The 109,530-nt window shown below is 39.0% G+C and overlaps 2 protein-coding genes and 1 pseudogene across 7 annotated transcripts; 1 reads left to right on the forward strand and 2 right to left on the reverse strand.

Moving 5' to 3' along the window:
- Positions 1 to 3,501: 3,501 nt before the first annotated feature.
- Positions 3,502 to 16,807, reverse strand: BCAS2 (BCAS2 pre-mRNA processing factor). Its single transcript, XM_027973457.2, has 7 exons — positions 16,654 to 16,807; positions 16,455 to 16,547; positions 13,775 to 13,845; positions 11,329 to 11,490; positions 5,487 to 5,537; positions 4,893 to 4,973; positions 3,502 to 3,811 (listed from the first exon to the last, which is right to left on the reverse strand). The coding sequence occupies exons 1-7, from the start codon at positions 16,744 to 16,746 to the stop codon at positions 3,685 to 3,687; spliced, it is 678 nt and encodes a 225-aa protein (XP_027829258.1). The 5' UTR covers positions 16,747 to 16,807; the 3' UTR covers positions 3,502 to 3,684.
- LOC121817657 (peptidyl-prolyl cis-trans isomerase FKBP1A-like) lies at positions 7,695 to 8,223 on the forward strand (annotated as a pseudogene).
- Positions 16,808 to 17,771: 964 nt separating the features above from the next.
- Positions 17,772 to 107,359, reverse strand: DENND2C (DENN domain containing 2C). 6 transcript variants are annotated; one of them, XM_027973452.3, is made up of 20 exons: positions 107,261 to 107,359; positions 63,118 to 63,192; positions 57,125 to 58,139; positions 55,628 to 55,764; positions 55,086 to 55,198; positions 54,134 to 54,304; positions 47,568 to 47,664; positions 43,384 to 43,428; positions 41,338 to 41,525; positions 38,137 to 38,246; positions 36,473 to 36,542; positions 35,863 to 35,940; positions 35,128 to 35,268; positions 34,515 to 34,663; positions 33,865 to 34,042; positions 28,727 to 28,768; positions 27,340 to 27,445; positions 21,117 to 21,353; positions 20,797 to 20,883; positions 17,772 to 19,739 (listed from the first exon to the last, which is right to left on the reverse strand). In XM_027973452.3, the coding sequence occupies exons 3-20, from the start codon at positions 57,946 to 57,948 to the stop codon at positions 19,708 to 19,710; spliced, it is 2,805 nt and encodes a 934-aa protein (XP_027829253.2). In that variant the 5' UTR covers positions 57,949 to 58,139; positions 63,118 to 63,192; positions 107,261 to 107,359; the 3' UTR covers positions 17,772 to 19,707. The 6 variants fall into 6 exon arrangements, with proteins under 6 accessions (XP_027829253.2, XP_027829250.2, XP_060269180.1 ...); XM_027973449.3 differs by having other exon boundaries at positions 21,117 to 21,356; XM_060413197.1 differs by lacking the exon at positions 63,118 to 63,192.
- Between the last annotated feature and the right edge of the window lie 2,171 nt (positions 107,360 to 109,530).

A 109,530-nucleotide genomic window follows, 5' to 3' on the forward strand; every position in this document is an offset into this window, starting at 1 on the left:
GAAGGTAAAGAAAACATGGAACCCAAGGAACTGCAGCAAAAGCACAAAGATTATAGGAGACTGCGAGCAGATGGAGGTAGAGGGTGCTCTCCTGAGCTACAGGAGAAATAGTCTGGGAGTCAAATTTTTTAGTTGTCCACAGTCAGCAATGGTGATCTTCCTGCTGGTCTTGCTATAATTACTGGACCCAAAATACTCCATGGCTTCCACAATATTCATACTTTTTTTTTTTTAATTAATTTGACTGTACCAGGTCTTAGTTACAGCACTCAGGATCTTCCATCTTCATTGTGGTATGTGGGATGGGCATGTAGGATCTAATTCCCTGATCAGGGAACCTGGGCCTCCTGAACTGGGACTGCAGAGTCAGCCACTGGACCACTGGTGAAGTCCCTTACTCTTTTCACCTTGCCAAAAATCATGTGCTTCCCATCCAACCACTCAGTCATGGCAGTGCAGAAGACACCTGGAGATGATGGCCTTCTTATTAAAAATTACGCAGTTCAGCTGAGGTTGAATCTGGGGAGAAGGGAGAGAAAGAACGGAGGAGAATGGAACTTGATGTGATACAACAGTCATGTCTACCAGGGGAGGGACCTTTCTTGCATATGAACCCCTTTGGGAATCTGATGTAAATTATACTCTGTTAAAAAAATGCATACACACATATAAAACAGGATGCGAAGCAGTTCATGGAACCCCTGGAACTATTCATAGATCTTAAATCAGTTAAAAATATTGTGTAGAACCTTTCAGATATTTGCCCATATGATAGAAAATCACTTCATTTTGTATATTAGGAATTTTCCTAAATAAATTCAGAAAAGTTAGAAGTAGAAATGGAGAGGGTGGGAGAAGGATGCTGTTTCCAGGAAACTAGAACATAGCAAAATCCTAAATCATACAAGGACTTTTCCCTTTGAATGTGGCTAACTTTGAAAAATATACTGTCAACCCATGGTGCTCAGTCATGTTTGACCGAGTCATATTCAACACATCATAAAACTTTAAAAAATTGTTGAAATTAAAGTGTAATTAATTCCCCTCCCCATCATAAAGACACACATAGCAAGCTTTATCTTCAACAGTCTTAACATGCTACTGGACTTTCCCTAGGGTTTGGGCTATTGTGATGTGTTTTTAGATGCTGATTCTAAATCTTTAAAGATTTTTAAACTTCACCACTGTACCTTTTTTCGGACATGTTTTCTAAGTACTTCATACATTTCTCTATTGTCCTTCTCTAATTAAGCAGTCAACAGCTCAAGGTCAATGGGCTTCTGACTGAAGCTAAAGACTTGCCAGTTTCAACAAATTTCATATATTCATTTTCCAGTCATTTTTAAGAGCAACATATGAAAATATCCAATACATTATATAAATACTGCTATATAAAAGATGAGTAAAGCTGATGGTGCATCTGATCCCATCACTTCATGGGAAATAGATGGGGAAACAGTGGGAAGAGTGTTAGACTATTCTTTTGGGCTCCAAAATCACTGCAGATGGTGATTGCAACAATGAAATTAAAAGACGCTTACTCCTTGGAAGAAAAGTTATGACTACCCAGGTAGCATATTGAAAAGCAGAGACATTACTTTGCCAACAAAGGTCCGTCTAGTCAAGGCTATGGTTTTTCCATTGATCATGTATGGATGTGAGAGTTGGACTGTGAAGAAAGCTGAGTGCCGAAGAATGGATGCTTTTGAACTGTGGTGTTGGAGAAGACTCTTGAGAATCCCTTGGACTGCAAGGACTGCAAGGAGATCCAACCAGTCCATTCTGAAGATCAGTCCTGGGTGTTCAGTGGAGGGAATGATGCTAAAGCTGAAACTCCAATACTTTGGCCACCTCATGCGAAGAGTTGACTCGTTGGAAGACTTTGATGCTGGGAGGGATTGGGGGTGGGAGAAGGGGATGACAGAGGATGAGATGGTTGGATGGCATCACCGACTCGATGGACATGGGTTTGGGTGAACTCTGGGAGTTGGTGATGGACAGGGAGTCCTGGCGTGCTGCAATTCATGGGGTTGCAAAGAGTCGTACACGACTGAGCAACTGAACTGAACTGAACTGAAAGCTGATGGTATGAGCTCTACCTAATAATACTGAATATTTGATAGATCATAAATGAAACTCCATATTATTATATATAGAGAAAAAGAATGAATGCATCGAAACTCCGTATTATTATATATAAAGAATGAGTGCATCGACATAAAAATTTTGATTTAAAAAAAGTCATATACAAATTATGGACTTTTTTGTAGCTTTAAAACCACTGACCCTTAATATTGTCAATTATACTCCACCCCAAAAAAGCACTATACCGTCTGTAGAGTCAAAGCTATCATTTTTCCAGTAGTCATGTATAGATTCAAGAGTTGAACCATAAAGAAGGCTGAGTCCTAAAGAATTGATGCTTTTGAATTGTGGTGCTGGAGATTCTTGAGTCCCTTGGACAGCAAGATCAAACCAGTCAATCCTAAAGGAAATCAATCCTGAGTATTCATTGGAAGGACTGATGCTGAAGCTCTCAATACTTGGGCCACCTGATGCAAAGAGGTGACTCACTGGAAAAGACCCTGATGTTGGGGAAGATTGAGGTCAGAAGAGGGCAGCAGCAGATGAGACAGTTGGATGGGATCACCGACTCAATGAACATGAGTTTGAGAAAATTCCAGGAGATGGTAAAGGACAGGGAAGCCTGGTGTGCTAGTCTATGGGGTCACAAAGAGTTGGACATGACTTAGTGACTGAACAACAAAAAGCACTATTAATGTAATAGGTCTGACAAGTTCTAGGTTTTAATGCTAAACATTATTTAACTTTTTTCTGGTGGGAGTTCATCTCAGTGATTTGTAAAAGGTCTGTGTACAGGAAGACTATGTATCCTTTGATATGTTGCCATTATTTTTTCTGAATTGGTTAGGAATCTTCTATAATTTAAATATTTACAAGTAGAGGGATAAGAACACACCCATGGTGCTAACTACTGATTCAAAACCTTGATGACACTTTCTGGCTAAAAAAGCTTCAGCAAATTACTTCATCAGAACCTGTCAGTTTGTATATGAGAATATGTAATTCCATAGGCTTTTGTGAGGATCCATTTTTTTTAACTCATGTAAGTTTAGCTCATCTACCTAAAGTGCTTAGACAGTGCTCAGCATATACTAAGCTTAATGTAACTGCTGCTTACAGTGATGATGATCACAGGTAACATATATAGAGCCACTCTATTTCTTTAGTCTTGTTTGGTAATCAAAAATTTGTTTAGAACTACCTCTTTATTTGAAATACTTATATTAATAAACCAAAATTTCCAACTTCTTGTACATGTTGAAAACTTTCAGTAAGGATCTCTTGGGTACAAAATATGGTCACAGTGACTCAAAATTAATTTTAAGAACAAAATATTATTCTAATGCCATACTAATCTTGGAAATCTAAAGTTCTCTTTTTTTTAATAGCAAAAACACAAAGCAAAACAAACCACCATCATGTTTAAGTTTTTTATTTTGCTAAAATGTACAAATAGAATACAACTACCACATTTTATGGTTTCTAAACATATAACCACTGATGGTTTCCAAAAGATGCTGATGTTCCTCATAGTTAAGATGCCTGATCTTCTGTGAAAGCCCAGCGTACCTTCCTCTCTACCCACCGAGCCAGTCTATTTCAGAAGTCTTGCCGTATGTTTTCTTTGTTTGCCTCTCCGTGTTGCTGCTTCATTTGAAAGAGCTCATTTTCTAATTGTACAATAGTCCTTTCAATCTCATAATTCTTACTGACCAGGGATACCCAGCTAGAAAAGAAAACACAGGGGAAAATTACCTAAAGCGAAATTTCTCTTACAAGATGTTTATAGTATACACATAACTATACACATTTATAGTACACACATTTTTAACCAGTATATGTATTTTTAACCATAATACTAACCTTCACTTTTAGCTTTACATTTTCAAAAGCTGAGGCACAATTAGGGAGGAAAGTGAGTAAAGGGTATGTATATAGGACCTCTGCACTACTTCTTAAATTGCATGTGAACCTACAATTATCTCAAAATAAAAAGTGTAAAAAAAGAACAAATCAGAAAGAGCTGAAGAGATATGAAAGAGTGATTGAAGTTAGTATTTAATTGGGTTAGAAAAGGATAGAAAATAGGGCAAAGGCAATAGTTAAAAATGATGAAGAAATTTCTACAGCTGCTAAGATACAATTCCACAGATTCAAAGAACCTTTCCCTTCTACCAGAAAAAAATCTCCAGGACAAATGAAACAAACACACATGTACATGCAGATTATATCAGTTTGAAGCACAGTGTGGAAAGATGCAATAATAGACTGATCACATGGGGTACTCAGAGGATGAGGGGAAGGTAGAATAAGGACAGTGGTGTGGGTGATGGAGGCAGGGAGATCAGGGAAACAGCAAGTCAAAAAAGACAAGACATGATTAAAAAAATGACTATATTCAGAGATTTGTACAAAATTTATTTGCATATATGAAGAACAACATTAAGAAAACAAAATATATAAACAAAGGGAAAAACTCCTGAGACACACACAAATGATCAAGAAAGTAAGGAATTCCCCTCCTTTAAGAGTTTAAAAATAGACTCAGAACAGAAGTAGTGGATGGAAAACAGGGGGCTCTAAAATCAGAATAAATTAGCAGTGGTTCAGTTTTGTGTTTGTAACTCTAACATTCTTTCAAGCCCATACTTCAGAAACAGGCAGAAGCAGTCAAGACTGGGATTCCGGAAAAGCATTTCTTTGATACTTGTGGCACTCTATTTGAATACTGTTTTAATCATATTGTTGAATCTTGATCTTAACATGTGCCAAACAATTTAAAAGGTGATGGAATTACAGATACTCACGTTGACTCCATTTCTCTTAATTTAGATCCAGCTGTGAGTTGCATGTTCTTTCGTTGCCAGTTTAAGTCTTGAATATGTTTCCTGTTAAAAAAAAGAGTTTATACAACCCACCTACATTCTAACGTAAGACTAAAATCAACAGAAAAGTCTGTAATTAATATCTTTAATTGCTTAAGAATGGATAGTCCCTCCTTCCTGCTTTTCCTTCTGATAACTTTTGCTCAGTTTTTGGTGAGTATTCTTTCAGATACTTTCCTGTATGTGTATATGCACACAGAGATTAGGGTGTGTGTGTGTTTTTAATTTAATATAAATCATATTATACATATTATTTTACTACTTTTCCTTCTAAAAGTATCATTTCAATAATTGCAAACTTGCAAACTGCAAATGACCCCAGAGAGATGTTTTCAGATCTCAGGTCTATTTCTTTTCAACTCAGGTAGGGCAAACCCAACACTAAACAGTGGACAGAGTGGATCATCAATTATTTACTCTTATATGACCACAGTCCAGTGGTTCCTTTTCCTTCTTATTGTATTTACTAAGGATTCACCTAAACTTCATTCTAAAATAGAAATACAAACAATTTACCTTAACTTCTGAAGCTCCTTCTGTGCGTGCTCAATCATATGAACTAGATTTCTAAAAAAGAAAATCAGATTAATGTACATTAAAATCAAATAGTGCTAACTAAAAGTATACTGTCTCGTTGACACAAGGCCAAGTTGTTCTGCTAAAAATAAGCCAGTATTTTTTGAGCTCCCTGTGCCAAACATCATGTTAGACACTCTACAATACTAACTTAATTCTCACAAGAGTTCTTTGAGGTAGACATCATTATCCCCATTTCACAGGTTAGGACACTATACTCAGATTAAGTAACTTGGTCAAGGTAACACACATGATTAAGCCTCAGAGGTGAATTCAGGTCTTACAAAACTCTTGAACCCAAGTTGTTTACTGATAATTCTGATTTCGTGTACTTATGTCAAGTCTTAAACTGTTATTTTCTTTACATGGAGAAGATGAGGGAGTATCTGATGAGTATACTTGTTTCATCATTCATGCGTGTACCTCCTTTTATCTCTGTTTCTTCACCTACATTCAGTGTGTCCCTCTCTCCTCCTGTCTACTGCTAACTAGAGAGAAGAAAAGAACTGTTGTGGAAGGCTGCAGATTCAGATTCAGTCCAAATCAGCTCGAACCAGCAGAGGGGAGACGTTGAGTTAGACAGAGTTCCCTGCAATTATCATTAGAGAAATGACTCAAGGGTAGAGTTCAATCTCTCTCTTTTCCTCAACTACAGCTTTACTAAGATACAACTCACATACCCTGTCAATTTCTCTTAAGGCAGTAGAGTCCATTTCAACCATACTGGCTCTGCTAAGCTCTTGCTCTAGATTCAGTATTATTTCCCGGCTTTTGTGGCTCAAATTTCCTGCTTTCCTTCTGAGTTAATTCTCCTATCTCTACCAATTGATTTTCAGAAACTAACTCTAATTCTATAGAAATTTGGTCTTCAAACAGTGGTGCCTCTCCAGGCTTACTTTCAGCTCATCCCACTTTGACAATTATTCCACCCTGGAGACAATAAAGCTTAGTACTGTATTCCTGACCTCCAACCATTAATAGGGAACTTTCCTTTGAATCACCTCTTTCTGGAAGGCCGGCTTATCTGTTGTTTTCTCCCTTCTTTTAGCTTCCCTCTTAAACACACAGGTCCCTCCTCAAGTATTCTGAATGCTGACACTGACCACACCGTACCATGGGAATCAGAAGACCTGACATCTAGTCTCAGCTCTGCCCTAAATAGCTATGCTTCCTGGGATGGGCCATTAGATATCAAGAGGGCTAAGTCTGTTTATTTGTAAAATCAGGGGCTGACCTTGAAGGTTTCCCTTCAGTTTCAAGTAAAGAATTCCCTCCTTATTAATGAAATACTGTTTTTTAAAAGTAGTTCTGCACCAAGACCTACTTAAAATTGAAAAGTTTTCTGCCCAGCATATTGGACATCTGTGAATCCTATCAAAAAAGAAAGAAAATTTACTTCTGATAAGATATAGTATAGTTCCTCTGGAGAAACATCCATTGGGTTTGGAGGAGACAAAATAATGGGCAAAAGGAAAGACCAACACTAGAAAGTGTTATGCAATTAAATGGAAAACAGTGATGCGCACAGTGATCTGTATAGTTACTCAAAAGAGGGAGAGTAACAGAGGCAGAATTTTAATCAGGGAAGAAAAGGAAACAGACTAAAGTCATGCCTTGAATAAGTTGAATTTGGATAGAATAGTTAAAAGGTATTTCAGGAGGAGGTAAGGCCTGAGTAAAGGCTCGGAGGCAGATTTTATCAGTTCAATTCAGTTCAGTCGCTCAGTCGTATCTGACTCTGCAACCCCATGAATCACAGCACGCCAGGCCTCCCTGTCCATCACCAACTCCCGGAGTTCACTCAGACTCACGTCCATCGAGTCCGTGATGCCATCCAGCCATCTCATCCTCTGTCATCCCCTTCTCCTCCTGCCCCCAATCTCTCCCAGCATCAGAGTCTTTTCCAATGAGTCAACTCTTCGCATGAGGTGGCCGAAGTACTGGAGCTTCAGCTTTAACATCATTCCTTCCTAAGAAATCCCAGGGCTGATCTCCTTCAGAATGGACTGGTTGGATCTCCTTGCAGATTCTATGATAGTCACCAAAGAGAGGACTAGACTTTTGCTTTGAATATCACATTAAATAGCCTGGACCTTGCTCGGTCCACGCTGCCCGTAGCGGAGCCCATCGGCCACCCCAGCATCCGCCGCTACCGCAGCCATGGGAGTGCAGGTGGAGACCCTCTCTCCCGTAGACGGGCACACCTTCCAGAAGCGCGGCCAGACTGGCGTGGTACACTACACAGGGATGCTTGACGATGCAAAGAAATTCGATTCCTCCTGGGACAGAAACAAGCCCTGGAAGTTTGTGCTGGGCAAGCAGGAGGTGATCTGAGGCTGGGAAGAAGCGGTTGCCCAGATGAGCGTGGGTCAGAGAGCCAAGCTGACTATCTCCCCAGACTATGCCTATGATGCCACTGGGCACCCAGGCATCATCCCACCAAATGCCACTCATCTTTGACGTGGAACTTCTAAAACTGGAATGGCAGGAGTGGCCTCCTCCCCGAGCTCCCCGTTCCTGGGTGTGCCACAGGAGGATCTGGCGCCTCCAGACACACACACCAAGTCCGTATGGAGCTCCTCCTGACGTTCCACTGCGCTCTGTAGAGGCGTCTTCCCAGAGGAATGTGTTCTGTCACCGGCTTTGCTCTTCCCCTTTCTCCTCGTATGTGTGTTGACCTGAGTTATATGCCATAAACCTCAAATTACTGTTTGTTTTTGTTTTGGGGTGAAGATTGAGTTTCAGTCCTTTGGATCTAGGTTTCCAATTAAGTATTAGTCAAGTATCAACAGCACAAGTAACAGGTTAACTTTAGACTAGGAATTGGTGTTGGGGGGGCGGGGTGCAAGAATCTTTATTTTTTTGGATGAAAGTTTTATCTATTATATATTAAATGTTTTTGCTGCTGCAAAGCCATAGCAGATTTAAGGCGCTTTTGAGGGCCAAATTATTCTCCAAGTTGAGAGATGTCCTCAGGTTGAATTGAAAGCCCTACCCAAAGCTGCAGTGAGAAGGAGGAGAGCATTCGCCTCCACTGCCCCACCCTCACCCTCCTCGTAGACCCTCTGCCTTTTGAAAGCAGATCGTTTTCACTGAGATGTTGGACATTGCAGATGTCTGTTCCCTGGGCCAGCAGAGACCTCTGAAACCTTCATGGCCTGGCCTTTGTTTTTCCTTCCGTCCTGTGGTTTTTCTAATGGATAGCCAGGATTTTTGTAATCGCATAACTATCCAAGCTCTACTTCCTAAATTTTAAGAACTTGAATCGAAAGTTAAATTGAAGGTGCTGTTTGCAGACACTTAACACCCATGAAAGCGTAGCCATCATGGCAAATCCTTGAGTGTTGTCTTAAGAAAATGATGCTGGTCATCACAGCTTCACAATCTCCTGTTTTTTGATGCTCAGCTCCCCCTGCTGATCTCACAGTTTCCTGGCTTCTCCTTGCCCCCTCTCACCTCTTTACTGTCCTGTGTAGTGATTTGGTGAGAGAAATTGCCGTCCACTCCCCCAGCCTACCCCCACCCCCTGCGCTACACATGATTGCAATAAAAGTGCTTTATGCTGGCTTTTCTCAAAGAAAAAAAAAAAAAAAGAAAGAAAAAATAGCCTAGACCTTAAGTAAAGAATAATTACTAAAGCTTTGCAGCTTTAATTATGGAAGCAATGTTCAATCTGAGGCATCTCTGTCCCCCCTGCCACACATCTCTGTTTTCCTCCATTCCTAGAATATTTTCACTCTCTAAACATCTATATTTCACCCTTTTCTGAAAACCTTCTTCACTGCTGATGGGAATGTAAACTGGTACAGCTACTATGGAAAACAGTATGAAGGTCCCTCAAAAAACTAAAAATAGAACTATTAATACCATATGATACAGCAATTCCACCCCTGGGCATATAGCTGAAAACAAAATGAAAACTGTAATTTGAAAAGACACATGCACCCCAATGTTTGTAGCAGCACTACTGACAACAGCCAAAACACGGAAGCAGCCCAAGTGCCCATCCACGGATGACTGAGTTTAAGGTGTGGCACATATGTACACAGCAACAGTGGAATCACCACTCAGTCAAAGAAAGAAATACTGCCATATGCAGCAATGCGGATGGTGCTGGAGAATATTATGCTTAGTGAGATAAGTCACAGACAAATACTGTATGATGCCACTTATATATGGAATCTCAAAAAATAATACAAATAAAATATACATGCAGAACAGAAACAGACTCCTAGATATAGAAAACAAACTTGTGGTTAACAAAGGTGAGGGAAGCGGAGGAGGGACAGATTAGGGAGAAGTAACAGATAGAAATTATTATATGTAAAGTAGATAAGCAACAAGGGTATACTGTATGGCGTGGGGAATTATACCCATTATCTTATAATAGAGTATAATCTGAAAAAATACCAGATCACTATGCCATACATCTCAAACTAACACAAAACTCAACTGTACTTCAATCATCCCCACCCTCACATCTCATCCTTTTACAGTGGACCTGATCCTTAACGTCCCCTTCTGTGGATCGCTGAAGCTTACGGGCCACAATGCAGCACACGCCTCCACACTGCCCAAATGCACTGCCTGGTTATCTGGCCTAGAATATCCTGCCTCCTCAACTAGACAAAGAAAGCTTCTTGAGAACAAAAATCACATTTTCCCACTTATGAAATACACGCTGTTTTGGACTGATCTGTTCTCTTTCACTTCTTAATCGTCCTGACTCCACTGTCCCTTTATTTGCCTTGCAACATTCACAACAGAAACTGAATTGTTTGTGCTGCAGTTTCTTAACTTCTGGATTTTGCCCACAGATCCTTATGTGCCCACAGAAGTTTGATGATGATTATGAAAACTTGAGAAAAGCTATTTACCATTTTGTGATTTTTGCTTTACTGTTTCAGGACTCATCGTCTAACAAACGGTTTTATGCAGTCATGAGGTTCAATGGCCTTAAACTGTTAATAGAAATGTGTGATTTTAGGGCTCAAAGAAGCCATGAAGATCATCTAACCACTAACTTTTACAAATTGGAAACTGAACCTTAAATACTACAGACAGCAAAACCTAAAGCTAATTATGTGGAAAAGAAATAGGAGTTCAGTAGCACTCTTGTTTCTGATGTTAAGTCTCTACTTACAATCAATTCTCATTATCTGCAGATTCTGTACAAGAGAATTTGCCTATTAACTCAAATTTATTTGTAACCCCCAAATCAATCCATGCAGAGTTCTGTGATCATTCATGGATGTGCTCAAGAGCAGCAAAAAATTCAGAGTTGCTGGACATGCGCATTTCCAGCTAAAGCAGAACAAGGAGATACTCCACCTTCTTGTTTCAGGTCTCATGCAGAGATAACCAGAGCAGAGAGTGTAATTTCCAACTCTGGCAAGCTACTTAACACTTTTGAACTTTGTCTTCTCTTTTATAAAATAAAGGAAATACAGAGCCTGTCAGGGTGAGTTGTTATAAAGTGTGTAAGATTATCGTCTATATGAGATGTGTATATATATACACATGTATGTTATTTCTCCCAAATGCTGAAATGGTTCAGTATTTGCTAATTCAATATTCAAGGCAACTTTAAAAAGCAGAAAGCGCAACTAATGAGAGCTGACTGTATAAGCAACCCCCCACATTAAGGATTATAGTCTACTACCAAGCTGTTTTGTAAATCAGACCTCAGAACTTGCTATTGCAATGTTACACAATAAATGTGTTAGGTTTAGGTCTCCTTAAACAGGTGGGATGGGTTAAAAAAAAAAAAAAGGGTTCTTACTCATTATACACTTTCCAGGCATTGCATCCATGCTGGGACATTAGTTCCAGATTCTCAATTCGAACTGCCTGATGCTCTAACTGCGCCATAGAATTGTTTACACACTCTTGCCATGCAGTGATGTCATTTTTCTGACCAGAGGAAGGGGCTGGAAGTTCGTATCTGAAATTAAACAACAATGAAATAAAACCATATATTCCTCCAAATCTTTCTCTCTACTCCCAACAGAATGCCTCATAGGTCTACCCACACTGTAAAAACAGAAGACTGAAGCCAACCAGAAGACTGAAGATAACACGTAGACCTTGCAATAATAAGAAGCGCATTTATGCTAAGAATCGATTTACAAATAAGGTTTAGCATTATGATATACAGTAACAAAAAACTGTTCACTTCATTGTGAAATGATACAATAAGCTACAGTCTACATTCACAAAAAGGACTGTTATATTGGCTATTAAATGTTACTCAAGAATACTTGGAATATTAAAATGTTTGTAATACATTAAGGGAAAAAAATCAGGATATGAAAAACTATGCTATCATTTTGTAAAACACACCTACATCTATGCACCCTCCTACCCACATATCTACACCCCTCTAGAGAAAAAAATGGCAAAGGTATATAATGATTTTTACATTTCACACTCAGTCTTTTCTCTATTTTTAATAATACCCAGTCCTTCAATACTGCCAATGTAGCCAGCAACATATACTCTTCATAAATCCCAGCTCATTACTGAGTTGTTACAAATTAACTTTCAATTTCCATTTTGTTATTTTTATTAGATACTGTAAAAACTTCATATCATTCCTATGAAAAATTGAGGGATATGCAGCTGGGACTAAGAAGTAATAAACCACTTTGTTTCTTTTTTTTTTTTAAAGCAAACTTTACACATACATCGTAACTGTATCATTTTAAGAACTTCAGATCATAACCCACAATAAGAAATATTTTACACTGTGACACAGTATACAAATACACAGAACTGAACAGAAGTTTCACAAAACAGTACTTAACTTTACATGCAATGCATTCGGATTTGTTTTTTAATCTTCCTTAAAAAAAAGTGCTGTGATGTCTTACTAAACTTCACAATCAACTGCTTAATGGATTATAACCTACTTATGGGTTTAAAATATGCTGTTATGAAAGAGCTACTACTGTGAAAACCTTTAGAGCAGAAGCAGCTAGAAATGTGAGAACTAAGGAGCCTTGGAAGTTTTTCTGCTTTTATCATGTCAGGCCAGATAGGAAATGGAGCATAAGAAAAGAAGAAATCCGGTCCTTTGGTTCTATAGGCTCAAATCCCTCTTATAATCTGTACATATGCTGAGAGGATAACTCCACTGTTCACGTGGCCCTCTCCGCTCTGCCAGATTATATATTGGTTCTCATCACTTCAGAGTTATCTGAGAGCTGAAGGGGACCTCAGATGGTAAGCAACCCAATTCCCCATTTTAGAGAAAGTAACAATTGTCACCCTGCTTATTTAACTTATATGCAGAGTACATCTTGAGAAATGCTGGACTGGAAGAAATACAAGCTGGAATCAAGACTGCCGGGAGAAATATTAATAACCTCAGATATGCAGATGACATCACCCTTATGGCAGAAAGTGAAGGGGAACCAAAAAGCCTCTTGATGAAAGTGAAAGAGGAGAGTGAAAAAGTTGGCTTAAAGCTCAACATTCAGAAAACTAAGATCATGGCATCTGGTCCCATCATTTCATGGCAAATAGATGGGGAAACAGTGAAAACAGTTGCTAACTTTATTTTTTGGGGCTCCACAATCACTGCAGATGGTGACTGCAGCCATGAAATTAAAAGACGCTTACTCCTTGGAAGAAAAGTTATGACCAACCTATACAGCTTATTCAAAAGCAGAGACATTACTTTGCCAACAAAGGTCCGTCCAGTCAAAGCTATGGTTTTTCCAGTAGTCATGTATGGATGTGAGAGTTGGACTTTAAAGAAAGCTGAGTGCCAAAGAATTGATGCTTTTGAATTGTGCTGTTGGAGAAGACTCTTGAGAGTCCCTTGGACTGCAAGGAGATCCAACTAGTCCATCCTAAAGGAAATCAGTCCTGAATATTCATGGGAAGCACTGATGTTGAAGCTGAAACTCCAATATTTTGGCCACCTTATGTGAAGAACTGACTCTTGGAAACGACCTTGATGCTGGGAAAGATTGAAGGTGGGAGGAGATGGGGATGAAAGAGGATGAGATGGGTGGATGGCATCACCAACTCAAAATGGACATGAGTTTGAGTAAACTCCAGGAGCTGGTGATGGACAGGGAGGCCTGGTGTGCTGCAGTCAATGGGTTGCAAAGAGTCGGACACGACTGAGAGACTGAATTGAACTGAACTGACAAAAGTTTTACTAATAAATTAAAATTAAAGAATGATCTGAGCCCAGCTGAACCAAGAATAGGACTTACCGTTTCATACTGAGCAATTCAATTGGTTGTCGAGCAGCCAATCTTTCAAATTCATTTCTCATTATGTCTGTCTGACATATAAATTGAAGAAAGAATTATTTCCAAAATCATATCAACAAACAAATTAAAAACCACCAAACAAGTAACGGATCTAACCTACTTAAATATTTATGCTTTACTACTGCCTATTATAATGGATCACCCCCCACCCCCAACTCTTCTCTGTAGTCAGTGCTCTCTAGAATGTGAAACATGCACAGATACAGACCCATTTCATATGGAAAGGGGCCCTCAAAGAAAAGCCGTTTTTGTTGTTTAATCACTAAATCATGTCTGACTTTTTTGTGACTCCATGGACTATAGCCCTCCAGTCTCCTCTGTCCATATAATTTTCCAAGCAAGAATACTGGAGTGGGTTGCCACTTCCTCTAGGGGATCTTCCCAACCCAACAATGGAACCCATGTCTCTTGCATTGGCAGGCGGATTCCTTACCAGAGCCACCTGAGAGGCCTCTAACAATTTTACTATTTTCAAAAAAATGTGGTATAGTTCTACCTCTTTAGGTCCAATGTTTCAGTCAACATTCTATTTCATTTAGACTAAAGAGTAAGCTAAAAAGGGGTTCTAGACGTCCACATTCACTGTTTAGAAGTTTTGCATTAAGTATGTCTTCGTTGGAGAGAGCCTTTTCTGGACTACTGCTGAGCTTCACATTACTCTAAGAAAATATGGTTATTTAGTTTCCGGTAGAAACTAAGGCATTCTAGATAGAACCCTATGCACAGTGACAGAGTAAAAATTAACAATTAGGGAAGAAAGAAACTACAAATATACAGTACAAGCTGTCTTCAGCCGTGTAACATCAGAGCCCTTACCTAACTCAACGTGACAAGTGACATATCTGAAATTTTAACTTAACTCTCTTCAAAGACTGAGGCAGCACTCACAGGGCTAAGTTATAAAAGGAATTCTAGGCATGGATGGCATACATTAAGCATTCATTAAACTGGCTTAGAACCACTTCATACATTCAGTGATAAATATCTGAATGCCTATTTTGTTTTACATGATGAAAATACAGTGGTGAAGAAGATGAAAAAGATCCCTGTTCATGAAGCATTCTCATCTCAGTTTAGACAGGCCTTCCTCAATCAAACTATCTGAAGTAGTCACCTAGTCACTCTATATCATATTATTACTTTATTTCTCTGTATAGCTTTATCAACAATTTGGTATTTTCTGATTTATCTGTCTCCACACTCTAGAATGTAAACTCTTGTTCTCTAGTTGTTAAATGAACTAATGAAAGAGCAGTTTCAAAGGCAGGTTGAGGAGTGCTTAAGGTCTTGGGCAAATTACGTAGCCTAAGCTCCAGTTTCCCATCTAAAAAATTGGGATATTAAACATATATAGTTTGCACAGTTTTTTTAGGACTGAGATAGTGAGCGCAATATACTATTAGCTCCCACTATAAAATGCACTAGATAATCAGTATACTAATTATAAAGACAGGAAGCATAGAAATAATCAGTATATGAACTATAAAGATAGGAAGCACAGGTTGTATCTAAGAGAGCTAAACACAAAACTGGCTCAAGTATTTAAGTTTGTGACTGAATGCAATTATCTGAAACTTTCAGAAATCAAGCTAATAAGGACTCATTACTGTCCTTAGTTCTTAATGTGGTAACATCTATATTTGGGTAACAACATCTAGAAAAAATCATGGGAAAACAAGTGTGCCAGTAGGAACATCTCTCTCCTACTTAAAACTTAACCATTATTTTTTGGAGTCAGTGATGCTATCCAACCATCTTATCCTCTACCGCCCACTTCTCCTCATCAACTCAATGGACACGACGAGTTTGAGCCAGCTCCGGGAGATAGTGAAGGACAGGGAGGCCTTGGTGCGCTGCAGTCCATGGGGTCTCAGACACGACTAAACAACAATTAGACCCAAAACAGTATTTTGGATGGGCTTCCTTTGTAGCTCAGTTGGTAAAGAATCTGCCTGCAATACAGAACACTCAGGTTCGATTCCTGGGTTGGGAAGTTCCCCTGGAGAAAGAAATAACAACCCCACTCCAGTATTCTTGCCCGGAGAATCCCATGGACAGAGGAGTCTGGCCGGCTACATACAGCCCATGGGATCGCAAAGTGCTGGACACGACTTAGCGACTAAACTACCACCCACAGTATTTTGGTTTCACTTCTAGGCTAAATATCTAAACGGTTTGATATGGTTCACTTAGATATTATTTGTCTCTACAAGCAACGACATACATTAAGTATTTAGGCTTTGAAACAAAGGCCAAAATCCTGTGGCTCTCAGAAGCTTAGGTAATTAGGCTTTTGTGTATTTAAAAAAAGCCTAGATCACTTGTTTTATACTTAGAGGAAGAGGATCCCTTTGAGAATTTACGCAAAAAGACGTAACACTAATTTTTGCATTGTTAGGTCAGTCTGCGGAGCCCTAGGAAGTCTCAGAACCTGTGGGTCTCAGAACTCTGGAGAAGGCTTATCTATGTAGCTATTTTCAACTGACTGACATTACTGACAACAGGGTAAGTGGCAGTGAAGCAGGAACACTTAGCTGGAATTTACAATTCACTTTTAAGTGGCAAAGGCTCCCTATCCAAAAGGGTTCACTGTGCGCTGGGCTCAAAACATCACACTTACCTCAAAAGCGGAATAATCCGGGGCCGTCAGGTAGCTTAGATAGTTCTTCGTAGGTCGGTATCTGCGAGTTTCCTCCTCCACCAACGCCGCAGCCTAAAGACGAGAAGAGGCCAAGGTAGGAGCAGCAGATTGTTAGGCGCTTCTTCCGGCACTATGGGCCAGCGAGCGCTGAGCCAGTTACACAAAACCCTGAACTTACCGCTTCGCGAACACCAGGCGCTTCATAACCCTGATCAAAATACGGCAGCGCATCCACCACAACCTCCCCGGCCACCAAACCAGTGCCCGCCATCCTTAGGTTCACTGGAGTTTTCTAAGTCTGCGCCGGCTCAGGTTCACTTCGATACTCCAGTGCACGACGCTAACGTAATCACGTCACCTGCGCCCGACACTAACGTAATGACGTCACCTGTGCATCTGCTTTGGTGCACGCCCAGTTGCTAATTCTGAGGGCACGCCCGCTAGAAATTGCCCGGCCATTTTTTGTTTTGGTCGGATATGACGTCACTTCGTGGTTTCCCAGAGTCCCCGTTGCGTCTGTTTCCTGTTCCCGCTTGCTGCATCTTTTTGCTGTCGACCGGCAACGAAGTGCGGAGGATTTGGGGCTTTCGGTTTCGACCAGGATGTTGGATAGCATCACTGACTCAAAAAAAAATCTGGGAGTGGAATCCTTTAAAATTTTTGGAGGGAACTGGCTGCAGGATTTGGCGGGGAGAAAGATACTGGGTTCCCACCTCAGCATTACTCCTGTAACCTTCCACCTTCTTCCTTTAAACTTCTTTTCCTTTGCAGTTCCTTCCTGTATTCCCACTATTCTTTGTTCTCGGCGCCCTGAGGAGCTTTGCAGTGAATAAATGCGGGGAGTGGGGTCTAGTCTTCAGTTAAAATTGCGAGGCTTTAGGCCTGCAGAAGGAAATGAACCTGATCTCCCCGCCCCAGGGCGAGATGGGTGATTGCACGTTAATCCCATCTTTTAAAAAGGCCGATTTTTGCCTTCTGGGCGTGTCTAAAATCCAATCATTTTGCCTTTTTACCTTTCGGTAAAGAAGAGCTCTTCTCACTGCCTCCAACCATTCCTGCTATTGCTGATGCCCAGTCTCTGGTCCCTGGCTTCCAGTTCCCTTCGACCAAGCAGCAAAAGACCAAAAATGTAGTAGCACTATACACTGTGCCCGGTGTGCAAATCTACACCCGGACTTCGCCAAGAGCTTGAAAATGTTGGCCACGGTTATCAGGCTTGGTTAATTTAGGACCGTTTATCCTTTACCTACCTTTAGATAAGTGTGTTAGCTATAGATTTAAATGAAGTAAAACATCTTTACAACTTAAGCAATTTTATTTCAAATTCTCCAAGAGATCCATGGTATTTTTTTGTGTTTATTCATTAAAAGATCTGTGAACAATATTTTATACAAATCCTGAGCGATTATCTTACAAATATGTCCAGAATTCGTAATTCTTTACAAAAACAAAACAAAACAGACTTAAGGAAGCAGCTTCAGATAGGGATAAAAATAAGGCTCCCATCCCTGAAGTAAAGGGCTCCTCACAGAGGGATAAACACTCAATTCCCAGTTACTGATTGTTCCCTCAGGGTGGGAGTGTCAGAAGAGACCAAATGGGGAAATGTCTGGTAAAAGTCCCACTGGGGTAAGCTGCTTAATAAACTTTTTTTTTTTTTTTTTTTAAGACACGGGCTCAGTTCTATTTTCTGGACCCAAATCTATAGGAATTGTAGTATACAGCACCCATCTTACATGTTGTCTGCTTCAGATCCATCCACACACACCTGAATGGATTGTAATGACAATACTGCACAAGTCAGTAAGTTGTATCATAACACAACTTACGATGTTTTAAGTTTGAATATTTTTTATGCAGTTAAAGCCATCAGCAGGAGTTGAAGAAAACAAACTGACACTTGCTATAACATTTATCAATTAAAATTACACCATGGCTGACAAATTTCTCTTTCAAATCACGGCTACTTTAGATATTAAAAGTTGGGGTGTTTATGTGGTGTGTGCCCAGGAAATGTCCATATTCTGAGTCCAATTTAGAGAAAAAGTCCAACATTTCTAGAACCAAGAAAAGAGTCTCAGCTGGACACCTGTAGCATGAAGTCCTATATCCTCAGAGCTGCAAGCTGGCTCTGGCACACTTCAGCTTAAAACAGAAAACAAAACAATCTTTTCCAATAGCTATAATCCCACAGAGCCCAATTTTCCATCTGTAGGAATAACCAGCTTTGTTTTAAAAAATGAATGGTCCTGGCTTCAGTTTAAAGTTATTTAAACTCTCTGAATTCCACTTTCTTCATCAATAAAATGAGAGATGCAAACAGTTGATTTAAAACCTAATTAAAGATGACATACACACACGTACCATTCATGGCACAAGATGGACCCTGAAAAACAAGGTAGTTTTCATGCCCTTGAGACAAAATTTTCCTATTATATATTTTTTCTCTTTTGGCCATGTCACACAGCATGTGGGATCTTAGCTCTCAGACCAGGGATGGAAACTGTGTCCCCTGCAGTGGAAGTGTGGAGTCTTATGCACTGAACCACCAGGGAAGTCCCCCTATTAGCTATAATTTCCCAATGTTTAATGTTGATACATGAGGGACAAGCTACCCAAGTGCCACACAATGTGGAAGGAATGTTGTAGGGTATCTATTTTTATAAGATACTCAACAACAGTGTTAATAAATAGGACTTCCATGTGAGATTCCCCTAGCTTTAAACACTTCCCCCCGCCCCTAAAAAAAGAGATGAGTATATTCCTTAAACAGCCCATAGGTTTAAAGCTGCCATGGTATTTCAGTGATGAGAATTATGTGTGAAGAGCTTATGTCCTCTACTTATATCATGCCTCCCTAGTACCTTAAATGCAGCACTTTTCTCACTGTGCTCAACTTTGAGCTGTTTTTAAAAATGCAACACCATGTCCTTCTCTTGTAAAAGACAAGTGTCTTCATAGGCTAAACTCAAAACACAAAGAATGAGCCAAGACTCAAAAGGCCACTTGAAAAAATCTGGAGGCAGACAGACTAAAGGAAGTATAGGTTCCAGACTACTCCCAACAATTCTCCAATGGTTACTACAGCAGCAACAGGAGAATCCTCCTCCAAGAACCTGGCCCACTCTGTAACATTTCAACATTTTGTAGAATACTTCAGGGCATCCTGACTCTTGGAAAAATAGTTTCTTTGGCAGTTTCTGTTCTATTCAGGATGGAGGCGGTCAAAATTTCATTTCTTCTGCAGAAATTTCATTTTACTTCCTAAAGGAAAAAAACAGTGAACTCTCATTAGTTCATTTTTATTTAGGATATATTATTTGATGCAAGGGATTAAACCTAGTCATTCAGAACAGCCCAGGAGTAAGCTGCCATCTCAAGTTATCAGTTGATGTGTTTAACCACCAAAAAACCCAAACCAAACATACACACACAGAACCCCCAAATGTCTAATTGTAGACATAGAAGGAAACTCAGACATCATCTAATCCCGCCTTTTTCAAATCTGACTGCAGTTAAAATCGCTTTTCCTGTTCTCCAGAGATTTCCTGGAGCCTGGTGAGGGGTGGGAGTGGGTTTGATTCATTCTTTTTTTTTTTGCCACACCATGCAGCCTGCAGTGTGGGCTCTTAGTTTCCCGAGAAGGAATTGAATCATGCCAATTGCAGTGGAAGCTCCAAGTTCTAACCACAGGACCTCCAGGGAATTCCCTGAATTTTCATTTAAGTTCCCCAGAGAGTCTAATATTATAGTCACAGCTGAAAACCACTGATCTAATCTAACACTGTGGTATAAAGATGAAGTAACAGCCCCAGGCATAATTTGAAGTGTAAAATTAGAGACTTGCAGAAAATCCTCTTTTGCTTCAGATGCCCTTAACCAGGTTATTTTTAACCTGGAGTGCATGGATGGGCTTCAAGGGGGTCCATGAACACCCTAAAAGTATTTGCAAAATGTGTTTATATACTCCAACGGTATTTTTCTGGGAAAAGGTGCAGTTTTTAATAAGATTCTCCATAGGATGTGGTCTAGAAAAAGATGAACAATTATGATATGCAACATTCTTATACTATGAGGAAGCTTCATCTGAGGAAAACAGTCCCATGGACAACTCTGACGGAGAATCCTAACCGCTGAGAGTCCTGTCATCCTCCAAACACTGTGGAAATAGGGCCATGGTTTCTGGCCACTGTATTTGAGGTTCTATCGTTGATGTGATGGTAAAGCTTTTGTGATGAGGCATGCTTACACAAAAGTTTGTTATCTTGTGTTTTTTTAAACTATATTTATCTAATAATAATAGGAAAACACAGCAACTTACCAAGACTTCGCAAAATTCTATTCACTCCGCTGGGCTCAGACTCAGGAATTGTTTCCAAATACTGGAGCGCCCGGACCTCAAACAAACCTACAAAGAAAACTCATGCTGCTCAAACTGTCATACACTCAAGACTGAAAAAAACTCTGTGCTCATTACCAGTGTACTTCCAGAGCTAAAACAATATAACAAAATAAAATTTTTCCCATAATAAACAACTGATCATGAGTCCTTGTAGCCTTATCTTATTTTTTGTTTATATTATTTTCAAATCTTTCAAGCGCTCACTAAATACAGAGGGAGACCTTTATGATGAAACTGACCTTTCACCCCACTTTTCCGAAGCTCTCGGTCCTGGATGAATCCTGCAAACATCTGAGTTTCCATGAAGAGATCCAGGAAGTGGCGTACGCTTCGGGAGGTGTGAGATTTACGAAATGGCTCCCTTTGGAATACACGCTCCCCACGCTCAGTGACAGTCATGCTCAAAGAATAATGTCCCACCAGCTCCACAAAAAACCTGACAAATGCTTCAGACACCAGAGAGTTGAGTGTCACATCTTCTGCAAAATGAAAGAAAATATAAAGGGGGAAAAATCCCCTAAGTTTTGTGTTTATAGGGACACTGGCTCTGGTTATAAAAGTGACACCTAGGGAATCATAGTTTAAAGGCCAGAGAATAAATATAGGAATCCTCATTCTCAGCTTTCTTGCTCTCTTCATGACCAGAAAAATAGCAAATGGCTTATAGCCTTACCTTCACTGTCTTCCCACACATACTGTGGTCCGCATATCTGTAATTTCCCTGGACCTGCTCTTTCAAAGACCACCAGTGAGAACCAGCTGAGTCTAATCCACTCTTCAATTTTTAATCCTCCTTAAAACTCTATGCTGCGCTTGTGCTACCCTCCTCCTCATTGCTTCTGTCTCCCACAATCGGATGCTCTTCCTGATTCCTCTCCTGCCTTTATGACCAAACATTTGTTTTACTCTTGACTCTTCTTCCTCTTCCCAGGATTGGTCTTTGGACCCCTTCTCTTCAACATTCCTTTCCTTAAAGAGCTAACTGGCATGGAGAGACAGCTGACCTTCTTTGTCAATAATTCTCAACCTCAGACCTCCAGTCCTGATATTTCACAAAAATTCACCTTTCACACTTTCAGGGTACATTTTAGGTGATCACCAATTGGCTGTCCCATTAGCATTTATATTCCTTTTGTCTAAAAGTCACCATCTAGGGCATTTCCTGGCAGTCTAGCGGTTAGGATTCTGTGCTCTCATTGCCCAGGGCACGGGTTTCATCCCTGGTCTGGGAACTAAGATGCTACAAGCCACAGGGCTTGGCCAAAAACAAAAAGTCACTATCTCAGGTCCTTTTAGGAAATTGGTAGACTATGAATCACATAAATAAACAATGCATGTCAAAACCAAATTCATTATATTTCTCCACCAAATCAGTTTCTTGCTCAACTTTCTCATTTCATATTGCATCATGATTATTCCATAATAAATAATAATTTAATGAGTGCTTTTACAAATATAGTAGTAATCCAGAGAGGCAGACGTATCATTTCCCTTTTACAGCTGAGGAAAATAAAGCTCAAATCAAAGACATTCTTAGGTCACCTCACCCAGTGCCAGAGAGAAGCTGCAGGACCCCCAAGTCAGGTGAGTCGTAACCACTGTAATCTAGCACAATGTATCTCTTGCTCTTTCCCATGGGCTGACTGGGAATCTGGGACTGAGGTTTAATCAGATTTCTACCATGAAACAGCTGTATAATAGTGGGCAACTTGTTTTACCTCTTAGGGCCTCTCTTTCTGTATCTGTACAATGAGGTGGCTGATAGGCAATTTCTAAGGTCTCTCTGACATTACACTTTTCTAAGTTTTTTATTTTATATTGGAGTATAGCCGATTAGCAATGTTGTGATAGTTTCAAGTGCACAGCAAAGTGACTCAGCCATACATATATGTGTATCCTTTCTCCCCCAAACCTCACTCTTGACATTACATTTAAAATTTTTTTTTAAGTTATTTATTTATTTGGCTGTGCTGGGTCTTAGTTGTGGCATGTGCGATGTAGTTCCCTGACCAGTGGCTGAACCTGGGACCCCTGCATTGGGAGCGTGGAGTCTTAGCCTTGGGACTACCATGGAAGTCCTTATGTTTTTATTCTAATCTAGATTTCCATTATATTTTGTTCACCAGATTTTCTTTTCATCTGTTTTTTTCTGCAACTGAGAATCCATCACTGCTTTTATGGCCAACACCTTTGCCCCACTCTCTCATCCCTTTCAGTTACTGTCCCATCCCTCCTCCAGTTTACAGCAAACAATTTCTTGGAAGATTTGTTTATACTTAGGGGGTCCCTAGTGGCTCAGCGGTAAAGAATCGCCTGCCAATGCAGGAGACTTGGGTTTAATTCCTCAGTTGGGACAATCTCCTGGAGAAGGAAATGGCAACCCGCTTCAGTATTGTTGCCTGGGAAATCCCACGGACAGAGAAGCCTGGTGGCCTACAGTCCATAGGGTCACAAAGAGTAGGACATGACTTAGCGACTAAACAACAACCCACTTTCTTACACCTAATTCCCTTTTTCTTAAAAATTATGTTTTTCAATATCTTATCTCCCATTCTTTGTTTCTCTTTTAATGTATATACATTATACATTATTTTACATGCATGAATATTTCATAAGCCCAGCAGTGAAATGACCATACAAATGCCCACCATCAGCTTAGAACAGAACATCATGTGTATCTCTGAAGTTCTCTGTGTGATGCCCTCTCAGTGGCGTTCTTCCCCTACTTTCCAATAGAGGGTGACTGTTATTTGGAATTTTGGTATTTCATTTACTTTCCATAGTCTTACTACACACATGCAATCCCAGCAACATAACCCCAAACCCTAACAAGGTTCTGTATGTCTTTGAACATTATATAAAACAGTATCTTCTACTGAAACTTATTATTTTATTCAGTGTGTATGTGTGTGTTTAATCTTGTTTCTTTTGGCTGCGCTGGGTTTTCGTGTCTGCGCAGGGGCATTCGCTAGTTGCGAGGAGTGGGGGCTACTCTCTAGTCGTGGTGCGTGGGCTTTTCACCGCCACGGCTTCTCTTATTGCAGCACGGGCTCTAGGGTGTGCAGTCTTCAGTAGTTGTGGCGCACAGGTTTAGTTGCTCCAGCTTGTGGAATCTTCTGGGACCAGGGATCAAACCGGTGTCCCTGCATTGGCAGGCAGACTCTTAACCACTGGGAAGTCCTCAGTGTGTGTTTTAAAACTGTTTTTTAATGCTATATTCTCTTGTCAGTGGAAATGTAGGTTGTTTTTAGTTTTTGCTATCACATACAATACCACTACAAAAATTACTATACTTGTTTCTTAGTTATCATGTGCAAGAGCTCTCTTGTGTATATATTTAAAATGGAATTGTTGGGTTGAAGGATATATACGGAGAAGGAAATGGCAACCTACTCCAGTGTTCTTGCCTGGAGAATCCCAGGGACGGGGGAGCCTCGTGGGCTGCCATCTATGGGGTTGCACAGAGTTGGACACAACTGCAGCGACTTAGCAGCAGCAGGATATATATACCTTTAACGTTACTAGATGATGCCAAATTGTTTTTTCAAAGGTATTGAACTAATTTAAACATTCTCATCAATACTTGATATTGTCAGACTTTTAAAGTTTTTACGAATATGGTGGATATAAAATGGTATCTCAGTGTGGTTTTAATTTATATTTTCCTGATTTTGATGAGGTTGTGTATCTTTTCATATATTTGTTGAACTTTCACGTTTCCTCTTCTATGAAATGATTATTCATATCTTTCCCCCATTTTTCTCTTGGGTTGATCATCTTTTTACTTTTAAATTGGAGGAATTTTTAAAACTAAATTCTAGATACTATTCCTTTGTTAGTTATATTTGTTGAAAATGTCTTCATTTAGTTTGTATCTTGTTTTTTATTCCTTTTCCATGGTGTCCCTTGATGAACAGAAAATTTTAAAATTTAACAGTCAGGTGGTCCAGTGGTTAAGACTCCATGCTCCCAATGCAGGGGCCTGAGTTTGATCCCAGGTCCAGTAACTGGAACCCAACAGGCTGCAACTAAAAAAAGATCTCATATGCCACAAAAAGATTCCATGTGCTACAACTAAAAAGAAAAAAAATCCCACATGCTGCAAATAAAGACCCAATGCAGCCAAATAAATATATGGTAAATATTTTTTTAATTAGCATAGTCAAATTAATCAATCTTATCCTTTATAGTCTGTGTTCTTTGTGCCACATTTCAGAAATCCATTACTGTCCCCAAACATAAAATATTTTCTATCATTTTCTAAACATTTTTAATGTTTTACTTGTAACATTTAAGTCTTTAATTTATCCGAATTAATTCTGTGTATAATGTGGAGTGCAGATCCATCTCTGTTTCTTTTCATGTGGAAAACCAGTTGCCCTAGAATTGTTTACTGATTGGTTCATTCTTCTCCCACTGCTATTCAGTGCTGGTGCTGACTGACACAAATCAAGTTTCCTTATGCATGGGCATTCTCTATTCTTCCCATTTTTATTGCTCTATGTGCTTCTTTCTGAACCCAATCTAAATAATCTCAATTACTATGACTTATAGTTAATCTTGATGTTCTGTAGGGCAAGCTCGTCAATCTTGTTTTTTTTCAGGAGTGTCTCAGCTATTCTTGGCCTTTTGCACTTCCACTAAAATTTTACAAAAAGATGAAGGTCATTCTAGTTTTCTCTTGAACATTCCCCTGTCTCACTTTCTTCCCACCATTTCACTGAATCAGCTGTTACCAAGGTTTCCAGGACCCCTCCCATTGTCAAATCCACTGGTCAATTCTCAGTTTTCATATTATTGGCCTCTTTGCAGCATTAAATATAACTGTTTACTCTTTCCTTCATGGAATACTTTCTTCACTCAGCTTCTGCAATCCATACTCCTGTGTTTTCCACCTACTTCCCTAGCTGCTCCTTTTAGTCTCCTTTGCTGGATTCTTCTCTTCCCAACTGTCAAATGTAAATTCAAGCACATCATTCCCAACCAGGGCTCAAGCCTTAAATTGTTAAATTTTCTGCTTATACTCACTCTATTGGGTTATCTTATCTGGTTCCTCAGCTTTAAAATAGCAATGTATGTCTCTAGCCTAAATCTTTCTTCTGAATTTCAAATTCTTGTATGTAAATGCCTACTTGATATCTCCAGCTGAATGTCTGCAAGATATTAGATAGGTATCCAACAGGTAGCTCAAGGGGCTTCCCTGATAGCTTAGTTGGTAAAGAATCTACCTGCAATGCAAGAGACCCCAGTTTGATTCCTGGGTTGGGAAGATCCACTGGAGAAGGGATAGGCTATCTACTCCAGTATTCTTGGGCTTCCCTTGTGGCTCAGCTAGTAAAGAATCTGCCTGCAATGCAGGAGACCTGGGTTTGATCCCTGAGTTGGGAGGATGAAACTGTTAAAAGAATGATATAAATCTCTCTGAAATTCTGGGCTTCCCTGATAGCTCAGTTGGTAAAGAATCTGCCTGCAATGCAGGAGACCCCAGTTCGCTTTGTTCAATTCCTGGGTCAGGATGATCCGCTGAAGAATAGATAGGCCATCCACTCCAGTATTCTTGGGCTTCCCTTGTGGCTCAGCTGGTAAAGAATCAGCCTGAAACACGGGAGACCTGGGTTCGATCCCTGGGTTGGGAAGATCCCCAGGAGAAGGGAAAGGCTACCCACTCCAGTATTCTGGCCTGGAGAATTCCATGGACTGCATAGTCCATGGGGTCGCAGAATTGGACACAACTGAGCGACTTTCACTTTCAGGTATCTCAAACTTAATATTCAAAACTGAACTTTTAGTTACTCCTCTAAACTTGCTCCTTCTCTAATGATCCCCATCAGCAAATAGCCTTTGAGTTCTCATCTGTAAAATGGGGATTAAATAATAATACCTGCTTCATACAGATATTACAGGATCAAATAAGATGTATGTTAAGTGCTTAAAACAATGCCTGACATACAGTAAGCCACCCAATAAATATTATTCATCTTTTCATTCAACAAATACTTACTGAGTATCTATTTAGTGAATGCTGTTCAAAGTATTGGAAATAGAAAACAAACAGACAGTCACTGTTCTCATAGAACTTACACTCTAGCACATCAGATGGTAATGAAGACCCTGGAGAAAAATTAGGTCAGGAAGGAGGACAGGAAGTGCTAAGGGAATGGGGACAATTTTAAACAGGACAGTCAGGAAAAGCCTCACTAAGAAAGTGACATTTGAGCATGGATCTACAAGAACAAAGAGCAGGAGCCACGTGCCTAGGGGAATAGCATTCCATACATGGAACTGAGCAAATGCCAAAGTCCTGATAAAGAATGGGACTTGGCACATCGAGGGTAAGCAAGGAAGCTATCAGCTTATGAAGGCACAGGCAATCTCAGACTATTTTTGTATATGCTTTGGCAGGATGCTGGGCATTTGGTTTTTACTGTCTGGACCATAAATCCTCTGCCACTTATCTCATACCTTGTGAAAAATTCTGCTCCTGAGCCAATATTTCATTTCGTTCTTCCAAAATCTGTATCAGGGCAGCTTGTAGCTTAGGTGGTAGAATTTCATCCTCATCAGATACCTTAAGAGAAGAAAATTGAGATTTTCATGAGCTTTGAGAAAGAAAGTCTCAAACTTAGGGCCCTATTAAAGTCCCCCAGGTTCCACAGGTGGCTTTGTATGTATTTCTGCTAAAAGGAATCTGTCTGAAGCTTCCTTCCCTACACTGAACAGAATCCATGATGTTTATGGTGTGGAAATGTTAGTCGCTCACTCGTGTCCGACTCTTTATGACCCTGAGGGCTGTAGCCTGCTAGGCTCCTCTGTTGATGGGATTCTCCAGGCAAGAGTACTGCAGTAGGTAGCCATTCCCTTCTCCAGGGGGATCTTTCTGACCCAGGGATTGAACCCTGGTCTCCTGCACTGCAGGCAGACTCTTTACCATCAGTGCCACCAGCTGCTGCTGCTGCTGCTAAGTCACTTCAGTCGTGTCTGACTTTGTGCGACCCCATAGATGGCGGCCCACCAGGCTCCCCCATCCCTGGGATTCTCCAGGCAAGAACACTGGAGTGGGTTGCCATTTCCTTCTCCAGGGAACATCTTAATTAAATTTAAGAAAAATAAATAATATGTCTTATAAGACTCTTTGGAAGTTTCCAAACCAAATAGTTCTCATCTCCAAGTCTTATGATATATTATAAAGATCATTCCCAAATAAATGGTGCTTCAAATGTGATGAGCTGATTGATTATGAAAAAAGAAAGTCTCAGGAAACATTCTTTTCACCCTATGTTCAGTGCTCACAAACCTATATACAGGTTACATACAGAGGGTTGCTCTAAGGCTTTTCTAATTCTCCTCTTCACTATCCAGAATAAGTGACCATTTCTTTTTGCCCCTACTGTATCTTGTGCAAATTTCAAATATATATCATTTCTAAAACTTTATGGCTATATCTGCTCCCTCTCCCACTGTAAACTATAAGGCCTGAGGGATCAAGCTGAGTGTCTTACTCATCTTTAGTTTCTGACTGACTAGCAGAATATCTAGAAATAATTGGTGTTGAATGCTTGTTAAATTTAATTAAATTAGAGGCCTATATATCAACCCATAAGACTTGAAGGGAGGGTTACCTCTTTTGAGAATGACATTTAATCTATTTCCTCCTTCCTTAAATTGAGACAGACAGCTATGAACCCAAGACAAATTTTTCAGGTCAATCTTGTATGATTGGCCACAGTGTCAAGTCAAGTGTGTGTGCAGGAACTATAGGTCTTGCCTGAGTCACCTTCTCTAAGTACTTTCACATATTTTCTGGCCAATTATGCCCAAACATTATGTAATCATCTCCTTTGTCACTCACCTCCTGTAAAAACTTGTCTGCGCAGAGATCAACTATCAGCACCTATGGAATAAAGGAGCCAGACAAGTTAAACCAGAGACATTCAGAGAGAAATACATTAGGCGCTGTTAGATCAGGAAGAATGTTTTGATTCTTTCATGCAATGGGAATAGTTTTAAACTTAAAGGGTTTTTTGGTTCTGTTTTTAATTGAAATATAACTGACTTAAATATTATAATAGTTTCCAGTATATAAAGTGATTGGATATTGTTATGCATTAAATTTTAGCCCATTTAAAAGCTAACTCATCAACATTAGTAAAAAATATTTCAAGTTAAAAAAAATGATGGTGGCACACCTAGAGATTAAAAGAGACTAAAAAAACCACACCAACCAAATACAGTGCATAGACTTTATTTGGGACCTAATTCAAGCTATAAAAAAATTTTGAAATAATTAGAGATCTGAATATTGAATTTTTCTGATATTTAAAAACTGTTATTAAATTTTTTAGGTGTGATAATGGTATTGTGATTATGTTAAAGTGATCTTAGGCTTAGAGAGTCATATTGTAATATTTAGAATTATGAAATGACATCAGGATATGCTTCAAAATATTATGGGAGAGAGGTAGTACAATTAACCTGAACTTTGTAAGTATTTAAGGAGGGCAATTCGGAGAAGGCAATGGCACCGGACTCCAGTACTCTTGCCTGGAAAATCCCATGGACGGAGGAGCCTGGAAGGCTGTAGTCCATGGGGTCGCTGAGGTCGGACACGACTGAGCGACTTCACTTTTACTTTTCTCTGTCATGCACTGGAGAAGGAAATGGCAACCCACTCCAGTGTTTTTGCCTGGAGAATCCCAGGGACGGGGGAGCCTGGTGGGCTGCCGTCTATGGGGTCACACAGAGTCAAACACGACTGAAGTGACTTAGCAGCAGCAGCAGCAAGGAGGGTAATTAATTTTACTCTTTTTTCATTTTTACATATGTTTAAAATTTCCATAGTAACAAGGTAAAAAATAGGTTAATACAAAAATTAGAAATGTTTCTATACACTAACAATAAAGTATCTGAAAAATAAATTAAGAAAACAACTTCATCTTCAACTATATCAAAAAGAATAAAATACCTAGGAATAAATTTAAACAAGGAGGTAAAAGATATCTATGCTGAAAACTATAAGATACTGGTAACAGGAACTGAACAATACACAAAAAAATGGAAAGATATTCTGTGCTCATGGAGTGGAAGAATCAATACTGTTAAAAAGTTTGTACTACCCAAAGCAATCTAGAGTCCGTGCAATCCTTATCAAAATTCCAATGGCCATTTTCACAGAAATAGAACAATTCTAAAATTTCTGTGGAACCACAAAAGACTCCAAATAGCCAAAGCAATCTTACAAAAGAAGAATAAAGGTAGAGGCCATCATATGTTCTCATTTCAAACTATATTACAAAGCTACAGTAATCAGACACACAGCTTAATGGAACAGAATACAGGGTTCAAAAATATACCTCACAAATAGCCCATTAGCTTATGACCATGGAGCCAGGAACATACAACAGGGAAAGGACAATCTCCTCAATAAATGGTTATAGGAAAATTAGTTGCATGCTAAAAAATAAAATTGGATCCCTATCTTTTACCATACACAAAATCAACTCAAAATGAATTAATAACTTAAACATAAGACCTGAAATCATGAAACTCCTAGAAAACATAGCAGGGTAGCATCTTTACATTGGTCTTAGCAATGATTTTTTGGATTTGACACCGAAAGCAAAGGTAACAAAAGCAAAAATAAGCAGGTGGGACCACATCAAACTAAAAAGCTTCCGCACAGGAAAGGAAACCATCAGTAAATTAAAAAGAAAGCCTACAGAGTGGGAGAAAAATACCTGAAATTCATATACTGGATAAGGGGTTGATATCCAAAACATATGAAGAACTCATACAACTCAACAGCAAAAAAGAAACCCCAAAGAATCCAATTTAAAAACAGGCAGAGGGAAAAAAAAACCCAAAAAACAAAAAACAGATAGAGGAATTGAATAGATGTTATTCCAAAGAAGGCATGCAGATGACTAATAAACATATGAAAAGGTACTCTACATCAAAGAAATGCCGACCAAAAAACCACAATGTGATATTATCACCTGTTAGAATGATTATTAACAAAAGACAAGAGATAACAGATACTGGCAAGAATGTAGAGAAAAGGAAACTACTGCGTACTCTTTATGGAAATGTAAATTGGTTTTGCCACTCTGGAAACAGTAAAGAGGTTCCTCAAAAAATTAAAAATAGAACCAGCACATAATTTAGCAACACCACTTCTGGGCATGTATCCAAAGGAAACAAAATCACTATTTTGAAGAATCGCTGCACCCCCGTGTTCACTGCAGCATTATTTACAACAGCCATAACAATGAAACAACCTGGCCATAACAGAGAACTAGATAAAGAGGTGGCACATATATACAAAGGAATATTATTCAGCTATGAAAAGAAGGAAATCCAGCCAGTGGCAACAATGTGGATGCTAAGTGAAATAAGTCAAGCAGAGAAAGACAAATACCCTATGATCTCACTTACATGTGGAATCTAAAACAACTGAATTCATAGAAACAGAGAACAGATTGGTGGTTGCCAGAGATGGGTTGGGAGATAGATAAAATGGGTGTAGGGGATCAAAAGGCACGAATTTCCAGTTATAAGGTAAGTGCTGGATATGTAATGTACAGCATGTGACTACAGTTAACAATACTATATTATATATTTGAAACTTGCTATGAGTCCATCTTAAAAGTTGTCATCACAAGAAAAAATTTTTTCTAACTATGTTAGGTGATGGATATTAACTAAACTTACTGTGGTAATCATTTTGAAATATATGCATGCGTGTGTGTGTATGAAGTCCTTTCAGTCATGTCTGACTATTTGTGACCCTATGGACTGTAGCCTGCCAGGCTCCTCTGCACACGGGATTCTCCAGGCAAGAATACTGGAGTGAGTTGCCATTTCCTCCTCCAGGGCATCATCACGACCCAGTGATCAAACTCACGTCTCTTAAGCCTACTGCATTGGTAGGTGGATTCTTTACCACTAGTGTCACCAAGGAAGCCCTCAAATATATGCATATATCATATCATATCATATCATAATGTTGTACATTTAAACTAATACAATGTTATATGTAAATCATTTCTCAATAAAATTGGAGGGGGGAGGTTAACCCATCAGTGTAATAAAGAAGAGTTTTTTCATTAAGTGGTACTTGGATAGTAGGTTATCCACATTTAAAAAAAATGAAATGATCCCTACCTCCTTTCTTTCTTCTTTTTTGGTCATATCACGCAGCTTGTGAGGTCTTGGTTTCCCAACCAGGGACTGAACTGACATCCTCAGCAGTGAAAGTGCTGAGTCCTAATCACTAGACTGCCAGGGAATTCCCCCTACTTCCTATTATATACAAAAAAATAAAAAATCAATTCCCAGGCTTAAGAGCCAAAAATTAAAGGCATAATAATAAAGCTTCTAGGAACTAACAGAGGAGGCTATTTCCATGAAGCTAATATTAAGAAAAACTTAAGCAGTTCACACACACACACAAAAACACTAACCACTAAAAAAAAAAGATTGACAGTTCTGGCCACATTAAAATTAAGAACATTTCCATATTAAAAAAAATCTTTTTGGAGAATGAAAAGGCAAACCACAAAGGAGTTCATATTCAGAGTACAAAAAGGCCTCTTACAAATCAATGAAAGTAAATAATTCAGCAGAAAGATAGCCTATGGATTTTACAGAAGATGACATTCAAATGGCTAATAAACATATAGAAAGATGCTCACCCTCAACCATAGTCAAGGAATAGCAATAAAACAAAAATAAAATACAACTATCTGATAAGCTAAATGATATGAACTGATCACAACAAGGGCTGACAAGGATATGGAGCAACAGGAACTCTCATACACTGCTGGAGGAAGTTTAACTTGGCACTACTACTTTGGAAAAGCTTGATTTTACTTACTAAAGTTGAAGATATGTTTGCTCTATGACCCAGCAATTCCATTTCCAAATATTTGCCCATAAAACTGCATGCACATATGTACCAAGGGTCATGAACAAGAATATTTATAGCAGCATTATTAATAATAACTCCAAACTGGAAACAACTCAAATGTCCATCAACTGTAGAATGGATGAGAAAATTGCAGTACATTCACACAATGGATTACTACACACAATCAGAATGATCAAACTACTGTTAAACTCATCAACATGGGTGAATCTTAAAGATATAATGTTGCTTGAAAGAAGCCAGACTAAGAAAGAAAAAGAAAAGAAAAATAGTGCTGTGTGAATCCATTTATATCAAGCTTAAAACCAGGCAAAACTGAACTATGCTGTCTAGGGATACATGCCCAGGATATTAAGTTATAAATAAAAACAAGAAAATGAGCATCAAAAATAGTCAAGATAATAGTTACCTTTTGCAAGGAGTGGGGAAGAGAACAGTGATTATTGGAAAGCATGAGGGGGACTTCCCTGGCAGTCCAGTGGTTAAGATGCCGAGCTCCCAATGCAGGGGCAGAGGTTTGATCCCTGGTCAGGGAACTAAGATCCCACATGCCACACAGTGTGGCCAAACAATAAATAAGAATAATTAAAAAAAATTTTTTTAAACAAGAAAAAGAAGGCATGATGAGGACTTTGTTTCCACAGCTGTAATGTCTCTATTCTATTCCAACGTTGGTTACCATTAGCATTCACTTTGTGATAATTAACTGAGCTATACATTTTGTTTGGGGCACTTATCTATATGTATGTGATATTTGAAAGAATTTAAAAATTAACCCAGAGTAGTTTTTGTGCATGATTTAAAAAAATTAAAAAAAAGACCTATTCTTCAGAATAACACAAGAATTAGCCCATGGTTCAATGCTATAAACAAGATATAACTTCAGATTCACGTGTACTATAGTATTTTTCTCATTTTAATAAGCAGATACAAAATATGATAGCACAACAATAATAAGTACATATTATTATTAATTAATGACATATCCGTCACTGTTAAAAATCACTTGTTTTCATTTGCCAGTGCTCCAATCTTTTTCACAGGTACAAATTCTCCCATATTACCTCTTCAATGGGTAGGTCCTGGAGCTGTGGTAAGGAGCAAGACAGGATGCCAATAAGGAATGGAGTAGGTGAGCACACAATGTCAATCATAGATGCTGGCAGGACTGGGATGTAGGTGTGCTGCCAGGTGAATGGATACAGTGTGGCAACCACCGCATGACCACATTTTGACAGGGTGCTAGCCAGAGGAGAAAGCAAACTGATGTCACACAAACAGCAACATGTGGTGGGCATGTCAGATATGACATTACAGGATTACAAACTGGTGCCAGTGATCGCAGATTAACAATTCTGTGATTACTCATTAACATTCTATTTAAGTTTTTAACTTAATTTTCTGAAAATCTTTAATCTCAATCCAGCTGTTTCCCACAATTTATATTGCTAAAAACTAGTGTATACTCAGAGAAGCAATACCAATTTTTAACAAGTTTCAACAGAACACATTTTGAAGGGAAATTAATTGCAACCCTCAAAAGAAACTGGTATAGCTGAACACAAATAGCTTTTGGATTATCCATGTTGCTACAGCATAAGTAATTGAGGTCCTACCTAAATGTTTTTGGTTTTTTTTTAATATGGCCAAATTCTAAAACACTGAGAACAAGTAAAACCCCAGTCCGATGTGGCATATCTTACTTATTTCTCACCTTAGGCTGCTGGCGACAAAGATTACCCTCCGCTCCAAAAGGAGAGAGGCACAGACTCGAATGAGATGGCACACGCTCAGGCACTTAAAGAGACACTCAAAATCAACATGCTCCAGCCGCGAGTCCAGTGGTCGGCACAGCTCAATGGACTGAAATGCAAACACTTCAATCAGGGGAGCTGAGGTGGGAAGAGACCCTTAATGACAATACTAACGGACCCTGTCTCTCTTGTACACATTAAATTCAAGAGAGGGGCTCCTGCAGAGTTCGTGAAGCAGCCTACACTGATCTCAACACTTAATACTTTAGTTTCATGCCATAAATTTCTGGTGAAATCTTTTATCCCACCGGACAACATTTATCATATTGAAATTGACCTCATGCAGGTCAACTTATGAGTGGTTCAGTCTATGAATGGTAGAGAAACCTCTGGTTCTTGGGGTCTAGGATCAACAATCTCACTGATGAACTGGATGTCTCTCTAGTGCTTCTGGGACTGAAACACACTCTGTGAAATTTATGAAAAGGAGAACGGTTTCTATCATGTAAGGTCTACTAGTATAAGGACTGCTTTTTGGCAGCTAGCGAGTCTCCTCAAAATTAACTAACTTACCCCATCTCCAGCCCCAGGGAGGTAGCTCTTCACTGTGATGGTGCGTCCAGGAGCTGGGAAAGGAGCTTCCATGACACTTCGCATGAAGGGGTAAACCAAAGCTGGAGACATTTCTCTTCTCTTCTCTACTTCGTCCAGAATCTACATACACAAAACATATATATATATTTTAAATTAAGGACTCAGTTCAAAAACATAAACGAATCCTATTAAAGGAACTGAAAAACTGGGTGCACAAACTTGAAAATAATACGGTCACCAGATTTTAAGACAGATAAGCTTCTGCCACCTTTAAAAAAAGTTCATTAAAGGCCTCCTTTCTCTTGGAGGTATCTTTAAAGCTCTAAGAAAAGTTACTAAAATGAATCAATTTAACTTTAGAAAGGAGCCCCTTTTTATATCACCAAGGAAGGGACAAAGAAGGTAACACAATAATATCCTGTAGTTTGGTGCCTGGAAAAGACATGAGACAAGATAAACTTCAGGCAAAGTTCCGCTTTAAGCAGCAAGATTTAGCAAACCGAAATGAGGATTATAGGGCAACATCAGGTGGTTTAGAGACCTAAGTTTAAGCCTTCAAACCTGTAGTTCGAATCTACTAATGGAAAGCCCTTTCTAAAGTAGAATGTTAAAAGTCTATGCCACTTAACATTGCCTAGTGAAGTCATCAGAAACAAAGATGTACTCAGAGCTCAGAAAGGACACCATCTTTCATAGCACCCATTCTCCACTCACCTTTGAAAAAAGGTTGAAGCAGCCTAGGCGACTGACCATGCAGTACACCTCAGGGAGTCGCTTTCCTTTGCCTTCTGGCTAAACAACAACAAGAACAACAAAACAAAAATTAAGTAGCACAAGTCTTTACTAATTTGGACTATTAATACCTCTTAATACTCCTTAGTATAGAGTAGGAACCAAAGGTCTCATTCTCAGTGAACACTGAAAGATGGAAAAATGCCAAAAAAAAAAAAAAAAAAAAGATGGTATGATTCATTCCAGCTTAATGAAGGCATCTAAGCAAGAAGAAAGTAACTCAGAGCTCCCTCGACTAGCTCATTGTACGCCATTCCTCAAACATAAGCAGACTGACTTCAGCTACAATGTCAGTGCTTTCATTATCTATTAGAGACAAACAAATAAAATAAATCCATACCCTTTCTATTCCAAAACACTCTGTGGCTAACCTCCACCCTGCTCTTACTGTTTAAAGCTAACATAGCTTCTTTGTAATACACAGATCATTGAGTAGCCCCCAGACTCATCTAGAAATTATACTTCTGAAGTTCCTAGTCTGACTCTATTGTTTCTTGACCAAAGCTGCCTAGAGCACAGGTCTGGGACTTACCAAGAGCTTCTTACAGTAACCAAACCACCGGCTTCCATCTTCACCAGTTAAGACAAAGGAGAAGGTTTCACTGAAAAAAATTGTCAATAGTTTGAGATTCAAACTACTCTACTACTTATGACATTCCTTGGAACAAGCAATTAAAAATTAGTGTCTAACAGCAGCAATTTTGTGATGTAAGAGGAAGCATTGATATTATATTTATTGCAAGTCATGTTCTTCCTGAGGGAAAATTCTCAAATTCTCAAAGGTCCAGCCCTTGAGAATGTCTTGCTTTGTACTGGAGTGAGAGAACAGGTATGGGATGAGCTGCTGAAGCCACCACCTCCTTTCACTTTCTTATCTATCCGGTCAGCTATTAATCAAGTCTATTTTCCTTTCGTTGAATGCTCAGTTTAGCCAAACACATAGGTAAGCTAAAAAGGATTTTAATAAGCTATTCTTCCCTTCCAAATTCTTCTACTTAGTTTTGAGAGGTCATATGTAACAGTGATAGGCAAAAGATTATATTCTTAATACATAAAAATTAATAGGAAAATTGATATCTCATTAGAAACATAGGCAAAAGATAAAATGCATAGATAACTTACAAAATGAGACCTAGAGAGGCCCAAGAAATAAATTCATTAACAATCAAAAGGAATTCAAATCTGAATAACATTATATACATATGACTATATACGGCCAAGAATTAAAGATTGGAAGGGAACATCTCAAAACACTTACAGTGACTATCTCTGAGTAAACCAGAATGCCAGTGATTTCTAATTTTTGCTTTGTATTTACTTCTCTGTATTTTCCATGTATTTTAGAATGAACACACATAACTCGGGGAGAGGGAAAAGCCAACCATGGAGCAGCCAGGTCGATATGAAAGAAGCTGCCTATGTGGTCAGCAGTGCAACAGACAGCACAAAGGCATCAGGATTGATGGCTCAGAGATGAGAGCGGCGATCAGGCCAAACTGGTTGTGAGAGGCAGCAGCTTAGTCTGGAGGCAACGCGGCGTGGAAAAGCACAGCCACTTAGGCAACAGCTGAGGCTGTCTTCCAGCAGGTCATCAGCATGTGATATGGTTCACATAATCATGCTTTTCAGCCTAAATACATGACCAGTAATTCCAGTTTTGAAAGAAGCAGTCATCTATTTACAAGCAGGATATGAGATGATGATGTCTTATTAATTGAAAATAGTAATTTCCTCTAGATACTGGGAAGAAATTTCTTATAATTCCTTTCCAATATACTTATACCTTCCAAACTCCAGCCTCCTTTTTGTACAAGTTTGACAGGGGAACATACAATCTGGGCTATAGCTTTTTCTAACAATTTGAGGGAGATACAAGATGCAGACACTGCCATGTTTTGTTTTTAAGTTCAGTATTTTTTTCCTTTTATGTCCACTTGGTGGCATTTCTGATTGTATGTAAAGTGGAACTTTTTTTCCTGCAGAATTGGCAAATTGAAGAGACTCTCAAACTTGTTTTCCCGTTAACACTGTGCTTTCCTTTTGGGAGCCCCACATAGGAAATGTCCTAATTCTTTTTCTTCCTTCCCTGCCACAGAGTACACATAGCTTCACTACTGGTTCTATCTGTTTCTCGAACATTCTGATTCTACTTTTGCAGTTTCAACAAACAGAAATCAGATAAAGTAGTCTATTTACCTCTTGAGTTCCGAGGCTGGCACCCAGTCCTTTGAATCAGGAAAACAAAATTTGGGGATAACTTTGAGCCTCTCTTCAGTGTCTCTGGATTGCTTAAAGCCATGATCACCCTGAAAAAAATAACACTGAAAGTGACTAATATTCTATGTAAGTGGAGTGTAGAAATAAAAAACTCAGCCTGTTCTCAGGAAAAGGGTATCCGATAAGTCGAGGTAGCAACCTGCTCCAATACTCTTGCCTGGAAAATCGCTTGGACGGAGGAGCCTGGTAGGCTGTAGTCCATGGGGTCTTGAAGAGTCAGATGCGACTGAGAGACTTCACTTTCACTTTTCACTTTCATGCATTGGAGAAGGAAATGGCAACCCACTCCAGTGTTCTTGCCTGGAGAATCCCAGGGATGGGGGAGCCTGGTGGGCTGCCGTCTATGGGGTCTCACAGAGTTGGACACAACTGAAGCAACTTAGCAGCAGCAGCAGCAGCAATTATCTCAGAGTGGTTTTGTGCAGTTTAATAAAAACAGGAGGGCCAAGACTGTTAATCACTGAAATTTTCTAAGGAACAGTTTCTAAGTAAAAGGAATTCTGTTTTTATATAGAGAGGGTACTTGAGGAGATCCTATAATCTGATTTAAGAGAGAAATTATTGAAAACAGTTTCTTATCTAGAGAAAGAATCTTAATTCAAGTATTCACATACTAGTCAGAATATTTTTATGAATCATGGACTATAAAATAAATGAAAATCTATGTTATAATATACTGATAGCAAAAACCTAGTCAGCTCAAGATATTCTCTGATCAATAATCCAAGATGTTTTGAAAAGTCAGATGACCGTTACTTAGAAAAAATAGTATTTTTAGAATCCACCCCACGTATAATCATTTCCCTTAGCATGTAATCTTTGTTACCTAATTATGGGTTTGCGACTTCCTGTAAAATTCTAGCATGGAAGACCCTTTTGTGCAAGTTTGGTATTATACTTTAGAGAACAGTCTAAATTTAGTTAAGTCAAAAGACATTTAAAAATTAGTACAAAAATAAGCAGATAAGTCTAATTACCATATTGACTTCATGTAACTTGTATCAATGACCTACCTTTTAATTTCTAAAACAAAACAGGGTTTTTGATTTTGTATTCAAAGGCATGCTCCCTCAGGCACGAGGATCTTGGGGATAAGTGGGGACATTCACAGGTGCTCAGGGACCCTGGCTCACAATCTGGTGCACAACTGACTCACCAGCTGCGGGGTTTCCCCCTCAGGCCAGGTGCAGGACTCAAACCCTGTGTCCTGACTAGGGGTAGGGAAGTTGAGCCGGGGTAACTCCCTTCCTATGAGCCCGCCATTCCAACCCACAGCAGCTGGGCAACTCTCAAGGGGCTGTAGCCTCCACACAGGCACATGCTCAGCACTTGGACTGGGGGTGATGAAAAGGCTTGCACCTCTAGACCACCCAATGAATAGTAGTAGCAATGCCCAGGGCAGGGCATTAAGACACTGCATTAAGGCATTAAGCAAAGCCATGCGTTGCTTAAGACACTGCAGGGTTAATGCTTGTCTGATCCTGACCCTCCCCATGCATGCCACAGAGGGTGGCAGCAGCCAATGAGTGAGGCTGGAAAGGGGGAAGGCCTGACAGGACCTGGGGAACCAAGAAGTAGGAGTGAGGACACCTAGAGAACCCATTTTGGGGAGGAAGCAGGTGAGACCATGCATGAAGCCAGGCTTTAAGACTTTGGTACACGCCCCATTGTCTCATCAGACCTCACTCCTCACTTACAAAACACAAATTCAAATATAAATTGAGAGTTTCCTGTGGAGCTGGGCTCTTCTAGGAGAGACATGCCTTTTGTGACTGCACTGGTCACAGACCCATGAAGTCAGTCCTGCTCCTTACTCAGCTTCAGCCAATTCATGCCACTTAGGAATGTGGGCTGAGTGCGGGCAGTCTTTCTAGTTTCTCAGGAAAAAGCCGAAATACAGATTTCTATATGAAATTTGACTTTTAAACAAAAAACTAACAACAAAAACTTTATTATTATTTTATTACTATATTATGGCAACCCCCGCCCCCCCTGACAAATATGTCTGTGGGCTTAATAAGCTCAGAGGCCATCAGTTTGTAAGCCCTGATGTAATGATCATGTTCTTTATTTTTACAGTCACAAAGCTCAGAGCCACATTTAGGGTCTATTTTGTAAGCTCTGTGAGGGCAGGGACCAAACAGATCTATTTTAGTTGTGTTCTCAGCATGTAATCTTGGCAAAAAGTAGGTATTTATGAAATACTGATGAAATGAATGAATGATTTTGTGGAAAAGGCAAAGTAAAGGAAATAATACTGTTAATAATAGTAACCATTTATCACATGCTTACTATGTGCCAGAAACTGCATTAAGCATGTTATATACATTATCTCATTAAATCCTCACTAATACAGGATAACATTATATTGTGCTACTATATGCTAGACACTGTTCTTAGTGCGTTATATTAATTATTATATAATGAGCTCATTTAATCCTCACTAAATGGGGTAGACACTGTTACGATTACCCCTCCTTCACCAATGAAGAAAACAAGACGCAGACCAGTTTAACTACTCTAAGTCACAGAGTTAATAAGTGGCAATTGCAGACAGTTGGCTCACAGTCTGTGCTCTGACCTGCTACCTTACTCTGCCACATTTATCATTCCCCTCATTAAAAATGAGGCTTCCCTGGTAGCTTAGAGGGTAAAGAATCTGCCTACAATGCAGGAGACCTGAGTTCAGTCCCTGGGTTGGGAAGATCCCCTGGAGCGAGGGCCCGGCAACCCACTTCAGTATTCTTGCCTGAAGAATTCCATGGACAAAGGAGCCTGGGGAGCTACAATCCGTGGGGTCAGAGTCACACACGACTGAGCAACTTTCACTCACTCACTCGCTCTCATTAAGAAGGAGAAAACTGAGGCTTTGTAACTTGCTAAAGGTCACTTAGTAAGCAGTAGAGCAAAAAATAAAAACCCAACTTGAATAATGAGTTTTATTCCCCCTTGGTTGCAGCTCACGCCTGACACAAGATATCGTCAGATCCATGTCCTACAAGAAGTATAGAGTTAGTAAAAGCTGATGGAGACAACAGTAAACAAGAGGAGAGGGATAAATACACAGAGACACAGGAAGGCCATCCGTTCCTGGATGTCTCATGGTCTCTATGCACCTACCTTGCTAGGGAATTGTTGTATGACCTGGGGAACGTAGCTTGCTTCTGACGGCTTCTTCTGTAGAGACACCACCACAAAGAGTTCAAAGAGCTGCTGCTCCTGTAATTCAATCAGATCCCGCTCTAAAGTTTGGTAGTGCGGATTCCTCTTGGAAGACTGCTGCAGTTGTGCTATGCGCTTGTGGCGACCTGCAATGAGATCATGGAGCATTGTCTTCCTTTGTAGCCCTATCTTCCCTCTAGCACCCAGAGGTCATGACCCATGCGGGGCTAACCCTCATTCAGTGGTTGTGAGTGAGTGTTGACTAACGAACGTCTGCACCCAGACGTGCTTGTCAGGGCTATGACACACATGGAGGACAAGTGCAGATTCTCACAGGCACCTGGGGGCTCTGCAGTGGGGCTGATGTTCTGTGTCCCAATTGATACCTAGGCATGTCCCAACACATACTCTGTGTTATCCCATCTTTCATGGCATGACACCAGTAAAAGCACTGGCCAGACCACAGATGCCACTGCTGAGACCATGAAATCATAGGTGGGGGAAAAGATCTGATAAAATAATTGAGCCCTATAGAAGGTAAGTACATAAAGAGACAATTTTTATAAAATTAAAACAAAACTATCCTCACATGAAACAAACTATTGTTTTCCCTTCTCTCTTTGGCATGTATTATGAATGATGGACATATACTTATATCAATAAATGGTGCTTAACACAAGAGGAAAAGATATTCATTAGCAGATTGTTTCTCAAAAGAAAGAATTTATAGAAGCATACTATTTATACAGTGTGAGCGATCCCACTCAAAAGTGGATAACATTTATCCTTTATTCTCATCACTCTAAATTCTGGATAATTTGGGATAGTCTCCACCAGGGGGAACGCAGTAGTTGCAGAATCTAAGGATCCCAGAGATTTGCTTATGTGTCATTCTAAGCCAATGACTGAAAGACTCACCCTCTAATTGTTTTGCTTTTCTTTCGAGATGTGATGCATTTTGCCCCAAAGAAGTTATGATGTGGATCAAAATATTAAGAACACTTAAAAAAGTGCTCTAGGCAAGCCTTCTTACTCCAAAGGGCTTAGCTCATATCAAGAAAATTTTAGGGGCTGATTCTCAGTAGCGACAGCACTAAGTTAGTCATCTTTACACATCCAAGTTGAACTTGATGATGACTTAGGTTTCACCTTAAATCAGGCTACTGAATCAAACACCTGAAGCAACTGAGGCTACTGGTAGGAGCACATGATTATTAATCATAAAGTCAGAATATCAGACTTGGAACTGCCCTGTTCTTGGCTTTGATAATTCATGTCTCCTACTTTCCCCATGCCTCAGTTAAACAGAAACGAAATAATTTGCTGTGAAAATCCATTAGATGCAGGATACAGAGCCTTTGAGTACTTGAACAAGTACAACCAAAAATGCATGGCGTAGTTTGTACTCTAACAGAAAGTAAATGGCACAGTAATTTAGAATATAAATGCCTACAAATAAGAAACAGATCAGTGTTGCCTATCTCAAGACACTTAATGAATTACACTTGAATGACTATGAAAAAATCAGATATTTTTGTCTCAGAGGATGACTCACATGCTCTGTTTTGGTTGCTGGGAAATGGCTGCATATGTGTCTGAACACGCAGCTCTGCCGCTCCCGTCAGAACATTCCATCTTAAGAACTATATAGGTTTGCCTCACACCACCATGGGAGATTTTTTAAACTTTTTATTTCGTATTGGGGGATAGCTGATTAACAATGTTATGATAGTTAACAGCAAAGGGACTCAGCCATACATATATACATGTATCTATTCTCAATTATGGGAGTCTTTTTTTTTTATGGGAGATTTTGAATGCTGTCATAACATCTGACAGTGTATTGTTTAGTTCCCTAAATCTCAACAGGATCTTATAATGAAGAAATCACCGACAAAGTGAAACTTGGTGTAGAAAACATATGCTTCATCACAAAGGTAGGTGAGACTCCACCTATAACCAGGATCATCACGAGAAAGGGAGCAGCCCCACTGACTCACTCACTCTTTGGTAGATACTCGGCATCACTTTCATACCCACCAGGTTCACCTGAAAAGAAAGAATTTCCATTTGTATTGTCCAACAACAGCAGGAGGAACACGAGGAAGAGAATAATGGAAAAGACCTGGGGACTTAAGAGCAAGGAATAATGAGGAGGCTGAAACTTTCTCCAAACCACTTGGCTGTATCAAGGCTCAGAGAAGAAACTACTCCATTCCACCTTCTTCCCACACCCACTTCCCTCCTTAATTCCCCTCGCATCCCTAAATCTAGACTTTAACAGCAGTTCAAACTAGCTGCAGGAAGTCTTGGTTAGAGTAGATTCTATTTCTACATTCATAGAATGTAGACATATTTGTCTTTTGATTCCCAAATAAGGTATCGCAGGTAGAAGCATCAACCTGGCTAACCAAAAGTCTCAACATGGAACAAACTATGAGTTTAGATTAACAAGAAAATGTGAAGTTAAGAAAGTTAAGAAAGATTACCAAATGAGATTACCAAAGATTACATTCTACCTCTTTTATGATGCTTCTAAGCCACCTCGAAGGCCAAACTGAACTGAACTTTACTCTGAATTCTTACAGTACTCAGATGGCTTTGAACTGCTCTTATTTTCCACAATTGGATTTTAAGTGTTTTAGGGCTAAGGGGCTTTGCTTTCAGAAGGGAATACTGTGTACAATACTAGGTGTATTGTCAATTTATAAAACAACAACAACAAAGCAACCAAAAGATAAAACATTGTAAACAAGTGAATGAAAAATTTCTAAATTAAATTTAAAAAGTTAAAGCAAAATTTTAAAATGTAAAGAAAGGGAAAAAGTTTTAAGTATCAGGAAAAACAAGGACTAGGAGTGGTAAATGAAAAATATATGTAAGTCTGATTGTATAAATATGTAAAATTTCTAATCTAACAAAAATCAGTAAATTCAAAAGGCGAACAACCTGGGAAAATATTTGTAGTATACATTGTAGACACCGGGCCGTCTTCTTAATATTCAAATAGCTGTCATAAATGAATACGGAAAAACACAGCACAACAAAAGATGAATAAAAGGTAGGAATAGGCAATTTATAGAAAAAGACTGATAAATCTTGATAAACATAACTGTCCAAATTCATAATTAAAGATATGTAAATTAAGACAATAAGTAAGATATACTTTTCGACCATGATACTGGTAAAAAATAAAAATCTCTAATTAACTAAGATGAGGAAAATATCATTTTCAAAAGTTGTTCATAGAAATGTAAACTGTTACAATCTATTTATGAGACAATTCGGTTAGCAGTTATAAAAATATTAATTTATGTGTTCTTTAAAGTATGTGTGCTTTAAGTCCACTGCTAAGAACTCATTCTATAGATGTATTCTAACCAATATACAAAATTATATATAAGTAAAAAGTGTATATCACAGCATTGTTTGAAGAGAAAAAAACCTATATCTCTTTATAAACCTTAATTATCCACAGATTAAATAATATGTTAGAAACAGCTAAATAAATTCTTTTACATTTAAACAAAGAAATGCAGTACAGATATGTGGATCTCTGTGTGTTGATACTGAAAGAGCTCCAAAGTATATTAATTATACTTTTTTTTTAAAAAAAGCAAGACATAGTATAAAGTTATTTGGGGAGAAAAAACATTTGCATGTACATAAAATTTTCTGGGAGTAGTAGCAGGAAGTTCTGGAAACACTGGCTTTTCATTTTATCTTATTCTATATTCCTGCAATTTCTTGCTGTGCTCATTTTAGTTTTGTAATGAGGGAGAAGAGAAGATTAAAAAATGCTGTCTGTCCATAAGACAGGCGTGAAAAGTACACAAGAGATGTTACAGAAAAGGTAGCTATCTAAATATTGTGTACTATCTAGGTTTTATAACTTCAAACTACAATGACACAAAGTATACTGGGGCTCTATCCTATTAATCAATAAGTAAGAATAAACACTGTGAGCTACTGAACCCTATCTATATCCTTGGCACCAGGCACCTCTTGGGAGCCTGTGAGGTGTCTGGGAAAAAAAGAAAAGAAAAGAAGGAGAAAATGGGAAGGGAGGAAAGGCAATTTACCTGGCAAAGACCTTACAAAAGATCATTTATATGGCTTTAACATATTCACCTCTGGGTTTTGATGACCTGCATTCCAAGACATGGAATGAAGGTTAAGGGGTTTATAAGCCAGTATTGAGAATCTGTAAGGATCCAAAAAGTACTAGGTTGTCCCTTTTTGATAACTGACTTTTACACACAAAACCGTACTTTTGAAGAAGGGCAGTAAATCATTTTGTGATACTTGAGAATTGAGAATTCAGAAATGTTTAGGTTGGAATAGATTCACTAAAACCTAGCATGTACTGGCAGAGTAGATAAACAGAATTATCTGGTTCTACGAGGCATTGTTGATACACAGACAAAAGCTTAAGGAGGAAAACAAAAACCTGAGAACTGTGACTACTGAGCCAGGAGTCCTCAAGCATGAGAGAAACTCCTGTCCAGGGAAGAGGCTGGCCAGGGACCGGGTAAATGCACATTTCCTTTGAGCCACACAAAAGAAAATAAACTTGTAGGGACTCCTCCTTTCGTGTGTATATGCTACAAGTTGGCAGTTTCTGCTGTTGATTTTTTGTTCTTTTCAATAAAGACAGTGAAGAAAAGGATTTGACGCTTCAAAAACTTTTCTTAGAGTCAAATTTACTAAAATCTTCCTAATCCATAAAGCATACACATAAAATAACAGATCAGTGATAATGTACTTAGAGTAGCATATCTGGTGAATATACTTATCAACAGACTGCTGTTAACCTGGGAAAATTGACAATCTTTTCTAAGAATTTGTCCTGGTTCCAGTGTCTTGATATTTCATATAACTTGCAATTTATAATTTATTTCCTTATCTATAAAATAATAATATTTGCTACATACAGTTATTTAGAAAAGACAGTCATAATGTATCTGAAAGGATCCAGCAGAATATCTGGCATTACTTTTCATCTTCTGTATCTCTTTTTGAATTATACAAATAAAAAGCATTTGACTGTATCTTTACTGGACATATGAAGACATATAGAGAGAAGATAGTCAAACTGCTAAAAATCAAAAGCTGAGTAATTGTTGGTGATGAAGAAGAATAAGACTTTGTGGTGTCATGGTCCTTGATTCAAATTGATGCTTCCTCTTCTCACTCAGCTTCTTACTCTGTAAAATTAGGATAGTCCCACACCTCCCAGTGTGGTCATATTTATACACCAGATAAAGTACATAAAGAAACTATTACTTCACTCAGTCAAGCAGTAGCTATTATTATTAACAATGACCAGAAGTATTTCTTCTATAGAAGACTAAAATGTTTTAATAATTGCTTCTGAAAATTCACATTTTAAATGGTGATGACAGGATGATTTTAATCATCACAAAGAAGAAAGAGCTTTGAATTATTGAACGCAGAAGTTTATTTTCACATAGTTCACTCGTAGAATGAGGAATAGATTTTTAATGGAAATTAAGAAATTTCTGTCTTTGGAAGTCTTTGCAAAAATATGAAACATTCTTCTCTCGTATGATTTGGCTGTTGTTTCTCACCTATGAATCTCATATATAAAAATTGTTAACTTCTACATATTCTGTGCCAGACAAGCAAGTTTGTTGTAAAGAAAAGTCTAATAGTTCATTATGAATGTTGAAAGGTTCTCAGTCAAGACAATCTAAGTTTTATCTAGGCATCTGAAGGAGAAAACTACTGAACTTATTAGATGACTATAGGTTGAATACCACATACCTTCAGTATATATACACTTAAGATTTTCATTTCTCCACTGAACGAGTCTACACTGACAAAAGACTATAAATAAAAGGACTATAAAATATGGATGAAATCTGTCTATGAAAAATCATTCTCATTAGTTTATAACTATTTTAAAATTTATTTACTTATTCATCCAGTAGCTATTACTTGGTAAAGAGTCAGACATGACTTAGTGAGTGAACATCAACAACCAGAACTAAATAAAAGGGATTTGAGGAAGAACAAGAAATAATCCCTTAGGCTAAAGAAGTTTTATGTTTAAGTGGGAGAGACAGGAAAGTAAACCAAAAATTATAATTCACACTAACCATTAAATTATATAATGATCTGCCTAACATATGCTAATAGTTATGGACAGCTGGAACAATTCTTACCTTTAGAGGGAGGTACATCTTTTCCAGTGTAAGGGTGTAACTTTACCCTTTTCTTCCCTCTCTTAGACTCAAATATGTCATCTATTTTTAATACAAACTAAAAAACAGACCAGAAAAGTACAAGTTAAAACAAACACCAACAAGTTTTGCAGCTTGATAATATTAACTTATTAGTGATTCTCATTCAGAGAAAGATCCATTTTAAAAATAAAACCTTTACATTTTTCAATTTTGAATCTAAAATTATCTTTAGTAAGATGACATGCTATTCTAACACAAAATCCATTTAATCTGGGTAAGATAAGTGGGAAAGGATATTTCCTTTCTAGAGGAATTCAGCACAGGCTCCTAGAGAGATTGCTTGTCATTCCATGTCACAACATGCAGGAAATCTGGGTACTGCACTCTCTGCACTGAACAAGCCTCACCAATGGGCTCAAGGTTTTGCATGCCCAGAGTAAGAAGTGAGACATTTATTCATTTGAAAGGCAGGGTGAGGCGCAGTTATTTTTGCTCCCAGGGACTTTTGCAAAAAGAGGATAATCACACTTACAAAGTTTTAGTCAAAAGAAATACTCTTTTTACTACCAGGAACACTAATATTACAACTTATTTTAGAAACATGTCATAAAAGTAGGAGATTCTCAAATATGCCTAAATACAAAAACCATGTTCCATTTAACATGCATTATTCATTACAATTCTTTCTTTGCTTCTGAGAAGTATGTATAAAAGTGAGCAAGAGACAGATACAGACTGAGCCTAAAAAGAAGGAAAGATCAACAGCTACTTTTAAAAAGAGAAACTGATTAGGTTTTCTATGTATATTTTTCTTTTTTCTTAAAATTCCAAGTTTTTTCTTAACTATTAATCTTGATTTAACATATTTAGTGCCCAGAATTAACAACTGTTAGGAGCATTATATTAATGTAAGATGATAACCAACAAAGTTGCTTGAGAAAAATGCTCTTTTTTCCTTTGTCCTTGTCTCTCTAGCAATCCTGGCAATCCATAAGCAGTGAGTCAGTCCACTGCAAGAAAAATAACATGTGAAAAACATGTGCTTTAAATACACAGATTATTCCCACATTTTTGGATGAGTTTATTCTTTTAAAAGATTCTTCTTTAATGATATTTGCAGCTGTAATTCAAATGAAAAGTTACCCATATTCTTAAATATTACCATTATAAACAAATATGAGGATCCAGACATATAGAGTTATTGTTAGGGGTTATAGGAAAGATGTTTGAGAGTAAACATGCATTTTGGGTACACAAGGACCAAAAATAGTAAAAATATTCATGTACATTTGAGAAGTATACTCAAAAGTACACTGAAATGTTATAAAGGAAAGGGAACTATCTATTCCAGAAATATGAGATAAAATAATAAAATTAAAATTTTGATTGTGAGCTAGGAAGAGGAGCCTATAATTACCTTCTAGCTATAGAAAATACTGTAGAATATTCTTCTAAGAATGATGGAAACCATATTGCTGTGTACACACTAGAGACAAACAACATAAAACATTAGGAAACCTACTCTAGCAAACAATCCCACACAGATTTCCACAGCAGAGAAAGAAAGGAAGGGTGGGGAAGAGGCATATGGACTAGATCAGTTATTTTCAAACTATGAAACCAGTTTCCCTTCCAGGGAAAGCTCTAGTCATCAAAGAGGAAATAAGCAAAAACTGCTTTCCTCATGGAATGTTGTTCCCAAAGATAGTCCAAAACCAAAATTTGTATTGCAAATAGAATATCCTATAGGGGTTTAATCCAATGAGGCTTGAGGCTTACAAACAGAAATGCTAACAGTTTGTTCCTGCCTGACAATCAAGAATTCCAAAAACCATTCTGTCTTCCTTACTTCTCAAAAAAACCTTTGGGAAAATATTAGAACAGGAAAAGTTGAATCATCTCACCTATAATCAGAAAGAGAGCAAGCTTTGAGTACTCAAGGGATCCACAGTACATAAACACTGAGGGATGAAATCAAAAGCACTGCAAATCTCCTCGGGTTTCATCAAACTCCATAATCCACAATTTCTAAATATTTGCTAATGTTATTCCAAGAACCATATTTTAATACAATTCCTTATTTTGGGGGGCTCCAAAATCACTGCAGATGGTGACTGCAGCCATGAAATTAAAAGACGCTTACTCCTTGGAAGAAAAGTTATGACCAACCTAGATAGCACATTCAAAAGCAGAGACATTACTTTGCCAACAAAGGTCTGTCTAGTCAAGGCTATCGTTTTTCCAGTGGTCATGTACGGATGCGAGTGTTGGACTGTGAAGAAGGCTGAGTGCCAAAGAATTGATGAGTTTGAACTGTGGTGTTAAAGACTCTTGAGAGTCCCTTGGACTGCAGGGAGATCCAACCAGTCCGTTCTGAAGGCGATCAGCCCTGGGCTTTCTTTGGAGGGAATGATGCTAAAGCTGAAACTCCAGTACTTTGGCCGCCTCATGCGAAGAGTTGACTCATTGGAAAAGACCCTGATGCTGGGAGGGATTGGGGCAGGAGGAGAAGGGGACGACAGAGGATGAGATGGCTGGATGGCATCACCGACTCGATGGACCTGAGTCTGAGTGAACTCTGGGAGTTGGTGATGGACAGGGAGGCCTGGCGTGCTGCGATTCATGGGGTTGCAAAGAGTTGGACACGACTGAGCGACTGAACTGAACTATGTGTCTGTGATCTAGCTCCTGTGAACACATGATCTGTTCTGTTGAGCCAGCATGATTCATCAAAGAGAACTGTGCAGAATGCCTGGCAATTCTTTTTTTTTTTTTGGAGTATAGCTGATTTACAATCTTGTGGGCTTCCCTGGTAGCTCAGGGGGTAAAGAAGCCACCTGCAATGTAGGAGACCTGGGTTAGATCCCTGGGTTGGGAAGATCCCCTGAAGAAGGGAACAGATACCCACTCCAGTATTCTGGCCTGGAGAATTCCATGGACTGTATAGCCCATGGGGTCACAAAGAGTCAGACAGGACTAAGCGACTTTCTCTTCCATAGCTGATTTACAATGTTGTGTTAGTTCCTAGTGAATAATAAAGTGATTCAGTTATACATTATATATACTTTGTTGTTGTTGCTTAGTCATTAAGCCCTACTGACTCTTTGTGATCCCATGGACTATAGCCCATCAGGCTCCTCTGTCCATGGGATTCTCCAGGCAAGAATACTGGAGTGGGTTGCCATTTGCTCCTCCAGGGGATCATCCCGACCCAGGGATCAAACCCATGTCTCCTGCATTGGCAGGTAGATTCTTTATCACTGAGCCACCTGGGAAGCCCTATATATTATGTATATCCTGGCAATTCTTTAAACCTTTGATTTTTAAGTAGTCCTCACCATACACAGGAAAATAAATACCTGAAAATTTTTTTTCCCCAGAGAGATCAGTGTAATGCTTTTAAAAAAACTCTGTGTCTTTAACACTTTATATGTTAAAGAGGGAAGGGCAGGAAATAGATCAGAAGAATTAAAGTAACTGTGGAAAGAGTATTTCCCAAGGAACCAATCAGCAGTTACTAAACCAAGAAACAGCTATGACTTTTGTTTAAAGTTAAAATCAGATACAAAAATCATGGGCTAAATGAATACATATAACTAATTGAGATGGGGTTAAGGGAAGAAATACTATTTAAAAGATTTCATTTCTTCATTTCAGCATAGTAATCCTGAAAACATTCTGAATTATAGAAGAACAGAGTAACATAAAGAGTTTTTAAATATTTTCATGTAATTTCTTAAGTGTCTCTCTTAAAAATGTTATGTATTACAAATAACCCAAATTTCTTCATTTTGGTTCAATGGCTCTCATCGAGATGACTTACACACTTACTTCCTTTTCTCCTTTGAGAGAGAAGTCATTTTTTCAGTATAATTGGCAAAAATTTATATTTCTAAGAGTAAAATTTCTTTTTTCCTTCCTCTGAATGGAAATTTTGGCATATACTTTGTCATTACTGAAAATTTATAAACTCAGGCACAAAGCTGAGTTAACTTTGGCTATTATACAAATGAGTGAGAATCACTGAAGCCAGCCTAATAGAAGGCTCTTTTACATGAGATTTGAGTGCTTCCTTCACATGGGCAGCTGATTTTAATGAGAACTAAGGTAACCAGAACAGAGAAGGCAATGGCACCCCACTCCAGTACTCTTGCCTAGAGAATCCCATGGATGGAGGAGCCTGGCAGGCTGCAGTCCATGAGGTCGCTCAGGGTCGGACATAACCAAGCGACTTCACTTTCACTTTTCACTTTCATGCATTGGAGAAGGAAATGGCAACCCACTCCAGTGTTCTTGCCTGGAGAATCCCAGGGACGGGGGAGCCTGGTGGGCTGCCGTCTATGGGATTGCACAGAGTCAGACACAACTGAAGTGACTTAGCAGCAGCAGCATGGTAACTGGAAAAGGTCAGTTTTCATTCCAATCTCAAAGAAAGGCAGTGCCAAGAATGTTCAAACTACCATACAATTGTACTCATTTCACGTGCTAGCAAGGTTATACTCAAAATCCTTGAAGCTACGTAGGCTTCAGCAGTACATGACCTGAGAACTTCTAGATATATAAGCTGGATTTCGAAGAGACAGAGGAATGAACAAACTGTCAACATTCATTGGATCATGGAGAAAGCAAGGGAGTTCCAGAAAAATGTATACTTCTGCTTCATTGACTACACGAAAGCCTTCGACTGTGTGGATCACAACAAACTGTGGAAAATTCTTAGAGATGGAAATACCAGACCACCTTATCTGTCTCCTGAGAAACCTGTATGCAGGTCAAGAAGCAACAGTTAGAACCTCACATGGAACAACTGGTTCAAATTGGGAAAGTACGACAAGGCTATAAACTGTCACCCTGCTTATTTAACTTATATGCAGAGTGCTGTGTGCTGTGCTTGGTCACTCAGCTGTGTCTGAATCTTTGCAACCCTATGGACTGTAGCCCACCAGGCTCCTCTGTCCATGGGGATTCTCCAGGCAAGAATACTGGAGTAGGTTTCTATGTCCTCCTCCAGGGGATCTGCCCAACCCAGGGACTGAACCCAGGTCTCCTGCATTGCAGGTGGATTCTTTTACCATTTGAGCCACCAAGGAAGCCCAAGAATATTGGAGTGGGTAGCCTATCCCTTCTCCAGGAGATCTGCCAAACCCAGGAATCGAACTGGGGTCTCCTGCATTCCAGGTGGATTCTTTACCAGCTGGGTTGCTAGGGAGCCCTACATGCAGAGTACATCATGTGAAATACTGGGCTGCATGAAGCACAAGCTGGAATCAAGATTGCTGGGCGAAATATCAACTACCTCAGATCTGCAGATGATAACACTCTAATGACAGAAAGTGAAGAGGAATTAAAAAGCCTCATGATGAGGGTGAAAGAAGAGAGTGAAAAAGCTGGCTTAAAACTCAATATTTAAAAAACTACGAACATGGCATCCCGTTCCATCACTTCATAGCAAATAGAAGAGGGAAAAGTGGAAGCAGTGACAGATTTTATTTTCTTGGGCTCCAAAATCACTGCAGAAGGCGACTGCAGCCATGAAATTCAAAGGCGCTTGCTCCTCAGAGGATAAACTATGACAAACTTAGTGTATTAAAAAGCAGAAACATCACTTTCCTCACAAAGATCCATATAGTCAAAGCTGTGGCTTTTTCAGTAGTCATGTATGGATGTGAGTGTTGGACCATAAAGAAGCTGAGCAACAAAGAATTGATGCTTTCAAACTGTGGTGCTGGAGAAGACTCTTCAGAGTCCCTTGGACAGCAAGGAGATCCAACCAGTCCACCCTAAAGGAGATCAGTCCTGAATATTCTTTGGACGGACTGATGCTGAAGCTGAAGCTCCAACACATTGGCCACCTGATGTGAAGAGCTGCCTCACTGGAAAAGACCCCAAAGGTGGGAAGGATTGAAAGCAAAAGGAGAAGGGGGCACAGGGGATGAGATGGTTAGATAGCATCACTGACTCAATGGACATGAATTCGAGCAAACTCCAGGAGATAGTGGAGGACAGAGGAGCCCAGCATGCTGTAGTCCATGGGGTCGCAGAGTCAGAGATGACTGAGCGACTGAATAACAACAAAGATTACCAAAATGAAGCCCTCTAAGGGCTTCCGTGGTGGCTCATATGGTAAAGAGTCTGCCTGAAATGCAGGAAAGGAGGGTTCGATCCCTGGGTTGATCAGATCCCTTGGAGAAGGGAATGGCAACCCACTCCAGTATTCTTGCCTGGAGAATTCCATTGACAGTCGAGCCTGGCAGCTACAGTCCGTGGGGTCACAAAGACTAGGATATGACTGAATGCCTTTCACTCACTCACTCACCTAAAATCAATTTCACAAATCCATACACATACACACAAAAACCTTGGCAAAAGCCATTCATGCATTCTTCTTGCATGAGCAAAACTTAAAACTTAAGGCTGCTTTCCAAATCTTCTAATTCCAGTAGGTCAGTTTTATCCTGCTATTCATTTCAGTCTAAAGTTTATTTATTCTCATTTGTGGAAATGCTGAAGTAAAAGTCAAAGAATGAAAATACTGGAGTTCTTACCCTTGGAAGATTTTTCCTTTTCCTGTTTGCAACTTCTCCAGCTCGGAAAAGCTTCCATTCTGTTAACGTGACTGGCAATGTAGTATCTTTTGTGAGCTTTGACCTTATATAAGCTTGTGAGTTCTTTAGTTCCATAGTCTTCCGGTAAAGGAAGTGAGGTTTGGGAGGAAGCTAAAAAAGAAGAGGTATTGGTAAGGGTAAGATCACCTAGGTAATGCCTATGTTCTCAAAGTCAAAGCTATTCTCTCCCAAATATTTATCTTTCCTTTAAAATCATTTCAAATGAGGATTCTGCCTGCAATGTAGGAGACCCGGGTTCGATTCCTGGGTGGGGAAGATCCCCTGGGGAAGGAAATGGCAACCCACTCCAGTATTCTTGCCTGGAGAATCCCATGGACAGAGGAGCCTGGCAGGCTACAGTCCATGGGGTCACAAGAGCCAAACACAACTTAGCGACTAAACCACAACTACCACCACCACGAAGAGAGGATACCATACTATCTTTTTCACTGTAGAGAAATTTCTCAGGATTCTAATCCAAAGTTCTTCTACGACAATGTAATTGAATTTACAGAGAACAACAGTTCAGAGTCCTCATTAGCTTAAGGCAGCCTTTGCTTTTGGGGGTGGTGAGTGCTCTCAGGGACCAGACAGGTAATTTAGGCCATAGGTGATGCAAACCTATTACGGAGCTGTGGTAACTAGAGTGAACTGAGAGGTTTATGGCTTGTCCAGAGGTGTTTACATTCGAGTTTTCTGAAGTGTTAAACAGCAAACAAAACCCCTCCCCAAAACCAAATTTAAAGATAGTTTTGTGCTGCCCCCTCAAAACAAAGAACAACAAACCCATATTTCAGTGCCTCTCAGTTTTGGCCCTAATTAAACCATTTTAACCTTTTCTTGTAGCATAAATAAGATTCTAATGTTTTTTATATCAGTTCTCTGGTTATACCTTGGGTGTTCTAAAAGCACTTTTAGGGGGTGGGAGCTTCCATGCTGAAGGGGATCTCCACAGGGGCAAAGGCTGCACTGGAATGTCTTCATATGGATTTTCTTTGGTAGGATCTTGAAAAAAAAAAAAAAAGGGAAAATGAAGAAGTTTAGAGGAACATAATTACATGAGAACAAAGTGACTACACGTAAAAGGAAAAGAAAAAACTGACTGGTTCAGCTCTCTACTCTACACTGCTTTAGGGATATAGGTCTTAAAATCAATGGTACTTTACACTTACAAACCACTCAGGCATCTAACCAATCTAAAAGAATTTGCAAGGTACCACACTGGAAAAGTCTACTTCTGAACCGAAGAGTCCACTAAATTAGATGTAAAATCCATTAGAGAATAAAAGAATTTATACAACAAAGGTTTCAATATTAAAAAGGAAAATCTAGAGCAAGACATGCTTGATTGTAAAAGAATATACCACACTCTACTTAAGGGCTGCCCCAACTACATACTCATTAAATTGAATTGCAGAGTTTGTGAACACCTACATATGATATCCTCATAGATATTGTCCTCAGACTGTGTGTAATAAAGTGCTGAGCCAGAGTGTCTTCCAAGTTCTTCATGAATCTTCCGTGAGTTCCGATTTCGAAAGTGCTGAATGTCCTCAAACTCAAAGGATTTCCTTAAGAAAGGAGATATACTTTAAGGTTGTATCTTTTAAAACTATGGCATGACAGAAATTAGTAAGTAAAGGACTTGTGCGAAAAATTGCAAAGATGTTTTTATCATATACCTAAAAATAATAAATTAGGCTGGAGCCTTATATGAGAAAACGGAAGGTTTTTAGCCAGTTGCATGGGCTTCCCAGGTGGCGCCACTGGTAAAGAACCCATCTGCTGATGCAGGAGACAAGAGACCTTGGTTCAATCCCTGGGTTGGGAATATCCCCTGGAGGAAGGCATGGCAACCCACTCCAGTATTCTTGCTTCAAGAATCCCATGGACAGAGGAGCCTCGCTGGCTACAGTCCATGGGGTTGCAAAGAGTCAGACACGACTGAAGCAACAACTTAAGAGGCACACAGCCAATTACATTCATGTTCTTCTTTGGGTACTTTATTAAATTTACTCTCTAATAAAAAGTGAGCCTACAGCTAGCATGCCCTTAATGAAAAAGAAGAACGTACTAGCTTCCCTATATGTTTTTAAAGATAGAAAATGGAAGTTTTTCAGAAACAGACTCACAGACTTAGAATGAACTTATGGTTTCCAGGGGGAGGATGAGGGGAATGGATATTTAAGGAGTTTGAGGTTGACATGTATACACTGCTATAATTGAAATGGATAACCAAGAAGGACCTACTGTATAGCACAGGGAACTCTGCTCAATGTAATGAGCAGCCTGGCTGGGAGGGGAGTTTGGGGGAGAAGGGGTACATGTATATGTTTTATTTAGTCCCTTTGCTGTCCACCTGAAACTAACATAACATTGTTAATCGGCTACACTCCAATACAAAATAAAAAGTTTTTAAAAAATAACGTGGCTAACATGTAGATCCACTCTCTTCCAGGTACATATATTTTATGAATATTACTTGACATGATCATTAAACTATCTCAGCACACATAATTACATTTTTTTCCTTATGATGAGAACTCTTAACATCTCTTAGAAAACTTCAAATATGCACTATCGTGTTATTAACTAGCTTTATTGTGGTGATCATTTCACAATACATATACATATCAAATTGCTATGTTGTATACCTGAAACTCATATAATGTTACATGTCAATAATATTTCAATAAAAATTTTTAATTAAAAAATAGAAGTTTTTCTATGGCTGTGTCAGTAGATTGTCTTAGATATTACCTGTACTCCTAAAACTCTTGTAGGTATTTTCCCCTTGGGTCAATCAACATCTGTATTTCAAATTAGAAGTGTAACCCACACATGGAAATGGAAATTGGTTTGAAAAGGAGAAAGCTCAATGGTTCTATAAGGAGAATACTGAAAATCATTACCTTTCAAATAAAAACATACCTTTTAGATCTCCCTCTGATTTTCCCACCATATTTCTTTGGTTCAGGTTCCTGAGAAGAGGCCAAAGAAGATTCTGCACAAGAATTATTTTCACAGTATTCTCTGTCACAGTTTCTTTCTTTATATGGCATAACGCCAGATTCAGATAAATATCTGAATGTCCTACGAGGTTTTGGCAAAGGATTTATAGAAGGTCTGCATTCTTGTCCCTCAGGCTCAGAGTAAATGTTTTCTAAGCTCTTCGTTACTCCACATGAACTATCCAGAACTCTGAAATTCAGTTCTTTTTCTGAAGAGCCACAATGCTCCAAAGCCAAATTTAAGACTTTATCTGGGGAAAGTGCTTCTATTTTCTTCCACAATATTTGTGAGGTATAGAAATTTCCTGGAGGTAATGAAGTCTCTGGATCTAAAACTTCTTTCCAGTTTTCAATTTGTTTGACCCGAGAACACACCCAGTTGGGTTCTGATTCATTTTTAAATAAGCGTGTATCATCATATTCACGTTTTTCACTTTCATCCTCACTTTGATTGTGGCTTTTGGCGTCTTCATTAATACCTTGATCAACATTTTGAGTGTTGGTTACATCCAGCTTTTTGCTCTTTCCCTCAGCAATAGGCGTTTTCTTAAGAAGACTCTCTTGATTACAGTTATTATATCTCACTCCAAAGTCCTTTGGATGCCACTTCTCTGGGTTAGATATACCATTAGTTCTTCCTTCCCACTGGGAAATTTTTTGCTTGATGTTTTTGCAGTGGCTTCTTGACAGTGTATGAACAGCAGAACGAGAAAAGCCAACATCCATGTTCCCAGTTGGGTGCATGACAAACAATGAATTTTACTAAGGTTCCATCAGAAGTCACTGTGAAAAACTATATTCATTATCTCACGAGTTAGAATCCAAAAAATTCCAGTATTTTCCTTTCATCTTTAACTTGAAAATCTTTTTTTAAAAAGAAAAATTCTTATCATCGATCCTTGTTGAAAATGGCTACAGCTCTATCTTGAATAATCCTATTAAAATGAGATGAATATGTTAACACAGTTTTATAATTTCCTAATTTAAATTACACTAAAACACTGCCCACCTATCCCTAGATAACTCACTTATATTTCATATGTAAAGAGGTACCTGTCATCCATTAAGTAATTCACCTTCATTAAGGCATTCCTAAGATAGTGGCATAATATTACAGAGAAAATACTATTTATGGTATTTCTCAAACTATCTGCTGTCATGTTCTGCATATTTCCTAATATTAAGTAGAATGAGGTTTTATAAGAGATTATAATAGTAGTATACAACATTATTTTGTAATAAATCAATTCTTTTTTTTAAGAAACTTTAATATTTATTTATTGATTTATTTGGCTGCATATTGGGTCATGAGGGCTTAGCTGCCCTGTAGTATGTGGGACCTTAGTTCCCTGACCAGGGATTGAACTTGCATCCCCTCATTGCAAGGGATTGAATTTTTAACCACAAGACCACCAGGAAAGTCCCCATAAATAAATTATTTATGAAACTTTCACTTAATGAAACAGGAGCAACAGAGTACTATCAGAAATACATCTCAAATACCAAAAGTTTATGTATAATTTCAGAGGAAGAGTCAATTAGTCTGAAAACACACCAATAGCTGATTTCCTTTTCTAGTCCTATGTTGAGAGATAATACTAGCTCATCACATACCCATATTTCAACCTTGCTATTAGCAGCCCAGATTTTCATATTGTTTTGTTTTTTAGTTACTAAGTTGTGTCCAACTCTGCCACCCCCATAGACTGTAGCCCGCCAGGCTCCTCTGTCCATAGGATTTCTCAGGCAAGAAGACTGGAGTGGATTGCCATTTCCTTCTCCAGGGGATCTTTCTGACCCAGGATTCAAACCCACATCTCCTGCATTAGCAGGCAGTTTCTTTACCACCAGGGAAGAATTCCATATGCGCAGAGCTAAAGATAATCCAAGGTGCCATCAACTACCAGTTACTTTGAAATGTAATTACTTATTTCATCACTAACTGAACTTTCCACATCTCTGCCACCACATCCTTGACCCATATCAGCAAAAATACTTACAGCCACTGTCACATCCCTTCCTTTCTTGCAGACGCTTCACTCATTTAGGCCCATTAACTGTTTCCTCAAATGCAATGTTTGGCAGAGAACTTTTCCTAGTAACTGAGTAAGGAGCTGGTCTCAAGTTCTACTGTATACTGGTTAAAAATAGCAACTGATTCAATACTTCCTGAAGCAGGGGTCATCCTTCCTTGAGCTCTGTCTGTGTGGCCTTGATTAACAGGCAGGAAAAAGTCTTGGCCCAGCTCTGTCAGTGTCCCTGACCAAACCGATACATACACGACACACACATACACAATTTATTGTAGGCAAAGCAACAGCTAATCAGGACTTCTATCTATTTAAAATATTTCTTCAAGTTTGCAGAAAAACCAGCTCTGCTAGCAAGTAAACTTTGATGAGGGTCTGATGCAAAGAAAAAGATTTATAAAAATCTTAAGAAATTAAACTCACATGAGTGGAAAAAAAAAATAGCACCTAAATATAAAAGCTGTTGTGCAGAATTCTTGACAAAAGATGAAAGCATAGACTCTGAACTTCAAATCAGCTTCTACTGCTCATATTAAAACTCTGAAAATCCTTTTCTATTTTCTGATGTTTACAGAGGATTCCTAAGGCTTTTTAAAGGTATCCTTGAGACTCAGGTTTTCTTTACTACAGACAAAATAGTAATTTTTTTTCTCTTTACTGTGAGACTAGTTGAGGTTTTCGATACTTCCTGTTAACTTTTTCATTACTCTTCCCTTGTTAATGTGTTTTAAGTATGAATGGGTCAAACTGCGAAGAAAAAGATGAAAACTGGTTGGGCTAAAAGAAAAAAGTGTTTAACTCAAAAAGTACTGGCAACAAATGCAATTTGTTGTCTACAGAGTTCATATACAAATATAAATGATGTGTGTTCATGGTGTTTCAGGGGCAACAGAGCAGCATAGCACCATGAAACTCCTAATATATTAATTGGTAGGCAGTATGCAGAGAAATACTACTTTCTCCTGCTGCTGCTGCTGCTGCTAAGTCGCTTCAGTCGTGTCCAACTCTGTGCGACCCCATAGACGGCAGCCCACCACGCTCCCCTGTCCCTGGGATTCTCCAGGCAAGAACACTGGAGTGGGTTGCCATTTCCTTCTCCAATGCATGAAAGTAAAAAGTGAAAGTGAAGTTGCTCAGTCGTGTCCAACTCCTAGCGACCCCATGGACTGCAGCCTACCAGCCTCCTCCATCCATGGGGTTTTCCAGGCACGAGTACTGGAGTGGGGTGCCATCGCCTTCTCCAACTAAATGTATGTATTAAGACACTGCAGCTTTTTAAAACTGACAAACTATTTCAAAGCCAAAAATTTTTAATGCATTCTAACTAGATTGATGCCTTCATTGATATTACAGAGAATCTATCTTTATACATCAATGCAAAGCTTTAATTTTTGCCAAATTAAACTTTTTGGAATGTGACTTGCCTAATCTTATATATAAGCTGTGATTTTGTCCTATCCAAAAAATAAGAATCACCAAACCAAGAGTTGTCTGTTTTTTCCTTACAGGCTTCTCACATCTGATGGTCCTTTTTAGCCAATTAAATTGAGTTGCTTTGCTACCCTCCTCCTCCTCCCTCATGGCTCTCCTAGCCTGCAAGATTTATATCCCTTCCCCCACTCCTCTAGTTTCTTGCCTTGACCTCCACTATCATTAGACACTCTAATCCCTAAGTGCTGGCCCAGCATTCCAGTCCTAGATCTCTCCAAACTTCATCTTTAGATGAGGCATGCCACAAGGAAGACTGAAGATTCTGCATGCTGCAACTAAGACCTGGTGTAGCCAAACAGATAATTTAAAAAAAAAATTTTTTTTTAAAGAAAACAATGGAAAATATTTAGGGACTTTCATAGAAGTCCAGTGGTTAGGACTTGACGATTTCACTGACGCAGCCTGGGTTCAATCCCTGGTCCTGTCCTGTCCTGTGTGCTCAGCTGCTCAGTCGTGTCTGACTCTTTTGCGACCCCGCAGACTGCAGCATGCCGGCTCCTCTGTCCATGGAATTTTCTAGGCAAGAATACTGGAATGGGTTGCCATTTCCTACTCCAGGGGATCTTTCTGACCCAGAGATTGAACCTGAGTCTCTTGTACAATCTCTGGTCAGGAAACTAATATCCCACAAGGCATGCAGCTCACCCCTCCCCCACCCAAAAAACACTCGAAACAAAATTTTAAATGCTAAGGGAAAAAAAAAACACTGTGAATCTAGAATTCTAGACAAATCCTTCAAGAGTTGTGAATTTGTCACTGCCGCTCTGCACTCAGGGCCAGTGACATAATTTGTAGGCCCCAGGACAAGTTGAAAATGTGAGGCCCCTTATTCAAAGTACTTTAAAGGTATATACCAAGCTTTTTTTCCTTTTTCCTAGAAGTCTCCCTTTCAACTTGTCTCAGTTTTAAATAGATTACGTAATGTTTTCTGTAAAAAATTTTAAATTTAAATCATTTGCAAGCTTTTTCCATTCATCTATATATTATAGAACACCATTTTAAATGCAAATATCAGAGCATGTGACTTGAATGCAGAATCAATGAACGTAAAACAATTCCTATTTTGTGGCCTGTCCAGCTGGCCACAAGAGACAAATGTAGCCAGATTCAGGAAAGTTGGAAGGAGGATGAGAGGGTCCCCTCGGGCATGGGATGTAGCCAAGAGAATGCTCTCAAGCCTAGGGATACTTGGGAGGCGAGTGCAGATCTTCACAAGAACCTGGGAGCCCAGTCCTGTGACGTGGGGCATGTACAGGCTAACCTCGCCCGATGGCTGCTGGAATCCTCCGCCTGCTACCCACCAAACCAAGAGGCCACGCTCCAGCTGAGGCAAGGTCTGGGCAAGTGCAGTCAGGTGTCTCCCCATTTCACAGGCTTGTCTCTTTAACTCATGACAGACAAGCAGCTCCTGAGAGTCTTTAAACCTCTGCCAGAACACATTTGATTTCTGGATGGTGGTGGGCAATAGACTTGCCCCTGCAAAACCAACACCTCTGCTTGGTGGCTCGCCAGATATACCACGGTACTGTCAGTATGGGGTGGGACAGCCATTTATACATCCAATTTCAACCCTCAAACACCCAAGCGTCTGCTGAGAGTAGAGAGTGGCAGTAATCAGATGGTATAGGTGAGAAAGGGCCAACAGGGCAGGGCCAGATATGCCAGGGAGTCAGAGAGAGGACAGCTGAGAATCCATACTAAGGAGATGGCAGGAAGTCAGACTGTTTATGAATTATGACTCCAAGCCCCTAGTGCACACTACATTGTCCAATCAGACTTTACTTACAAAACTCAAATTCAAAGATAACATTTATCAGAATTTCTAGATGGCTACTGCACAGCATAAAATCTCACAGGGCTCTTCTAAGTGTGGGAATCTGTGTAACTATATTGATCATATGCCCGTGAAGCTCAACCTGCTTACACCATAAGAAACGCTAAAGAAAGTTATCCAAGTTGGAGAAAAATACCAGATGGAAATCTGCATATAAACAAAGAAACGATGAGAACCAAAACATGCTACACATAGATAAATAAAAAACACATGGGACTTCCCTGGTGGTCCAGTGGTAAAGAATCTGCCTGCCAAGCCAGGGGACACAGGTTTGATCCCTGGTCTGGGAAGATCCCACATGTCTCAGGGCAACTCAGCCCGGGTTTCACAACTAATGAGTCTGTGCTCTAGGGCCCTTGTGCAGCAAAGAAGACCCAGCGCAGCCAAAAATCAATAAATAAATTTAGAAAAACACATTTTTGCCATTATTAATCTCTAAAGACTATTTACAGTAAATATAATAAGGTAGTGTGGAATTTAAAATAATGTTAAAATAAATGTAAGACAAGAACACAAAGGAGGGAAAGAAAAATAGAAGTAGAACACTAAGTTTCTTACTTTACGTATTAAGTGGCATATTACTTGAAGGGGATAGGTTGAAGTAGTATGGTGTAAATTCTAAAAGAGCAGCCACTAGAAGAAAAACAAGGAATAGCCAAGACGTTAATAAAAAATATTAAATGAAATTCTAAAAAATACTCAATGCAAAAAAAGATGTGGAAGTGAGAAGAGACACAAGAAAAACAGCAACCACAAAATAATCACATGGGACAAACAAAAAATGAATAACAAGATGATATACTTAAGTATGACCATACCAATAATTATGTTGTATAAATAAGCTAACTCTAAATAAAAGGCAAAGATGATCAAACTTGATAAAAAAGCAACACCTAATTCTACACTTCTATAAATTGCACTTTGAATAAAAAGACATAGATCAAGTTAAAGTAGAGATACAAATACTAAACACTATCATAAGAACACTGGATTATCTATATTAACAGCAGACTCCTGGGCAAGAAAATTAGCACAAATAAAAAGAGACATTTCAAACAAATAATAGAGTCAATTCATCAAGAAGAATTATAGTCCTAAATGTTTACGTACTTGATAGAATTTCAAAATGCAAGAACCAAAAATGTCAGAGCTAAAAATGACAAATAGACAAATCCACAAGTTTAGTAAGTATTTCATCACTGTTCATCAGTAGTAACTGACAGAAGAACAGAAAATCAGTAAATATATAAAAGACTTGAATACTACTATCAATCAACTTGACTTACAAGTGATCTTTTAGAATACTACTCCCAACAATATAATTCAAATACACATAGAACATTTACCAACAGACCATATGTTGAGCCATAAATAAGATTTAATAATTTTAAAAGGATTGACTCATTCTGAGAACGTTTTCTAAACCCCAATGGAACTGAATTAGAAATCACTTATAAACCAAAAGGAAAATCCCCAAATACTTGGAAATAAACACTTATATTACAAAAGGAAGAAGTTTAAAAACAATGAATGAGGATATTATTTCTTGGTGTTTTAAGTTGGAACACATTTTACCCCATTAAGTTTCAAGTTATATTTTAATTTTCTCTCCAGATTAAATGCTCTAGCTTAACATTTGTCTAAATTATTTTACAGCCAATTCAGCACAAAATCTACCGTTCTTTTCAAAGTTACATTTTTCTAAACCATGCAGTGAAATTTGGGTGTATTCATTTCACCTAAGACATGAACAATAAATGATTTAATGTTCTCCCTCAAAAAGGAAAAAAATAAACCCAAAGCAAATGGAAGAAAAGAAATAATCGTGAGTACTGATGAAACAGCAACACATGAATAATGGAAAAGTATTAATAAGACAAAAAAGTTACTTAAAAAGATCAATAAATTGCTAAACCACTAGGTAGATGAAATAAATAAAAAAGAGAAAAAAAGGACAAATTAGCCATATCAGGAATGAAAAGGGGGCATCACTGCAGATCCCACATTGAAGGACATAAAGGACTACTATGAATAAGTTTATGCCAGTAGATCTGACAACTTAGACAAATTTCTTGAAAGAAACAAAGCGACAAAACTGACGTAGGACGATCCAGGCGTTCTGAACATCTCCTACTTGCTGCTGCTGCTAAGCTGCTTCAGTCGTGTCCGACTCTTCGCGACCCTGAATTCTCCAGGCAAGAACACCGGCGTGGGGTGCCATTTCCCTCTCCAATGTTTGAAAGTGAAAAGTGAAAGTGAAGTCACTCAGTTGTGTCCCACTCCTAGCGACCCCATGGACTGCAGCCTACCAGGCTCCTCTGTCCATGGGATTCTCCAGGCAAGAGTACTGGAGTGGGTTGCCATTGCCTTCTCTGACCTCTATACTTACTTTAAAATTAATTTTAAAATTTTAATTAAAAACTTTTCCATAAAGAAAACTCCAGGTCTAGAGAGTATCACTGGTGAATTTCATTAAGCATGTAAAAAATAATATCAATCTTATACAAACTCTCTCATAAAACAAAGAGAAACACTTTTAAACTCATCTTATGAGGCCAGCATCACCCTGTTAGAAAACCAGACAAAGATTTTACAAGAGAAGAATAATAAGACTCATGAAAAAAATGCAAAAATTCTAAAGTATGAGCCCAAAAAAAATCCATAAATATAAAAAAGTGACCAAGTACAGTTTAACAATGATGCAAAAGACATCACATTTATGACATAAAGGGAATAAAAACCACTCACACTGTCAAAATGGCCATCATCAAAAAGCCTACAAATAATAACCACTGGAGAGGGTGCAGTTATAAACAGTTATTAGAAATATAAATTGGTGCAGCCACTATGGAAAACAGTATAGAGGTTTCTTAAAAAAACTAAAAACAGACATATGCATCAGCAATCCCACTTCTGTAAAGCTGTAATTCAAAAAGATACATGTACCCTTATGTTCATAGTGGCACTACTTATAATAGGAAGATACAGAAACAACCTAAGTGTTTATCAACAGATGAATGGATAAAAAAGATGTTTTGTGTACACACACACACACACACACACACACACACACACGAGTACTACTCAGTCATAAAAAAGAACAAAATTTGCCATCTGTAACAACACAGATGGACTTGGAGGGTATTATGCTTAGTGAAATAAGTCAAACAGACAAATACTGTATGCTATCATTTACAGGTAGAATCTACAATCTGAACCAAATGAATGAATCTAACAAAACAGAAACAAACTCACAGATATAGAAAACATCAATAGGAGATGGAAGAAGGAGGGGCAAAATAAAGGGAGGTAATCAGGAGGCATAAAGTGCTATGTATAAAATAAATAAGCTGCTGCTGCTAAGTCGCTTCTGTCGTGTCCGACTCTGTGTGACCCCAGAGACGGCAGCCCACCAGGCTCCCCCATCCCTGGGATTCTCCAGGCAAGAACACTGGAGTGGGTTGCCATTTCCCTCTCCAATGCATGAAAGTGAAAAGTGAAGTCGCTCAGTAGTGTCCGAGTCTTTGCGACCCCATGGACTGCAGCCTACCAGGCTTCTCCACCCATGGGATTTTCCAGGCAGGAGTACTGGAGTGGGGTGCCATTGCCTTCTCCAATAAATAAGCTACAAGGTTATACTGCACAGTACAGAGAATATAGGCAATATTCCATAATAAGTATAAATGGAGTATAATGTATAAAAATTTTGAATCAGTTTCACACTTGAAATTAATATATTATATACCAACTATATCTCAATTAAAACAAACAGATGTAGAAAAAGCATTTGAAAAAATTCTTACCCATCCATAACTGTAAAAAAAAAGAACTCTTTAGAAAATGAGTAATTAAATTTCTACAATGTGATAAAGGGCATCTATGAAAAAAACAACTGGTAATATCATACTAAGTGGTAAAAGATTGAACACGTTTCCCTTAAGATTGGGAAAAAGGCAACAATGTCTTTTTTCCTCACTTTTATTCAACCCTGTATGAGAAGTCTTAATTAATGCCGTAAGGCAAGAAAATTTTTTTTTTTAAAGTTTGGAAAAGAAGTAAAACATTTTGGGGGGCAAACAACATGATGATATATTTAGTCAGTCCCAAGAAATCCACTATTATAAGCTAGTAGAATTCATGAGAGAATTTAGCAAGGTCTCAGTTGACTTCCCTGGTGGCTCAGACAGTAAAAGCATCTGCCTACAATGTGGGAGGACACAGGTTCAATCCCTGGGTTGGGAAGATTCCCTGGAGAAGGAAATGGCAAACCACTCCAGTATTCTTGCCTCAAAAATCCCATGAACAGAGGAGCCTGGTAGGCTACAGTCCATGGGGTCGCAAAGAGTCAGACATGACTGAATGCCTTCGCTTTTGCTTTTCAGGATACATGGTCAGTATTTAAGATTTAATTATACTTATAGATACTGAGATATAATTGTACTTATAGAGCCTGGTGGGCTGCCATCTGTGGGGTCGCACAGAGTCGGACACGACTAAAGCGACTTAGCAGCAGCAGCATAGATATTGAGAGTGCTGGAAAATAAAATTTAAAATAACATTTATAGCAGGATGTAAAACAGGAGATAAATACTTCGGAGTAAAAGCCTTACACACTGAAAAGTACAAGATATTGCTGAGAAAAATTAAAGAATAATTTTAAAAAGAGATATACCACATTAATGAACTAAAAGCTTTGATTTTGTTATGATGTCTGATTCTCTCAAAATTGAGCTGCAGATACAACACAATCCTAATCAAATTCATAATAGGCTTTGTAGTAGAAACTGACAAGTTGATTTTCAAATATATATGGAAATTCAAATGACCTAGATTAGCTTAAATAATTTTCAAAGATAACAAAGTGATTTCAAGGCGTTATAAAGCTGTGGAAATCAAGACTATGTGTATCAGTGAAAGCAGAGATAAATGGATCAATAGAACAGCACAGAGCCCAGAAATAGACCCACATGTATACAGACAATTGATTTCCACAGAACTGGAAAGGAGTAATCTTTTCAGTAGGTGGCACTGGGACAAATGGATATTCATATGGAAAAAATGAACCTCAACCCTTACCCACACCATGTACCAAAATTAACTTGAAATGTACAGGAGTCCCCTCCCTATCCATGAAGGGTACATTCCAGTGAATGCTGAAATGGCTGATAATACCAAACCCTATATATATTGTTTTGTCGTATAATGGATGGGTAGCAGAAATAGCGTGGATTTTCTAGACAAAAGGGTTATTCATGTTCCCCGAAGGACAGAGCAAAATGGTGGGAGATTTCGTCATGCTACTCAGAACAGCATGCAGTTTTCAAATTATAAACTGTTTATTTCTGGAATTTTCTATTTGGTATTTTTGGACCACATTTGACTGTGTGTAACTGAAATCGCAGAAATTGAAACCACAGATAGGGGAGGATTACTGTATCATAAACCTAAGCCTAAGAGCTAAACCTATAAACCTTCTAGAAGAAAAAACAGAAAAAAAAATCTCTGTAACTATAGGAAGGGAAGGGATTTCTTAGAATACAAAAAGTCCTAGCCATAAAGGCAAAAACTTGCTAAAATGGACTTAATCAAAATGAAGATCTTCTGCTCTTCAAAAGATGTTTTAAAAATGAAATGGCAAACCAGAGTGAGAAGTGTTATACACAATACATACATCTGGCAAAGATTTAAATTCACTATACAAAGAACTATAACAAATGAATGATAACTCACTCAATTAAAATGTGCATCAGATACGAAGAGACACTTTACAAAAGATTTTAGGAGTAGCCAGTAAGTACAATAAAGCACCTGAAAAATGTACACCGTCGTTAGTCATCAAAAACATGCAAATTATAACACAAGATACCACTGCATACCCATTAGAATCACTGAAATTAAAAGTAACTGCAGTAGTAAATACTGGAGCTCATGTAACTCTAACACTGCTGCTGTAATATGGTACAACTATTTGGAAAACAGTCTGGCAGTTGCTTATAACATTACTAATAACATGATTGCCTTGTGTGTGCGTGCGCACTCAGTCGCTCAGTCATGTCTGACTCTTTGTGACCCCATGGACTGTAGCTCACCAGGCTCCTCTATTCACGGAATTTTCCAGTCAAGAATACTGGAGTGGGTTGCCATTTCATACTCCAGGGGATCTTCCCCACCCAGGGATCGAATCCATGTCTCTTGCATCTCCGGCACGGGCAGGTGGATTCTTTACCACTGTGCCTCCTGGGAAGCCCAATGAGTGCCATATGAGATAATTATCAGACAGGCTGGGGGCTGGGACCTGGGACACTGCTGCAGTCCTTAGGACTGGAAAAATGTCTCCTAGAGCAACAGAATACAAAGAAATTATAAGGAACTAAAAATAACTGTGTGCATAAGCAGTTGGGTTAAATAATGAACAAGATACAAAATGAGCAAATATGTAACTGCCACATCCAAGGTACAAAAGCAAGGTACAGGGCATGATCCCTACACAAGGCGTCACCAAAGGGGTGGGCAGACCACCGAAGCCGCCCCTACCCTCACACCCTATTTAAGGGACCAGCTCACTCCCTCACCCCATCCCCCCACCTCAGGGAGAAAGCAAGGAAACCTACTTGTTTTTGTTTCCTTGTGCTGCCTCTTGAGGACCATTAAAGCCTTGCCCGAATTTCTTATCTGGCCTCTCATCAACTTCTCTACTGATTAAAGAGTCCAAAAACCAGGCTCTAAAACAATCTCACTTAGGCATTTCATATGAAAGGAAAATATTATGTTCACACAAATATTAATACTTTTACATGAATATTCATAGCAGCTTTATTCATGCTAGTCCCAAACTGGAAACAACCAAAGAGGTCATTAAGAAGTGAATACACAAACAAATTGTGATATAATCATACAATAGGACATTACTCATCAATTAAAAAGAACTAACGATATGAGCAATAACTTGGATGTCTCTCAAAAGCATTATGCATAAACGAAACAGTCCATACAGTATGATTCCACTCATATGAAATTCAAGAACAGGCGAAACTAATCTGTTATGAAAGAAAGCAGATCAGTGGTTGCTTAGGGCCAGGAGGGTAAGAACTAACCACAGAGACATATAAGGGAACTTTGTGGAGTGATGAAAATATTACACATCTTGATTGGGATAGTAGTTACATAGCTGTATACATCTGTTAAAGTTACTGATCTTATACGTGTTATAAAATGGGTATATTTTACTGCTTGAAATTTTATCTCAGTGAAGTTAGTTTTTAAATGTGAAAAAAAAAAAAGGTGAATGGTAAAACATTTAGTACACTGAAAATCCCACATATTTTTGTTCTTAATTTGAATGAGAAAAATCATCCTGACTTTAAAAACATTTAAAACATGTCATTTACTTCAGAAATATGTATGACATCCCTTCTATGTGGAATCTAAAAAGAAATGATACAGATGAACTGACTTACAAAACAGAAAGAGACTCACAGACTCAGGGAACGAAATTAAGGTTGCTGGTGGGAGGGATGGGGCGAAGGGAGAGTTAGGGAGTTTGGGATGGACATGTACACACTGCTATATTTAAAACGGATAACCAACAAGACCTACTGTACAGCAGGAACTTTGCTTAATGTTACACGGCAGCCTGGATGGGAGGGGTGTTTGGGGGAGAATGGATACATATATGTATGTGAACAGTTCCTTCACTGTTCACTGAAACTATCACAGCATTGTTAATTGGCTGTACCTCAATACAAAATAAAAAGTTAAAAAACAAAAAACAAAAAAGATACGACATGTCATTTAATTCAAAATTAATTTGCATAGTAGTTCAGTTACAAAACAGTTTCAGTTAGCCTATCTCCTTTCTTCCTCATAACAACCTTGATTATTATATTATTGGACACAGTTTTGTAGGTGAGGGTACTAGTCCTCAGAGAAGATAAATGAATTGCCCAGGTCATAAAGTCCAAGGTTTTCTTCTATATCACAGCTATTGTTAAAAACTTGACAGTTCAGTTCATTTCAACCTGTTTTTCCTGTGTCAAAGCCAGAGAGACTGAGCTCTCTGATAGTATGCCATTCCAGACCAAAAAAAAAAAAAAAGCCAACAAGATTTAACCTCTTGAATCTGAATATTTTAGGGGAAAACACTGCCAATATCAAATTTAAAAACAAAAGTTCTTCTCTTTGAAGTTAATGCCCCTCAAAACAGGTGTTACTGATCTTCTTTATCCTTAATAACGAAGTGAGAATCTTTTAATTAAACAGTGTTAAATTTGTTACTAAAGTAAACAAAACCCAAATACAATGAATTTCAATTTAGGAACAATTTAACTTTCACTAAAATAATCTTCTATTCAATTTTCACATAAGGCTTACTGCTTGGATGCAAAGGAAGTTCTCTACTTAACAAGGGCCCATATTTGTACTGAACTGCAGACCCATGTGTAATGAATCTTAGACCTTTTGGAAACAGTGACTATATGATGAATAAGATATGCTAATAACTATAAACAAAAATCACTCTTTGTATTCAAGCCTAAATTCTATAGGATCACTATGACTTTTCTCTGAACAGACTGGTCAGGAAATCTAAAACGAGTTGTCATACAACTGTATTCTTAAACATTTAAATAATCTGACATTTCTTTCTCATAAATGCATTTGGCTCCCAATAATACTACACTATTCACTGCAAAACTTCCGTTAAGCTTTTAGCTATTCCTTTGTCCAAAGAAAAGAGGGGGCTTAAGAATAGATGCCTATTTTTTAAATACCAGTTTCAGGTGTAATGCCAGAATGACTACGGCTATCTGAAGAAAATGGATGCCAAAAAGATTCTAGCTACTCAGACACTAGAAGGAACACAGCCAAATGAAAACAGAATCACTACTGATGTCAGAAGCGTGGCTTATTTCAGTAGAGATAAAACTAAAGATAAAATCTCTGAGAAAGATGATTCCCTCCCCCACCCAAAAACAACCTCTACTGATTTTTCAAAAAGGTATCATATTACAAAGAGGTGAAGAGATTAAGATTCATTTTATGCATACAGTGTACAAGGTCCTTTAACAATTATAGTGCTCGTCTCAACCATATGAAGGAGATATTAATTGCTCTCTGCATATTCTCCATTTGAAAAATAGAGATGAGCCATTTTCTCAACAGTCCAAGGTTTCAACAGCTGGAGGAGCTAGGATTCAGACCTGCCTGTGGCTATCCCAAAGTCATTTGCTTTTCTCACTCAGTATATTACACTGTTCCCCAAACAAAGAGTTTGTTGAAATTAGAAGAAATGGAGTACAGTCCTAACCCTGTAACTTAATTGGCTGTGTGACCTTAGCTGTGTGACTTTACCTTTTGGGGCTTCAGTCTTCTCATCTATAAATTCTGATTTATCACTGATCTTCATGTACTTCCTTTAATATTTCTTGTAGTTCAGTTCTGTGGTGAACAAATTTCCTCCTTTTATTAATCTAAAATAACTTTATTTCACCTTCATTTTTTAGAAGGATAATTTTGCTGGATACAGAATTCTAGGTTGATAGTATTTTTCTTTAGTTAGTTTAGCTATCATTCTTCTGACTTGCAGTCAGCATTGTTTCTACAGAACGAGAATTTTGCAGCCATTCTTATGTTAAGTTTCCCTGTACATAATATAGCTATTTTTCCCGAACTTCTTTTAAGATTTACTCTTTATCTTTGCTTTTCAGTGGCCCAAGTATTGTTTCAGTTATATTTATCTTGCTTGAGGTCTGTAGAGATTCTCAGATCCTGAGTTAGTGTTTTCTATCTGCTTTTCTCCCCCTGGTTATAGTTTCAGGTATTTTTGGTTCACCTTTGGACTCAACTCTGGCAGAGCATCAACGCACAATTTCTCTATGCCTCCCACACTCACCTGAGATGCTGCTTTCTCAGTAAAAATTTGTAGATGGCAGACACAGCAGATAAGTGTTGGGCCAACTGGTTTATTGTTACATTTGGGATTCTTCCAATTTCCAATCCACATTCCAATTCCAAGAGTCCATACAGTTAACTAAGGGAAAACTAAGATTTCCCCTTGACTCTGTAAAGCCTCACCATCTGTGTCAGGGTTCCAATATCCAAACCACATGCTTGTTCCCAGGTATGAAAGTTGCTGTGGCTTTCCACTCACTTATAAACAATTCATTTTGGAATTCAGTTCACTGAAGTTTCATTATGCATTTCTCTACCTATGTTAGCCACTCAGTCATGTCCAGCTCTTCACAACCCCATGGACTGTAGCCCACCAGGCTCCTCTGTCCATGGAATTCTCCAGGCAAGAATACTGGAGTGGATAGCTATTCCCTTCTCCAGGGGATCTTCCCGACCCAGCAATCGAACCCAGGTCTCTTACATTGCAGGCAGATTGAGCCACCAGGGAAGCCCCAGAAAAATATGCGATTTTTATTTTGTTCAAGATTTTCTTGCTACTATGGGAGCAAATATTTTCTGAGTCCTTCTAAACCTAATTAGAAGAGAAAGTCATAAAATGTTTTTAATGAAATAGAATAGTACGAAATAGAAGAAATCAGAATATGCTGCATGTAAATAAGGAAAAATATCACTTCAGATATGTTTATTTCAGATGTGTGTGTTTTCGTAATAGTTTACAAATGTATTTATCATGTTTTTGGAAAGTTTCTTCTCTAGAGACATTGAAGTCTGCCTCAGAATAAAGCACAAGTTTAGAAAAAGGATATTAGGACACCAATGTGCAAAAAGACCAGTCTACTGCTAGATCAACTTCATGCATTCAAACTTTTCAGAAACCCAAAGGCTTTTACGTATCAACACAGAACAAAATATGTCTCTGTAAAAATACATAAAACTCAAAATTACCATAATAGGCAACTGCTGTTAGAGGAGACTAAAACACATTCAGATATTTTAATAATAAACAGTCTTTGATTTTTTAATTAAATCCAGTTTCTGGACCTATGTATTGTAATTCAATTTGTTGTTACTGATTCCTATTATTAGGTTAAGAGTGCAAAGAAAGATTCTGGAGAGAAAATATGCTCTTTTTATATTTTGCTTCCTTAGTAAAAATCTTTTCAAAATCTCTTTTTTAAGGGTGGGAGAAAGAGCCAAGCATATTCTCTCAATGTAGGAAAGCTATTCCTGGTGAAGAGAATAAATAGCTTTTAACTCAGCAATCAATGAAATAAACCACAGAAATGTCACAAACGTATATGGAGACTACAATATTTGATTTATATGGGCAGCATCATGGCTTATGGTACAAAGAGGGCAGACTTTGGAGGAAGACATCTGGATTTAAACTCTCTACAATTTACTCTATAGTATGGCCTTGTACTCTTAACCAATTCAGCCTTAATCTCTAACAAAGGAATAAGATTTACCATCAGTTACTGGAAGGATAAAATGAAATAATACATTAATATAAAGCATCTTGCACAAAGTATGCAATAAAGCCTATGATATTACTGTCACAACTTACTTAAATACTGTATGTGTATGGGAATCAGTACATAACCTCACCAACCTAACCTCCTGAATGCGTCTCTTCATTTCTTTTTTTTCCCTTCATCTCTCTTCATTTCACCATTCCGTTCAGTTCAGTCGCTCAGTCCTGTCTGACTCTTTGCAACCCCATGAATCGCAGCACGCCAGGCCTCCCTGTCCATCACCAACTCCCGGAGTTTACCCAAACTCATGTCCATCGAGTCGGTGATGCCATCCAGCCATCTCATCCTCTGTCATCCCCTTCTCCTCCTGCCCCCAATCCCTCCCAGCATCAGGGTCTTTTCCAATGAGTCAACTCTTCGCATCACTGGAGTTTCACCTTTAGCATCAGTCCTTCCAATGAACACCCAGGACTGATCTTCTTCAGAATGGACTGGTTGGATCTCCTTGCAGTCCAAGGGACTCTCAAGAGTCTTCTCCAACACCACAGTTCAAAAGCATCAATTCTTCGGTGCTCAGCTTTCTTCTTGATTATAGGTAATAACATAGTGGGCACTCACTATGAGCCAGGCATAGTTCTACTTACTTTACCAGTATTAATCCATTTCATTCTTGTGACAGTGCATAAGTAGGTTAGCAGTATTGTTTTTTCTCATTTTTCAGATGAAGAAACAAGGCACAAAGAGGTTAAGTAACTGATATATCTTAGCACTCTCTGCCCCAAAAGACAGGAGTATTTATTTGTTCTGTAAAGTTCTTGTGGGGATTAAATATGAGATAATGTAAATGTTTAAAACAGTTCCTGGCATTTAGTAACTGCTCAGTAAATGATAGTTACTATTAATGACTTCATGAACATACAATGTACTTTTAAGACCAGTTCCAAACTTTTCCTGTGAGATCTTCCTTAGCCCTTTACCCAGTGTTAATCCCTCTTTCTGTGTGCTCCCAATTACACTTAACAGCATTCTGTAATTGTTTCACAATATTGAATACTCCTTACAACAAATACTTCTTTATACTGCTCCATGACCTCAGGAGTCTCAATATTTTGGAGTCATTCTTCCTGGCTATATTTAGGAAAAAAAGGAAACTCAGGGATGAAAATGAAAAGAGAGATAGCATTAACAGCCAAGAGGAGCAAATGCTTCTAGTATGCTGTCTTTTTTTTTTTTTTTAAGATTTACTTATTTGTAGCATGTGGGCTCAGTAGTTGTGGTGCACAGGCTTACTTACAACACAACAGTAGTTGTGTTGCCTCATGGCATGTGGGATCTTCCTAGACCAAGGATCAAACCGATGTCCCCTGCATTGGCAGGTAGATTATTATTATTATTATTTTGCTTCTTTTATTTTATTTTACTTTACAATACCATATTGGTTTTGCCATACATCAACATGAATCTGCCACAGGTGTACACGTGTTCCTAATCCTGAACCCCCTCCCACCTCCCTCCCCACACCATCTCTCTGGGTGGCAGGCAGATTATTAACTACTGGACCACCAGAGAAGCTCCTGCAATGCTGTCTTGAAAGACCTAATGTCTTTAATCTCAGAAAGTCACTCTGGTACTTGTTACAGCAGAGGATGCTAAGACATGCATCAGAGAAAACTGAACATAATAAAATCTGCTCAGGAAGATGGGTAGGAATTTGAACTGCTCAAGAATTTGCTTTTTAAAATTTCTATTAAATATATTTAATTAAATATTAATATAGCATTTAATCTGTAAAGCCTGAAGATAAATTTTTAGTAAAACTCACAGGGAAAAAACTTGCCTAAAATTTGTCATTAAATTTAGCAAAAAATATTTTAAAGCAAATGATAAAGGAATAAAGTAACAAAGGAAAAAAAAATTAAGTGTCAGACTGGCTTCTGCCTTTCAAAACTTTTACCATTTTGCTGTTTCTTGAAAAACAAATCTTCAAAGCAAGCACATACAGGATATTAGCCTTCTTTTTTTTTGGGTGGGGGGAGGTGGATATCAGCCTTTTATCTCACTCCTATCAGAGGAAACAGCCTTATAGGTAACTAAAAATGATTCCCAAAATAGCAAAGAAATGTAAAAAACCCCAACATTACTAATAATAGACAACATAAACATCTCCAGTAGTTATTCCACCTAACTACAAAGCAAGAAATATGATTCTTCCAAAAAAACTGAATTTTAACAATTCTATAAACTCTGTTGAGACATCTGTCATGGGAATTTTTGAGATTTTTCTAAAATGAAAGAATAAAAAGTGATAGTTGATTTGATGTAGATTATATTCAGAATTTTGAGGCACAAGCCAAAGACAGAAAATATTAACTTTGGGATAGTGCTATATAGTTGGTTATCCACATTACTCAAAAACTTTCCAAATGATTATAATTCTTCTTTGCTGTTCACTGATTTTACTGGGTACTACCAGAGGTTTTACTTGCCACAGCTGTGTGACCTTAGGGGTTATCCCTATAACTAACCCAATGATGAATGTTATATTTCCCCCAGACTCACAGGGCTTCCTTGATAGCTCAGTTGGTAAAGAATCCACCTGCAATGCAGGAGACCTCGGTTCCATTCCTGGGTGGGGAAGATCCCTGGAGAAGGGATGGGCTACCCACTCGAGTATTCTTGGGCTTCCCTTGTGACTCAGCTGGTAAAGAATCTGCCTGCAATGCAGGAGACCTGGGTTCGATCCCTGGGTTGGGGAGGATCCCCTGGAGAAGGGAAAGGCTACCCACTCCAGTAACCTGGCCTGGAGTAGTCCATGGGGTCGCAAAGAGTCGGACACAACTGAGCGCTTTCATTTTTCAAATTCATATGTTGAAGCCTTAAGTGCCATTATGACAGTATTTGGAGGTGGGACTTTGGGAGGTAATTATGAGGTTGAAGTCCTCATGAATGAGATTAGTGTCTTTACAAAAAGAGACACAATAAAGACGATCTCTCTCTCCACTCTGGGAGGTTTCAACAATGAGAAGACAGCCATCTGCAAACCAGGAAGAGGACCCTCACCAGGAACTGGATAGGATGGCATCTTGATCTTGGAATTCCAAGCCTCCCGAGTTGTGAGAACTAAAATCCTGTTGTTCAAGCCACCCAGTCTACGGAATTTTTGCTATCCAGTGGCCCAAACTTACTAGGACAAATGGTAACTCTTATTGGCTCCTCCCTCAAACATATCTGTAACTCTAACCACTTACCATCTTCACTGCTATCACATTAATCCAATTCACTGTCACTTCTCCTGCTCTCATTTTTCAATTTTTACTCAGTTTTCATATTCCATGTCCATCTTATCTCAAAGGCTTCTTTCCTCACATATTTCTCTATGCCTTCACTCTACCATATTTTCTCCATACAGCTTATCGCTTAACTGAAATTCTGTTATTTGTTTACTTGTTTATCTCCTCTATTGGAACAGAAGTTTTTTCACTACTATATTCCAGCACCTAGAAGACTATGTACCAGACAGTAACCCCTCGGTAAATACTTGTTAAATGAATGACTAAATCCTGACTATAAGAATATATAATAAGGAAAAGTTTATGAAAATTAGCAATGCCTATTACTTTAAAGGCCTCTAATGATTTGAAGTTGCCCCCTTCATAGAATACGAAAACATCTTAGTATACTTTAAAGATAAACGTGCACACGTGCGAAGTCGCTTCAGTCGTGTCAGACTCTTTGCAACCCTGTGGACTGCAGCCTGCCAGCACCCCTGTCCATGGGATTCTCCAGCAAGACACTGGAGTGTGTTGCCATGCCCTCTCCAGGGCTTCTTCCCCACCCAGGGATCAAATCCATGTCTCCTGCAGCTCCTGCTTTGCAGGCAGATTCTTTACTGCTAAGCCACCAGGGAAGCGCTTAAAGATAAATGAATAATACCAAAACAAGTTACTTAAATAATTATAAGCATCACAATAAAGAATTTTTTTGTACATTTCCTACTTGCCAGGACTACATGTATAATCTCATTTAATCCTTACAATAATACTTAGAGGAAGGTATCTTCATTTTCTAGATGAAGAAACTGAGGCTTAGAAGGTTAGATAACTTTTTAAGCTCATATATGTTCTTATAGGGGCTTCTCTGGTAGCTCAGCTGGAAAAGAATCCTCCTGCAATGCAGGAGACCCCAGTTTGATTCCTGGATCAGGAAGATTCCCTGGAGAAGGGATAGGCTACCCACTCCAGTATTCTTGGTTTTCCCTGGTAGCTCAGATGGTAAAGAATCTGCCCGCAATGTGGGAGACCTGGGTTCGATCCCTGGGTTGGGAATATCCCCTGGAAGAGGGCATGGCAACCCAATCTAGTTTTCTTCCCTGGAGAATCCCCACGGACAGAGAAGCCTAGTGGGCTAACATCCATGGACCCAAAAAGAGTCAGACATAAATGAGCGACCAAGCACAGCACAGCATATGTTACTCTAAGTAGGAAAAGTAGAATGTGAACCCCAAAACCCTTGCTATCATTCATAACATGTAACATATTACCTTTGTGATAGACATATTAAAGGGGGGCAATATGTAAGTCAGGGGTCTCTAAATTTCTATTTTAAACCCCTATCAACATGAAAGAATGATTTATGTTATAAATTATAGACATTCAGTTCAGTTCACTTCAGTTCAGTTGCTCAGTCATGTCCGACTCTTTGCAACCCCATGAATCACAGCACGCCAGGCCTCCCTGTCCATCACCAACTTCCGGAGTTCACTCAAACTCATGTCCATCGAGTCGGTGATGTCATCCAGCCATCTCATCCTCTGGGGGGTGAGAGTCTTCTCCAACACCACAGTTGAAAAGCATCAGTTCTTCGGTGCTCAGCTTTCTTCACAGTCCAACTCTCACATCCATACATGACCACTGGAAAAACCATAGCCTTGACTAGACGGACCTTTGTTGGCAAACTAATGTCTCTGCTTTTGAATATGCTATCTAGGTTGGTCATAACTTTCCTTCCAAGAAGTAAGTGTCTTTTAATTTCATGGCTGCAGCCACCATCTACAGTGATTTTGGAGCCCCCCAAAATAAAGTCTGACACTGTTTCCACTGTTTCCCCATCTATTTCCCATGAAGTGATGGGACCAGATGTCATAATCTTTGGTTTCTGAATGCTGAGCTTTAAGCCAACTTTTTCACTCTCCTCTTTCACTTTCATCAAGAGGCTTTTTTAGTTCCTCTTCACTTTCTGCCATAAGGGTGGTGTCATCTGCATATCTGAGGTGATTGATATTTCTCCCAGCAATCTTGATTCCAGCTTGTGCTTCTTCCAGCCCAGCGTTTCTCATGATGTACTCTACATATAAGTTAAATAAGCAGGGTGACAGTATACAGCCTTGATGTACTCCTTTTCCTATTTGGAACCAGTCTGTTGTTCCATGTCCAGTTCTAACTGTTGCTTCCTGACATGCATATAGGTTTCTCAAGAGGCAGGTCAGGTGGTCTGGTATTCTCATCTCTTTTCGAATTTTCCACAGTTTATTGTGATCCACACAAAGGCTTTGGCATAGTCAATAAAGCAGAAATAGATGTTTTTCTAGAACTCCCTTGCTTTTTCGATGATCCAGCAGATGTTGGCAATTTGATCTCTGGTTCCTCTGCCTTTTCTAAAACCAACTTGAACATCTGGAAGTTCACGGTTCATGTGTTGCTGAAGCCTGGCTTGGAGAATTTTGAGCATTACTTTACTAGCATGTGAGATGAGTGTAATTGTGCAATAGTTTGAGCATTCTTTGGCGCTGCCTTTCTTTGGGATTGGAATGAAAACTGATCTTTTCCACATACAACTATAATCACATCATGCATATTATAAACATAAAAATAAAAATTTTTAAAGCATGAGGTATTTAATAAATCATGTTATTAGTTTTCTAAAAAATTAAATATGTAAAAGGAGGGTAAAATAACCATATCACTCACTAAAATATGATTAATTACAAATATTAGTAAAAGCAATGTGATTAAACATGATGATTTTGCCTTGAAACAGCAATCCAAAGATCTAGTTCTAACTTCAGTTTATTTTAATTCCTGGTCCTAAGGGTATTATGAGCTGATTATGTCCAAATTCACATGCTGACGTCCCAATCCCTAATACCTCAGAATATGGATATTTGGAAAGAGAGCCTTTAAAAAGGCAGTAAAGTTAAAATGAAGTGACTAGGGTGGGCCTTTATCCAATATGACTGGTGTCTTTGTAAGTAAAGAAAACCTGGTTACAGACGGAGAGAAGATTCTGTGAAGACACAGGGAGAAGGCAGTCATTTACTGATTTAAAGCCAAGGAGAGAGGCCTCAGAAGAAACTGTCCATACCAACACCTTAATCTCAGACTTCTAGCCTCCAAAAGTGTGAGACGATAAACTTTTGCTGTTTAAGCCATTCAGCCTGTGGTACTCTGTTACGGCAGCCTGATTTAACATAAATTACATAAACAGTAATTGAATAGGATTAACTCCCCACAATACATAGAGTCAATGAAAGAAGAGCTTCATGGACAGAATCAAAATACTCATCAGTCAATTTCATTCACCAATTAAGAGAGGGTTTTTATTGGAATCTGATTAGTAACCTCCATCTTATCCAATGTTTGTCAACTATACTTGCAAACTAATTGGACAGTATTATACTATTTAAATTTTTAAGAAACTGATTAAAAATCCCGAGACTACTTTCTGTCCTTTATCGAGCCCATCTTTGCATGAAATATTCCCTTGGTATCTCTAATTTTCTTGAAGAGATCTCTAGTCTTTCCCATTCTGTTGTTTTCCTCTATTTCTTTGCATTGTTCGCTGAGGAAGGCTTTCTTATCTCTTCTTGCTATTCTTTGGAACTCTGCATTCAGATGCTTATATCTCCTTTTCTCCTTTGCTTTTGCTTCTCTTCTTTTCACAGCTATTTGTAAGACCCCCTCAAACAGCCATTTTGCTTTTTTGCATTTCTTTTCCATGGGGATGGTCTTGATCCCTGTCTCCTGAACAATGTCATAAACGTCCGTCCATAGTTCATCAGGCACTCTATCAGATCTAGTCCCTTAAATCTATTTCTCATTTCCACTGTATAATCATAAGGGATTTGATTTAGGTCATACCTGAATGGTCTAGTGGTTTTCCCTACTTTCTTTAATTTAAGTCTGAATTTGGCAATAAGGAGTTCATGATCTGAGCCACAGTCAGCTCCTGGTCTTGTTTTTGTTGACTGTATAGAACTTCTCCATCTTTGGCTGCAAAGAATATAATCAATCTGAAGATCACGGCATCTGGTGCCATCACTTCATGGGAAATAGATGGGGAAACAGTGGAAAAAGTGTCAGACTTTATTTTGGGGGGCTCCAAAATCACTGCAGATGGTGACTGCAGCCATGAAATTAAAAGACGCTTACTCCTTGGAAGAAAAGTTATGACCAACCTAAATAGCATATTCAAAAGCAGAGACATTAGTTTGCCAACAAAGGTCCGTCTAGTCAAGGCTATGGTTTTTCCTGTGGTCATGTATGGATGTGAGAGTTGGACTGTGAAGAAAGCTGAGCACTGAAGAATTGATGCTTTTGAACTGTAGTGTTGCAGAAGACTCTTGAGAGTCCCTTGGACTGCAAGGAGATCCAACCAGTCCATTCTGAAGGAGATCAGCCCTGGGGTTTCTTTGGAGGGAATGATGCTAAAGCTGAAACTCCAATACTTTGGCCACCTCATGCGAAGAGTTGACTCATAGGAAAAGACCCTGATGCTGGGAGGGATTGGGGGCAGGAGGAGAAGGGGATGAAAGAGGATGAGATGGCTGGATGGTATCATGGACTCGATGGACGTGAGTCTGAGTGAATTCCGTGAGTTGGTGATGGACAGGGAGGTCTGGCGTGCTGTGATTCATGGGGTCGCAAAGAGTCGGACACAACTGAGCGACTGAACTGAACTGAACTGAGACTACTTCGAAAGATTTCAAAACAGACTAGAAAATTGTTTCCAAGCGTGCTAAGTGTGCAGATATGGAAGTTTTACAGATGACACACATACTTTGTCTTGGGCAACAATAAATAGCAATGGGAATATCCTCAATGATCAAAATTCCCTCTCTAAATTTCATGAGTTTCTTTAGGAAACAAATGATTTCTCAGTGATTATTAACTTTTGTCTTAAGGAAGACATTAAATGTGTTTATATTCATTTTTTTTTGCTGATTATGACTTATCACAGAAAACCAACAATTTATGAATCTTTCTTATGGCAAAGGAAAATTGTGTGACATTTTATGTCTGGCACTTCATGCCAATGTTCTTCTTATGTTCTAGGACTATAGTGACCCTATCATTTAAAATGTAATTTCTAAACCCATTATTATTTGCAATAACTAAAAGTGAACAATAGGTAAAAGACAAGTAAGGATGTCACCGTCGAGTCCTTTTTGTTGGAGAATGACCATTTCCCCCTCGGGATTAATGCTTTAGATGAAATCTGATAAGACTGGATGCAGCAGTGTCAACCTGTATATTAAATATTTGACAAAGCCTAACTTATTACATTTTTCTTTTTTAACTGACTACTTTTTAAGGTGACAACAAATGTAAGTAACAACTTGAATGCTCTGTTCACATCCTAATATATCATCTTACACACCCCCAGAAGACCTTGAGTATAGAGTAAGATATTCCAACTTATATATGCATTAGCTGCTTTAATGCTTACCATTTTACAAAGGAACCTGAGGATATTTAGGCGTCTGCTAAAGTAACCAGGTGGCTCCAAACTCTATGAATAGACAATATAAACACTCTTCCCTTTGAAAATCAAGCAAGAACAGTCAGGAGAAGCAATAACTGTTTCCCACCCCCCTCCCCCAGGTTTATTGAGATATAACTGACATAAAACACTGTATAAGTTTAAGATGTACAACATGATGACTTGATACATACATAGTATATATACACATATATATACTGTGAAACGATCAGCACAATAAGTTTGGTTAACATATTCATCACCTCACATAACCTCTTTTTTTTTTTCAGTGAGACCATGTAAGATCTACTCTCTTAAAACAGCATTGTTAACTACAGTCACCAAGAACTATTTTTTTGAAAGGTGTACACGCCCACAGAGGTCATTTACATCTGGATAGGTCTCAGGCTTTCCTGAATGACAGTGAAACATAAAGGAAGTCTATAATAGGGGAGATATAGTAAAACACTACAGGCAGAAGAAAAGATGAATGTGATTTAGGAGAACTAAATATCAAGGAGGTTAGAAATCACAACAGTAGCGATACTTCCACTGCAGCTGGACCTTAATCTAGTGCTCCAGTTAGTAATCTAGTTTAGAGAGAATGCAGTATGATGACTGCAAACTAGGCCCTATCCAAAAATGTGCTGGTCCCAAAAGGCTATATGGGCCACTGGAGAAAGAGACCTTAAATAAAGTTGGAAAAGAACTAACTTCCCAAACCTGCTTCTTATACTATGATAGTTTTTTTGTTGTTATTGCTGCTGTTCAGGCACTAAGTCGTGTCTGACTCTTTGGTGACCCCGTGGACTGTAGCCCACCAGACTTCTCTGTCCATGGGATTTCCCAGGCAAGAATACTGCAGTGGGTTGCCATTTCCTTCTCCGGGGATCGAACCCACATCTCCTGTATTGGCAGGCGGGTTCTTTACCACTGAGACACCAGGCTAGCCAAGACTGTATCAGGATTTACAGAAAAACTAATTTTCTTGTTGCAGAACCAGTGTTATATTTGCTACTTAGTAAATAGATTAAATCACATCCTTGAACTGAGAAATAACAATTATATTGAATAAAAGACTAGTGTAATGCAGCTAATCTATAACATTTTACTAAATACCAGTGTTTTGAAGATATTCAACTTAATTTATCCAAGAAAAATAAATTTATAAAGTTAATTTGAAAAACGAAAACATATAATCTAAGTTTAAAATATATTTCTTAAATAATCTACTGCCATGGCTCATCATCTACATCAATGTTCCTCTCCTATAAATAAGGCTATAATTTAACAGGCAAGTATTTAATGTTCCCTAACTGCATGGTTGAGGTCAAAGCAGTTCTCTCAGTCTAATTTAGTTCCTACATATTTTCAATCTGCAGTAGAACCTAATTATCACTGTTTAAATATTTTCAATAAGAAAATATAGAGGTGATCCAGAGAAATGTTATGGGGTGGGAGGTGGGAGAGGGGTTCAAGATTGGGAACTCATGTACACCCGTGGCGGATTCATGTCAATGTATGGCAAAACCAATACAGTATTGTAAAGCAAAATAAAGTAAAAATAAATTAAAAACAACAACAACAACAACAAAAGAAAATATAGAGGAAAAATACAGGTGGTACAGAAAAGATACATTTGTATAGTAGTGTAATATTTTAAATATTGATGCTGTGCTTAGTCACTTAGTTGTGTCTGACTCTTTGAGACCCCATGGACTGTAGCCCACCAGGCTCCTCTGTCCATGGGGATTCTCCAGGCAAGAACACTGGAGTGGGCTGCCATGCCCTCCTCCAGGGGATCTTTCCAACTCAGGGATGGAACCCAGGTCTCCCACACTGTAGCAGATTCTTTACCCTCTGAGCCACCAGGGAAGCCTGACATATAATCAATTATTTATTAAGTGACTGTATCTGTCAAGAACTGTGCTTAGTACCTATTTTCATTATTATATTTAATTTTCAAAACTCTTGACAGTCATTATCACCTCCATTTTGTCAATGAAGACGCTGAGACTGAACAGGTTAAGTATTAAACGGTTACTGAAGGTAATACAAACTTAGTTCTGCTTTACTCCAAAGCTTGTGCATTTAACGACTATGTATTACTTGCTTTTGTAGACATAACAATATCAGCTAATATAACAGGATGTCAAATTCAACCCTTCCTGTCCTCTCTGTTCAGCAGGGGCCTCAAAGGCCAAAATCAAAACAATAGAAGTCAAGTACTTCCCTATTCTAAAGAGAAGTGCAAGGCTTACAAGCAGGGCGGCCAAAACCTGGCTCTGCTAACATCAGTACATTACCCTTGCCAAGATGATATGAGATGAACTTCAATTCTTTAATTATAAGGATTTCAAGGGACAATAGAGAGGACTTCTTTAAAGAAACCAGGTGGTGTATGTTTCTCTGCCTCCTGAGGGAAAAGGGGGAGATACTTCCTGCCCACCTCAAGCTAAGGAACTGAAACCAGATAACCACTCAGAGTGTTTTAACATGTATCCTGAAGTAGCAGGGATGGGACAAGTACCAAACCTGGCTGGGGGCGGGAGTTGGGTGGGTAAGAAAAGAACTGGCTCAGAGCTAAATTTTAAAAACTGTTTAGGTATACCACAGTCAAATGTTTCAATAGAATAGGAAGTTTTACAGAATGCCACATGTGGAAAAACACACATAAAATTAATTTTAAGAGCATGAAACTATAGAATTTCATTACATTAATGCAATGTTAGTAACTATCTGCATAATTAAATGAGGTTTACCTTTTTTTTCTATTGCAATATAACTCACATGTAACATTAGTTTCAGGTGCATAACACAGTGATTTGTTATGTCTATCATTGTGAAAAGATCAGTACAACAAGTGTAGTTAACATCCACCCACATACATAGTTACAATATTTTAATAAATCTTTTCTTGTTATGAGAAGTTTTAGCTACTTTCAAATATGCAATCAATATTATTAACTATAGTCTTCATGCTGTACATTACCTTCCCACCACTTTTTTTTATACCTGTAAGTTTATAAGTACCTCTGATCCCTTCACCCATTTTGCCCACCATCCCCCGTCTCCTAACCACTAATCTGTTCTCTGTATCTATGAGCTTGGGTTTTGCTTATTTGTCTGTTAGAGTCCACATATCAATGAGATCACACAATGAGATCTCTTTCTCTGTCCGACTTACTTCACTTAGCACAATGCCTCAAGATCTATGTTGCAAATGGCAGAATTTCATTCTTTTTTAAATTAATGACTAAGTAATATTCCACTGTGTATGTATATACCACATCTTATTTATCCATTCATCTATCAATGAACACTTTGGTTGTTTCCATATCTTCATTATTGCAAACAATGCAGCAATGAACATGGGAGTGAAGATATCTTTTCGAATCAGTGTTTTCATTTTCTTCAGAAAAATAAAGTGGAATTGCTAGATCAGATGGTGGTTTAATTTTTAATTTTTGAGAATCCTCCACACTATTTTTTATAGAGTTTGCACCAATTTACATTATTACCAACAGTGCACAAGGGTTCCCTTTTTTCTACATCCTTGCCAACACTTGTTATTGCTTATCTTTTTGATAACAGCCATTCTAACAGATATGAGGTGGTATCTCATTGTGGTTTTGACCCGCATTTCCCTTATGACTAGTGATGTTAAGCAACTTTTCATGTGCTTGTTGACCATCTGTATATCTTCTAAATTAAGTTTTATCTTAATCTGTTTGACTTAGTTATTCTTTAAAAAATCTAAATGTAAGAAATAACTGTCCCAGAACTTTTCACCTTTGTAAATGCTTAAAATAACCTAGTTTTTAAATCATAAACTCAAACTTGGTTAAGTTCTCAGTAAGACATTAGAAAATAAAAGCAAAATTCTCACTTCCTAGAGTGTTCAAAGGTTGAAACAAATTTCTAAAAACTAAAAAGAAGCAATTTTTCAAAAAGGGATTTTAAAAGTAATAAAGTAATCCTGTTACTTTTCAGAAATTTTGAAAATATAGAAAACAGGGGGGAAATATCTATAAGCCTACCACATCCAGCATAATCGCTGGTATATTTTGGTGTATTTCCTTCCTGTTTTATTTCATAAGATATTTTTATATAGATGCATTTATAGTATATATATAATTGTATCCTGCTTTTCTTTTTAGAGTTGTATAAAAAGATGTACGTTTCAAGGTTTAAAACTGAAACATAACAAGCTCTCCTAAAAGCATACATTCATATCCACTGTACAATGCAAATTCCCACTTTATACTAAAGCTTTTTAAAAAACAAGAAGACAGATTTCTCAGATTTTCAAATCACATTACCAAATTACACATTCATTGGGTAAAACTGCATTCACATGGCTATTAAATGTAAACGCTAGTCTTCAAATTACCACTTAAAACACATAAAAGTATTAACTCTGCAATATATTAACCCTCAGGCCCAACAATATCATTTAGAAATGAAGTTATTACTAAGATAAAAAATTATCACCAGCTCTTCCCTCTCTTCCTGAACAATTTAGCTGAAAGTCATTAAGTGGAACAGAGTGAGCTAGGCCTCCCTGCCTGATGCTATGGAGCCACAGTGGCGGGGCAGGTCCCCAAAGCACTAGAGCAGGAGGAGCAGGAAAAGCATCTGTGCCGGAGGGCGGTGAATGCGGGCTGTCAGGACTCTCAAAGGGTAGAGGGGAAGACTCCACAAAGGGGCCGCCTCTGTGAAACGTCAGAGCTGGAGCAGAACAAGGGGGTACCAGCCTGATGGGTGGGATGGTGTGGGCCGTCAGAGCCAGAGCAGGGTGAAGAGAGGACCCTTGTGGGAAGGGGCAGCTAGTCAAGAGTACCGACAAGTGGACCTTCAACCCCTCACCTGGGTGTCTACATGTAATACACAAACTGCTCAATTACATAGGACATCCTGACTAAATACTGCTGCTGCTGCTGCTACTGCTGCTAAGTCGCTTCAGCCGTGTCCGACCCTGTGCGACCCCACAGACGGCAGTCCACCAGGATCCCCTGTCCCTGGGATTCTCCAGGCAAGAACGCTGGAGTGGGTTGACATTTCCTCCTCCAATGCATGAAAGTGAAAAGTGAAACTGAAGTCGCTCAGTCGTGTCCGACTCTTAGCGACCCCATGGACTGCAGCCCACCAGGCTCCTCGTCCATGGGATTTTCCAGGCAAGACTACACAAGTATTAAAAGAATAAGGTAGAGATTTGTGTGCAGATATGGAAAGATGTCCCCAAAACAGTGGGGAAAAACATTTCTCAATTATCGTTCCTTTTCTATAGAATTTAAAAAAGGATACATATATCTATACATACCCACTCACACAAATATCTTGCAATAATGTGAGTTTAGATGTCACACAGCTGACCTCTACCATGTAGAGTCCCCTTTTCTGAAATGGGGGTGGGTGGGATAGATCTCTTATCTTCCTCAAAGTGGAAGAAGAAGGTGGTTAGGAAGTGATCATTCTACGATCATCTGGATATTCTCACTTCTGTATATGGCTGATTGTGTCAACAGAAGTTCCATTATCTTCACATTGGTGCTTTTAATACAATCAGACCATATTTTTAAAAATATTGTTTTTGATTATCCTTATAATAACGTGACTCTATGTTTTACAGGACTGAATTTTATAAATCCTGCTTATTGAATTAAAGTGAATATGGAAGAACAACAGTGTGACCAGTGACAAGAACTTGGGAGTAGGGGAGAAAGTTTTTTATTTTTCATTTTATAGCTTTTCTCAATGTTTGACATTTTTTTTTAAAACTAGGGTTATGTATTTCTTAATGTTGTTTTTAATTTTAAAACAGGACCTATCTGAATGGTCAAATAAATTGCATTCTAGATATACCTTTATACACACACACACACACACACACACACACACACACACACAAGAGGAGATTTAGAATACTGTACAATTTAAAACAAATTATATTTCCAGTAGGGGACTTAAAGGTATTATGGGAAATACATCAGTTCAGTTCAGTTCAGTTCAGTCGTTCAGTCGTGTTTGACTCTTTGTGACCCCATGAATTGCAGCACGCCAGGCCTCCCTGTCCATCACCAACTCCCGGAATTTACCCAAACTCAGGATGCCATCCAACCATCTCATCCTTTGTTGTCCCCTTCTTCTCCTGCCGTCAATCTTTCCCAGCATTGGGGTCTTTTCAAATGAGTCAGCTCTTCACATCAGGTAGCCAAAGCTTTGGAGTTTCAGCTTCAACATCAGTCCTTCCAATGAACACTTCAGGACTGATCTCCTTTAGGATGGACTGGCTGGATCTCCTTGCAGTCCAAGGGACTCTCAAGAGTCTTCCCCAACACCACAGTTCAAAAGCATCAATTCTTCGGTGCTCAGCTTTCTTCACAGTCCAACTCTCACATCCATACCTGACTACTGGAAAAAACCTTAATACACTGTCTAGGTTGGTCATAACTTTCCTTCCAAGGAGTAAGCATCTTTTAATTTCATGGCTGGACTCACCATCTGCAGTGATTTTGGAGCCCCCAAAAGAAAAGTCAGCCACTGTTTCACTGTTTCTCCATCTATTTGCCATGAAGAAGACCTAAAGAGCCTCTTAATGAAAGTGAAAGAGGAGAGTGAAAAAGTTGGCTTAAAGCTTAACATTCAGAAAACTAAGATCATGGTATCCAGTCCCATCACTTCATGGGAAATAGATGGGGAAACAGTGGAAACAGTGTCAGACTTTATTTTTCTGGGCTCCAAAATCACTGCAGATGGTGACTGCAGCCATGAAATTAAAAGACGCTTATTCCTTGGAAGGAAAGTTATGACCAACCTAGACAGCATATTAAAAAGCAGAGAAATTACTTTGCCAACAAAGGTCCATCTAGTCAAGGCTATGGTTTTTCCAGTGGTCATGTATGGATGTGAGAGTTGGACTGTGAAGAAAGCTGAGTACGAAGAATGGATGCTTTTGAACTGTGGTGTTGGAGAAGACTCTTGAGAGTCCCTTGGACTGCAAGGAGATCCAACCAATCTATCCTAAAGGAGATCAGTCCTGAAGTGTTCACTGGAAGGACTGATGTTGAAGCTGAAACTCCAATACTTTGGCCACCTGATGTGAAGAACTGACTCATTGGAAAAGACCCTGATGCTGGGAGGGATTGGGGGCAGGAGGAGAAGGGGACGACAGAGGATAAGATGGCTGGATGGTATCACCGACTCGATGGACATGGGTTTGGGTAAACTCTGGGAGTTAGTGATGGACAGGGAGGCCTGGCGTGCTGCAGTTCATGGGGTCGCAAAGAGTTGGACAAGACTGAGCAACTGAACTGAACTGAACTGATGGTACTGGATGACATGATCTTAGTTTTCTGAATGTTGAACTTTAAGCCAACTTTTTCCGCTTTCCTCTTCCACTTTCATCAAAAGGCTCTTTAGTTCTTCTTCACTTTCTGCCATAAGGGTGGTGTCATCTGCATATCTGAGGTTATTGATATTTCTTCCAGCAATCTTGATTCCAGCTGGTGCTTCATCCAGCCCAGTGTTTCTTGTGATGTACAGTGGATATAAGTTAAATAAGCAGGGTGACACTATACAGCCTTGACGTACTCCTTCCCCTATTTGGAACCAGTCTGTTATTCCATGTCCAGTTCTAACTGTTGCTTTCTGACATGCATACAGATTTCTCCAGGCAGGTCAGGTGGTCTGGTATTCCCATCTCTTTGAGAATTTTCCACTTTATTGTGATCCGCACAGTCAAAGGCTTTGGCATAGTCAATAAAGCAGAAATAGATGTTTTTCTGGAACTCTCTTGCTTTTCAATGATTCAGCAGATGTTGGCAATTTGATCTCTGCTTCCTCTGCCCTTTCTAAAGCCAGCTTGAACATCTGGAAGTTCACGGTTCACGTATTGCTGAAGCCTGGCTTGGTGAATTTTGAGTATTACTTTACTAGCGTGTGAGATGACTGCAATTATGCAGTAGTTTGAGCATTCTTTGGCATTGCCTTTCTTTGGGATTGGAATGAAAACTGACCTTTTCCAGTCCTGTGGCCACTGCTGAGTCTTCCAAATTTGCTGGCATATTGAGTGTAGCATTTTCATAGCATCATCTTTTAGGATTTGAAATAGCTCAACTGGAATTCTATCACCTCCACTAGCTTTGTTCATAGTGATGCTTCCTAAGGCCCATGTGACTTCACGTTCTAGGATGTCTGGCTCTAGTTGAGTGATCACACCATCGTGATTATCTGGGTCATGAAGATCTTTTTTGCACAGTTCTCCTGTGTATTTTTGCCACCTCTTCTTAATATCTTTTGCTTCTGTTAGGTCTATACCATTTCTGTCCTTTATTGAGCCTATCTTTGCATGAAATGTTCCCTTGATATCTCTAATTTTCTTGAAGAGATCTCTAGTATAAGGAAATAGTATGAAATCATAACATGTTCATAGTAAAAGAAGAATGCTATAAAACACTGTGGCAATGGCAACCCACTCCAGTACTCTTGCCTAGCAAATCCCATGGACGGAAGAGCCTGGTAGGCTGCAGTCCATGGGGTCGCTAGCAGTCAGACACAACTGAGTGATTTCACTTTCACTTTTCACTTTCATGCATTGGAGAAGGAAATGGCAACCCACTCCAGCGTTCTTGCCTGGAAAATCCCGGGGACAGGGCAGCCTGGTGGGCTGCCGTCTGTGGGGTCGCACAGAGTCAGACACGAATGAAGAGACTTAGCAGCAGCAACAGCAGCATAAGTTAATTAAAAATTCCCTGGCAGTCCAGTAGTTTGAACTCCACACTTTCAAGGCAGAGGGCTCGGATTCAATTCCAGGTGGGGGAACTAAGATCCCATAAGCCATGTGTTGTGGCCAAAAAAAAAAAAAAAAAAATTTATATGTATAAATAAATAAAATTTAAAGGTAAATAAGTATATATACCAAAATGTTAACAGCGATTATCTCTGGGTATTAGAACTATGGCTGAGTTTTCTTTTGGCTTATCTAATTTTAAAAAATAAATATAAATTACTCATATAGCACTTGTTTGTTCTGAGCAATCACTTCATAAAAGGCATTGTGGGAAATAAAATAGAACAACAGTTAAGTTTTAAAAAATAAATTTGTTTCTTACCTTATCATGTCACAAATCCTTTATTACTAAATAACTATATATATTTTGCTTTTAAAATGACTTTCATAGATCGCATACTCTGTTAAGACTTAGGCTTTATAAACTCCAAAAACATTACTAATCCAAAACAGGTCAGTTCTGGAACATTCAGGTCAGACCTCTTCTATCACAGATAGCCATTTAAGTTATAGAAATAGATAACAGAAGAGAGAAAAATACATGGGTTATGTGGAATCATGGGAGCCAAAGGAAGGACACCTTTCAAACAGAAAAGAAAGGTCAACAGTGGCTGATGTGCCGTCAAAAGTTAAATAAGGTAAAGACTTGAGTGTCTACTGGTCCTTAGGACATCGGCAAGAGCAGGTTCAGTGGCACGGAAAAGACTGAAGGAAGAGCACAGTGATGTGAGAAGCTGATGGGAAAGGACAAATGGAAACAGCACCTGCAGAAAACCCTTTCAAGGAGTTCATCCAGGTAGGCAAGTGGACATCAGAGTAGTGGCTAGAGAGGAACATGGGGTCCAGGGAAGTTTTTTTGTTTTCGTTTTTTTAAGAAAGAAAATACTTTTCTTAAAATGCTTGTTTAAACATTGGTGGGAAGGAGTTGGTAGGAAAGAGAAGAAATAAAGGTAGAGAGCAAACCCCAAATGGGAGAGAAGGCACAGACCTCCAAACAGAACCGGAGGAATCAGCATCTGACAGGAAGAGGGACAGCTCTTCCACTGGGACATAAGGTAATTAGGAAGGAAAGGTAAGGATGCAGGTACATTTACATGTTTGGGGTCTGCATGCTTATTAACGTGCCCCCTAATGGATTCTATTTTCTCTTTGAAATAATAATGTGCAATTATTCGCTGAGAGTAAAGTGAGACAAAAGTCAAAGGGTTAAGGAAAGTAAAGAAAGTTTAAAATAGACATCTTGGAGAAAAAAAGTAAGACATATAGTTACTTACATAAGCAGAGAGTTTTCAAAAGGCAAAGAATTAGCAACTAAACCTTTGAGACATTAATCATTATTAGGGACCACATATGAAAAGAAAAGGGAGAATCAGATAAAGAGTGGAAAAAAGAGTAGAGAGTGGTAACAGAACCAGGAAAATAAGAATCATGGATAATCATTAAAGGAAAAGGTCCTACAAAGAAAAGAAGGGTGAGGAGAATAAAGACTAAGAAAGCGTCCTTGTATCTGGTAACAGGACATTAAATAAATGCCAAAAGGGCAGTGAGGACAGAGATAACAGCTAAAGCTTAGAGAGAAAATTAGGGAGAAAAGGGGTCAAGTATGAACACAACATTTATTGTAAAGTCAATGAGAAGCGTAAGGTCAAAAAAGAGAAGGAATTTTAAATACAAAGCTTTCATATGTGGAATCTGTAAAAACAGTATAGACAAACCTATTTCCAGGGCAGAAATAGAGATGCAGAGGTAGAGAAACGGACACGTGGACACAAGAAGGGGAAGGGTAGGCCGGAGCGAACTGGGAAGTTAGGCCTGACACACACACTATGTGTAAGACAGATCGCGGGGGCCTGCTGCACAGCACAGGGAGCTCAGCTCAGAGCTCTGTGACGACTCAAAGGAGCGGATGGGGTGGGGGTGGGAGGGAGGCCCTACAGGGAGGGGATACATGTATACGCAGAGCCGATTCATTGCACTGTACAGCAGAAATTAACACAACACTGTAAGGCAATGATAGTCCAATAAAAATAAATGCAATGCTTTAAAGTTGGGGAGAAAAACTATGTAGTTTAAAACTGTAGCAAACAATTAATGAAGGATATAATAAATACAAGGAAGAGGGAGGGGTAAGTTAAGTCACATGCAAGAAAGATGTGTCAGGAGTTTGAGAAAGATGACAGTTCTTATGGAACTGGAAAAAAGATAAGGTTTATGCATGCTTAAGACCCAAACCAGGCTTCCCTGGTAGCTCAGCTGGTAAAGAATCTGCTTGCAATGCAGGAGACCTGGGTTTGACCCTGGGTTGGGAAGATCCCCTGGAGAAGGGCCTGACAACCCCCTCCGGTACTCTTGCCTGGAGAATCCCCATGGACAGAGGAGCCTGGCGGGCTACAGCCCATGGAGTCAAAGAGTTGGACACCACTGAGCGGCTAAGCAGAGCACAGCACAGCACAAAACCCAAGCCAAATTAGTTAAGGTCGTATTCTATAACTTCAATCTATAAAAATTACAACAACCATGTTAAGATTTAGAGAAAAAGCCCATCTACTTGAGGATAAAAATTTTAAGAGTTGCTCAACAACAAGCTCAGTAATTAATATATTAATGGTGGTATATTCATTGAAGTTGAAACCATGATTCACAGAGGGTCTGGCCTACATGACTGTTCATCTGTCTCCTAAACCTGGGCACAAGAGTGAACAAAGCAAACTGGAGTCAAAGATAGGAAAACTAGCAATTAATCCAGCAGGTGGAATACCTTGCTTCTTGGTGTGCAAAGAAGTTATCACCATGGGTTATCACCAAAACCCATGATAAGAAATACATTTGAGTCACAATACATGCACACACACAACTGAAACAGGTTTCACAAAACAATTAACCTTATTACATATGATAAAGTAAAACGTAAAGTTAACATCAAATATTATCTGATCATTATTTAAATACATTTTAAATCCCACAATTAATATACAATATAAACATTAAAATTAGAAAAGAGTCTATGTGGAGCAAAGGAGCCTAGTGACATGAGACCCAAACTGAAGACTAGGGCTGTGAGAGAGAGCCATGTTTGCGGCGAGAACCTGGGTTTAAGTGAAGCAATAGACACAAGGAAAGTAGGCATACATAATACTAGTCGGGGACGTGATACAGTGATCAGTAGTAATTGTTTGCAGGAAGGATGGAAAAACAAAGACAGATCATTTAAGAGCAGTAACAGCAAAAGTATATGTTGGTAAGGTTTTATAGAATACACACACACACAAAGAATCCCTAAGGGCCCTGTGGCCTTATCAAATCAAATCCTCTTTCTCTTGCACTATAGGTCAGTGCTTCCTGAACCCTTCTGACCAAAACCCATGATAAGAAATACATTTGAGTCACAATACATGCACACACACAACAGAAACAGGTTTCACAAAACAATTAACCTTACTACATATGATAAAGTAAAACATAAAGTTAACATCAAATATTATTTGATCATTATTTAAATACATTTAAAATTCCAAAATTAATACACAATATAAACATTAAAATTAGAGAAGAGTCTACGTAATGCAGTGAGTGACCTTTCCTGTTCATAAACTAATTCCAGTCTGGAAAACACAAGGACCATGTTACATACTTAGCAGGTTCACAATAGAGTCTTGTACGCTTGCTTGAAATTGGGTCAGGGTTGAAAACCCTGGATGAAACAATAAGTTGTTGTGAAAGGTAAAAATAGTACTGAACTTATTCTGTTTAGTAACGGAAATTCTTTGGTCTTAATACAAAATGATGGTCAGCAGTATTATCCATAACCACTTCAGAGTAAATTAAGAACTAAGTTGTAAGAATTCATTTTCTCCTTGGAATACACATTGAACTCAATTATTGATGCAGGGCAAATGGAGCTTTCAGCCAAACGTTTTTCTTCAATGTTTTAAACTTCCCCTCAGGAAAATAATAATTAACAGTCTGGAGACAAAAGAAAATTTTATATCTCTACATTTTATTTTGTTCAAGTTTTTTTCAGAGATAATGCTCTCTTTCAGATAGAGCAACATGTTTGAAAGAGTAAAACAGCAAGAGTATTACCTGCAAAAACAATGTTTTGGAACCCTGAGATATAGAGCTCCCAATTTAGTTCACTAGGTTGCCAAACATATCAGCTACATATGCAATTTTGTTATCCAAAAATCTTGGAAAACATCTGCCAAATGAGAATGTCTTTCAACTAGAAAAATTCTAGATCCATACAATCTGCTTAGCTCTTTATCTCTTAACAGCTATCAAACTCTGCTGTTTGGGTGAATGGGTACACCCAGTGAATGGGTACAATTAGCTCTGAATAACACATTTTAAAATCTTGGCTACTCATCAAGTCTCCTTTACAATAATGAGTAACTTGCAATATTTTTCAATATATCCAAGAGATTCGGAGAGTTTTCCGCATATACCAAAGCTCTGCATACATAAAACAGTGATTCCAGAGAGGACTCTTAAGTACTTAGAACAAATAGACAGAAAGAAGAGTCCAGTGATGACCTGCTGAGCAGTGTGCTCACTCATGATCAGTCTACAGCTTTTGCCTAAAGCTTCAAGGACCAGCAGAACAGCTGCCCTGGACGTTCAGAAGAAAGTAGGAGGATGCCTGCACTGTCCGTTGTGCTGCTTTGACTGTTGTCTCTATGTCCATCTCTGTCTATCACTGTCTCCGTCTCTCTGTCTCTCCCTTCCTCCCTTTGCTTGAATGTTGGGAAGGTGCTTTGAGGAAATAATAAAACATAAAGTGTGGATCTTTGGGGGTGGGAGAAAGCACTTTTATCAGTAGCTTCAAACAATGTTTAAAATAATTCCTCTATGTTTTCTAACCGTATTTGCAATTCTACTGGTTTACTTCAGTTCAGTCCCTCAGTCGTGTCTGACTCTTTGCGACCCCATGGACTGCAGCACATCAGGCTTTCCTGTCCATCCCCAACTGCCAGAGCTTGCTCAAACTCATGTCCACCAAGTCGGTGGATGCCACCCAACTATCTCATCCTCTTTTGTCCCCTTCTTCTCCCATCTTCAATCTTTCCCAGCATCAGGGTCTTTTCCAATGAGTTAGGTTTTCACATCAGGTGGCCAAAGTATTCGAACTTGAGCTTCAGCATCAGTCCTTCCAAGGAATATTCAGGACTGATTTCCTTTAGGACTGACTGGTTGGATCTCTCTGCAGTCCAAGGGACTCTCAAAAGTCTTCTCCAACGCCACAGTTCAAAAACATCAATTCTTTGGTGCTCAGCTTTCTTTATAGTTCAATTCTCACATTCATACATGACTACTGGAAAAACCACAGCATTGACTAGATGGACCTTTGTTGGCAAAGAAATGTCTCTGCCTTTTAAAATGCTGTCTAGATTGGTCATAGCTTTCTTCCAAGGAGCAAGCATCTTTTAATTTCATGTCTGCAGTCACCATCTGCAGTGATTCTGGAGCCCAAGAAAATAAAGTCTGTCGCTGTTTCAATTGTTTGCTCAACTATTTGACATGAAGAGATGGGACTGGATGCCATGATCTCAGTTTTTTGAATGTTGAGTTTTAAGTCAGCTTTTTCACTCTCCTCTTTCATCAACAGGCTCTTTAGTTCTTCGATTCTACCATAGGGTGGTGTCATCTGCATATCTGAGGTTATCAATATTTCTTCCGGCAATCTTGATTTCAGCTTGCACTTCATCCAGCCCAGCATTTCACATTATGTACTATGCATATAAGTTAAATAAGCAGGGTGACAATATACAGCCTTGACGTACTCCTTTCCCTATTTGGAATCAGTCTGTTCCATGTTCTATTCTAACTGTTGCTTCTTGACCTGCATACAGATTTCTCAGGAGGCAGGTAAGGCGGTCTGGTATTTCCATCTCTTTCAGATGTTGTGATCCACACAGTCAAAGGCTTTGGCATAGTCAATAAGGCAGAAATAGATGTTTTCTGGAACTCTCTTGCTTTTTTGATGATCCAACAGATGTTGGCAATTTGATCTCTGGTTCCTCTGCCCTTTCTAAAGCCAGCTTGAACATCTGGAAGTTCACGGTTCACATATTGCTGAAGCCTGGCTTGGAGAATTTTGAGCATTACTTTACTAGCTTGTGAGATGAGTGCAATTGTGCAGTAGTTTGAACATTCTTTGGCATTGCCTTTCTTTGGGATTGGAATGAAAACTAACCTTTTCCAGTCCTGTGGCCACTGCTGAGTTTTCCAAATTTGCTGGCATATTGAGTGTAGCACTTTCACAGCATCATCTTTCAGGATCTGAAATAGCTCCACTGGAATTCCATCAACCTCCACTAGCTTTATTTGTAGTGATGCTCCCTAAGGCCCATTTGACTTCGCCTTCCAGGATGTCTGGCTCTAGGTGAGTAACCACACCATTGTGGTTATTTGGGTCATGAAGATCTTTTTTCATAGTTCTGTGTATTCTTGCCACATATTCTTAATATCTTCTGTTTCTGTTAGGTCCATACCATTCCTGTCCTTTACTGTGCCCATCTTTGCATGAAATGTTCCCTTGGTATCTCTAATTTTCTTGAAGAGATCTCTAGTCTTTCCCATTCTACTGTTTTCCTCTATTTCTTTGCATTGATCACTGAGGAAGGCTTTCTTATCTCTCCTTGCTATTCTTTGGAACTCTGCATTCAAATGGTTATATCTTTCCTTTTCTCCTTTGCCTTTAGCTTCTCTTCTTTTCTTAGCTATTTGTAAGGGTTCCTCAAACAACCATTTTGTCTTTTTGCATTTCTTTTTCTTGTTCATGGTTTTGATCACAGCCTCCTGCACAATGTTATAAACCTCTGTCCATAGTTCTTCAGGCACTCTGTCTATCAGATCTAATCCCTTGAATCTATTTTTCACTTCCACTGTATAAATCATAAGAGATTTGATTTAGGTCATACCTGAATGGTCTAGTAGTTTTCCCTACTTTCTTCAATTTAAGTCTGAATTTGGCAATAAGGAGTTCATGATCTGAGCCACAGTCAGCTCCCGGTCTTGTTTTTGCTGACTTTATAGAGCTTCTCCATCTTTGGCTGCAAAGAATATAATCAATCTGATTTCAGTATTGACCATCTGGTGATGTCCATGTGTAGAGTCTTCTCTTGTGTTGGTGGAAGAGGGTGTTTGCTATGACCAGTGCGTTCTCTTGGCAAAACTCTGTTAGCCTTTGCCCTGCTTCATTTTGTATTCCAAGGCTAAATTTGCCTGTTATTCCAGGTATCTCTTGACTTCCTACTTTTGCATTCCAGTCCCCTATAATGTCTTTTTTGGGCGTTAGTTCTAGAAGGTCTTGTAGGTCTTCACAGAACCGTTCAACTTCAGCTTCTTTGGCGTTTGGTTGGGGCATAGATTTGGATTACTGTAATATTGAATGGTTTGCCTTGGAAATGAACAGAGATCATTCTGTTGTTTTTGAGATTCTACTACTTAAAAGTATTTTTAAAATAATATTATATCAGAAACTTATAATAGAGATCCCATCAATTTGGGTTGTAAAGTCTGTATCAGATTGTAGCCACCTTATAAGCACTGTTGAAATGTCCCATAATGATAGAACAGAGATATGTCAATATGAAAAGGTGAAATTTTTGATTTTCCACCAACTAAACACCAAACATCATACGTGTAACATCCATGCATTATTTTTCATCCATGCATTTTAAACAAAAACTTTTTTCAATAAATATGTAGCACTTTTTCTCTCATTCCACTGATAATGCAACTAAATAAAATAACAATGAGGCTGAAATAAAAAGGAAATTGACATAGTTTTACATACTTTTCTTTCTTTGAAAATATTTGAAAAGGTTACTGAAAAGTCCAGAATGCTGCTTCCAAAAATCTCTTCAATGTAAAAGATCATAACTTTCATTTGCAACATTAACACAAATACATGGAGTCATTTTCATGAGGTTTTGCACATTTGATAAACCCATTTTTAAAATTATCTTCGTGAAAGAGATCTTCATGTAAGATATCTTATACTTTTTCTTGAGTCATCCTTTCCTCAACATTTTTGCACCTCCAGATGCAGCAAGCCTCTGTATTTTTTCACTTTATGCGTTCTTTCTTCTCCTAATAATTAGACAGTACATTTAGAGGGCAAATTGGCCTAATTTCTTTTTGAACAACAATTATCACTGAACTCAAAAACATCACACTTGAAGAACGCATTTAAAGTTAATAAATAAAACTTAGAGTTTCACCATTTCTACCAACAGCAAAGAAAATCCTGCTACATTCTGCTTGACCTTTAATTACACTAATATAAATTAACTGTGCAATAACCATTGCATTACGATAATCGCCAAACTGACCATCACTCTAATTAAAATAATATTGTTCTTTTGTTCCATGGTACCCCTTACAGTTTAAGTAGGTACCAGGGAAAAGATGATTTGCAGTAAATATTGTTGAAAACCAGGCTGTGTCATTTCCTCCCAGCAGGCTCTAATATCATCAGCCTTAATAGACTTTTATTTAATCAGAGTATCAAAGAATACAGATAAATATTTAAATACAAAATTATGCTTCATATTGCTAAGTAACCAACTCAAAAATATCCTAGACAGCTGGACTGTTTTGTTTTTTTTTCCACTCTAATGGAGAAAAACAGAGAGAGAAAGAAAAAAAGCACACTTCTTTTAAGTAGCACCAAGAATAAATCTCACCCTCCTCAAAACTATCCTCTAACATTAACATCCACACAAGGAAAAAACAAATCACAAATATGTCACTTTTATGAATTTACACTTTGAAATAAAACTAATAATTGTCCCCCATGTCCTCTGTTATAAACATTTCTCTCTGCTATGAAAACCACGAACATCAGAAATCTAACTTAAAGAAATACAGGAGAGCATAAATAAAATATATAACTGATATAAATGGATTAATACTGCCTGAACTGAATGTTAAAATTATACTTTCAGGTTGCTAGCTGGGAATCTAAGATTTATAAGCAAAAAAAAAAAAAAATCATAAATTCCTCCTCAAAAACACGAGGTGCAAGAGAAACATCTCAGATGCCACATGTGAAGAAGTAAGTCCTTTGAACTACCTTCTCTTATCTCACCATTATTTTTAATTCTTCAACCTTATAATCCAGTTTAATGTCCCTGAAGTGAAGAAAAATTTCATGTTCCCTTTTCCTTAGAGAAAAATTATTCATGCAGCTTTAAGAGAAAAAAGACAAAAGATTCCATCTTGTCCAATCCTCTGGGAACCAGTGTAAGACATTTCCAATTTTGGTCTTTTATTCCACCTAGCTTTCAGTGTCCTCACTTTCACTAAGGAAAAAGATTGCCATTTTACTGGCTCAATAAGGAGTACTGAATACAGAAAAATATTTTCAAATGTATTTTTGATTCTGATAGTGTACAAACTTCCAGGGGCAGTGACTGCAGGGTGATACTCATCATGCTGGGCAGAGCTGCAGCTCCCAGCAGCTCCCTTAGGATCCACAGGATCATAAGGCTGAAAATCCAATACACTTACAACCTTTCTGTATATATAGTCATTCTGTTTTTCATATACGGTATTCAATAAATTACATGAAATAATAAATGTATTATAAAATAGGTCTTGTGTTAGATGATTTTGCCTAATTTGGGGTAAAGTAGGAGTTCTGAGCATATTTAAGATAGACAGTAAAGAATCTGCCTGCAATGTGGGAGACCCGGGCTGGATACCTGGGTTGGGAAGATCCCCTGGAGAAGGGAATAGCAACCCACTTCAGTATTCTTGCCTGGAGAATTCCGTGGACAGAGGGGCCTGACAGGCTACAGTCCACGGGATTGCAAAGAGTCAGACACGACTGAGCGACTAACACTGAACTGAACTGAAGCTAAGCTACAATGTTTGGTAGGTTAGATGTACTAAATGTATTTTCGACTTATGATATTTTTACCTTATCATGAGTTTATCAGAACATAGTCCCACAGTAAGTTCGGGAAGATCTGATAAAAGCCCATTTTAAAATAAAACGTTAATATCTCATGTCGTTTATTGACTACTGAACTGGAAGTGAAAAAGAGAATTGTTGTATGGGTACTAAATGGTTATAAGTATATCAGTTGGTTGTTCTTCTGATTGTGTGGCTGACAAGAGCTGACTCCCTGCCTCTGCCCAGCATTAAGAGAGAGTATCACACAGCATATTACTAGCCCAGGAAAAATTCCAAGTATAGTTTCTATTGAATATGCACCAATTTTGCACCATCCAAAAGTTGAAATAACAGAAGTGGAACCAACTGAAAATGGGGCCCATCTAGATAAGCATGGAATTACAAAGTACAGAGGATGAAAAATAATTCTATAATAAAGAGGATTAAAAAAAAAGAGGATCTACTTTCTTGACTGGCTGTGAATTTGCTTTTTTTTTTTTTTACAAAGAGATACTCCAATAATAGTTTGGACAAAACACTTTGGGAATAAATGAATGACTGTCAAGTGAAATTTTAAAAGAACAGGATTCATTTGGATGTAAAAGCTATTTAATCTTCAAATAAAACCCATTTAATTGTTTTACAGTCATAATTAATAAGAAAATAAGTATAAATGAATAAATAATCCCTTCCATTCATACAAAGCAAAATTCTTTGTGTCCCCACCCTGCAGCCCCTGCCCTGGAGCAATTTCATCTGCATTTAGGCTTCAGTTCCTACTCTGGCTAACTCCTAAATCTGAATCCCCAATCTCAGCCTCCCCTCTGGGCTCTGGATCCTCTCTTGCCACCTCCATCTGAGGCTCCACAGACACCTCAAACTCATCATGTTCAAATCTTAAGCAATTAACTTCCCCCTCCCATTAAAAATTAAATCAAGCTCTTCTATCCAGTTCCCCAAGCTGAGAAACTAAGTTTTTACTTTTCTGTTGACCTTCAACGCCAATCACTTTTAAAATTCTACATTTGTAAATGTAAATTCTACATGTAAATTCACTTGTAAATTCTACATTTTTATCATCTGTCCTCTCCTTTTCATCCCTATTACTATTTTCCTGCTCAGCTCTTATCCTCTCTTATCTGAGCTATTTCAATAGCACCAGCTTTCTAACTTATCTCTCTACCTTTTGCTTCTCCATCCAATCCAGCATCTACATCATACCATCACCATGTTATCTTTCCTAACTACATCAAGTCCCTCACTGGCTCGCCATTGTCTTTAGAATCAAGTCCAAAGTCCTCAACATGATACACAGGCCCTTCACCAAATGAAGACTCCCTTTCTCTGAGTCACAACTTTTTACACGCCTAATCTGTATGTTGTTTTATAGCATATCCTATACTTCAAAGTATTAAAACCACCTTTAACACCATGTTCTATAGTGAAAGATTATGTCAAACGGAAAAAATCTTCTTTATTTCAAACAAAAGGTACTGAAATCCTATACTTAACCTAATTTCTAGAAATTTCAGCAATCCTAATATGACTGGCAACCAAGCTCTGCAACCTTTTTGTTTTTTCCAGTTTATTTCCAGGCACCATCTTTTTTAGACCAACCCCTCATCTCTATACACGCTGATGTTTAGTGACAACGTGGACCAAAACACATTCCTGAAACATACCATATACTTCCACCTAATATTCCTGGTTTGCATCCATATCTTCTGTTCCCTTCCCTAACTCAGTAAACTCCTATTCATCCTTCAAAGCCAAATTCAAATATGGTATCATCTCACTAAGCCTCCTCTTACCATATATAGAATTATCTTCCCTCATCAATGGTCCAATTAAATTCTTAACTATATCTCTGTTATGGGCTTCCCTGCTAGCTCAGCTGGTAAAGAATCCATCTGCAATGCAGGAGATCCTGGTTCAATTCCTGGGTCAGAAAGATCCCCTGGAGAAGGGATAGGCTACCCACTCCAGTATTCTTGGGTTTCCCTCGTGGCTCAGACAATAAAGAATCTGCCTGCAATGTAGGAGACCTGGGTTTGATCCTTGGTTTGGGAATCCTTGGGTTGGGATCCCCTGGAGGAGGGTATGGCAACCCAATCCAGTATTCTTGCCTGGAGAATTCCATGGACAGAGGAGCCTGGTGGGCTACAGTCCATGGGGTCGCAAAGAGTGGGACACAACTGAGCGACTAAGCACAGCATGGCATGTATCTCTGTTATAACTCTTATCACCCTGAAATTGTAGGGACTTATTTATATGTCTGGTTATAAGCATCTTGAAGTCAGGGAAACATTTTCTTGACTCTAACATTTAACTTATCTTCTGCAAAAAGACATTTTAAACTTCTTATTGAAAAATAATCACCTCTCACAGTATTAAGATAATGCCATAATTGCAGTAATTGAGTGACTGAGAGCTCAAAAACAAAAAGAATCTCACGTCATTCACCAGGAAAAATACTTTTCACATATGTATAAAGCATAATTAAGTAGAAGCTTGGATATGCCTTCATCTATATCTTGCAATATCAGTTTCTCTCTCTCTTTCCTTCTTTTTGAAGAAGTTCTTCACAGAACTTTCTTTTAAGTACTCCTTGGATTTCATTGTATCTCATGCCCAGAATTCTAAACTCAGTATAGTGAAAGGGCTAAGATCATGATTTTTGGAGCCCAAGTGTCTGGTTTGAATCCTACCTAGCTCTGGCACCTAGGCTGTTTGATATGGGAAAGTCATTCAACCTTTCTATGTTGCTCAAAGAGGAGATCATAGTAATAACACCCCTCAAGGTGGTTCTAAGGATTCAATAAGCTAATGCATGTAAGAATTTAGAACACTGCCTAGCCCAAAGCACATCCCAATAATTGCTGATTGATGTTATCATTATCATCAGTTGTTAAAAAAACTTTCTCTGTACTTATGCTAGCCTATGGGGGGCTTCAGTCCATGGGGTAGCTAAGAGTCGGACACGAGTGAGCGACCTCACTTTCACTTTTCGCTTTTGTGCATTGGAGAAGGAAACGGCAACCCACTCCAGTGTTCCTGCCTGGAGAATCCCAGGGACGGGGGAGCCTGGTGAGCTGCCGTCTATGGGGTCGTACAGAGTCGGACACGACTGAAGCAACTTAGCAGCAGCAGCAGCAGCATGGGGTAAAATGTAATCTCCTAGATGGAAGGAATTAAATCCTGCCCATACAAGAATTGTTAGTCTCTCAGTTGGGTCCAACTCTTTGTGACCCTATGGATTGTAGCCTGCCAGGCTCCTCTGTTCATGGAATTATCCAGACAAGAATACTAGAGTGGGTAGCCATTCCCTTCTCAAGGGAGAAGAGACTGACTTCCCGACTCAGGGATTGAACCCAGGTCTCCTACATTTCAGACAGATTCTTTACTGTCTGTTGATCTTGGCAGACTGAAGCCTTATACTCACATTATTTACTGAGCACCTAATACATGCCAATGCACAGTTTTAGCACTTACATTAATGTATGGGTGGCTTCTCTGGTGACTCAGGTTGATGTTTAGTTCCTAAGCCCTGTCAGACTCTTCCGTAACCCCATGGACTGTAGCCCACCAGGCCCTGGGTCAACGGGATTTCCCAGGCAAGAATACTGGACTGGGTTTCCGTTTCCTTCTCCAGGGGATCTTTCCAACCCAGGGATCGAACCTAGGGATCGAACCCACGTCTCCTGCACTGGCAGGCATATTCTTTACCACTGAGCCACCAGGGAAGCTGCCCATATAGGAACATAAGTGCTAAAACTGTGCCTTAGAATATATTAATTCTTAATAAATAATGTGCATATAAGATTTCAGTCCACCAAGATCAACAAATTAGAAATCACAGCAAGCTTTATATATGGAGTACATGGTTGAAATCGGTGTTTCAAAACATCCATCTTGCACTGAACTGTTGAAACATGTAAAACTGTTAAAGCAAAACAAAAATTATATTCACTAGAAACTTTCCCTCTACTTCTCCATTTAATTTGGTTTTGGTACCCAGCGATCTAAAATTCTTGTCTATAATGTAAGACTTACAACAGATCATTCAAAATAAAATTTCCAGGGCTTCCCTGGTGGCTCAGTGGTAAAGAACCTTCCTGCCAATGCAGAAGGCATGGGTTTGATCCTTGATCCAGGAGGATCCCACACGCCATGGAGCAACAAAGCCCATGTGTCACAGCTGTTAAGCCTGTGCTCTAGAGTCTGGGAGCTGCAACTGTGGAGCCCATGCGCCACAACTATTGAAGCCCGTGCAATCTAGAGCTGGTCCTCCACAACAAGAGAAGCCCCCAAAAGAAGCCCAGGCACTGCAACTAGAGAGTAGCCCACACTCGCTGCAACTAGAGAAAAGCCTGTGCAGCAGGGAAGACCGGGCACAGTCACCCAAAAATTAAGAAGTTATTTAAATAACAAAATAAAATATAATTTCCAGTTTTAGAAAACTGCCTATTGTCACATCAGAAAAATTAATATTCTTCCTTTACATCCTTATTTAATAAAATCTATCAACACACACACACAAACTAATGAAAAGCCAAGGGACACAATTACTACATTTCCTGGTTTCTGCCTGGGAAACAACTTCGGAACACGCCTACATTTATCCCTAGTCAAAGTGTACTGGTTACAAACTGGTATTCCTTTTTTCCTTTCCAGTCTTCCCCCAAAACTCCTCACACATTCACAAACCCACAGAAGAGAACTCAAATGTCTATAATAAAAGCTGTACCAAAAAATGCAGCTATATATTAATATATTTTGTTTGGACGACTTAAATCTTACAAAAGCTAATATAAGTCTCTATTTGAAGCAATACTCCTAGCTTACTTTACCAGGTAACTTAAACTACAAATATTTACCTAAAGCAAAGACACAGATTAACTGCTACCAAACTTCTTGGTAAACGATTCAGGAACAGTGTAGTGTGCCATTCTAGAAAAATTCATTAATCACTGAAAAATGGACCACACTTCCAACAATGGTGATTTGTAAAAAATGAGCTTAAACAATTTACACAGTAAACCGAGATGTAGGACTTCATCTAAAACACCTTAGGTGAACCGCTAGCTTTAGGGTAAAGGTTTACAAAGAGCCTACTATGTGCCTGGCGCTTAACAGTTGTTTAACAGAATATACAATACCTAACATTTATAGGACACTCTCACTCGTTTCATTTGACCCTAAGAATACCGCCTGGAAAAAGCATCCCGATTTTACAGCTAAGGAAACGAGGCCCAGAAAAGTCGACTTTAACCGAGGTATCACATCTGGTACGTGGGTCTGGCCGAAACTCCCGCCCCTGACTCATATTCTGATCATCTTCTGTCATACTATAATAGTAACTCTTGGATGTTCCACTGTCAGACTTTTTAAATCAAAATCCTACTTGACGACTTTACTGTGCTCGTCAGATTCTGTTAAGCCTCAAAACACAGAGAAGCAAAAATGTTTGAAAAACCCACCGTCTCAGCCTGCCGCGGTTTAATACTGACGAAAGCCCGGCGTTTCCTCCCTGCTTCTTCCCCAGGAATGCCGAGCGCTTCCGAGCGCCACCCGGACGACGGTCCCCGCGCCCCGAGGTGAGCGGCGAAGAGACCCTCAGTCAGGCTCCATCACAGCCGCCTCCGCCGACCAGCGGGCTCCCAAATCCAGCGTTCGCTGGGCGCGGGGCCGCACGTTCGGAGTCCCTCCAGGCCGGGGAGGTGCCGACACCGCCGCCAGCCCGCTCCCGCTCTGCGGCCGGACCGCTCCGACGCTCCAAGGCCCGGCTTCCAACGTGCGACAACCTCTAATGCGAGGGGCCGAAGCCCCGGCCTCACAACCCGCCCCAGATCACCCCGCTCTTACCTGCGCTGGGCCTCGAGGCCGCCTCCGCCTCTGGGCTGCGGGGCTTAGTCCTCTCAGCAGAGGCGCCAGGTCGGCTGAGTTCCACTTGGGGTGGGCTCTGTCCCGCCCCCGCAGACCCGGCCACAGGCCCCGCCCCGGCCCGGCCAAGCCCTGTTCTTATTGGCTCATGTTCCCACCCCTCACCTTTGGACCCGCCCTTGGACCCGCCCCCGGCACCGCCCGAGGACCTTTCTGGGGGAACCGCCCCCACTCGAGTCCAGTGTGGGGGCCAGAACCTTGCCCAGGAGCCTGGTCTCCAAGAGGATGAGGCTCCCGCAGGCAAGCGGCAGGCACGGCTGTCGTCCGGCCGAGGCCTCTAGACAAAGCTCCTTAGTCACCGTGCCTGCCGTCCAACAGGCTCCACAGCGATGGACAAGAACTTTACATAATGTTGACTTTTCACAGCTACCCGTGAGACCAAGCCTAATGAAGAAATTCAAATGGCACCTCACTCAAGGAAACCGTACAACTGTCTCCTGCCAACGAGTGTAGAAGGCCTGGTGTCTCCAGTGAAAGAGCAGCATCATTTGTCAGGCTGAGCTCAGGGGGGCAAAAATGTCTCCGGCAGTTGCAATACAGCCCCGACTTGAAATGTACTGCTGCATATAACGCTCCCGACACTTGAGGCTTGAAATCCCAGAGCACAGTTGCCTTTGATACTCCCAGTGCCTGAGGTCGGCTCCCACGCCCTGTTGTGACATGATTAAGCGCTGCGCCTGCAACACGCTCCTCCTCAGGTATGTGCATGGCGCGGTGCCTACTGGAGCAGCAGCCCAGTTTCACTAAGGCTGCTAGTCAAGGATGAGTTGAGCCTGTTTCCCAGGCCCTTGCTAATACCCCACCCGCCTGGGCCCGCCCGATTCCACCCTACCCCGCGCCACCCCACCGGAGCCTCTTGGATCTGGTGACCAAACTCTTCCCACATCTGTTCACATGAAGGTACCAAAATAGAAGACCAGGAAGAGCGGTGTTTGGTCACACATCACAGATGACTGTCACAGGCCAACTTAGCCAAAGGAGTAAAAGCTGCATATCCCAAACCGTTGTGAAACCATGAGCTATGGGGAATAAAACAGGAATTATCTTCTATAATGGTGGGGTCGGGGAGGGAAGGAATGTCAAGACATTTTTAATCACTTCTCAATGAGGAAATAAAAGTGAATATTGTGGATATTGTTTGTAGTAAATCTTGAACAATGATAGGACCCCTTCCTCTCACCACCAAAAAAATCCTTGTGTAGTTAGAAAACTCCCCAAACAATTAAGATAAAATGTTGGGCTAAAATAGTGTGGTTTTGAAATTTATTTCAAAATTCAGATTTATTCCAAACTTCGCATTCAGGAAGATTATAAGCCAAAATGAGTAGATCAAATTCCAAGTACTAAATGTGCAACCAAATCTTCATCTTCATCCTCTCTATGGATGTAATAAATGACGTGTATGTATTCTACTGCCCTCTCATGGGTAAGATGGAGATACACATAATGGTAGTTCATGCCTTTTTAAATCTGAGAATAGGAAGTTTAATTTGGCAGTTTGTGTTATTTTGATAACAAGGAGGTCAAGGTAAAAGAAAAATCAGGTTGTCTAAGGGACCTAAAAATACCCAGCAAAGAGAACTTCAACTTCAGAAACCAGGGAGAGATTTCTTACACCAGGGCTAGTACAAACATGTTGTTGGAATCACACCTATGCTTACGACCACCTGTACAGAATGTGGAAGCATGTAGGAATTTGCTTTTAATTTTTTTTTTCCTTTTGAAATGTCTTTATTTTCCAAGATATTTCACAAAATGCTCCTTTTAACATTTGTACCTACTCATGCTATAACGTCATGCTGCGAACAATTTGATACTAGTTGTAGTCTATAAAAGAATGAGATCTTATTCCTTATACCTTTTCTGTCAAGGTATATACCTGACTGATATTTTAGGTGTTGGGTCAGTAACTGTTTATTGAATAAGGTGAATGAAGTTATCAGCCCAACCACTAGATGGCAACACAACTGCATGTGTATAGAAGTATAGTCTGGTTAATTGGAATTCCACTTGACCTTGAGTAACAGGAATGATTCTAAAAAGTTACAGGTGTAACTTTTCTTTTGGTAAATGAAATCATTTAAAATGTACACTACTGATGAGTATAACTTAATTGTGAATTACATTCTTAGAACTAAGAATCCTTTTGTAAGATAAATTCTCCCTAATTATAACAAATCATAATTACAGAT

The sequence above is a fragment of the Ovis aries genome, chromosome 1 (genome assembly GCF_016772045.2).
Source record: "Ovis aries strain OAR_USU_Benz2616 breed Rambouillet chromosome 1, ARS-UI_Ramb_v3.0, whole genome shotgun sequence".
Lineage (NCBI taxonomy): Eukaryota > Metazoa > Chordata > Mammalia > Artiodactyla > Bovidae > Ovis > Ovis aries.

Bases quoted from the DNA above. Each gene is read 5' to 3' on its own strand.
- BCAS2 (XM_027973457.2), bottom strand. From the start codon at position 16,746: ATGGCGGGCACTGGTTTGGTGGCCGGGGAGGTTGTGGTGGATGCGCTG. The intron at 16,548-16,653 runs GTAAGTTCAGGG...TCTCGTCTTTAG, and splicing joins CGCCTGGTGTTCGCGAAGCG to GCTGCGGCGTTGGTGGAGGA. The intron at 13,846-16,454 runs GTAAGTGTGATG...TTTATATGTCAG, and splicing joins CGGATTATTCCGCTTTTGAG to ACAGACATAATGAGAAATGA.
- DENND2C (XM_042252932.2), bottom strand. From the start codon at position 57,948: ATGCACCCAACTGGGAACATGGATGTTGGCTTTTCTCGTTCTGCTGTT. The intron at 35,269-35,862 runs GTGAGTGGAGAA...TTGTGTATGTAG, and splicing joins GCTTCAACCTTTTTTCAAAG to ATTCTGGACGAAGTAGAGAA. The intron at 27,446-28,726 runs GTGAGTGACAAA...TCTTCTCTTAAG, and splicing joins CAGACAAGTTTTTACAGGAG to GTATCTGATGAGGATGAAAT.